This window comes from Pogoniulus pusillus, chromosome 2 (assembly GCF_015220805.1).
Source record: "Pogoniulus pusillus isolate bPogPus1 chromosome 2, bPogPus1.pri, whole genome shotgun sequence".
Lineage (NCBI taxonomy): Eukaryota > Metazoa > Chordata > Aves > Piciformes > Lybiidae > Pogoniulus > Pogoniulus pusillus.
In genome coordinates, this window is record NC_087265.1 from 22,873,363 (window position 1) to 23,017,541 (window position 144,179).

Here is a 144,179-nt window from a genome sequence, read left to right on the forward strand (position 1 = left end):
CCTATACATTCCTGTTGTAGAATTCTGTGAGATATACTCAAATGAATGAGAAAAAAAAATATAGAATCAGATTCCTTGCTATTTCAGCTACAATTTTTTGCAACATTTTAGCACACTACTCACTGTGTTTCTTTTCCCAGCTATAGTTACAGACATGAAAATGGCCCAAGCTAAGCTGCAAATACGCATTTCTTTTTTCAATTTATAAGCTGCCATGAAGATATAATTTGCTTCTCATCCGTTCACCTCTGCTACAAAGCCCAAGAAATATTTAATTTTAAAACTAAGCTTGATCTCTAAGCTAACCTGTCAAGGTGACAATAGCAGAAATTGAATAGATTAATCTGAATTATGATCTGAATTGCAATCTGAATCCTATGTTAAAAAGAAAAGAAACAGCTATGCTGAATGCTATGTTAAGAAGAAAAAAAAAAAAAAAGAAATGTGCTCTAATAAGTTATAGTATTTGGCTCTTCAACAGACTGAAACTCTCCTGAGCTGTTAGCTGTTTTTAAAAGCAATACTCTGTCTTTTGAAGGTCGTTCCTCATAGTGCCTGCCTCTTAAATTATCTAAGATCTAAAAGCATCATTTTTATTTTCTTCCATTTCAGCCCACGACTGCTGTACTTCTACTTTGTGTACGCTCACTTGTTGTGTGTTTTTATCTCTGCTGAAGGGAGATAATGTCTCTGCCAGTGCCTCTGTGGAAAAAGAGAATCCTTCTCTAAGATGAAATGAGGAAATGGGCATGTTACTCTGTTAAATCAAAGAAATTACTGTTCTTTTTGCTCTCTCATGGAGTGGGGAGCAAAATCTGCACAAGAGCTTTTGTCAAGCTCTCCATCACAAGTCATCCTGGATTTAACACTTGGTCCTCTCAGATAACACAAGGATATTCAATTTATGCTTGCTAATTTTCTGACCCATCTGGAGCAATGCCACTTTCCTGTAAGACCAAGAAGAGCTCTTTAGACAGCCTTAGCACACCAGTCAGCAATCTCTTATCACTGGATGTGACTTTCCTGTGCTTCTGAATCTCCTTCCTTCCGAGAATGATACTCATTGTGGTTAAACCCATTATTTGAAGGTTAGTATATAAGGACAAGTGAAGACATTCAACCTTAAAAGGGAATCAATCTGATACTTTCAGAGCACCAAACTGATGGGAAAACTTCCAGATCATTTCACATAGCACTTCTGTTGATATCTCCTTTGAATGATACCTTGGGGCTCCTGAAAGCTGCAGATGATGTTTCTGTGCAGTTGCACAGCCTGTCCCATTGGGATTGGTAGGTCGATTAATGCTGCACTTTTACTCATCTATCACCATTTGACACTGACCTACCCATCTCACACAATCAGTTGATACCATGGCTGTCTTCAGCTGGGAAAATTCCAAGAAGCCCTAGACAAACACTTGCACTATATCCCATGATGACTTTGTTATTAGGCTTAATCATATTTCTAGAAAGCAATGAAGCATATGATCATATTAGTATCTTCCAGATCATATCAGTGAATACATCTGCTCATATGGAAAGGTAATATCCCAGCAAAGCTTCCCTACAAAACTAATGTGTTCCATCTGCTGGTTGGCATATATTGAGTTCTGGTTTAGTGTCAATATTAGCCTTCCAAATTCACCCAGGGTGTAATGAAATAGGTGCAATAAAATCTTTTTTAGATTTTTATAATGCAGCTCAAGAAAAAAAAATGCACTGGATGCTAAAGGACCAAATGAATTGTTTTTAGTAGAATGCTTGGCTTTTCAGTCTTTAGCAAAAAAGAGAGGGAAGTGTGAAGAAGTGAGGCAGATCACTTCATCAGAAGCAGGTGGCTGAGACAGCAAATGGCATCCTGGCTTGGATTAGAAATGCTGTGTCCATCAGGGGCAGGGAGATGATTGTCGTCTTGGACTCAGCTCTGGTGAGATCACACCTTAAATATTGTGTTCAGTTTTGGGCACCTCATTTCAGGAGGGATGTGGAGGTTCTGGAGTGACTGCAGAGGAGAATAACAATGATGGAGAAGAGCCTGGAGAATAAATCTCATGAAATGTGACGAGCTGGGGACAGTTAGTGTGAAGAAGTGGAGGCTGAGGGAAGACCTCATCACTGTCTACAGCTACCTGAAAGGATGTTGTGGAGAGGCTGCTGCTGGTCTCATCTGCTAAGGCTTGTACAAACAGGATGACTTCTAGGTACTCTCTCAAAGAAACTGCAACTCCACAATCGCTAAACAATTTGTGGCGCTGGTACTTGTTGGTAAGTCAATATCTGAAGGAGTATTTCCACTATATAAAAATGTTATATAAAACCATAAAATTCCCTGGTCCTGCAATTCCAGTGATCTCTTCTCCTTTGCTGAGAGATGTTTGGAAGTGCTTGAATGTAGCATTGCAAGTTACAAGATCACAACTTCTAATGAAAGCAATTCATATAAAATCCTTGTCAGATGGAAAGCATTTTTAAGTGTATACAAAGTGCAAAGCAAAAAGTTATCTCTTAAGGATTACACAGGATTACTTTTATCATGTTTTAAAGAAAGTACTGTGAATGAAAGATATTTTATTTATTTTATTTGGTTTAGGTTCTGAAATTAGAGAAAATCAAGGGAGAAAACTCCATCTCCCACCTCAATCTCTTCCTTTTTTGTTTTTTTTTCCCATCTCTTGACTAAAACCATTGTGCTAGTTTGAAGCTAGCTAGAATGTTTTGGTGAGAAGATCTAGCTCACAGGCTGTGAAAGGAAAACAACAGTGATGTCTACTTCACTCACAGTCTTGCTGAACAAGAAATTAAAACATTAGATAACACTCGCCATTTTTTTCTCTCAGTCTCGCTTGGGCTGCTGGCTGAGCAACATCTTACTCCCTAACCTCACTTTCCATTTGGCCTAACCCACTTTGCTTTCTTAACCTCTGTCTGAGCCTCAGTTCTTCCTTGGGACTGGGGTAAGTTAGAGAGGGAGAGGGGCAGGGGGAAAGTGAAGGGGTGGTTGAGAGTCCCTCCTGGGGACTCAGGTTACTGGGAGGGGAGTTGTGTTTCTGTATTATCTTGTATATTTCTGTATATAACTGTATATATTGTAAATATCTGCTTGTATATTGCGCTGCTGTAAATAAATAGCTTCATTCATATTTCAAGAGCCGACTGAGTCTAGTCTGGGTGATTTCTAAAGTGTGGAGGGGCGGGGAACACCCAAACCGTCACAATAATGATGTCACATTTTCACCAAAGCCTTTCTGAAATGTACCTCATGAGCTGACATAACATCAGTGGAGTGAAAATAGGTAAAAGAATCAAAGTCTGCATAGGTAGTATCAGTAATCAGTAGTATCTGCACAGGTAATAGCAGTAAACTAAAATGAAGAAATTAGTAGAAGGGACCATGAAGATCTGATGAATACAGAAAATATGACATTACTGCTAAGATATACAATCGTAGACTCTGTCGTGGAAGGTAGCAGAGCCCTTTTGCAGGCCCCATTTGTGCACAGGATCGTGGCTCACATGAAGGCCAGCCATCAAAAAAACAAAACAGTATTTCTATCTGCTGTCCTAGCAGCTACAGAGCCTCTGAGAAGATTTCTCCCCCAGAGGGGCAGAAGGTAAACATAGGCTATGTTTTGGAGTAAAAGACCTTGGTTCTCACACCCAATGAACATCTGTTGGGGGCTGACCCCTGGGTGGTTCTACAGGTTGTTTTTGGTAAGAATTATCCAATTGTATGAATTGATTATAACTTTGTACCAATCTGTAAAATTAACGTAAGTCCGCCTGAACTGGCTGAACACACCTCTTTTGAACACTATAAAAATGCTGCATTTGCCTTAGTTGAGCACCTTTTCTTGCTCTCCTTCTGAATGATACCCTGCCTGCACACGCATCGCTCGGCATTCGCACCGCAGCATTAAAGTTACGGCCAGCCCGGGACGGCACGGCAGCGCCTGACCCTCATCAGCCTCGAAAGCCAGCGCTCAGCTCAGCCTGAACTCGCAGAGGCTTGGACAACACACCTTAAATTCATAAATACTCTAAGACTCCTCTCTGAACTGCGTTAGGACAGTGAGTAACTGATAAACTTTATTTAGAGACTGAATAATTTCTCAAGACTCAAATGAACTCTCTTAAAATCACAGACTCTCTTCATTTTAGCCATTCTGTATTTTAATTTGCAACCGCGAACCAAGAACTTACGTGGGATAGTTATAAATAAGTTTGGGGAAGGGAATTTCTAATGTTTAGTAATAAATCATTTATACATCGGCCTCGCATGTTATTTCTCCAAAATTCCCCTAAACTCCGTTCTGTGACAGACTCATAGAATGGTTTAAGTTAGAAGGGACCTCAGAAATTATCCAGTTCCAACCCCCCACCATAGGCAGGGACATCTCCCACTAGAACAGGTTGCTCAAGGCCTCATCCAACCTGGCCTTCAACACCTCCAAGGAAGGAGCATCCACAGCCTCCTTGGGCAACCTGTTCCAGTGTTTCACCACCCTCACTGTCAAGAGCTTCTTCCTAACATCCAGTTTAAATCTCTCCTCTGCCAGTGTAAACCTATTACTCCTCATCCTGTCATTACATGACCTTGTCAATAGTCCCTCCCCAGCTCTCTTGTAGCCCCCTTCAGATACTGGAAGGCCACACTGCTTCAGCCCTCTGAGCATCCTTGTGGCCTCCTCTGGACTCGCTCCAACAGTTTGATGTCCTTCTTGTGTTTGGGGCTCCAGGACAGAATCCCTTCCTTTGCCCTGTTGACTTTAATAATAAAAATAACCTGAGTTTTCTGGCTTGGAAATTCTTCTTTTGATCAGCACTGTAGTGTGGAAATCTTCAGCTAAGTGATTGCTTAATTCACATGTACAAAGACTTGTTTATCAGCAACTGTCATCTCAGTAACTCAGGAAACATCAGAAAACATTGCAGGTAGCATTTTATGAACCTGTTGTGCAGCTATTTCATTAAGAAGAAATCTAGACAAGTAGGACTTAATTATTAGTAGTTCTAAAAAGACTGAGTGACCTGACAAGAATATGGTTATGGATTTCAGTATTAAAAGCTATTCATTTTTTTACATATTCTTTTTTTTTGCAGCTTTTTTTTTTTCCATTTTTCTACTCTTCCTATTCTCCCCAGGGAGTTTCATTTTTTTTCTCCAGATTGCATATATTGTATAATTTACTTTATTCTGTGATTATTAGGATGTTTTCCAAGCTGTTGCCGTTTTATTTGTACTCAATTTCTTCACAGTTTAGGTGTAAAATCTGATTCATAGATATACTTCCTTTGGTTTTGAATGATTAAAAAAAAACTCAAAACAACAAGAAACTCGACCAATGACTTTTAAATGAAAAAAGTTATATTCAAGCAGACATGGGCTTTTATAAAATTAAAGGAGCTCCAAAAATTACTTTAGTATCATGGAAACTTGAAGCCTGATGCACAGTAATTGTAAATGAGTAATGCTGCACAAGAGTTGGACAAGAACCTGAGCTCAGAGTACAGTTATACATCACATTTGCTTGTAGTTTCAACTCCATTTCCTTTGGGTGACAGTGTAGCACTCCTCATGAGAAGATGTGGTACCTTTTATTGTGAAATAATCCTCTCTGAAGTAAAAGCTGACTATGAAGTGTGCAACACTTGAGAAGGTAGAGTAGCACAACTACTTCAGAATAAAAATTGGGGGGGGGGGGGGGGGCTGAAGTAACGCAGTGAGTTTGCTGCTTGTCTCCATTTGATGGAATGTGTTTTTTCAGACAATTTAGGTTGTTTTCAGTTGCTTTTTCATTTTAATTTTACAGCTGTTAGTTGTTTGACAAGGACTCCCTGCTGCACTTTGGTCCTGGGCTAAAGACACTTCCTGCACTTGTCTGTCTTTCCCCTCTCTCTGTCAGATTTTTTGAAATCTCTGTATGAAGTTTACCAGGGAGAAGCAGTGCTCAAAAAGCACATTCTATGCCTGAAATCTGTTTGACATCAACTCTCCTGCATATGAGGAGCTGAATGTGAGAGCAACCAAGTGCATGGGAATAATGGCCTAAGTGTGCTAACAAAACAGTTGGTGTGACACTTGGGTTAAGCAAGACTGCTGAGCATTGCAGAAAATTGAAAACCAGAGTGTTTCTCTATTAGTAACAATCTCAGAGTTCACAGAACCACAGAAACATTCCAGTTGGAAAAGACTTCCCAGGATCACCAAGTCCAAATGTTATCTCTACTTTGCAAATTTCACCCTTAAGCCATAACTTCAAGCACCACATCTAAATGTCTTTTAAAAAACCCCAGGGTTGGTGACTCAACCACCTCCCTGGGCAGCACATTCCAATACCTGACCACTCTTCCTGGGAAAAAATGTTTCTTAACATCCAGTCTAAACCTCCCCAGTCACAGCTTGAGGCCATTCTCTCTTGTTCTATCACTATTTACCTGCGAGAAGAGACCAGCACCCTCTCCACAACATCCTTTCAGGTAGCTGTAGACAGCCATGAGGTCTCCCCTCAGCCTCCTCTTCTTCATACAAACCAGTCCCAGCTCCCTCAATCACTCTTGGTAAGATTTATTCTCCAGGCCCTTCCACAGCTTTGTTGCCCTCCTCCACACTGGCTCCAGCATCTCCACATCCTTCTTGTAGTGAAGTGCCCAAAACTGAACATAACATTTGAGGTGTGACCTCACCAGAGCAGAGTCCAAGGGAACAATCAACTCTCTGCTCCTACTGGACACAGCATTTCTAATCCCAGCCAGGATGCCATTGACTTTCTTGGCCACCTAGACACACTGCTTGCTGGTACAGAGTTCGTTGTCAATGTTGAGGAGGGGGTTTCTCTATGCCTCCCTTATTAGGGGGAGGTGAGAAATCAATTTGAGGCAGTATTAATTTTTTATAAAAATTGTTTATTAAAATTAATATTCACAAACTCTTGCCACTCCCAACCACTGAATAGTTCTAGTCCAAGGTTATGAAAACAATTAGGATATGATATATGTATGGATTTGGTTAATAACTCTCAAATTATCAACTATAGACAGAGTGAAAGATTTCCCTTAGGCTTAATGCCTCTTAAGAACCATGCTGTCTGCCCAACAGGGGATGAAACTGTGTCTGCTCTAAGGCAGAGGTGACATATTACAGAGGAATCAAAGCTTACTTAGATGTATTGCCCTTAATTATTAATCACCCTCCCGGGGTTGTGTCACAGCCTGTGCCCAGTGTCCACATCTCTGTGAGGCTGGAATCTTCCCGGCTTGTGAGGGGGGAAATGATAAATCTTCCCAGTCTCTGGGTAAACAGGTTTTCTCTAACCTTTGTTCTCCTGGTGTGAGGTGGTCTCTGCCTTGATGCTGCTGGTTTTCTGGATGCTGCGTGTCCAGGGATAGTCAGCTGGCAGGATACCAGGAACAGGAGAAGGATTTGTCTGTGCAGCTTCTGGCATGGTCCTTTCACAGCTAGCAGGCTGTGTCTGTGGGTTTGCAGACAATCTAGAAAGTCTGCTGTCCTGGCCCTTCTTACCAGGTTAAAGCTGGGAGCCTGTGCTCCGTAGATAAATGCTAGATAGGTGGCTGTTATGCACAGCTGGCTCTAGGCTTAGGGGGCTATCATCTCCCCATATATGTATCAGGTGCAGGCTTGAATGTGCTCTGCTTCTAAAGTACGCAGACAGGTTAACTGCGAGTTTAGATCAAAGTAAGAGGTCTGAGCCTCAGTGAGCATCAGAGCAGTGCTTTGGCTTCTGAGCATGTTAGTGTGAGTGGCTAAGTGCTTCAGGTGCAGGTCAGAGCTGCAATGTGGATCAGAGAGCTGAGCTGCGCTGCAGGCAGGGTCTGAACAGCTGAGTCTGAATACTCTGAACAGCTAAGTCTGAGCATGTGGTGCTCCTTTGCACCCCTCTTTATAGACTGTGGGCTGAGATTCGTGGCCCTTTTGGCCATCCAAAGTGACCAATCAGCTTGGCAGTAAGCCAAACCTTACGTTAATAGGCAGGAGCTGTTTGCCTGGACCCTCCCAAATATGGGGATCACCTGGGCGGACCCCAGGGATACACGGACTGGGTGTCTGTGTGTTACACAACCTGTTTACTACCATGGGTCCTGGCAGAAAACATGTCCAGGCATAGGGAGGCCTCTGTTTTAGGGCCTACAGCCCCTCCACCACAGTCAATTACAAGCTCCAGGTTCATTTTTGCTAGGCAGCTTTCCAGCCACACTGTCCCACGCCTGCAGTGCTGATTGGGGTTGTTATGACCCAAGTGCAGGACCTGACATTTGGCTTTGTTGAAGCTCATGCCATTGATGTTAGCCCATGGTTCCAGTTCCCTCTGTAGAGCCTTTCTAACCTCCTGCAGATCAACACTGCCATCCAACTAGATGTCATCTGCAAACTTAGTGTGATGCACTCTATGTCTTCATCAAGGTCATCAATTAAGATGTCAAATGGAAGTGGTCCCAACACTGAGCTCTTAGTTATTTAAGATAAAAGAAGATAAATTATTATAAAGAATTTTGAAGTTGCCACCTGTTTGGGAAAAAAAAATCAGATACAGCTCACGTACCAACATAAAACTTAGAAGGGCCTGGTATCTTCTCATTTAGGTAACGCGGTCCTACAATCTCCAATTAACCTGTGTCTGTGTAGGCAGATAGGGACCTAAATGAATGAATGAATTAATTCCTGGAAAAGTCATATGAAAGAAACTTTTTAGGTGTTTTGGTATTCTGGAAAGGTGTGAATTGTGATGCTTTGTCACTTGGCTTTTAAAATTCTACTTTTACAAGCAAACTTGGGTAAATCCTGGCTAAGGGATAATCTTCTCTCTTCCTCATTTTCCCTGCAACATCAGTAAGCAGCAAGAAGTCTTTGCTGATGCAGTTATATGTGATTTTAAGATCCAATTCCCCTAGTAAAGCAGGAAATGTACACTTCTTCAGAAAGCAGGTCTGCTGAATCACTTACATCCATCTCTTGTGACTGGAAGAGTTCCCAGTGGTGTTGGTACGGCTGGATTTATGCCATGGAAGAGGAATAACTCATACACATGCCCTTTACTCTTGTCTGCAGTATATGTACAGGACTGTAAACAAAGAACTTTGTCACAGTGTCCCACATTCTTCTGTATCTCTTCAGAGGATCCATTGGTTTGTTTCCTCATCATCACTTGCTTCCTGTTATAGGACAAGGTGCAATGGATGTAAGCTGCAGCACAGGAGGTTCCACTTCAACACAAGGGGGAACTCTCTTCCTGTAAGCGTCCCAGAGCACTGGCACAGACTCCCCAGAGAGGTTGTGTAGTCTCTTTTTCTGAAGACTTTCAAGGCCTGTCTGGATGCATTTCTCTGTGACCTGAGCTAGAGTATTTTCCTGCTCTGGCAGAGGAGTTGGACTTAATGACCTCTTTGGAACCCTTCCAATCCTTGACATCCTGTCATCCTCTGCAGCCCAAGTGCATGTATTACATAACCTGAAGTGCTTCTCTCTTGCAGGAGTGCTGAGGTGCTGCTTGTGTTAACCAGCTAAGGATGCCACAAGAAAGAACTATTCCATTTTGTCATTGTGGTGGCTAAGATCATGGCCTCCTGGCTCTGCATGACTTAATGTAAGATAAAACTCAGCATTTTCACATCAGATGAGTGTGCAGCTCTTGTTCCATCTGTGAAGTAGCAAATGCGCAAATCTTCTGATCTCCTTCGGTGGTGGCTAAATCAAGCTTCAAGGAGTGACACTCCCAGTGCTTTGTGCTGGTGTATACCTGTTGTGGAGGGCCTGTAGGCCTGAAAGCAGGCTTATTTATGCCTGCTCTGCCTGGACATGTCTCTCTGCCTGCACCACGGGTAAATGAGAACAAAGGGACACCTGATTGTGTAAGTCCCCAGGCACCCATCTCGGGCCTGCCTGGTGCTGGGCCCATGTGATTCCCATATTTGGAGTCCAGGCCTGTGGGTTTTACCTAGTATGATAAGGTTTGGCTGATGGCCAACCTGATTGATCATTCGGGTGGCCAATGAGACCATTGACCTTGGCCCACATTTGATAAATAGGGGTGCACAGGCTTGTGTGCAGCCTTCCCCACATTACTTGCAGCTCCACCACATGCTTGCCTGCCTGTCTGCATACTTCCTTGCAGCTTTATGCCTGCCTTTGTGTGAGTGCCTGTCTTGGGTTCAAATGCAGGTTCCCAGAGACTCTTATAAATTTAGTAGACCCAATGACAATTTATAGAATTTATAGAGTGCCCTCCCCTCTTCCCTCTCCTTTCCCCAAAAGACAGGGAGAGAGATAAAGGTAGGGACACCCAAATAAATCACTCTCACTCGATTTGGAAGTAAAAAAGGAAAAGTTTAACAATAACTTAGAAAAAAGGGATTGGAGGTAGGAGAGTTTACAAAGGATAAGGAAGGGAAAACAGCAAAATACAAACAGGGATGGATACAACCCGAGTAGTGTGATGGTGTCTCTGCCTTGTGGCTGCCACGTGTTGTGCTGGTATGCAGTATCAGTGTATGTGTGTGTAGCGTGCACGCAGGAAAAAGAGAGAAGAGACAGGAGAACTCCTGTCTTTTATACCACAGGAAGTGGGGTGAGTGGGCTAACCATCACCTGGAGTGTGGCCCACCCCTGGAGAGGGGCCAAGACCCCTAGGGTCAGGTTCAGGGTTACTCCCCCAGGAGTGTTAACCCTATACAGTGCCTGGTGTGCACATTGCTGTGGGTTACTGGGAGCAGACCCACTTGTCTGCATTCGATCGGCCTGAGGAACAAGCATTGGACCCATGCTCAGACTGCACGGAATCCTGCCTCTGCACCTGGAGATCCTGCCTGCGTACCCCTGGAGAGAGCAGCCAGCAGGATCCAGCAGCAGTAAGGCCAGAGACTGCCATTTCCCCTGACGCTGGAGGATTCCAGCCTTAAAGTCCACAAGCAGAGACCCTGAAGAATTGGACACTTGCAATAGGTTGACACAGCCCCGGAGGGTGATTAATAATTGATAAGAATTGTGAGTAGATGCCTCTGTAATTTCTATTACCTCTGCCATAAAGCAGAGAGCAGCTTTCAGCTCAGCTTTGCTTGGCAAACAGTATAAGACCTCAGGCGTCATTGAGCCGTGGGGAAAACTCTCTCTCTGTATATAGTTTGAATGTTTGCTAGTTATTAGTAAGTTTCTGTAGATATATATTCCCATAATGCCTTTATAATAATGTAAAGAACAATTTAATATTAAAGTTCAGTGGTTGAGGGTGACGAGAGTTGAAAATATTGGAGTTTAATAAATATATATAAATTTTTATAAATATTCTCTTGCATCAATTAATTTCTTCTCTCTGCCAAATAGGCATAGGCACTGGGAATCCCCATCTGCGACAATACTGCAACCTCTGCATTACTTAAATGCACTTGGTACAAATCCTGTATTTTTCTACAAGCTTTTAGGGCTGTGGTGGCAGCTTCTTGAATGACCTTGCTTGCTTCTTTTGGCTGCCAGCACTGCTGACTGCGGCACTGTTTGTAGCAAAGCCTGCAGTCCTAGTGACAGATTTCTAGCACAGATTTCCAATGGACCTGTTTGCCCTTCTGGGTATCTCTCTCTTTCATTCTTTCTGATTGAGGGGAACACCAGCTACAGGATTTTGACTAACTTCAGCTCTCCTAATGCTTCACGAAACACAAATACAGAGTTATTTTTATAATACAGGTGTACAGAACATTTTGTTCTTGTAGCTAAAGAGATTTCATATGGTGTTTTGAAATAAAAGGCTTTACTTAACCTGCCAGAACACAGTCATTAAACACAACCAAGGTCAGATCCCCAGAATGTAAAAAAAAAACCAAAAGACCTCTGACCTCTGCAATATAAACTTTGGTTCTAATGAACTGGTATGCATAGAAGCAACAGAATAATGTACAAAATCCTCAGGTAGAAGTTTTGCATATGTCTGTTTACTTATGTGTGCATATAAAGCTCTGAAACAGGCTGCCCAGAGAGATTGTGGAGTGTCCTTTTCTGGAGACTTTCAAAACCTGCCTGGATGCATTCCTGTGTGAACTGCCCTATGTGATCCTGCTTGGCAGGGGGGTTGGACTTGATCTCTGGAGGTCCCTTACAACCTCTAAAGTTCTGTGATTCTGTTCTGTGAAAGCAAGAGTTTAACATCAGGATTGATTAAAAGTGACTCTGTTACTGCTAACTTTAACATCATGCTTTTTGAGCAGAGACATAAGGATATAAGAGATGTAAGGATATATTTCATTAAGATTTTACTCAGAACTAGCATTTAACTAAAAGTGTCAGTTGCTAGTACAGGATAAGTTGTGGTATATCTGAGTAGGCACAAAAAGATAAAATCTTGAACTCTCCAAACAACCAGCAGGTATAACATGAAAGAATAAAGCATGTTAAGAGGACTCAGTCTGCCTTCCTCCCTCTCTGCACTGCTGCAGCATATTTATAAATTAGAGAGGGTTTCAGTTTTGTGCCTTGAAAGACTCTTTTATTTCTTTCTGTTGTGTGCAGACATGAAGTAAGACTTGGTTTAGAATGGGCATTAGATAAAAGGCTCAGCTGTGACTATATGTTAAGGCAGGTGTTCATGTGTGCATGCAAATGCCTTGACACAGCTCAGATAAAACCAGAACTTTCTGCATGTGTGAGTGCAGAGATATGTGTGCATTGCATGCTATTGCATGCTTGGCTTATACTTCGGAACTAGTCAAAGGAATTTGATTTTATTAGGTTCCTCACTTACCAAAAAAGTGACTGCTAAGAATCTGAGATTGTACCTATTAAATGCCATACAGAAAATCAAATTCTGTAGCACAAGCTTCATGTTGGATGTGAACAAATATGCACAAATATGCAAGAGTGCTCTGGACTATAAAATTGGAATCATCTTTACTTCAGTCAGCATTAGAGATTTTATTTTTTAAGGCAATCCTTTGAGGAGGAGAATTAAAAAAAAGCACATGAGAAACTCAAAGGTCAAATAATTCAATTATTTTTGTAAGTTTCTATTTCCAAATAAAATTTTCTTATATGTCTTTTTTTTTTTTTTTTTTTTTTTTTTTGCTTATTTATATTCCACCAAAAGAACCCACAGGCTCTATATTGATTTGTAGAATCCTTCATTAGCTGTAGAAGTTCCACAGCCTGGTGCCAAAAAAGCTGGAGTTCTCCTGCTAGAAAGTTCTTTTTACGTAATGACTTTACTACCTAACAAACCTTGAACCATTTAGCATGGGAAGCATTCTCATTTTTCAGATAACAAAAATTCATCTGGAGTATTTCTTTCCATAGCCATGTAATGAGGCTTGCAGAAACACAACACAAAGAAATGGAATGAATAAATCAAATTATACAGAAAAAAAACCCTCAAGGATCTGACAGCAGAAATCACAAACAACAGGGAGCTCTGCCGCTTTTCTCATTGTCAATTGAAACCCAGGGTTTTTTTCTGCTGCTTAGGAGAATATTTTAGAACAGTATCCTCTCACCATTGTGTTGCAGGCTAGGGACTCTGAGACTCTCAGAAAAGTCCAAAGTTCATTTTGAGGGGTACACTGGAGAAACTGTGGATGAAGAAATATCAGATTTTCTGAGGCTTCTATGAGGTGGTTTTAGATGATAGTTTTGAACCTTGCAAAATGCTTTGTCAATGCAAAAATGCCTGTGACAGATTTGTGGGAGAGTGAATCCATGTCTTCAAGCTTGTGAATCCTACAAAGGGAGAGAAGCTGAAGTAGTTTGCTCAGATCTGATGGCTGTGGATTACCTTCAGGGCAGAGAGACTTTGCCAAGACAAATGCAGTTTCCAGATGCTCTCCACAATCATTCACTATTTTAATGAGTCTGAGCTGAGATATGAATGGATCCTAATGTCAAGCAATTTCTTCACTCTGTAAAGTTGTGAAAAGTAGGGAGTAGAATGGCACTTCCATATGCTCATGGTGTGCAGCAGAGTGTTTTACAGGAGGTGGATAGGATGAAAATGAGAAACAAATGACCCAGAACTGTAGAAGACAGCTCCAAGAGGATCATGGACTCTGAAACTGGCAGGTTCAGCTAGGCTTCTCAACAAAGTTGCACATTCTATTGTATTTAAAACCACAGAATTGTCAGGATTAGAAGGGAACACAAGGATCATCCAGTTCCAATCCCCATGCCGTGGGCAGGGACACTTCACACTAGATCAGGTTCAGCCTGGCTTTAAAAACTTCCAGGTATGAGACTTCCACAACCTCCCTGGGCAACCTGTTCCAGTGTCTCACTACCTTCATGTTGAAGAACTAACTAACATCTAATCTGAATCTACCCACTTCTAGTTTGGCTCCATTCCTCCCAGTCCTATCACTATTGACATCCTAAAAAGTCTCTCGGCAGCTTTCTTGTAGGCTCTCTTCAGATACTGGAAGGTCACAATAAGGTCTCCTTGGAGCCTTCTCTTCTTCATACTGAATAACCTCAACTCTCTCAGTCTGTCTTCATAGGAGAGCAGCTCCAGACCTCTGATCATCCTCATGCCCCTTCTCTAGACTCATTCCAGCACCTCCAGATCTCACTTGTAATAGGGGCTCCAGTACTGGACACAGTGCTCCAGGTGGGGTCTCACCAGAGTGAAATAGAGGGGGAGAATCCCTCCCTCACCCTGCTGGCCACATCCCTCTGGATGCAGCCCAGGATATGGTTGGCTTTCTTTTTTCTTTTTTTCTTTCCCTGGATTTTTAGATGGGAAAAAAAAAAAAAAAAAACCACAAACCCCAAACTTCCAAATATTCATTAAAAAAAATCCCAGGCTTTAAGTTTTAACATGAATAGCTAAGATTTTTCTTGCAGATGAAGCAGAAACTACCATTTAAAATTTTCTTTATTCATTTTTCTAGCAGACAAATTACAAATACTAATGTCAGAGAAGAGCACTCGGTGTTCTTTTTAACATTAGCTTGGACATCGACAAGTTCCAAAATGTGTCTCTCATGTTCTTCCTATAAAGTAGTTTAATAAGATGTCACAATAAACATGTAAAATTAGATGTATTGTACCAAAAGGGAAAATAACCTCATTACACAGAAAAAACTCCAACAAACTGAAGCTTGCCTAATTTATAATCCAGTAGTTTAATTTGTAAACCTGATTATTGCTCTTAACAGAGTTCATGTAAGATGTTTAGATGGTACTTGTTATAATTAATATTTAGTCTTTAACACTGTTCAGAGTTGCCCAAACTTTCCAAATTGTTCTTGTAATTGCTTTTTAAAAAATTGCCAGCTGTGCAAACTTCACTGCTCCAAGGATACAGAGGGGCTTCACAGATGCAGCATGCTATGGCACTGATTCATTTACTATCTGCATTCTCCCAATGCAGAAGACAGAATACTCTTTCTGAACAGCATTGCTTCCCCTCATTCACAGGTAAGGATTATTCCCTCCTTATTTATGTAATTTAATGAATCTGAGGACTGGACAACCCCAGATACCAGTGTAGGTTGGGGACTGACCTGTTGGAAGGCAGCAAAGAGGAAAAGAATCTGGGGATGTTAGTGGATGGGAGGTTGACCATGAGCCAGTATGGAGGGGCAATGCCACTCTGGGGTGCATTAGAAGGGCTGTAGCTAGTAGGTCAAGAGAGGTTCTCCTGCCCCTCTACTGTGCCTTAGTGAGACCACATCTGGAGTACTGTGTCCAGTTCTAGGCCCCCCAGTTCAAGAAAGACCTCAGGGAACTGCTTGAGAGAGTCCAGCACAGAGCCACAAAGATGCTGAAGGGAGTGGAACATCTTCCTTAGCAGGAGAGCCTGAGGGAGCTGAGGCTCTGCAGCTTGGAGAAGAGTAGAGATTGAGAGGTGACCTCATCAATGTTTATAAAGATGTGCCAGGAGGCTGGAGCCAGGCTCTGCTCGGTGATGCCCAATGACAGGACAAAGGGCAGTTAGTGGAAGCTGAAGCATAGGAAGTTCAATTTAAACATGAGGATAATTTTTTTCCCCTCTGAGTGTGACAGAAGACTGGAACAGGCTGCCCAGTGGAGTTGTGGAGTCTTCCTCTCTGGAGATGTTCAAGACCTACCTGGATGTGTTCCTGTTTGATCCTGCTCTGGCAAGGGAATTGGCCTGGATGAGCTTTTGAGGTCCCTTCCAGCCCATAATGTTCTGTGCTTCCATGATTGTGTCCAGGGAGTGACATCAGAGCATAAATGATGCTTCTTCATTCACTTGCAGGGAGCATAAAAAAATCTTCAGAAAGCACAGCCCAAAATGTTAGGCTACAGGGAAAGGAATGTGGCAAGCATCTATTTTACTCAGATTAGCAGTTCAAGCGTGATTTGTATCTCACCTGAGTTTTAATGCACTAATTCTATCTGTGAATGCATGTACTATGCTCAGCATGAAAGTCTGAGCTGTAACAAGTTTCCAGAACTTAACTACCATCTTTGTTCTCTTGCTCAGGGAACAAACACACTGCCATTACTGAGCCTGCTGCTCTGCTCCTGCAGCTTCAAAGACTCGTGGGATTCTTCTGGCTCCCTGATTTTTTGCTTGCTCTGCTCATTAAGTGCTGCACATCAACAAACCATTGCTGTCTTCTGGGCTGTAATGGCATCCTCCAGCTTCTGAGAGTCTTACTGCTTCTGGATTTGATTGATTAGTACGGGACAGAAGCGGTTCCCAGCAGTGCTCATGTTTTGTGGCATCACCAGAATAATTGACAAAATTATGCTGCTGAATGGTGAGCAAATATTTCAAGAAGTATCAGCAGCTTGCTGCTAGTTGCAATCAATATCTTCATCACCCTTGTAAAGGCTCATCTGGAAAGTGCTGTGTAAGCAATGGAGTTACCTCCTCTAGGGCAAGATGAAGGGACAACACCTGAGGGCGTGCCACAGTTGCTGCCAGGTGAAAGGGCCATGCATCTTTTAGATCAGCATTTAAAAACTTGCTCACAGTCATAAACATGGGATTTCCCCACTGGCACAGCCAGAAAGTGAGGAAAACGTGTTTCACACCTAGATGACTCATCTCAGACACAGAACTTCTATCTGAAGAAGTGTGAAATTCAGAAGGGAAAAAAATAGGTGCCAAATCCTTGCTATTTCAGGGTAGGTCCAGCATTGGGTATTAAACACCATGGCATTGTTATCTTACATGTTGTTCCTGCACACAGAACATTAAAAGTGGACATAATTTAATTTAAAATGTCATTTTAGTATTGTTTTAATAAAATAATTAATTAGCCCAGTAATGGATTAATGAATACAATTTGAAATTGTATACAACAGCTGCCACAGTGATGTGTTTCTTTTTTTTGGATTTCACAGATGGATGTTTATTTGTGTATCAACCAAAGACCACAAGGCTCACCTCACAGTTTAGGTATTGTGGAGGTTTAATCTAAAACCTCTAAGTTTTCTGAGGTTTGGTCTTTATTGATTTTTTTTCACAGCAGCAGATCAAATAAATCCTTCAGCATAGCTTGAAATAAGCACAGATGATTAGAAAATGCTTGTTAAGTCCTAAATGTTGTTAGATCTTACAGCAGTTTATCACAGATTAGAGCTGATTCAATGATTTCCTTCAGCACCTGACAGAAAACACTTTGCTTTCAGGTTCAGCCTAAGACTTGAGCCTGCTGATTTTGCTTTCCTTTGCTTGGATAGAGGCATTTTGAAAGGTAAATGCAGCAGTCAACATCAGCTCCACTTAGCAGGGAGCTAAACCTGGAGATCAACACTTGTTTTGACTCTCAAAAGTGATCCTGTGGAATATATAGATGCCTGTTATTTCATTAGGTAAACCCTCAGAAAGAGATGCATTCTGTTTTCATCATGGTGTACTGGAAATCTGAGAGGAGCAGGCATGTACCCTAGGGTTTTTTTAATATGATTTTGTGTATAGATTATCATAAGGTCTGTATCAAACAAGCCACAGGAGGTCAAATGCTACATTGGTGAGAATCTGTGTACTTGAATTGATAAAATGAGTAGTAACATTTTTCCACAGTAGACAAAGGATGCTATCAGTGCAGCACTGCCATTATACCAGCTTGAGTGCTCACTGCTGCTGTGTCTTTTTTTTTTTTTTTTTCTATCTCTCTTATTCCCAAGACGAGAGAAGCAGCCACGTTCAACAGCTCTTATCTCCAGTCTGCAGATGGAGAAGGGAAGCATACAAAGGGTGACATTTTCAACAGAGATTGGTAAGTTACTTAGGTGCCTAACTCCCGTTTTCAAAAGTGATACAGGGCCTTTTAAAAGCAGCTGTTGGGTTCACAAGAAACTAATCTACTTAGTTCCTTCAGGAAACACACTGCTTTATATTAGTCATACAACAAAGAGGATGAGGGGGAAAGTTCCACAGAACAGATAGGAAACCAGACAGGAAAGAACATAGCTCTGGCCCTCAACTGGCAGACTCTGTCACTCCCTTTTCTAAATTCCTAGTTTACAAATGAAAGGATATTTTTACAGCTACAGGGATGTCCTTTTTAAAAAAATCTCAGATGGGAAGGTTTACTCTCTCTTATTTTACCTTTTATTCTTTCAGTCCTCCACTTCTCTAGACTCTCGCGTTGTCTGGCATTCCCATAAGGATGCTATCTTCTTGGTCTCTCTTCTTTCAGAAGATCATTAAGAAAGGACTCTTGATTCCATATCACTTTATAAGCAAATTCTGTCTTGATGTTTCCTCAGAGTTCAAACATCAGTAGAATGCTCTTTGAATAATGAGGATCCAGTTTGCTCCAGAATGGTACACAATCTACTGGAGGGCAAAGTGCTCATGAAATATCTGATATATGTGAGGTTCTTCTGGCTTAACCCTTTCTTTGGAGTGACACACACAAATGGCTTTTGAAAAGCTTAATTTACAGTTCTCTTACCATACTATTTTAGATTAAATCTGAGTGACTCCTTGTCTCCCTTTCCATCCAAGGCTGATGATGATTTGCTTGTGTTAGAGCTCATGAAGTTAAACAGAATCTAAAAAGAAATCATGTTGTCAAAACTGCTTTTAATCATTTCTTCACCTCACTCTTGAATAAAAAGCCATAAATGTAAGATCTGAATCTTGTTATACAACAGGGATGTTTGATAATATTTTGCTCCATTCTTGTTTCAAGTGAGCTTTAAAATTTGGAGTAGTGCCTGTGACTGAGCCTCCAGAAGAGCCTGTTTAGGAAAGGTTGGTCTGTTGGAGGTAGCACTGTTTTTTCTTTCTGTATTCCTCTAACCCTCTTGAAGGTGCAGCTGCTCTAGTCAGAACATCTGCCATTAACACAGACATACAGAATCTATCTCATGGCAGAATTCAGGCACTCATGAGCAGGAAGGGTCACCGGGCTTATAAGCTCTTCTGCCATATGCAGCATCACTCATACCTCTCTGCTGCTTTTTCCAGGTCTGCTCTGTATACATACCAACTACAGACTTCACACAAAAAAAATGACAGGTAGCGTTTTTTGGGTGACACATATCTGAAGTCCAGATAGCTCATCTTGTCTTGTGAGTGAAAGATTACTTCTTTGTCCAGCAGCATAGACGTGCTTTATAACCCCATTTCTGTACTCCTGACCTCATCCTAGCAGCACACAGTACATCTTGCTGCCTTTGAGATGTGCTAGGGTCCTGTGTACCCCCCAAGAGAGGATGGTTTTACAGGTGTCTAGTCATGATTTTCTGTGAATGATACAATCTCTCTAAGGCAAAAGAGAACCAGAATGATTTAGGGGGCTAGAGTGACTCTGTATTGGCACAGTGCTGCCCACTTTACTGTGACTAATCATTTGAGGTGCAGACAAAAGGGGAGTACTATGCACAACTAGCTGCTTTCGCAGATGAATCTTGCCAGTCATACATGCCATATCAAACTGGTAAAAAGGAATTCAAACAAATCTAAAAATGATTGCTTTGTGATGTGGGATTGTCTTAGCTCTGCTACAACTGTGAGAAGGCCTGGGTAGGGAGACAAAAACCTAACCAACTCACCACTTTTTCCTATTTTTCATGTATCTGTCATATCTTTTATAGGAAGAGCAGGACAAGATTCATTCTCTATCCAGATTTGTATATGCTGGATTGTGTTCCACACAACTAAGATTCATTCAGATGTCTCTCATATGAACAATCTTCATCTTTTCCTTGGGCCTGTAGTCTAAGTCTATGTTTTAATCTCAGAGAAGCACCCAATTTTCTTGACACTTATTCCTAGCTGCCTTCAGGTTTTGTGGTACCTTCTCCAATGTTGGCAGATGCTCAGTATCACTTCTGGTTGAAGTGTTGTCAGTCCTCACTTCATCAGCCTGGATGGGCATATTTTCCATGGCTACATGAAAAATCCCAAATGCTAACGATATTGTGTGTGGCAGGTTTGTGATAACAGAGTCCTTCCCTTACAGCACTACATTTTCTTCCCCTTTTATAATTGAGCTTACTTAGGATGCTTTACATCACACAGGGTAAACCAAGTTGTCTTTTTCTGGCCTATTTACCCCAACCAGTTTCTTTCTCTGTGAGGAAGGAAATAATTCTGGTTTCAACTGTTTTAGGTGGACCTCATTCTGCGTACAGCTCCTTTGTACTGTGGCCTCATCTCTTCTCTGGAAGAGCTGAATATGCATCTAGGAATTCTTTTACTTTGTTAGAGCCTAAGTTTAAAAACTCTCCTATCATTTTTGTTTTTTTATAATAATTTTGCTTAACAGCACAGGTTTTTTGCTTTCAGTGTATTAATTTTACAGGACTGAAGACAGGAGTCTGAAATCCAGAGAGTCATTACTGCATTGACAAATGCTTCCTGCTTCATCCACATCTTGCTGCTAGCCTAATCACAAGGTAACAGAAGCTCAACCTGTATCTGTTGTTTCTCTGCTATAGCCAAGAGACTACCCTATACCCCTTTGACATCTGGCATCTGTCTATTCCTCTGGTTGTCTTGGCTTTGAAAGGCAAAATGCTCGGAGGTTTTTCTTTCACCTATAGACCCTTGAGTTCATACTCCTCAGCTAGAAACATTCTTTGTTGCATATTTTAGCATTTTCTGCCCAAATGCCATTGCTTAAGGCATTTGGTTATTTTTGATTCTTAGACATTTTAATTTAAATAACTGATTAGATGTTAACTTATCTGTGACAAACACACATTAGGAGCCAGGGCTTCTATTGTGTTTTGCATTTTCATTTCTTTGAGCTGTTCTTGCTGTGTGGGTGCAAATCTTAAGTTATTCAGTGCTTACAGTGTTGCTGTTAATTCTTCTGCTTTAAGCCCTCTGCAGCACTTCTAATTTTGTTTACTGATGCAAAATCTGCCTGAGCTCTTAACTTCTGGTGCACAAGAGCCAAAGGAAGTCTTAAAATTCAGACACCTACCTGTGCCTTTAAAAATCTGACCACAAGTGCCTGTGGCCCACTGAACAGCATCCTTTATGCTTCTGAAAACGCATCAGAATGTACATTTTGTGGCACTTAAACACTGACACTTTACCTAGGAACATTTGGAAATAACAGAAGGAACATACCTTTACTGCTGGTACTGAAATATATGGGATTGTCAGGAGGCCATAATCACCCTGGGTAAGTTCAAGGTATTTGTACACAATCATAGATATTTCCAGAGCTAAATAAACCCTCTTAGCATCTACATTACCTTCTGGATGTTGGCTTGGGGACAGCGGGAATAAACTCAGGCCTAAAAGATTTATCCAAGTTGGCCAAGAGAGCCAATGGCATCCTAGGGTGTATTACAAGGGGTGTGGTCAGCAGATCAAGAGAAGTTCTCCTCCACCTCTACACTGCTCTGGTAAGGCTGAACCTGTAATACTGTGTCCAGCTCTGGCCCCCTCAGTTCAACAAGGACCTCAGAGATCTGCTTGAAAGAGTCCAGCACAGAGCCACAAAGGTGATGGAGTGGAACTTTCCTTGTGAGGAAAGGCTGAGAGAGCTGGGGCTCTTTAGCTTGGAGAGGAGGAGACTTAGAGGTGACCTCATTTGTGTTTATAAACTTGTGAACAGTGAATGTCAGGAGGGTGGAGCCAAGATCTGCTGGGTGATGTCTAGTGATAGGACAAGAAGCAATGGGTGCAAGCTGGAGCACAGAAGGTTCCATGTGAACGTAAAGAAACACTTTTTTACTGCAAGGGTGTCAGAGCCCTAGAACAGGATGCCCACAGAGATTGTGGAGTCTCCTTCTCTGGAGATTTTCAAAGCCCTCCTGGATGCATTATTGTGTGACCTACTCTAGGTGATCCTGCTTAGCAGGGGCTTGGGCTGAATGATGTTCTAAGGTCCCTTCCAACCCCTAACATAGTGTGATTCTGTGTGAAACTCTGCCATGATGTTTAGAGATTAACTTGGAGTGAAATAAATTCCCATTTCATAACCCTGAGTGGTAAAGCAGGTTTTCTTTTCTTATGAGCCTTGTTAAAAAACTGTTGTGCAATAGTACAGCAGTCACTAATGCAGTTCATCTGTCAGGAGGTTTATTGCTCCAGATCCAACGGCCTGCATTAACAGATAGTTTTGCATGGTTCTGATACAACTCACTGACACAATCTCTCAGAAAATACCTGACCAACTCAAGGGATTGCTTTTCAGTGATGTGGTGTCAGTCTCCTGAGGAATAAGACTTTTGACTGATAGCTAAGTGACCTTAGATTAGATTAGATGTTAGGAACAAATTCTTTACTTGGTGGAACACTGGAACAGGTTGCCCCTGTCTCCCATGCCTGGAGATATCCAAGATGAGGCTCGACAGGGATCTGGGCATCCTGATGTAGTTGAGGATGTTCCTAGTGACTGCAGGAGGGGTTGGACTGGATGTGCTTTGGAGGTCCCTTGGTTTCGGATAACAACAGAAGTAGCAAAATCTAAGAGCAGGCATCAAGTTTGGGAGCAAACAGAAGCAGAGCAAATTTAACAAATAAATGGTGCTGACCAATGTTGTTAGATTTCTTACCTCATAAAGTACTGTAGGAGTGATTTTACTATGGATTTTCTTTTTCAATCACCAAGGTTGTTTGCTAAAAAAAAAAAACAAACAAAAAATAACCCAAATAAACAAACAAACAAACAAACAAAAACAAACAAAAAACAAAACCCCACCAAACAAAAAAAAAACAAACCACCAAACCAAAAAAACAGGATCACAGAATGTTAGGGGTTGGAAAGGACCTCCAGAAATCATCAAGTCTAACCCATCTGCCACAGCAGGACCACAGAATCTAGAGCAAGTCTCCAAAGAAGGAGACTCCACAATCTCTCTTGGAAGACTGTGCCAGACCCTTACAGTAAAGAAGTTCTTCCTCATGTTGAGATGGAACTTGCTGTGCTGGAGTTTCTGTCTGTTGCCCCTTGTCCTGTCACAACTGAGAATAGCTTGTCCCCTCTCTCTTGACAGCCAGCAGTTTCAGAAATCATCAGTCTAAAGAGTGTGCCTAAAAAAGATATTTGCTTTTAGGTAAAATGCAAAAAATACTTTAACACTGCAAAGAGTGGGCACAGCAAATGTCAGCGAATGTTCCCATGATTCTCTGCAGTGATTTGTAGGCAGCCCTGCCACTGACTTGTTTCTTCTTTCCATTTCCAAAGGAGAAATAGCAAAGGGAATGAACAGCTGAAAGCTCTTGATCCGAATAGACAGGCATTGTTTTTCAGACAAATTACTATGTAATTTCTTTTTCTTATATGTGATTTTTCATCCTGGAGGCACATACAAAGCACTAAAGTAGCTTGAGTGTGGTTCTGTGGGCAAGTGACAGCAACAGAAGCTGAATACTGGGACTTGTCACTCAATGAGAGGGGAACTTGAGGCTTGAGAAAAAACAAACACAGAATATCCTTTGGTTTTGTGTAGATGATTTTTATTCAAATGGCCAAGTCAAAGCAATTTGTAACTCCTAGGATGTGTATTCATAGTTCACATTAAATTCTTTTCACTATATCACAGAATGTTAGGGGCTGGATGTGACCTTGAAAGCTCATCCAATCCAACTCCCCTGCCAGAGCAGGATCACCTATACCATATCACACAGGAACACATCCAGGTGGGTCTTGAATATCTCTAAAGAGGGAGACTCCACAACCCTTCCTGTGCAGCTTGTTCCAGTGTTCTGTCACCCTCACAAGTTAAAAAAAAATCCTCATTTTTCCAAGGAATTTCCTATGTCTCAACTTCCACCCATTGCCCCTTGTCCTGTCACTGGGCACTATCAAGCAGAGCCTGGCTCCATGCTCTTGGCACTCACCATGCACATCTTTATCAACATGTATGAGGTCACCCCTCAGGCTCCTCCTCTCCGAGCTGCAGACCCCCAGCTCCCTCAGGCTGTCCTCATTAGGAACATGTTCCACTCCTTTAATCATATTTATGGCTCTGTGCTGGACTCTCTTGAGGAGTTCCCTGAGGTCTTTCTTGAACTGGGGGGCCCATAACTGGACATAGTGTTCCAGATACAGCAAGTATTAGCCAGCTAGCAGGGCCTTGTTTTCTGTTTAGCTTCTCACTTCACTTTGTCTGGAATGAAGTAAATAGTTAATGGATGAAGTGCATTAATATTATTTCCTTTAAAGACCTGCAACAAAATCTACAATGTCTGAACATTGCGGGCACTGCTGCTGAGCTCGGACTTTCTGCTCTGTTCTGCTGCTCCGCGGTTCCGGGGGACCTTCAGGTAGGCAGGGGGGACGGCAGGGCTGTTGTCTCGCGGGATCGAGCGGGGCTGTGACGACGGCTCGTGACGTCAGCAGCGGCAAGTTTAAATCCCCACTGGATGCCACACTTTTTTTTTTTTTTTTCCTTCCTGTTTCTGACTGTCAGTATCACTGTGCACCATGCCTGTCCCTTGCACTATGAAGGGCAGAAAAAGCGTGTGCACGCAGACTGACTCGACCCAGGAACACACAGGGAGGGATGGGTACAGATCCCTGTCAGAGGCAGCAAGGGAAATCCACCCCAGCCCTCTCCTCCTCTTCCACTGCCCTTGCACAACAAGTATGAGGCCCTGCATGCAGAGGGCAGGGAGGATGAGAGGGCTGAGGAGCATCCAACTGTGGTGATGCCTAGGGTGGAGCAGTCCCCACCAACTGTGGTGACTAGCTCCCCAAAAACAAGAAAAAGAGAAGGGTCATAGCTGTTGGGGACTTGGTCTTGAGGGGCATGGAGGGACCCATTTGTCATCCCAACCCATCTCACAGGGAGGTCTGCTCCCTTCCTGGTGCCGGGGTTAGGGACATCACCAGGAGACTCCCTAACCTAATCCAGCCCTCTGATTATTACCCTTTGCTGGTAATACAGGCTGGCAGGGATCAAATTGAGAAGAAGGGCACCAGGGCAATTAAAAAAGGAATTTAAGGTCCTGGGGAAATTGATAGATGGGGCAGGAGCACAGGTGGTGTTCTGTTCAGTTCCCTCTGTGGCAAGGGAGTTCACAGAGAGGAACAACAGAACCCATGCCATCAACAACTGGCTCAAGGGATGGTGTGAGCGGCAACACTTTGGGTTCTTTGACTGTGGGGGAACTTTTACTGAGCCAGACCTGCTTGATCCTGATGGGATGCAGTTGTATAGGAGGGGCAGGAGAGTCCTGGCACTGGAGTTGGCAGGGCTCATTAGGTGGGCTTTAAACTAGGTCTGAAGGGGGTGGGTGAGGCAATTACTCTCTCTGAGAAGGGTCAATTGAGGAATCAAGAGCCCAGCTGAAGTGCATCTACACCAATGCACGCAGCTTGGGTAACAAGCAGGAGGAACTGGAAGTCCTGGTCCACCAGGGTGACTATGATATAGTTGCCGTTTCATAAACTTGGTGGGACGACAGGCATGACTGGAGTGCTATACTGGGGGGATAGAGCCTCTTCAGGAGAGATAGGCAAGGGAGAAGAGGAGGAGGGGTGGCCCTGTATATTAGGGAGTCACTCCTTGCCACTGAGCTTGAGGTGAGGGACGGAGGGGTTGAGAGCTTGTGGTTTAAAATCAGAGGGAGGACTAACAAATCTGACATCCTGGTTGGAGTCTGTTACAGACCACCCAACCAGGATGAGGAAACAGATGAGATATTTTACAAACAATTGGAGGCTGTCTCAAGATCATCAGATCTTGTTCTTGTGAGTGACTTTAACCTGCCAGATATCTGCTGGGAGCTTAATTCACCAGAGAGGAGGCAGTCCAGGAAATTTCTAGAGTGCATGGAGGACAGCTTCATGACCCAGCTGTTAAATGAGCCTACTAGGGGTCAAGCTCAGCTTGACCTGTTGTTCTCCAACAGTGAAGGACTGGTGGGAGATGTGGCAGTGGGAGGCTGCCTGGGGTGTAGTGATCACGAGTTAGTGGAGTTTTCAATATGCAGGGAGATAGGGAGGAACTATAACAGAACCCTCACCTTGGACTTCCGGAGGGCAAACTTCAATTTGCTCAAGAAACTTATTTCCAAAGTCCCCTGGGCAGCAGTCCTTGAGAACAAAGGGGTCCAGGATGGTTGGACCTACTTTAAACAGGAGCTCTTGAAGGCACAGGAGCTGGCAGTTCCCATGTGCCGAAAGATGAGCCGGCGGGGAAGGCGACCAGCCTGGATGAGCAAACAGCTCCTGAAGGAAGTGGGGGAAAAAAAGAGGGTGTATCACCTCTGAAAGGAGGGGAAGGCTTCTCCTGACGTGTTTAAGGAGGTAGCCAGATTATGCAGGAGAAAAATTAGAGAGGCTAAGGCCCAGCTAGAACTTAGGCTGGCCACTTCTGTGAAAGATAATAAAAAGCACTTTTATAAATGTATCAAGTCTAAAAAGAAGGGCAAGAAGAGCCTCCACTGCTTACTGGACCAGGAGGGGAACATTATAACTGACAATGAGGAAAAGGCTGAGGTCCTGAATGCCTTCTTTGCCTCAATTTTCAACAGCAAGGAGGGAGGAGTTCAGGGCAAGTGGCCTCTTGAACTGGGGGATGGGGTCAGGGAGCAGTGTGTTCCCCTGGAAATTCATGAGGAATTAGTTCAGGACCTGCTGAGCCGCCTGGACACCCACAAGTCCATGGGACCAGATGGGATCCATCCTAGGGTGCTGAGAGAGCTGGCAGCTGAGCTGGCCAAGCCGCTCTCCATCATTTTCCAGCAGTCCTGGCTCACCGGAGAGGTCCCAGGAGACTGGAAAATGGCCAACGTGGTCCCCATCCACAAGAAGGGTCGGACGGAGGAACCTGGGAACTATAGATCTGTCAGCCTGACCTCAGTGCCAGGGAAACTGATGGAACAGGTTATCTTGGGGGCAATAACTGCGCACCTAAGGGATGGCAAAGGGCTCAGGTCCAGCCAGCATGGGTTTAGGAAGGGCAGATCCTGCCTCTCCAACTTGATCTGCTTCTATGATCAGGTGACCCGCTTGGTGGATGTGGGGAGGCCTGTGGATGTGGTCTATCTGGACTTCAGCAAGGCCTTTGACACTGTCCCCCACAGCAAACTGCTGGCTAAGCTGTCAGCCCACGGCTTGGATGGCAACACTCTGTGCTGGGTTAGGAACTGGCTGGAGGGCCAGACTCAGAGAGTGGTGGTGAATGGTGCCACATCCAGCTGGCAGCCAGTCACTAGTGGTGTCCCTCAGGGATCAGTGCTGGGCCCCATCCTCTTTAACATCTTCATAGATGATCTGGATGAGGGCATGGAGTCAGTCATCAGCAAGTTTGCAGATGACACCAAGCTGGGGGCAGATGTGACTGGGTTGGAGGGCAGAAGGGCTCTGCAGCATGACCTTGACCGCCTGGACAGATGGGCAGAGTCCAATAGGATGGTGTTCAATAGCTCCAAGTGCAGGGTGCTGCACTTTGGCCACAACAACCCCATGCAGAGATACAGGCTGGGGTCGGAGTGGCTGGAGAGCAGCCAGACAGAGAGGGATCTGGGGGTGCTGATTGATACCCACCTGAACGTGAGCCAACAGTGTGCCCAGGTGGCCAGGAGAGCCAGTGGCATCAGGAATGGTGTAGTCAGCAGGAGCAGGGAGGTAATTCTACACCTGTACTCTGCACTGCTTAGACCACACCTTGAGTACTGTGTTCAGTTCTAGGCCCCCCAGTTTAGGAAGGACACTGAGATGTTTGAGCGTGTCCAGAGAAGGGCGACGAGGCTGGTGAGAGACCTTGAGCACAGCCCTACGAGGAGAGGCTGAGGGAGCTGGGATTGTTTAGCCTGGAGAAGAGGAGACTCAGGGGAGACCTTATTGCTGTCTACAACTACCTGAGGGGTGGTTGTGGCCAGGAGGAGGTTGCTCTCTTCTCTCAGGTGGCCAGCACCAGAACGAGAGGACACAGCCTCAGACTGCGCCAGGGGAAATTTAGGCTCAAGGTAAGGAGAAAGTTCTTCACTGAGAGAGTCATTGGACACTGGAATGGGCTGCCTGGGGAGGTGGTGGAGTTGCCGTCCCTGGAGCTGTTCAAAGCAGGATTGGATGTGGCACTTGGTGCCATGGTCTAGCCTTGGGAATTGTGGTAAAGGGTTGGACTTGATGATCTATGAGGTCTCTTCCAACCTTGATGATACTGTGATACTGTGATAGCATCAGAAACTGACAAACTGTGAGGCACTTCCCTTAATAGAGCACATCTGTATCCCACCAATGCCCTTTCCAGGAATGCTTCACCTGTGGAGCCTTTGCATAAGATTCGTGCACTAATCTGTCTGACTTCATGGACTGCCCATTTTCCAGTGAGGAATTGCCATGAGAATGCTCCATCCCTGAGAGCTGGAGATTTAAACTGTTAGTTGCTTTGAGGTTCCTGTGTCACTGAAAAATGCAGGAAATTTGACATCTGAGGGGCTGCAAATTTGATTGTTTATCGTTTCACATAAAGTTGGAATAAATAAATATCAGAAAAGGTCAGGTTTTTGTATTTTTTTGCTATGTACAGAGTTTTCCTAAGCCTCTCTGTTTGCTCTTTGGCACTGCTGCTATGACTCATGTAGCTCTCTGAGCACACCAATCCATAGTGTTATGGGAGTGACATATTTCTGGGGTCGGTAATCATACTGATCAATATCAAATGCAGTGATCTGTGGGAATATTGCCATTAAATGCCAGCTTCTAATTAGTTCCTGTTTAGCAAACTTGTGTGAATTATACACAAAGTGGATCTTGTTTCTATAATTCACAGAAAGTCTATTTCAAATCCCATTGAAGTCTGCTTTCAAAGTAGGTTAAGATCAAGCCCTTGAAGACTTTGTAGTTCTGAGACGTGTGGTGCTTCCTTTGCTTTTTTAAATGCAGGTAAAGCGGAGACTGAACTGGGCCTGTCAGCCACAGGGCTGCCTGACTTTGCCATACAGATGCAATTTTCAAGCCCAATGGATAAGAATTAAAAATAATAACAGGGTTATTAGTACACTCAGAGAACCTCAATACTACACCATTGTTTGGAAGTTTGGATCGATCATCTATTCATTGCAAAGAGCATCTGTGCTCAATTGTTTCCTCCATTAGGAGGTAGGGCTTTCAGAAGTAATAACAGCATCTTAAGAGGTGGTTTGCATAGAGCTAATGATTTCTGAAACAGGCAGACAATTGGTTTGATTCCACAGGTGCTGCAGAAGGAAAACTGTTCCAGAGGAAATGGAAATTATTTCATGAATCATCTCAAGATTTCAAAGAAAGAAGAGGAGTATTATTACCAATTTTTCTCTGTAAAATGAGTTTAGCAACACACCATCATCTAAAAAGGAAAAGTGAAAGGTTGCTAAATTGGATATTTAAATTTTGCTAATGAGAATGAAGTGAGCTGATGAATGTTGAATCACTCTTTGGCAGTTTTTAAACAAAGATCATCATTCATTCTCTTTCTTTCGCTGACAGATGATGTTTCTTATTGAAACAAGGCTTCCTGACTTTTGATAAAGCCTGTTGAAAATAGCATTCTCTTACCTAAACTATCTGTTCTCTTCTAATATGTTGCACTAACAGTGGTGGGATGATTATTGGGGATGCTCCACATTCATCTGCCATTCTGAGGGGCCTGAGGTGTTTGTTTAAGTATGGTATGCACCATGTCATTACTACATCATGTTACCTAATAATAAAAAAATCTTTTATCTCAAAAAATAAGATTGCTTTCTATTTAATATTATTTTGTTGGCTTATCTATCTCGAGAAAATGCCTGATAGATCTCTACACAATCTCATGTGCCATGTGAAAATCAGGTAATTATCTTGCCAGTTATGGCTTAGCTGCTTTCAAGAATCACAGAATCACAGAATGTCAAGGGACTGGAAGGGACCTCAAAAGCTCATCCAATCCACCCCCCTGCCAGAGCAGGATCACCTATACCAGATCACACAGGAATGTGTCCAGGTGGGTTTTGAATATCTCCAGGGAGGAAGACTCCACAAGTCCAGTTCCAGTCTTCTGTCATCCTCACAGGTAAAAAAAAAGTCATCCTCGTGTTTAAACAAAACTTCCTATGCTTCAGCTTCCACTAGTTGCCCCTTGTCCTGTCATTGGGTATGACTCAGCAGAGCCTGGCTCCAGCCTTCTGGCACTCACCTCTACATCTTTATAAACACTGATGAGGTCACCTCTCAGTCTCCTCTCCAAGCAGCACAGCCCCAGCTACCTCAGGCTCTCCTCATAAGAGAGATGTTCCATTCCCTTAATCATCTTTGTGGCTCTGCGCTGGACTCTTTTAAGCAGTTCTGTGTCCCTCTTGAACTGGGGGGCCCAGAACTGGACACAGTACTCCAGATGCAGCCTTGCCAGGGTACAGTAAAGGGGCAGGCAAACCTCTCTTGACATACTATCCACAGCCCTTCTAATACACCCCAGAATGGCATTTCCCCTCCTGGCCACCAGAGCACATTTTTGGCTCATGGTCAACCTCCCATCAGCTATGACCTGCAGATGCTTTTCCCCTTCACTGCCTTCCAACAGGTTAGTCCCCAACCTATACTGATCGCTGGGGCTGTTCTTTCCGGGTGCAAGACTCTACCCTTGCCCCTGTTGAATTTCATTTAATTTCTTCATGCCCGGCCCTAATAACCATCCCAAAAGTGACTCTCTTGACTGCAGAGATAGGAACCTCCTAGGATATTTGTTCCCACTTTGGGATATTATGGAGGGAACCCAAAGCTTGTTTACCCTCTCAGCCTGTTTCAGGCTTCTGTCACTGTGAAAAAATTCTTTTCAGTGTTTCCATGGAACTTCCTATGCCTCAGCTCCCACCCATTGCTCCTTGTCCTGTCATTGGGCATCATCCAGCAGAGCCTGGCTCCAGCCTCGTGGCACTCACCCTTGCTCATACAGAACTGTGGGAGGCTAGAAGAAACTTAAGATGAGGAAAGATTTCTTGCAGGAAGAACAGATTTGCCAAACACAAGCTTGGAAGTGGATTCCAGGATTTTAGGATCAAGACTTTGTGTGATAATGTATCAGGAACAGTGTGGCCAGCAGGACAAAGGAGATTATTCTTCCCATGTACTCAGCACTGGTCAGGCCACACCTTGAGTGCTGTGTCCAGTTCTGGGCTCCTCAATTCAAGAGAAATGTTGAGATACTGGAGCATGTTCAGAGAAGGGTGACAAAGCTGGTGAGGGGCCTATGAGGAGAGGCTGAGGGAGCTGGGGTTGTTTAGCCTAGAGAAGAGGAGGCTCAGGGGTGACCTCACTGCTGTCTACAACTACCTGAAAGGAGGCTGTAGCCAGGTGGGAGTCAGTCTCTTCTCCCAGGCAACCAGCAACAGAACAAGGAGACACAGCCTCAAGGTGTGCCAGGGGATGTTAGGAGGAAGTCCTTCACAGAGAGAGTGATTGGCATTGGAATGGGCTGCCCAGAGATGTGGTGGAGTAGCTGTTTCTGGAGGTGTTCAAGAGCAGACTGGATGAGGCACTTAGTGCCATGGTCTAGTTGATTGGATAGGGCTGGGTGACAGAATGGACTGTGTGATCTTGGAGGTCTCTTCCAACCTGGTTGATTCTGTGATTCTATGTACCTTCAGAGGGGTGGAGGATGCATATTAGGAAATGTTGAAAATACCTCTCTACGTTTTATTTTATTCTTCTAGAGTGGTCTCATGCTGAACCCAAGTGAACTGGCAAGAGAGATGTATTTCTGCAGTTTCCCATATCTTTATTTTTCGTAGGGAAATGGCATCCATTTATCCAGAGACCCCTACCAGGATTTGGCAGGGAGCACATTCTCCAGTCAGCAAAGGGACTGGTATCCTTCGTAGGAAGAACTTCACTGAAAGCTCTCATGTAAACATAGCTCCTGACAGTGTGGAATAGCAAAGATGATGAGAGACCAGCAGGCTGCTGATTAATAAGCTGTTGAGTGGTGGTGGCTGCTTGTGAGTCTGCTGTGAATCTTCTCTTGAAACATAACATAACTAGGGCTGCAGCCAGCAGCACTACACTTCATGATTTGATCTCTAAACTGTCAGTGGTGTAGACAGTAAACTACAAATTAGAAGCATTGCTTGAGATGTGCTTGGGCACATTTTCCAGCATTGCAGAAAAAAAAAATGCAGCTGATGCATTCCAAATAAATGAATTTTCTTTTTGTTCATGGAGCTTGGAGCAAGGACAGTGGCTTTATACACACACTGAGATCATATGGCTTGTGGAAAGCTGAAGCCAGTGGTCCCAGTGTAAGCTGAAGTTGGCAAGAACAGAAATATGATATCTGATTACAGGAAAAAAACACTACACAAATGGATACAGCATTGAACAGGCTTGGGGCTTTCAGCTCAGATGTTTCTGGAACAGTTTGTCTGACAGAGATAATTGTACAATCATAAGGCTGAAAGAAGTGAACCTTCCCATTGTCTATGCTGGCTGCCTTTTGCCACATGGGAGATCTTTGCTGCAGCTGTAGAATAAAGGCATCATATCCTCATCACTTAAGGAGATGGGGGCAGGCATCCATAGCTCCTTTAAACAGCTCAATGTTTTGCAGCTGTCAGAGGATTTCTATAGCAGTTCAACATGAAACTTAAGTCAGAAAGTGGCCAGTACTAACTTTGCCTGCAGAAGTCTCTTGTACAGGTTATGAGAATCAAAGAATCACCTGGGTTGGAAAGGACCTCCAAAGGTGATCCAGTCCAAGCCCCTCTGCAGTCAGCAGGGACATCCTTAAACAGATCAGGTTGCACAAAGCCCTGTTGAGCCTCACTCACATATCTCCAGGGACGAGGCCTCAACCACCTCCCTGGGCAACCTGTTCCAGTGCTCAAACATCCTCATTGTAAAGAACTTCTTCCTAATATCCAATATAAATCTTCTCTTCCCTGCTTTCAAACCATTGCCCCTTGTCCTATCACTACAGGCCTTTGTAAGCAGTCCCTCTGCAGCCTTCTTGCAGACTTCCTTCAGATACTGAAAGGTGGCAAACATTGTATCACAGAATGTTAGGGGTCAGAATGGACCTTGAAAGATCATTCTCCTGTCAGAGCAGGATTACCTAAGGCAGGTGTAATGGAGGGATAGTTAAGTGATGCAAGATGGTATTTTTTCAAAATTAATATTGTTTATTAATTTTGGTATTCAGAACTCTTGCCAATCTGACCACTGATTTTAGTAATAATCAGATTCTCTCGCAACGGTCGTGGAAACATTATACAGAGGAATAATATAGGACCTAGAATGTTTAAGAAATAACTAGCAATAACATAAACATTAACTCAATTGAAATGGGAGAGAAGGTTCTTGCAGACAATATGCTGCTTGCAATCGATTATACAGCTTGTCCACTAGATGGACTCAAGGATCTTCTTTCTGCTTATGGCAGAAGGCAATTGGTGAATTAGAAGAGGCTTTAAGTATTTACACACAAAATATTAGTAGCCTGGCTCGTGGGATATCCTGACAGCTTCAGAGAGTACCTGAAATGCTTTCAGGCAATTCTGTTGGTGTCTTGTCAGCCGCTGAGGCTTCTAATTTTTCTCAGGCTTCTCAGGCTGCTGGGGAAAGGAGGCTGACGATCTCTGACCTTATCCTGACCCCTCTGGATGATCTGTGTACCTCCAGGATTTTCTGCCTTGACAGGAGACTTTCAGGTGTAGGCAGGATGTATTGCAATGTTCAGCATGATGTCATGCTGGCTATGCAGGCCTATCATGTGGAGGCATGTGGTGCCTATTCCTGGTAAACTCAAGGCAGAAAATTTCCAGGCAGTTCAACAGAGCTAACTTATAGCTTAGCAAAGCATGATGCTGTAAAGCATGGCAGGATGCACTGAGACAGACCACCTCCAGAAGAAGAAAGCAATGGCAGCAGGCAGCAGTGTGAAAAATGGTACCCGTGTCAATAAAAGAATGGCAAAGCAGAATATAAGAGTATGAGAAAATGAAAATATGTCACTATGTGAATGGCAGAGCAGGGAGTGTCTGAGCTAACTAAGCTGGAGACGTTGGAACCTACGAGAGATAACAGAAAGCGCTGTGAAGAGATAGCCCCCTGTGAATAGGGGACATGAACAAAACAGGGGTGTGCCAGAGCTCACTGAGCAAGGCTAGGGATGAACGATAACAGAAAACACCATGAGCATGGTAGATAAGAAGACCATAAAGCAGGCAACTGTGAAGACGCAAATAGCTGAGTCACAAAGACACCTGAGGAAGACTCGTTACTTCAGCCTCACGACCACCAGAGAGAACCCCAGGAGGATTAGCACGCATGTGCAACAGTTCCAGGAAAAACCTGCAACCGTTTTTGGGAAATGATAAAATATGTATTACACTGCTTTGTGAATATGTATGTGAGCGGGAAATAGAAACCCTGCAGCTGCATGTGTACAGTGCGCAGCTGTGGAGATAAACTCCCCTGCGCCCAGCGCTGCTCCTTGCTTGCCAAAATAAAACTCCTTAAACTTATCTCTAAGTTTTTGGTGGCTCAATTTTAACAGCAGTAAGCAAGAATACAAATGGCAGGGCATGTTGTGAGACCTGCTCATCTCTTTTTATCAATGTAGCCCAACACTAACAGACCTTTGGACACAGAATAGCCATTCAGAAAGGCAGTTATCCAATCTTAACCATATTAGGTGAAGCCATAGGCTTGCTTTACCCAAATTTGGGGAAACATAGGCCTTGCACAAGGCAGGAACAAGCCAAGTGCATGTACCTTGTTCACCACAGAACGGAAACAGGAGCAAAACATGCCTGGGCAAGCCAGAGTCCTTAGACTCAGTGGCTCCAGGTTCTTTGTCCTCTTTCTCATGGTTGCTTCTCCCCGTAGCAGAAGGAGGGAGAGCAGAAAAATGGGTCTGGGCAAGCCAGTACATGTACAAGCCTATTTTGGTCTATTCGGGCCTACCACAACAGCAGATCATGCAGGAATGTATCCATGCAATATGGAAACATATTTCTGGGCAGCCTGCTCCAGGGCTCCAGCACTCCTACAGTGGTTTTTTCCATATGTTTCATGGAACTTCTTCTGCTTCAACTTGCACCCATTGACCCTTTTTCTGTCACTGGACATCACTGAGTACAGCCTGGCTGTGTCCTCCTGACACTGCCCTTCACAGGAATGAGGTCACCCCTCAGAATTCTCTGCTCCAAATTAAAAAGCCCCAGCTCCGTCAGCAGGGAGATGTTTCACTGCTTTCTGCATATTTGTGGCTCTGAGATAGACTCTTTCAAGCAGTTCTCTGAGGTCCTTCTTGAACTCAGGGGCCCGTAACTGAACATAATATTCCAGGTGACTGTGTGTAATTTATAGCAAAATGGCTGACAGTAAATGCAACAAATCCAATGGACTGAAAAAGTGGGAATCATAGAATCATAGAATCAACCAGGTTGGAAGAGACCTCCAAGATCATCCAGTCCAACCTATCACCCAGCCCTATCCAGTCAACTAGACCATGGCACTAAATGCCTCATCCAGTCTTTGCTTGAAGACCTCCAGGAACATTGCCTCCATCACCTCCCTGGGCAGCCCATTCCAATGCCAATCACTCTCTCTGGGAAGAACTTGTTCCTAACATCCAGCCTATACCTCCCCCGGCACAACTTCAGACTGTGTCCCCTTGTTCTATTGCTGGTTGCCTGGGAGAAGAGGCCACCCCCCACCTGGCTACAATGTCCCTTCAGGTAGTTGTAGACAGTAATAAGATCACCCCTGAGCCTCCTCTTCTCCAGGCTAAACAGGCCCAGCTCCCTCAGCCTCTCCTCATAGGATTTGTGCTCCAGGCCCCTCACCAGCTTCGTTGCCCTTCTCTGGACATGTTCCAGCACCTCAACATCTTTCTTGAATTGAAGAGCCCAGAACTGGACACAGTACTCAAGGTGTGGCCTGACCAGTGCTGAGTACATGAGAAGAATAACCTCCCTTGTCCTACTGGCCACACTGTTCCTGATGGAGGCCAGGATGCCATTGGCTCTCTTGGCCACCTGGGCACACTGCTGGCTCATCTTCAACTACTATCTATCAGTACCCCCAGGTCCCTTTCCTCCTGGCTGCTCTCCAGCCACTCAGTCCCCAGCCTATAGCGCTGCTTGGGGTTGTTGTGGCCAAAGTGCAGAACCCTGCACTTGGCCTTGTTGAATATACTACTTGGCTAAGGCTTGTTGGGTGACCACAGGACTCATGCTCTTCTTTACAGACCAGTTTTTAGACTATAAAGTGTTTTTCAGATTAGATTAGGTCTCCCCAGAGGCCTTTGTTCTCTGGACAAAGGATTCAAGGAAGAGATTTGGTAGCAGTTAAATATTGGAAGCCAAAGTGTCTGTTCTAGAGTGGTATCCTGTTTGTAAACACCACAGTGTGAATGCTTATATAGGTAGTGCATTTCTTTGCATCAGATTAGAGAAAGCAAACTATTAACTGTCTATTTTTAGTAAACTAATATCTGTGTAAGATTTCTAGGCTGAGCTGGTAGAGAGGCAGATTGTTAATACATTTCCCAGGAACTAGACCTAAAAAAGAATTAATAAAGCATCATGTAGACCTCAGACTCAGCTCAGAAAACACCATTTGAACAGACTAATCTAATTTCCTTCATAGTAGGAAACACAGAACCATTTTAACTGAGAGATACTTCTGAGAAATACGCTACATGGTATAAAATTCACATTTCCATTGGTTATTTGTTTGAATAACTAAAAAAAATGCACTTGATTTCTGGTTTAAATCACTTTCCAACCTCCAGCACATCTTTTTTCTTCTTCTTTTTTTTTTTTTTTTCCAGGTGAGACAGTCATTTGTACAAGTTTGGTGTTTTTTTTTTTTTTTTTTTTCCCAGTAAGCAGGTCTATACAATTGCAATAAGCTCATCTTGCAAGGTGAACCTTGAGTATTTTGACCCTGGTATGGTGTTGTAACTTTTTATGTCTCTTCATTAATTCCATAGCTCTGCTCTGTACCAGCTGCATTTCCCCTCCCTGAAGCCCACCAAAGTGTATCACAGGGTTCTTTGCCAATTTCAGTTAAAGACATCGACCTGCCACAAGACAAAAGGAACTGTGTTCTCAGAACCCAAGAGCTACTTTAAAGTCAGAAAGCAGAGCCAGAAGAAATAGTCTGTTTTTTACAATGAGATGAGATGCTGCAATGAAACTGGGGAAGGGACTGGAGGGAAAGTCTGATGAGGAGAGTCTCAGGGATATGGGACTGGTTAGCCTGGAGAAGACGAGACTCAGAGGGGACTTTATCACACTCTACAACTACCTGAGGGAAAATTGTAGTAAGGTAGGGGTCAGGCTCTTCTCTCAGGCAACTTGTGGCAAGAGGGCATGGCCTGAAGATGTGCCAGAGGAGGTTACGGAAAGGGTAATTAGACACTGGAATGCATTACCGGGGGAAGTGGTGGAGCTGCTGTCCCTGGAACTGTTTAAGGAAAGATGTGGCACTTAGTGCCATGGTCTGGTCAATGTGGTGGTATTAGGTCATTGGCTGGACTTGATGGTCTCAGAGGCCTATTCCAGCCTTCATAATTCTGTGATTTTGTGAATGGTTGCTCTTTGACATATTTTTCTCTTTATCTTGGAGGAGACTGAGAGGTGACTTCATTCGTATTTATAAATATTTAAAGGGTGAGTGCCCAGAGAATGGAGCCAGACTCTGCTTTATGTCCAATGACAGGGCAAAGGGCAATGGCTGGAAGTTGAGGCATAGGAAGTTCCATGGAAACATGAGGAGGAATTTTTCCCCTGTGAGGGTGACAGAAGACTGGAACAAGCTGCCCAGGGAGGTTGGGGAGTCTCTCTTTCTGGAGATATTCAAGACCTGCCTGGATGTTGTGGTGGTAGGCCTGATAGGCCAAACATCACCTTATCCATGTTTCCTTGCCCAGACATGTTCCCCTGCTCCCCGTACTTCTGTGCTGGGGGGAGGGTTGCAGAGCCCTTTTGCAAAACCCTTATTTATACAAAAATTGTGGCTCAAAAGGCCCTCAATTGAAAGAGTCAGAATATTGCTTTTATCTGCTTGCATGACGACAGCTGCTGTCCCAGCAGCCGTACAGCCTCTGGGAAGATCTCTCCCCCAGAGGGGCAGAAAATGTAAACATAGGCTATTGTTTTGGAAAAAAGGCCTTGGTTCTTATACATTGTGACCACACGACGAACACCTGCTGGGGGGCTGACCCCTGGGTGGTACCACAGGTTGTTTTTGGTAAAATTAGCCAACGTATGAATTAATTGTAACTTTGTACCAATCTGTAAAGTTCACGTAAATCCGCCTGAGTTGGCTAACACACCTCTTCTGAAACACTATAAAAGATGCTGCATTTGCATTAGTTGAGCATCCCTTTTGCTTGTTACCCTGCCCTGCTCGCTCTCCTTCTGACTGGTACCCTTGCTCGCACACACACACACGCACAGCACTTGCTCGGCATTCGCAGCAACACAGCTACAACCGGCTCGAGACGGCACGATTACAGGAAAGCAACCCGATCCTTGCCAGCATTCGGAGGCAGCATCTAGCTTGGCCCGGACCCGTGGAAGCTCGGACAGTGCGCCTCAATCCACAGTACTTTAAGACTTCTCAAAACTGCATTTGGACAGTGAGTAACTGACAAAATTTAATCTAAAGACTGAGTAATTTCTCAAGCTTCCAGTGGAACTCTCTCAAATCACAGACTCTCTTCATTTCAGTCATTCTGTATTTTAATTTTCAACCGTGGACCATGAACTTACATGGGATAGTTATAAATAAGTTTGGGGAAAGGGGATTTCTAGTGTTTATAGTAATACATCATTTTTAAATTCTTTCAAATTCGGCCTCGCATTTCATTCCCCGAAACCCAAACAAACTTTCTCCTCCGCAACACATAGGAGGGGAGGGCAAAAGTTCTAGCTTCACTTAATATGATGAAGCCTGGCAAAGTGCCATTCTGATTTGGTAATCTATGTCCACTGCCCCATTAGTCTCGGGCTGGATATTGATAAAAGGGACAAGTAGGCAGCACAGGGGCTGCTGATGCCTCATTTTTCATCCTGAATTTGCCTGGAGAGCTTTCCAGGAACAGGCTCTAAATGCCTGCACGCAATTTGCCTGCATAGCCAGCATGACATCGTGCTGAGACTGCACTTCACAAGACATCCTGCCTGAACCTGAAAGTCTCCCCCAAGATTAGAAGTCCTGGAGATACACAGATCATCCAGAGGAGCCAGGAGACAAGGTCAGAGATTGTCTGCCTTTTCCCCTAGAAGTCTGGGAAGAATGAAGTCTCAGCAGCCAACAAGACAGAGTGCCCTGAAAGCGTTTGAGTACTGTCTGGGACTGTGGCTAGCCCTGTGAGTTGGGTAATAATTTTGTGAGTACGCACTTAAAAGCCTCCTCCAGTACAATATTTGTACTAAGAAATAAGTAATCTAGTTTAGCCTGTTCCCTGCATGTATAAATTACCAACCTGTGCATTTTGAACCTTGTGTATAAGTTTTCTGGTGAGTTGTAATGTTAATAACCAGGTTTTATAGTTATTAACAATTATTGCCTGGTTACCAAAATTAATACAGATTATTAATTTTGCATAATCTGTCACAGATGTGTTCCGGTATGGTCTGGTATAGGTAATCCTGCTCTGGCAGGGGTGATGGACAGGATGAGCTTTTGAGGTCACTTCCAGCCCCTGACATTCTGTGATTCTATGAAAAAGAAATGAGTAGGAAAGTTTGCTGACAGTGGAGAGTATGAATACTGAGGATGGTTATAGACTATTCTACCATCTCAATGCCAAGTCAACAGCAGGAGAAGTTCAGTGCCAATAAATAAAAAGCCAGCACCACAGGAGAGAAGATGCAAACAAAGAAAATCTTCCTATACTGTGACAGGTTCTCAATATACCATTACTGGAAGGGAATTATAAGCTTGTCTGCAGTTGCCTATAAATGTTACCTTGGTGATGGGCAGGAAAGCTGTAGTATTAGGAAATACTGCAAAGGACAGGAGGAAACTTGTTATACAGCCCCACACAACTTTGGAGAACTGATATTTAAATATATGCTACGTGTATGCTCATCTAATTTCTGAAAAGGATACAGTAACCTAGAAAAACAGAGAGAATAATAATCAGAGGAACAGAATACCTTCTTTATGCAGAGGAAATGAAGTAACTGAGACTCTAGCTTAGAAAATGCCTGCAAATGGTTATTACAGAGATCTATACCATCCTGAATGACATGGGGGAAGTCTTGAGGGAATGATTATTCACTATTCAAAGGACATAAACCAAGGCACATGAAAAGATCAGGCAGACAGTTTATATCAAGTGGAAAAAAAAGGAACTTTTTATTGTTATGCATAATTGAGAAACTTATACCTAAGTTGTTTTTTTTTTTTTTTTTTTAGATGCCACAGGTATAGATGGGTTCAGAATATGACTAAATAAATGACAGTGAGTTGGATAATGACACCATTGAGGCAACTGTCAGTTTGGGAATTGCTGGAAGCTGAGAGATAGGAGAAGTACCGCTCCATACTGGGCTCATATATTTCTGAGCTGTCATGAATGGCTATTGTTAAAGGCCAAAGCCTGGGCTAAATGAATCTTTCATCTGCCTAGGACAGTCATCCCTATAATCTTCAGATGTCTGATGCAAATTAAAATTTCTAGCGTGCCAGTCATTCTGTCAAACAGAAAGTAATCTTTCCACGTGCATAGGATATTCCTCATTTTAAACACCTTATTGTGACTTTCTTGGTTGCAACATGACTCCAGAGCCCAAATCCTCACGAGCTCTAGGGAGAGATGGCATCTATAAATCCAATCCTTTATCTTTAATTGTATTCAAATTCCAGGTTAGCTGTTCCTTTATTGCACCTGGCATCATATTCAGGCTCATGGATCCATGATAATTCATGACTGAATCATGTCCGGAAAATATCTGCTTTCGATCTGGCTCTAGTCTGGATTTACACAGCACTCGAGCAGCAGCGATACAGGTTGTGTAGTCTATGGGCAGAGCATGCTCAGAGCGTATTTGTATTCTGCATGTTTGGTCGTGTATCTATTTGTTGTTTCAGGTTAATCATTAATCATTTACCAGTCTGCTCCATTAAGTGTTCTTATTACCCATCTTCACCTTTTACACAGCCCACACCCAAACTATGGTGTGTGTTGACAGGGGATTTTGAGTTGAATAACTACAAGCAGTGCAGAAAGGCCACAAGAGGGATTCTTCTTTTTTATTTTATTTTAATATTATTTTTGTACTACACTGTAGCATGACACCTATGCCTCTTGCCTTTGCTCTGCCTTCATGCTATTGAGATCCTTGCTCTTTTGGATTATTTTATTGGAATACAAATGGGAAAGATGTTGGCCCATGCTGTGCCTCTGCATTTCAGCTGTATAAAATCATTGAATCATAGAATGGTTTAGGTTGGAAGGGACCACAAAGATCACCTACTTCCAACCCCCCACCATAGGGAGGGACACCTCCCACTAGAACAGTTTTCTCAAGCCCTCATCCAACCTGGCCTTGAACATCGCCAGGGAGGGAGCATCCACAGCCTCCCTGGGCAACCTGTTCCAGTATTTCACCATCCTCACCGGAAAGAACTTCTTCCTGACATCCAGTTTTAATCTCCCCTCTGCTGCTATAAATCCATTACCCCTCATCCTGTCATTCCAAGACCTTGTAAATAGTTCCTCCCCAGCCTTCTTGTAGGCCCCCTTCAGATACTGGAAGGCCACTCCAAGGTCTCCTTGAAGCCTTCTCTTCTCCCAGCTGAAGAGCCTCAACTCTCATAAACTGTCCTCATAGCAGAGGTGCTCCAGCCCTCTGATCATCTTCGTGGCCTTCCTCTGGACTTGCTCCAACAGTTCAATGTCCTTCTTCTGTTGGGGGCTCCAGTTCCTGCAACCATGTCCCCACCGGTACACTGAAACTTATGAGGAAAACTGTTTTGCTGTCTATTGAGTTGTGTCTGCCACACTTTTTAGGTAGACTCAATGGACAAAATACAGATCTGCACCTAAGTTCTTTGGCTTCACCTGCAGCTGTATTAATATTTATTAATGTGCTAAACATCTTTACTCTAAAATCATGGTTCCTGTGGGGGTCTCAGCCTTAAGATTCAGCCTTAATCTGCTGATTAAATGTAGAAAATACCATTTTATTCATTATAGAAGAGCAAACAGTTTTTACAGCATTGTTTCATTCTCTGTCAGTCCTCCAAAACACTGATAAAGATGCAAAAGGGTCAGTAAGATCAATAATGTTAATGGAACTCTGCCAAATCTTTGGAAGTTTCATGAAATTTCTTGTACTTGCTTTGCCAAAATGTTGAGGGAAAAAAGCAAACAAGTGGAGGATATAGACTTGATGTCCACTGGTCTGCAGACAGTGAAATCAATGAGCTCTCTCTGATGGACGCGAGTGAAGATCCAATGGAATCTGAGAAACTGCTTCAAATACTCTTTAAATAGGAAAGCAATAAACTACTGCTGACTCACAGCATTCTGCTACCCAGAAAAAAAAAAAGAGAAAACAACCTTTGAATGTAACAAGCAAACTGATTTCCTCTACATTTAGATTTTTCCTATAACAAACACCAGTAGTTATGCTGCAGAATGAATATTACATACCAAAAATTAATAATACATACTAAAAAAAAAAAAGGAAAAAAAGTTTCAAAGCACCTCAAAGATTACATCAGATTGTACTGCTCTTTCTCATTCAAGAACTGCAGCAGTTCCTAAGGATTCTACTCAAGCTGAAGTTCATTTTATGATGTGTCCAAAAGCTGAGAGGCATGACACTGACTAAAGAAGTTAAATGTTGCCTTTTGTCCATAATATGCTTCACATTGATACCAGTGGGAATTGTTCCTCTGTGTGAATATATGACCGCCTCTTTATCCTGACAGATCCAACTCATTATTTCAGACCTCTCAAATTGGAGCTATGTTACTGTCTGGAGAACTTTATTTCAAAGGCTATGTGTTGGCAAAACTGAATTTGAGAGCATGCATATGTTATTGTGTTCATCCAGACTCACATTAGTGTTGTTGTTGTTTTTGTTTGTTTGTTTGTTTGTTTTTAACAAAATACTGGAAAACAAGAGCAGAGAAAAATTCATGTTTGGAGAGGCAAATCCTTTGTTCCTCCTATTATCCCCATCATGGCAGTATGCTGAGGCATGGTAAGCCTCAGGCTCAGGGTTTGAGTATCAAAACCACAGCGAGATGATGGGCAGATTTTGACAGATGCTGTCAGGGATGCCAGTGCAGGTTGGGTTTTCAGCCTGGGCTGTAACAGTCAGAGGGGAGCTGGACCAGGTGGGCAGAGGCTCACCACTGCCAGCTCATCAGTGCCAGGGGAAGCAAAATTTTGTCTAATCACTTCAGTGTGATGGACAGCCATGATACTGTGAGGGGCCTTCCCTCAGCATGAGCTGAGAGGTGCTAATGTGGTGATATGTTTAACTTGTCTGACCTGCAAACAGAGAATGAGGCTGAGGAGGGAAATGTGTGCTGAAGAACAGTGCACAGTCTGCTTGAATGTTCATTGAGCCTGGCTAGTGTTTTGTGTCACTAATTGAGATCTTTGGGATTTTTAACCCCTCCTCCCCTTTTTTTTTCTTTTATAAATTCTCTCTACTTAATTAAGGTAGAATATTCCACATATTATCACAGAATCACAGAACTTTAGAGGTTGGAAAGGACCTCCGGAGATCATTGAGTCCAACCTCCCTGCCAAGGCAGGATCACCCAGGGTAGTACACACAGGAATGCATCCAGACAGGTTTTGAAAGTCCCTAGAGAAGGAGACTCTACAACCTCTCTGGGCAGCCTGTTCCAGGGCTCCATCACCCTGACTGTAAAGAAGTTTCTCCTCATGTTGAGGTGAAACCTTCTATGTTTCAATTTGTAGCTGTTGCTCCTTATCTTATTGCTGCTGACCACCAAAAAGAGATTGGCTCCATCCACTTGACACCCATCCCTCAGATATTTGTATACATTGATTAGATCTCCTCTCAGCCTTCCCTTCTCTGGACTAAACAGTCCCAGGTTTCTTAGTCTCTCTCAACAGAGGAGATGCTGAAGTCCCCCAGTCATTCTTTTGGCTCTTCGCTGGACTCTTTGCAGCAGGTCCCTGTCTATCTTGAACTGGAGAGCCCAAAACTAGACACAGTATTCCAGGTGTGGCCTCACCAGTGAAGAGTAAAGAAAAAGCTTTCCAAACCCCAGACTAGACTTTTATCTATAGCAGTGAGGTCAAACACTGTCAATGCTTGAGCTTCCAGCTGATTCTTAACTGTTTTCAAGGTGTCAAAGTAGGGGATTATCAACCGTAACTTGATTTTGATGTAGAACAGTGTATGAATTCCTTAAAGCTAGACAAAGGAAACCCCATACATTTTTTCTGAAATTACTACCCAGAACGTTAAATTCCACAATACAAATACAGTGTATGAGTTATTTTTTCAATTATCTAATATAAGGAATAACATAAAATAGAATCATCCAGGGTGGAAGAGACCTCCAAGTTCACCCAGTCAAATCTACCATCCAGCCCTGTCCAACCAGCTAGACCATGGCACTAAGTGCCTCATTCAGTTTGCTCCTGAACACCTCCACGGACAGCGACACCACCTGGGTAGCCTGTTCCAATGGTAATCACTCTCTCTGTAAAGAACTTCCTCCTAGCATCCAGTCTATACCTTCCGTGGCAGAACTTGAGACTGTGTCCCCTTGTTCTGTTGCTGGTTGCCTGAGAGAAGAGACCAACCTCGACCTGGCTACAATCTCCCTTCAGGTAGTTGTAGACAGCAATGAGATCTCCCCTGAGCCTCCTCTTCTCTAGGCTAAACAACCCCACCTCCCTCATCCCCTCAACCTCTCCTCACAGGGCTGTGCTCCAAACCTCTCACCATCTTTGTTGCTCTTCTCTGGACATGCTCCAGTATCTCAACATCTCTCTTGAATTGAGGAGCCCAGAACTAGACACAGCACTCAAGGTGTGGCCTGACCAGTGCTGAGTACATGGGAAGAATAACCTCCCTTGTCCTACTGGCCACACTGTTCCTAATCCATGCCAGGATGCCATTGGCTCTCCTGGCCACCTGGGCACACTGCTGGCTCATCTTCAGCCTGCAATCTAACAGTACTCCCAGGTTGCTTTCTGTCTGGCTGTTCTCCAGCCACTCTGTCCCCTGCCTGTAGTGCTGCTTGGGGTTGTTGTAGCAAAAGTGTAGAACTTGGCCTTGTTAAATTTAATATCATTGGCCTCTGCCCATCCACCCACCCTGTTAAGGTCCCTCTGCAGGGCTCTTCTACCCTCCAACAGATTGACATCTGCTTGGTGTCATCTGCAAACTTACTGATGATGGACTCAATCTCCTAGTGCAGATCATCAATAAAGACATTGAACAGGACTGGGCCCAGCACTGATCCTTGAGGATCAAACAAATTTTCTCCGGAAGTAATGTTTATAATAGAATAGCAGAAAGGCTGCTTTTTCAGTCCTAAAATAATCACAGCTCTCCAACAATTGGTAGATTCAATTACTGAAACTGATATGCCATGGAACTTGAGTTATGTTTGTTTCACTCTCACACTTCTTTTGGATTGAAAGACAGAAAACACAAGGAATGCAAGTAAATACTAAGGACAGCTGTCATGTTTTGATCCCAAAGGTCCCACAGATTTGGAAGTGTGTAGTATACACATACTTGCAACATCACAATCACAAATTCCCATATTCTCCTTGCCTGATCTCAGAAACTGGTTCACAGGCTTCTGACCTGATATCCGGGCAGGTGTCCTATACACCCTGAGTTCATCTTTGAATGTCAGTGTCTTGATTATCTTGTCCCTCTTCCCAGGAAGGACAATAATAATGCTGTTGAAATTCCAGATGAATGAAACAGTAAGAAACTGGATTTAAGCAGCCACTGTACTACTACTGCCAGAAGTGATACTTTTTGAGTCCTCTTGTGGTCACAGAGGAGGAGAAGTTCATTTCCATTTGGCTGTCTTCTGGTATCCCAGCTGTGCAGATCTCTGCAGAATTATATCCTGTAAGCACTGCAGGATTGTCTTGCCATCTGGTTTTACATCCTAAAGATCTGGATGAGTAATCCTTCACCAAAAGTTCATATCTTCATGCCTGAAGTAATCCTCTAAGCGTTAGACAATTCCCTCCAAAACCAGCATATACACACTGAAAAGGACAGATATGGCAGACTCTAACAGATAGGCTAAGGTCAGGGTGAATGGTGATTTGGTGGAGATTCCTGGGTATGGAATCACCAAAGGAGCAAAGGACAGGAAAAAGGCCCTCAGATTGGCTCACATTTACCCACCAGGGCTGGCTTGCCTGCAAGATCCAAGGCCATCTACCAGCAGCTTCACAAGGCACCCAGATTTAGAGGCAAAAGACAGTGATAAGTCCTGATAACTGCAGAGGTGGGACAGAATGGAGATAGCCCATGGTCAGCTCCAGGTCTCAGAAATACATATCCAAAACCCAAACATTGTTGCCAGCCTATGAAGAATGACAGAGACATGGCAAGAACTTAACAGCTGTCCTCCCTTGTCCTCCCTGTAATCACAGCAGATCCTGGACCTAACATCTGTGGACAAGAGTACTGGGGTGCTTCACCACTGGCCAGACCATGTCAACACCTCTGCTGTGATGGCTGGACAGACTTCTTGGGCATCGCAGATTTCCAGGTGCTGGTGAGTATGAGTCTCTGAGAGTGTGAGTGAAACTTGGTTTGTTTCAAGTCTTAATTTTAAGATTATGATCTTCTCCTGTGGGGTCTTAGGTAGCCATTTGCTGTATTGCTGATACAGTGTTATAACAGCATTTCCTACAGACATCCACCAGAAAAAATCAGAGATGTGCCTTAATTGTGTCTGGTTTAAATGCGAAGAGTCCATACCAGCTCCCCAGAGATCTGATTAAAAGCTCTTCCCTGGGGCCATTCATTCAAGACTTCCCTCTAAGAACACTCCCAGCAATTTATCAAACACTTTAAATTTCCATGATGCAAAATGCTTAACAGTGGCACATGCACACACACATTTATTAAAATGCATATATTCATTTAATTCTCAACAACTTCTGCCTTATTAGCACAATCCAATTCCCCATATGCTGAAACAATGACCTTTATATTATAAATTCAAGGATTTGTTAAACAGATGGTGGAGACATAAAAAAAATAAAAAGCAAGACAACAAATAAAACCTCAGCTTGTCCGGCTGCAAGGACCAAAGTATACATATTAAATAATCCTGGAAAGTTGGCTGTCTTAGCTAAACCATATGGGCTTAGCTATCTTACACAGTACCCTTGAGCTGAATCTTACTAGCATTAGTCCTGTGTTGAAGAATTTGATGTGTGAGTTCTAATCACTCTCTATTCTTTAAGATAAGATCCATATAGAAGGTCTTTAGGAGGGGGGTTGTTTCTTTTCCTGTGGTGTACTCTCCCTGCTGAAGAGCTCATTCCTCTCATATTTGAAGTCAGATCTAGAGTGGCACCTGTTTAGTTACGTTCATGTGCTGATTTGCTAGTCATTCCTGCAGAAAAAGGATTCTGTAATGTCTGGATATTCAGATTATGGAGCCTGTGGACAGCTTTTCTAGATATGCATGTGGCCAAAATATTTCATAAATGCTGAATCAGATTCTTGCAAGGGCTATTTACATATATGTACCACTGCAAATATTTGAGACATGCTAGTATGTGATTATTGCATGATAACAGAATCTAATTAACTGAAACTCAAAAAAAAAAAAAAAAACCCAACCAAAAAAAACCCCACCACCAAAACCGATTTTCATAATGTTTAAGTAAAAATCTTTAAGTAGCTTTCTGGAGTTAATTTCTCAAGCACTAGGAAATAATGTTTAATATATGTGTGTGTGTGTGTATATATATAGTCTATAGACAGATTTGGACTATCTATCTGTATATATATATATATAGACTATATTGGACTACAGATATAGTCTATATATTGGACTATATGTATATATAGAGAAAGAGCATTCAATATAGTCTATATATAGTCTCTATATATAGACTATATCGGACTATATATATAGAGAGAGAGTCTGATATAGTCTATATATAATCCAATATATATATAGAGAGAGTCTGTTACAGTCTATATATTGGACTATATATAGACCATATATAGAGAGAGTCTAATATAGTCTATATATTGGAATATATATATAGACTATATTGGACAATATATAGACTATATTGGACTACATATATATGTATGATCCATAGACAGATTTGGAATGTATGATGTATATATATATATATATATATACATCCACCATTCATTCTAAATCTGCTCCTGAACTTTACAAATGAGGCATAGAGTCCAACACTCTGTAAATCACAGGATCACAGGATGTCAGGGGTTGGAAAGGACACATAGAGATCATTAAGTCCAACTCCCTTGTCAGAGCAGGACCATAATCTAGCTCAGGTTACAGAGGAACACATCCAGACAGGCCTTGAAAGTCTCCAGAGAAAGAGGTTCTACAACTTCTCTGGGGAGCCTGTTCCAGCATTCTATGACCCTTACAGTGAAGAAGTTCCCCCTTGCGTGAGATGGAACCTCCTGTGCTGCAGTTTATATCCATTACTCCTTGTCTTGTCCCAGGGAGCAAGTGAGAAGTGGCTGTCCTCACCTCCTGGCTCTCAGTCCTCTGATATGTATAAATATTTATTAAATCCCTTCTCAGTCTTCTCTTCTCCACACTAAAAAGCCTCAGGTCCCTCAGCCTCTCCTCATAAGGCAGTGCTGCAATCCCATAACCGTCCTTGCTGGACCTTCTCCAGCAGATCCTTGTCTCTCTTAAAATGAGGAGCTCAAAACAGAACACAGTAAGCAAGATGGGGTCTCACCAGGGCAAATTAGAGGAGGAGGAGAACCTCCCTTGATCTGCTGGACACACTCTTCTTAATACACTGCAGGATCCCATTGGTCTTCTTGGCCACAAGGGCACATTGCTGTCCCATGGATTACTTGTTACCCTATGCAGATAAATGTGGTGATTGACAGAATTAATACACTATGCAACAGAACTGAAAGCTCTGACGGAAATATAGCTGGTAAGGCAGAAAAGATAGAATGGACACGGTAGAAAAAAAAAATCCTCAAATTCTTTTCACCTTTTGTTCCTTCTGACTGGCCTTGCCTATTTCAGAAGTACCTTTGTCCCATATCTCTTCCCTGCTTTTTACATCCTGGCCTGGGTATGTCAGAATAAGGGATGGTGATTTAAACTCAAAAGACAGTACCTGTGGGTAGCGAGATGACTTACCCACTGACAGCATAACTTTGGCTTTCTCCTGCTGTAGTTTTCCTTTTTGTTATAGCTAAGTGGACTTACTGTGGGTTCTGCATAGTGTGACAGCAGCATTTATCTGGCCAGTTGTGCTGTATTAGTATGCTGCTGACAGCGGCTCCCTTGCACACATATAACAGAAACGACATCTTTAGTTTTCTGTCATGTCATCCAATGTTAAAAACAGTCATCCTCAAAAGCATTTGTCACCTTGACATCTTTCTGTGGAGGCAGTGGTCAATAACCTTGCACATACCAGTTACATTCCTTACTTACATACTGTACTTACATACAGTTCATACATTCCTAAAATAAAGTGTAAAGCTATGGTTCTTCAAAGGATAGAAGGAAAAAACTCAGTATTTGTCCAAGGGTGAAACTAAGATATATTTGAGTTAAGACCTCCTGGACTCTTGATTGATAGGATCAAAGAAAGAGATGACCTTGTCAACCTGAAGGCTTGACTGCTGTAAAAACTGTTCTCACTGAGAGCACAGATAACTTTTTGTCTTGTTAGAAAGTAATACAATCCCTGTTGATACGTTCTTGGCATGGTACTAATTTTACATTATCAGTACACATATCTGTCTTTGGCATTTGACTATACACCTTAATTAATTTATCCTGTAGTGATAAGCCTCATTTTGCTTGGAATGCTGCAAACCCTAAACCAAAAAAAATCAGATGTTATGAGTGTTTGTTCCATGCTGCCAGATGTAGCATCAACAAATAAGATAGCTCTCGGAATAGCAGTTGATATTCACAGCAACTGGCAGGAAGCGAATTGTGTCATTCTGTTGCTACTAAAGTATGAGAAAAAAAAAGTACAAAATATTTTACATGTTTCACAACTGTGAAATTCAAATTGCTTTAAATGCAGTGAAAGGACTTGCAAAAGAGCTGACTGTTAATTTTTGGAAAATGCTTCAATGGTTTGTACTTATCTCCCAACTTCATTTCCATGAGAAACAGGCATCTTCCCTTGAGTTCTGGTATTTTCTGCTGCTGGTAGGGTAATGGTCTTATCAGCCTGAGGCAATGACAACAACACTTTTTGCTCTCCTTGTGGTCTCTCTGCTGATACTTGGCCAAACCATGTTGTAGTGTTTGTACGCCACTGTGTTGGTTTTGAAACTCCTGCCCATTCAGCCAGGAAATGCTTTCTGCTGGCAGCAGGATGGAGCCCTAGAGCATTGCACCCCTGTGCCACAGCACAGGAAGCCCAGAGCTGGGGATGGGGTGAAGAATGTGAGGCAACTAATGGTCAAGTATCTACCAATGGAAATTCAAGGGTGGCAAAAGAGAAATATGTCATCAGAAATACGGCAAGAATTGCAGCCTTCCCCATCAAACCAATCTAATAAAAAATCCAAGCTAAACTCAACAATCGATAAAGAGTCAGAGAGAAGCAGAAAAAGTAAATTAAATCTGTGTGTATACTGCCTCATGCACTTTGTAGCTCTGAGGCTCAGGTTTCTTCTTTTGCCTGTATAAGACATGAAAAGCAAAATATGGTGAGCCAGTAGCCAGTGTGCCCCAGAAGACTAGATTAATTTTCTGGTACTATCATGATCTTGTGTGACCTTGGACAAATCACATAGGAATGTAAACCTCAGCCAGTTTAAATCATCTTAGTTGTGCTTGCCTTACTGGAGAGTCAGTGGAGGCTCTTGGTTTTAATGGAGCTTTGACATTTTATGCCAGCTGAGACCGAGGATCTTCCCTGCAGTCACCACGTCTCAGTTTCCTGTGAGTAAGATGTTGATGGCAGTGCCTCCCTGCCTCGCAGGTATGCTGTGAGAATAAACACATTAAAAGATCGTAAGATCTCAGATACTATGCAGGTGGGAGCTATAAAAGTCCCTCAGACAGAAAAAACAGAGCTGCAGCAGTTCTGTGACCTAGATCAAGCAGCTCTACTCCTGTCACTAGCCCTGCCTGAGCTCAGCTCCCTCAGCTGTGTAATTAGCTAGTCTCAAATAACCCCAAAAACTTTAAGAAGCTTTTGCAACTCTTCTCTTTCCTTTAAAGTCTGTCTGTGCCACTTTTGCAGTGATCTGCAGCTTTTAGGTTATTTCTCACCAAACATACTTCAAGGCTAGATTCTACTACAAGAAGGGTTCTTTCCTTCTTGCAGCAATGCTGACACTGTAGCATTCCCACATTAAAACAAACAAACAAAAAAATCATGTAATAATTTCTTCCCCCCCTCTTCTGTAAGGCAGAATTAAAGCTTCTCTAGAGGAATCTCACCTCCATTTCAATGTCTCTTGAGATCTGGAAGACTTTAGCTGAGGGAAGAAACTATTTCATTCAACTCTTGATATAGATACTGGAGAAAGGTCATGATGGTAGAACTGTGTTCTGCAATAAACATTTGTATGTTACATAATTTGTTCTAAATATACACATTAAAGAGGCATATTGCAGAATCCTTTAAATCTGTTCCAGTGTGTTGTTTCCACTTCTTAATGCCAGTAATTAGAAGGGTTAAGAAATTTCCTGTCCTTTACAGTGTAGCAATTCTGACTTATAATGGTAAAAGGAGAGCACTGCTGCAGCTGAGATACATTAATCTCTTTTGGATGACTGTTGGAGGCAGGTGAGTAATTTGGTAAATATGGTAAATAAAATCCATTGCTCAGAATTATAACAGCAAGTCAAGACTTATTAAATGGCTGCAGTTCTCAAGTTGTGTGTGTGAAAAAAGCTTTCCTTGGCAGTTCTCAGCTTGGCCAAATAACAGCTTTGATAAGAAGGCAAATTAATACAACTGCTAAATTGTTTGTTTCTTTCTCCTGCGCCCATGAAGAATATCAGGCTTATTTTTGTTACATGGCTGTTTGCATCAGTGTGGCCGTTTGAGCTGATCCTCTAGCTCAGACATAGGGGAGAGATGAACATTCCAGGGATAGGCCACATAAGTGGCAACAATAGATAAATTAATATAATTTCATTGGAGCATCAAGAACTTAATGTCTAGAAGCACAGTTTGTTCTCCCCCTTCACCCACTGGCTTCTGCTGCTGCAGCTTCGCCTATCTTCCCCGGCTGCTGTTTTGGCTACTGCTGCTTCTGCTGCTTCGCCGCCGCTTGACCCCTCCCCATCTCCCTTAAGGTTATTGTATTGTTTTCTTTTTTTCCCCTTCCTTCCTTCTCTAGTTATTATTTCTCTTTACATTGTTATATTATAAGAAAATACAATTTCATCTTTCCCTGACTTTCAAGAAGTAGGGGGGTTTGTGTTGTGAATTTCTTCCCGGGGGAGGGATCAGCCCAAACCCGGGACAGGACTCTTTATCCACCCCTTTAATATAATTTACCATTGCAGCATCAAGTCATTCTATGTAACTAGGAATAACATCAGTATCGTAGATGGTCATTTTTTTCAGGCTTCAAGCATCTTTCTTCAATTTTCGGTCATTCATCTTCTTATTTCCGTCTGTCTCAGGCGTTGGCTAGCTCAATTTTTTTTTCAATGAGTAGAACAGAGCAGGACTCTTGACACTCTCAGGGCTCATGCTCATGGATAGCGGGCTCTTCATGGCTTTCCTTGGACACCACAATCATCTGCAAAAGAACTCATAACAACATATCTACATTCTTTCTGCCAATGTCAGATTCTTTTGTGGCACACATTGTATTTTACCGTTTTTCTGCATAACCCAATATGTATGACCAGGTCCTTCAGCAGAAACCACCCCTCGGACAGGTGTAGCCTCCCCCGAAGGGGAGAATACCCAAACAGACTTGCCCAACAAATTCTTTTCACGAATGACAGGAACCCTGTCACCTTCTACCTTTTGTAAGACCTCTGAATGAGCTGGGCCAGCTCGGTTGGTAGAACCTCTACTATTCACTACCCAAGTGGCTTGGGCTAGATGTTTCTCCCAGTTCTTTAAGGTTCCTCCCCCCATTGCCTTTAAAGTTGTTTTCAACAAGCCATTGTAACGTTCAATTTTGCCTGAGGCGGGTGCATAGTAGGGGATGTGATAGATCCACTCAATGCCGTGCTCTTTGGCCCAAGATTTTATGAGATTGTTTTTAAAGTGGGTACCATTATCTGATTCAATTCTTTCTGGAGTGCCATGTCGCCACAGGATTTGTCTTTCCAAGCCCAAAATGGTGTTACGCGCAGTGGCACGGGAAACTGGATAGGTTTCCAGCCATCCAGTGCTTGCTTCCACCATGGTCAGCACATATTGCTTTCCAGTCCGAGATCGAGGTAGAGAGATGTAATCAATCTGCCACGCTTCACCGTATTTGTACTTTGCCCATCGCTCACCATACCACAAGGGCTTCAGACGCTTGGCTTGTTTAATAGTAGCACAGATATCACAGTCATGTATAACTTGTGTTATAGCGTCCATGGAGATGTTGATTGCTCTGTCCCGTGCCCATTGGTAGGTAGCATCTCTGCCTTGATGTCCTGAGGAATCATGGGCCCACCGGGCTAAGAACAGTTCACCTCGGTGTTCCCAATCTAAATCCAAATCACAATTTACATCGGTCTGAAACACCTTGGCAGCTAGATCTGCCTGATGGTTGTGCTGATGTTCCTCAGTAGCTTTACTTTTGGGCATATGAGCGTCTATGTGTCATACTCTTACAGGGATTTTCTCTAGACGGGTAGCAATGTCCTGCCATAAGTCAGCAGCCCAAATTGGCTTTCCCTTCCGTTGCCAATTATTTCTTTTCCAGTCCTTTAGCCAACCCCATAAGGCATTAGCCACCATCCATGAATCAGTATAGAGGTAAAGCATGGGCCAGTTCTCACGTTCAGCCACATCAAGAGCAAGTTGGATAGCTTTTACCTCTGCAAACTGGCTTGACTCACCTTCTCCAGCTTTTGTTTCAGCCACTGCCCGTAGAGGGCTCCAAACTGCAGCTCTCCATTTTCTCTTGTTTCCAACAAGGCGACAGGAACCATCAGTAAATAGAGCATAGTTTCTTTCTTCTTCAGACAAATCACTGTAAGGAGGAGCTTCTTCAGCCCGACTCATTCGCTCCTCTGGAGGATTTATACAGTTTGTACCTTCTGGCCAGTTGGTGATCATCTCCACTATGCCAGGTCGTTCAAGGCTCCCCATGTGTGCTCGCTGTGTTATGAGAGCCGTCCACTTAGACCAGGTAGCATCGGTTGCGTGATGTGGCGATGACCCCTTTCCCTTAAACATCCAGTTCAAAACTGGTAATCTGGGAGCCAAAAGAAGCTGAGAGTCTGTTCCTATTACTTCTGAAGCAGCTTTCACACCTTCATAAGCAGCAAGGATTTCTTTCTCTGTTGGTGTATAGTTTACTTCTGACCCTCTATATCCTCTACTCCAGAAACCAAGTGGTCGGCCACGTGTTTCTCCTGGGGCTCTCTGCCATAGGCACCAGGTTGGACCATTATCACTCGCAGCCGTATACAGAATGTTCTTAATGTCTGGACCAGTTCGAACAGGCCCCAAACCCATTGCATGAACTACTTCCTGTTTTATCTGATCAAAGGCTGCTTGTTGTTCAGGTCCCCACTGAAAGTTGTTTCTCTTTCGAGTTATATCATATAAAGGTTTTACAATTTGGCTGTACCCAGGGATGTGCAGCCTCCAAAATCCAACTGTTCCTAAGAAAGACAATGTGTCCTTCTTACTTGAGGGATTTGCCATGGCAGAAACCTTATTTATCACATCCATTGGAATGTGATGGCGACCATCTTGCCAACGAATTCCCAAGAACTGAATCTCTCTAGCCGGTCCTTTCACCTTGTCTCGCTTTATGGCAAAACCTGCCTTCAGCAGAATGTCAATTATTTTGTTACCTTTTTCAAAAAATTCCTGTGCCGTGTTCCCCCAGACAATGATGTCATCAATGAACTGCAGGTGCTCTGGAGCTCCACCTTTCTCCAATGCATCATGGATCACTGCATGACAGATCATTGAGCTGTGCTTCCACCCCTGGGGCAAACGATTAAACGTATACTGAATCCCCCTCCAAGTGAAAGCAAATTGAGGCTTGCATTCTTCTGCTATTGGAATAGAAAAGAAAGCATTAGCAACATCTATGGTTGCATACCATTTGGCCTCCTTGGATTCCAACTCATATTGGAGTTCTAACATGTCCGGCACAGCAGAACTCATGGGCGGAGTCACTTCATTTAGGCCGCGGAAATCAACTGTAAGTCGCCACTCTCCATTTCCCTTGCGCACAGGCCATATGGGACTATTGAAAGGTGAATGGGTCTTTTTAATGATGTCCTGGCACTCCAGACGACGAATCAGATCATATATGGGCACCAAAGAGTCACGGTTTGTTCTATATTGCCTGTGGTGTACAATTTGGGTGGCAACTGGCAGCTTCACATCCTCTACATTATGCTGCCCAACAACTGCAGACTCATCTGAGAGCTCAGGCCTAGCAGACAACTTCAATTTGTCTCCAACAGCTTCTACAGTTGCTATTCCAAAAGTCCACTTAAACCCCTTGGGATCTTTAAAACGCCCTTCTCTCAGAAAGTCAATTCCCAAGATGCAAGGTGCATTTGGACCTGTTACAATGACATGCCTTCGCCAATCACTTCCAGTCAAACTCATCTCTGCCTCTAACCTTGTCAATTCTTGAGAGCCTCCTGTAATTCCAGAAATAGTAATAGACTCCATTCCTTTACAGTTTGAAGGCATCAATGTGCATTGTGCACCCGTGTCCACTAGAGCCCTGTATTTCTGAATTTTCAAGGTACCAGGCCATTTAACATATACATTCCAGTATATTCTGTTGTCTTCCTGGTCCCTGGCCTCCGCCTGGTAAGAGGCAGGGCCCCCCTAATGTTGGCCATTACAATTGCAATTGGCACAGCGTTTAGTGGTGTTAGTTGAATCATCACCAGAACCATCTGAGTCATGTGGTGAAACTGAGGCGACTACTCTTTTAGGCTTCTCACTCTGTAACTCTCTCACTCTTTTTAGGAGAAGAGAGGTAGGTTTTCCATGCCATTTATCCATGTTTTCACCAAACTGGTCACGTAGGATTAACCAAAGAGACCCACGTGACTGTTGTCTATTTTTTAGTGAGTTTGGTTGAATTGGTCTTCTAGGAAGACGCCTATCCCTGATGGCCGAGACATGTACCCACTCTGAGGGTGAAGAAGAAAGTTCACTGTCCTTTGCCAACTGGGATAGGGAGGTTTTAAATTCCTCTTTGAGTTGTTTCATGCTATCTTTAATCTCTTCAGTCATAGTATTTATGGCTGACACCACAGCATTAACCGTAAGGCTATCCTCCATTTGCCTCATTTGATCAGCGAATTCACCCACAGTCATAGAAGTTGTTGCATCGTCTTTCCCCACCATCTTGCTTGCCAATGTATGGGTATAACTAGAGGGGGCAAGCTGAATAAGTTTCTTTAGGAGAGCTCGGCTCATTGGTATCTCCTCAGGGTTCTCTGTTGTATAATCTCCATAGATTAGCTCTCTTATGGCCATCTCTCGCAAGCACTGAACCTCCTGTTCAATTGTGTTCCAGTGTAAGGGTCTCCAGGGTAAATCATCCCTGTTAGGGTACCGCAGTACCACAGCTGTCAATACGCGTGACCAGAGGTTAGAGTTGCCACCGAGATGTCCTAAGTGTTTATCTATGCCATTGTCTCTCGAGAAAACTCCCAACTGCCTTACTGTCAGAGGGTTTATTTTTATGGTGTCCATGCCTCCATGCCAGCATCTGTTCAGCCAACTCATCAGCAGTTCTCGCTCTTTCCGGGCATAGTCTTGCCTAATATGCCTGACCTCCTTCCTTGGCAACGGGGCTCCCTCCTCATCATCACTATCATCACTATCATCCGTCTCCTGAATATGTTTTTCCTTTGCTTTTGCCTTTCCACTCCTTGTGCCCACAAGGGTACTGGCCTTCACACCAGCCGATGTACCTTCTCCTGGATCCTCTTCCTTTTGTTCACCCTGCTCTGGTTTATCCCCATTGTCATCTGAGCTATCTCGACCCCCAAGGCTAGCTGCCATTTTTCTCCTCGTTTTAACTGGGGCAAGGGCGACCTTATCTAAGGTAAACTCTGTCTTACTCTGGGAGGTGTTTTTTACTGAATCATCTGAGTTTTGTTTGTCTGCCTGGCTCTGTTCCACACGCGGTAGTGGGGCTGAGGCTGAGGCAGAAGGACCCTTCCCCACAGCAGCAACAGCAGCCGGCTCAGCAGAGGCAAACGGGGCTAAGGCAGGAGCAGTGACATTAGCAGGCTTGATGGCGTTAGTGGGTTCGCCTTCCGAGGACCTCGCCGCCTCCCCTGGGACCGCTTCCAGTCCCCTGGTTGCAGGCGAAAGAGTCTTTGCCTCAGCAGCCTCTCTGCTGGCAGAGGCTCTGGTGTCAGCGACCCTCCTACAGATCAAAACGTTCGAGCCGCATTTTCCACGAACCAGTTCCTCAACTTTATCTGTCCGAGGAACTTTGCCATAGCCCACACCGTCTGCAGCCAGATCTGCCGCCGCCGCAGCAGCCCTTTGTGACTGCACTTCTGCAGGGGTTCCATCGCCTCTACCTTTACTTTCCTCCGTTCTATTACGTACGAAAGGGAACCAGATTGTTTCCTGCCTCCATGCTTCAGGGTCAGTGGGGTACGGGCCATGTCCAACAATCTTTTCTCCTCTCAAAGGCTCCGAGGCAGGACGTTTCACTGCTCTGCGAGCAGTCCGTCTGCCCGGTGCCATGGCCCTCCCTCCCCCGCTTCGGTTGCAGACTGTTTCTTTAACCCTTAGCTCCCTACTATTGCCTCCGGAGGAGGTAAAAACCTCACTTACAGCCTGTTTGTTCCTGCATTTCTCTCGTCTCCACACTATAACCAGACCTACAATAGCAGCCAAAACCATCAAGTTCACACATATTAGGCATGCTACTGGGTAGCTCATCTCTTCCAAATAACTCCTAGTCTCTGACACCAATGTCACATACGGCACACTCTCAACGACATTCCTAAACCCTAAAATATTCCTAACAACATCTCTGACCTTCCTTAGCACAGCTTTTACCGAGTCCCAGACCATCTTAGCAAAGAATGAACACACCTGGTAGTGCACCATAGCTGTAAAACACTGCTGAACCGACAGAGTCAGAATTGAGGCAATAATAGGCCAGAATATATCAAACAACTTCATTTTCCCCTGATGTTCTTATTCTGATTATAAATCAACAGAGGGAAAGGAAAAAAAAACCAAAACAACAAGCCAAGATCGCGCCCCACGTTGGGCGCCAAAAGAGTCCTGTCCCGGGTTTGGGCTGATCCCTCCCTCGGGAAGAAATTCACAACACAAACCCCCCTACTCCTTGAAAGTCAGGGAAAGATGAAATTGTATTTTCTTATAATATAAGTATAACAATGTAAAGAGAAATAATAACTAGAGAAGGAAGGAAGGGAAAAAAAAGAAAACAATACAATAACCTTAAGGGAGATGGGGAGTGGTCAAGCGGCGGCGAAGCAGCAGAAGCAGCAGTAGCCAAAACAGCAGCCGGGGAAGACAGGCGAAGCTGCAGCAGCAGAAGCCAGTGGGTGAAGGGGGAGAACAAACTGTGCTTCTAGACATTAAGTTCTTGATGCTCCAATGAAATTATATTAATTTATCTATTGTTGCCACTTATGTGGCCTATCCCTGGAATGTTCATCTCTCCCCTATGTCTGAGCTAGAGGATCAGCTCAAACGGCCACAATCAGGTTGTTCATTTCCTGTGATTCTTGCCTTGCGGAAGACAGCAGTGGGGAAGGGGTCAAGAAAATCAAATGATAAATCTTTTGATATGATTTAGGGAGATTTCCTAAAATCATTCTCTTCATTCCTACCCACCACCATCACCTTTTCTGGGATTTCCATCTCAAAACCAGCCCTCCCTGTCACAGTGTTTGCCCTTGCTTTGTGCTTGGGGGTACCCCTGTGTTCAGGCAGTCTTGCCCTTTGTAGTAGCTTCACTGTTGGAGATTCTTGGAAGCAGTGCTCCCATACTATTCTATTTGAGTCTCACACTAACAAAATAGTATTATTTTTTTCTTTTAGTGGAGTTGTTTGAAGAGTGCTACTGGCATTTCTCTGGGCAGAAGTCACAGAGACTACCAACTGGTTGGGATGGGCTACAAGGAAATGTCTTTTTAGGTCAAATTATGCTTATACTTTCCATTTTAGGGCTTGGGTTTGCGACCACCAGACCTGGCAAACACAACTCAGGAGATCTGTGCCACCAGCAAATGGTATCTCTGAAATAACAGAATCACAGAATGACCTAGGATGGATGCGACCTCAAAGATCATCTATTCCAGCATCTAGGGTTGCTGTGGGGATGCCTCCCAAGGTGATCCCCATATTTGGGAAAGTCCAGGCAAGAGCCTCCTGCCTATTATGGTAAGGTTTGGCCAACTGCCAACCTGATTGGTCACTGTAGTGGCCAAAGGGCCCATTAATCTCGGCACACAGTCCATAAAGAGGGATGCACAGGTGAACCACGTGCTCAGCTCTCTGACCCTGCCTGCAGCGCAGCTCAGCCCTCTCTGACCCTCACTTGCAGCATTCAGAGGCACAGACCTCATGCTTTGACTCAATCGCAGCTTACTTGTCTGTGTACCTTAGATGCAGAGCTCATTTAAGCCTGCACATTTATATAAAAGGAGCCTATAGCCTCCTAAGCCAGCTGTGCACATCTGCAAGTTGTCCTGCTTTACCTACGGAGCTCAGACTCCCAGCAACCAAGCACACTTTGCATGCTCGCTGCTGCTTATTGTCTGGAAAAAGCCATTGCCGCTGAGAAAACCAGGAAGCAGACTTCTGGATTGTCTGCACACACACACACGGTCTGAACCCATGAAGGAATTGTGCCAGAGACTGCATGGATATTCTTCTCCTGTTCCTGTAACCCTGCCAAGCTGATAATCCCTGGATGCAGTATCCAGAAGAAGACAGCAGCATCAAGGCAGAGATTGTCCATCGCCAGGAGAACAAAGGTTAGAGAAAACCTATTTACCCCAGAGACTGGGAAGATTTATCATCTCCCCTCAAACTGGGAAGATTCCAGTGTCCAAGTCCACAGGCAGAGTCCCTGAGGTCCAGACATTGGGCACAGGCTGTGACACAACCCCGGAAGGTGATTAATAATTAATAATAACACTTGTGAGTAAAGCTTTAATACCTCTGTAATATAAGTTGCCTCTGCCATAGAGCAGAAAGAGTTTCAGCCCACCCTGCTGGGCAAAGAGCATAAAATCCCAAGCGGCACTAAGCCAAAGGGGAAATTCCTCTCTCTGTTTATAGTTTAATATTTGCTCGTTAAATAACCAAATCCTTGTATATATTCTGTCCTAAATTGTTTTCATAACCTTGCAACGGACTAAATATTAATATACAGTGGTAGGGGGTGGCAAGAGTTCATAAATAATAAATTTAATAAATTATATTTTTATATAACATTTATATCACCTCAAATTAATTTCTCTCCTCTGCCAAATAGGCGTAGGTACAGAAATCCCCCTCTGCAACAAAAGGCTACCACAGGCTCCCTGGGTAGTCTATTCCAGAATCTCACTGCCCCCATACTGAAGAACTTCTTCCTAAGATCTAGTGTAAACCTAATGTCCCTCAGCTTCCAACCATTCCCCCTAGTCCTGTCTCTAGACACCCTTATGAAAAGTCCCTCTACAGCCTGCCTATAGTATTGCTATAGGTATTAGAAGGCTTAGAAGGCAGCCCCAAGAATCTGTTCTTCTCCATGCTGGACAACCCCAGTTCCCTCAGCCTATCCTTATAGCAGAGGATGAATTATGAAAGCAGTAAGTCTACATTCCACTGGAAGATGAAAGCTTCCCTTGGGGTTAGAGTGACATGAAAGACTTTTCTAGTCCTGGTAAACCTCTCTGGTTCAGGATAGAGAGACAGAGAAATATAGTAAAATTAGCCCTAATTCCTTCACTAGATGTAGTAATTTCTCTGCAAATGTAACCATTTCCAACCCAAAGTATTTTCTGTGATGACTCCTTACTTATATTAGACATTCACACAAATGTAAAGGATTATAAAATCCATCAGAGGTCTGGAAATAAATTGTTTTTCTGCCACCCCATGAAAATAGGAATATCAGAATATTCAGACTGAAGGAAAAAAAACAAACCAAACCAAACCAAAACCAACACTCTTGGTCCCACACTCAACCAGTTGTGATAATTTATAAAAATGAGTAAAACAAAGGCAAGCAGAGGGTTCAAAAATAACGATCATTTAGTGACATTCTTTGTTAATGGTGAGAAATGGACTTCTACAAATTCGTTTTCTCCCTTTTAGAAAAGATTAGTTACCATAGCAACTGACACATAACATGACATCCTTTGCTGCTCCTGAGATCTACAGCACAGCTTTTAAGAGGAAAAAAAAGGAGGGGGGAAGTTAATTATTATCTAAAATAATAAAAGGGACAAAGCCTTTCTGCATTATGAAGACACCATAGTGATACTTGATTTTTCTTCACAGGTGTATGAGGGACCTGTGCTTCCATTCATGATATGGGGAAGAAGAGGAAAACTGTTCACAGGTCAGTGAAAAAACTATGACCTGCAAATTTATCTGAAGTACTCTGAAGTCAAGTGATTTGCAATGACAATCTCACCTCTACTGTTAGAAAGTACTGCAACATCTCAAGTCAATTCTCTTCTCAACCCTGTGTACATTAAGTGCACGACCACAAACATGACACACACCTCCTCAAAGCACTTTAAGTATCTAAAGTCTAGAACAAAATGCTTAAACATAGCCACCAAGAATCACTTAGCTTGTAACAAACCCTTAACATCGCCAAGTGCAGTCATTATGGGGATATGGTTCTTAATTTTTCTGCCAACAGTGTTATATTTGCATAGGAAAAATAACACTTCCATGCAAGCTCTCCAGTGCTTCCTTGGATTGGTTCAGGCTGGAAAAGCTGGCATGAACAAGAACTTTCCCCAGGCATGGTAGGATCCCATGACCTCAGAAGCACTTCAGCATCCCCCAGTTTAAGACATAAATCCTTCAGAGAAAGAGGAATGTTTCTCTTCAACCCCTTGAATTCCAAATCTTTCTGTGCTATGACGTGAACAGAAGGCTCTCATTCTCAGATCCTGCTGAATGGGCAGTATGTGCAAGTGGTGCACACATTGCTCTTTGACTATGGTGGGGCACCAGCTTGTCTATCTGGGCTTCCAAGCTGTGGTGAACTGATTCTTCCAGTGCTTCCTTGGGCTGGTTTGAGAACAACTGGAATATTTTAATGAGAGAAATTAGATCATTGGTTGTAAAAACAAAATAATGACGAAGTCCAGTGCAGAGCCACAAAGAATATTAAGGAAGTTGAATACCTTCCCTATAAAGAAATACTGAGGGAGCTAGGGCAGTTTGGCTTGGAGAGGAGACTAAGGGGTGACCTTCCATTAATGTTTATAAAGATGGAAGAGACGAGTGCCAGGAGGATGGAGCCAGCCTCTTCTTAGTGATTATCACTGACAGGACAAGGGGCAATGGATGGAAGTTGAGGCATAGGAGGTTTCATGTGAACCCAAGGAAGATTTTTTTCCCTATATGGGTGACAGAGTACTGGAACAGGCTGCCCAGGGGGGTTGTGGAGTCTCCCTCTATGGAGAAATTAAAAAACTGCCTGGATGCGTTCTTGTGCAATCTGCTGTAGGCGATCCTGCTCTGGCAGGGGGGCTGGACCAGATGATCTTTTGGGGTCCCTTCCAGCCTCTGACATTCCATGATTCACTGGTTTGTTGAGAGGGACAAAATGCCAAAATGACAACAATTTGTCCCACTCTGGTCTGGGATCTATTTGCTTCCTCCTCACTCCACTCCACATTTTTTCTGCTAATCTTGGCTAACAGAAAACAACGTAAGCTTTGCTGCTTGTTTTGTTTATCTGTCTGGGAAAGTAGAGGGAGAAAGGAAGGGCAGCTCTGAGCCTGTTCTGAGCAGCTTTATTGCCCTGGAGGGAGTTTGGATTTCTGTATTATTTCTAATTAGTCTATAATTGTAAATACTTGTAAATATATTGTGTATATATATGCTTGTGAATCTAGCTTTGCTGTAAATAGATCTTCATCTTACTTCCAAGCTATCTGACCTGGTCTGGTAAATTTCAAGTGGTGGGAGAACACAGTTCCTAACTCATCACATTCCCACAGGACATACAGTATGAGTAGGTCTGGAAAAAATATAACGTTCTACCCTGGAAAGTTGTTTCAAAGGGAGTGTTGGATGGGGAGTTGTGATTTTCCACATCCTTACTGTCTTAAATGTGCTGGCTGATACTGTGGAGAAAGCCGTTAACTTGCACTCATCACAGGATGACAGGATTCTCCTGAAAGGCTGCTCCTGACAGAGTGCCCTGTGTATGAGGTTGATTCGCATGCAGGTAGCAGGAATAATTAAACAAACCGCTTATCTAGAATATTTCACTGTAATAATCCAGTGAAAAGACAAGCTGAAGGGAAAGCCCTGGATGGATGATGCATCTAATTCTTCCTCTGGATAAATAACATACAGAAGGAAATGCATTTTTTCCTGCTAAAATCCTGTAGAGTAGAGGACAAAATCTCTTGCTATGCCTGCTAGGATGTATTTCTGGCTAGAAAAACTAGTAGCTGGACATTTTCCAGCTCTTAGGAATAATTATTAGAAGCTATTTATCTCTTTTCTATCTAGCCAGTTGGTTTACCCCAAAACAAACAAACAAGCAAAATCTAATGGGTGTTATGCCTAATAATTTTCCGGTTTTAAGCTACCTGTGGTTCACCTCCCAGGAAGTTGACATCAGAATGAATGACAAATCTCTGCTTTGTCCTTGATTTCAAAAATATTCATAGAATCATAGAATCAGTCAGGGTTGGATCATTTAGTTCCAACTCCCTTGCCATTCCCCCAGTTTTTCTTCGTAACATCCATTATCCCTTCCTCAACTTCTCAATAAATCACACTTAGAAAAAATTCACAGTACATTTACTCACAATTGGAATTAGGCTTTCCCAGATATGCTTTTAAAAATAATTTTGGAAGATGTTTGTCTGGATCAGAACCAACAGAAAGGCCTTTGGGCTATGTTTTCACACAGAATCATAGAACCTTAGGGACTGGAAGGGACCTTGAAAGCTCATCCAGTCCAACTCCCACACATTGCATATGGTTTAGGTTTGCTACATTGGTGATCCTGCTGTTTGTGTGTCACTTACACAACTCCTCCTGAAGAGGTGTAAATAGCATCACATTTTCCATATCTACTCCAACTATGAACTAGGACTTCCTTTCATGCTTAATATTGCAGAAAAAATAGATGGCTTTACCTTTTTTTTTTTTCTTCTGTGAAAGCTAGGTTTGAATGCAGACTCATTGAAAGGCTAATACCTTTCCTAACTCTTCAGGAGTATCAAATTGGCTGCTCCTATCACCTTCATGTTCGCATCCTCAGTTCCGGCTGATGAATAAACATACTGGAGATTATCATGCAGGATACAGTCATGTGTAAAAGGAAATTCCTATTAAAGTTTGTTGCTTCAAATGAAATATGCTTTGTAGCTCTTCCTGTAGACGTTCCTGCTGAGTTCTGTCATGATATACTGAAATCCAGTCTTTCTTCTTTCATTCTACTGCTTAGCATTAGGAAAAAAGTGATCCTTTTAATGAGGCTTTGTAAAGTTTCTGACAGAAAATCTCAATAATTATGCAATTTTTTGAGTGAAGACTTACAGAAAGTGGTCTTGGGCCACCAGTGGCATGCTCATGTAACTTTTTTTTTTTTTTTTGTAAGCTGGAGGTTCAGTTATTTTCAACTAAGAGTTGTAAGTTATTTTGAGTGTGTGCACAGTGAATTGAACCCATGCCATTTGTATATGACATTTGAAATGGCCAGGAGATAACACAACAGTTTTGGGCTCCTCAGTTTAAGAGGGATAGGGATCGGCTGGAGAAGGATGATAATGGGACTGGAGCACTGCCTTATGAGGAGCGGCTGAGTGACCTGGGGCTTTTTAATCTGGAGAAGAGAAGACTGAAAGGGGATTTAATAAATGTTTATAAACAGATGAGGGCTGGGGGTCAGGAGTGGGGGGACAGGCTCTGCTCACTTGCTCCCTGGGATAGGACAAGGAGTAATGGATATAAGCTGCAGCAAAGGAAGTTCCACCTCAACACAAGGGGGAATTTCTTTACTGTAAGGGTCCCAGAGCACTGGCACAGGCTCCCCAGAGAAGTTGTGGTGTCTCCTCAGGAGACTTTCAAGGCCTGTCTGGATGTTTTCCTCTGTGACCAGAGCTAGATTGTATGGTCCTGCTCTGGCCGGGGGGTTGGACTTGATGATCTCCTTAAGTCTCTTCCAACCCCTGACATCTTGTGATCCTTTGAACAGATTACTCTGAAGAGCTCTTTGTCCTGGCTCTGACCCCACAGCACTGCAAGGCTGAGTGTAGCACGTAACTGTTTAAAGTTGTGCATTCTCCTTAGAGATGTGCTCAGCAGCATTTTGAAGAAGAAAGGTTATGTTTGTTTTGCTTTCTCTTGACCTGCAAGTATCTAACAACTCTGACATCACTTTGTTATAACCCAGGTATTCTTATTTATAGTTTTCTGGTGAAAGAAACTGAGCTTTTTACAAAGTAATTCTGCTGTTTAATTACTGCACTAATTTGTATATTGCTGTCATCTGGAAACTGAGAATAATGCGGGCTTACACTGATGTTACTCATATGACATTAAACATTCCTTAGATCCATTCCCATTAAATTATGGTCTGGTGCCAGAGATGTTCACTTCAGGCACGGCATGCTTAGTAAAAACAAGTGTATACAGTTGCTTGCTTAGCCAAGTATCCTCCAGAAAAGCATCTCAGGAAAATAAACGGGAAATGTAAGATCTGGCTTTGTTTGTTTGATCCAGACACACAGAAACAAATCTCTGCTTACATTGCATTGGGGGTTAATTTTATTGTGCTACCATTAGCCCTTCCACATGATCTGAATTTTTTTTTTTTTTTTTTTGCTTATGCAATGAGCCTCCACTTCCATGAATTGCTTCAAATTGTTGCAACAGGCTAAAATTGTCCTGTACTAGGTATGCTGCTTTAATAGCTATAACTAATTTCCTTGGAATCATTCCTGAAAACAATAATCTGTCCATCTGTATTCCATGTGACACTAGGTGGTTTTGCTGTTTTTAAATTGAGTGGGCATGTGCATGATGCACCTCTCGACCTAATTTAATCTATTTTCATGTAACAGTCTAGAAGGTGTGCCTGCAAGCTCTGAATTTCTCCCAGGTATATATTCTGTTTACAAATCATATCCTTTTCTAGCTGACTATAGTTATGTCTGGTTTAAGTGTCCCCATTACAGTCAGGTTTCACTGAGTTATTGTGTTAGGTTGTTTATGTTAGTTTTCAGCTAATGCCACCTCTGAGGGATGATTTTAGTGCTCCTGTTACGCCCTAAGTTCTGCAAAGAGGTGGCTGAAGCAAATAAACGCCATGTGGAGGAGCCAGTGGAATTTTTCCTTCTCCAGAGAATCCACTGAGCACATTCAGGGAAAGAACCACTCTGGTGTCCATGAGGCATTAGAGTGATTTGTAATAGCAAATTAGGAGTCTGGAGCAAGGAGTGGCATCAGAGGGGATAAAATGTGTCTCCTAGGATAAGGCTGGACAGAATTTGCTTTAGTTCCAAAATTAAGTACAAATGAAAAATGTAGTGAACAGGCAGAGTTATTTATGCATCCTGATTTCTATTTGGTCTTGCTCAGTTGCATTTCCAGGCTGTGAATGTTAAATATGTTGGCCTATATTCCAGAATATAGGAAAGTTCTTTTTACTCAAACACGGTTCCTTTTTAGCTTAATGATGTTTCCATCTCCCTGAGAGGCAATAAAGGATATTCACAAAAAGAAGAATGTCTGCACAAACCCATTCCTAATCTTGGGGAAATGCATAGTCCTATAGTAGTAGTCTTATTATAAAAGAATGCATGAATGTAATATCTTTTATAATATCTCCATGTATGAATGTCAAAGCCATCTCTCCTATTCAAATACTGAGCTCAATTTTTGTCCTATCATCAAAATACAGAAAACTTCTAACTTTATGTAAAACAACTTAGTGCTCTTACTGGACCTGAGTAGTTGTGTTAAAAGTGGAGCTTCCTCAGTTTACTGAGGCCAATGCAATTCTGGGACATATTAGAAGGGCTGTGGTTATTAGGTCAAGAGAGGTTCTCCTCCCTCTGTGCCCTGATGAGGTCACATTTAGAATATTGTGTCCAGTTCTGGGCCACTCAGTTCAAGAAGAACCTCAGGGAACAGCTTGAGAGAATCCATCACAGAGCCCCAAAAATGATGGAGTGGAACACCTCCCTTATGATGAGAGCCTGAGGGAGTTTGGAGAGGAAGAGACTGAGAAGTGACCTCATTAATGTTGATAAAGGTGTGAGGGTGAGTGCCAAGAGGATGGAGCCAGGCTCTGCTGGATGATGCTCAAAGACAGGATAAGGGGAAATGGTTGGAAGTTGAGGCATAGGAAGTTCCATGGAAATATGAGGAGGATTTTTTTTCCCCTGTGAGGGTGACAGAAGACTGGAACAGGCTGCCCAGGGGGGTTGGGGAGTCTTTCTCTCTCTGGAGATATTCAAGACCTGCCTGGATGTTGTGGTGGTAGGCCTGATAGGGCAAACATTATTCTTATGTAAGCCAACACATTTCAGAAACGTATCTTTAGATTAATTTATTTTAAAAAATGTCTTACTCTTAAATTATAACTTCTATAAGCATAGCAAGTTTGGGAAAGTGGATTAGACAAACATTTGCCTATATCCCTCACTATTTCGAATGGTCCTGGCTAACCAAAGAGATCAATGATAATTTCAAGCCTGTATTCTAATTGGAGGCACTGTTGTATTACTGTTATGTTCTATCAGTTACATTATTTCGCAAGAATAACAATTTCTTATGGTCATCTTTGGCTACTGCATATAACTGTAGTCTTTCAAAGAAGCAAATGCTTTGCAATTTGTTAGTTTCTGAATTTAAGTCCTTTTCAAGTATCTTATTTTGCAAAGGGAATCCCGAAGTTCCAGCTAACCTTCTTTAGCTCCTTTCCTCAGGTTCTGAGAATTTTGACCCCTACTTTGTGGTTATATTGGTGGTTATGCATAATGTTCAGGAATCTGTCAAAGTGAAAAAGCCTGGCACAGGACAGCTTTGTTTATTGTCAGATTTGCACCTGATTAGAATTACCAAATGCAACCTCTGCACCGTTTATTAGATATATTTAACTGCCTTGGATGAGAGCCTCTTAATGGAGGAATTTTTCCCAGAAATCCTGTATTTCTATGAAGAAATGGCAGTGTGACTCGGTACCTTCCTATTTAAACAAACAACCAACCAAACAAACAAAACCAACCAAACAAAAAACCACTGTTTTTTTTCTTACTCTTTGTCTATTTATCTCTTTTTCTGGGCCTTTAGACTTGTTCTATAATTACTTAAAGAGCTCTAAGGTAAATTTCATTTATTATTTCTGTTTGTGTGTAAATGAACACACCTGCATTATAGAAATACAGTGAATTCTGGTCTGTTTTGCTCGTACTGGCAGCAATTTAGATTTGCCTTCAAATCTAGAGGTTATGTTCCTTGAAAAATTATGTAATGATTTGAAAACATAGTCACTGGTGACAGTCAAAGGTAATGCTTTCGATGATGACGATGAAACCTCTTCAGACTTCTTTCTCCTGGCTTCATTGTCCTGTTTACAGCACTAGGATGTGGGCTGAGAAGCAAAGGAGCCTCTCAATCACCTCAGCTGAAGTGCTGAGGGTAAGGAAAGTGAAAGCTCACCTCTGTACAACACAATTTACTCATTTCCTGTTACCTATCCTCAAGTTGAATTTCTTCACATTTTAGCTTTTTAATCAATTTCATGAGTTTATCCACTGTTTTATTTGCGTTACACAACTGCATCAAAGGAAGTCACTTTTCTCTCCTTCTCCAGTGGTGAACTGTATGGTTTTAACGTCCACGTGGAGGCTGTGCAGATGAGCACTACGGCCCATGAGCCAAGAGAAAGGTTATGCAATCATTACAAAGGAAAAGGTCAGTTTGGAGCTGCCTGCCCCTGTAGCTGGTGCCAAGGAAGGAATAATGGAAGTGAGTTAGCAGGTAGTTGAGAGCTGCCAGGTGTGAGCCTTTGGTGATGGTAAGGCTTTGCTTTTCCCAAAGCACTTATTTTCCCTTCTGTTAGAACATCTTTGTCTGAAGTGCAAATCCGCAAGGGAAGGGCCTTGCTGATGCCAGCTTTTAACCTGCTCAAAATCATTTTATCACCTCATAGAACTCCTGGGGACATTGCAGTTGTGCAAACACTGTGCTTCACAGAAACAAAGCCAGACTGTCCTGGGCCCCTGTGCTGAGCTAGTTGTGTTGCAGGCAGGTGAGCAGAACTGGATTTGGTATCTTCCTAGAGTGCAAGGTGGCAAGTTGGCATCACCCAGGGGGCTACCTCCCACTGGCTGCCTGGTAGCCATTTGCAGCTGCGCTACTGCGGCCAAGCTGATAAGCAGTGGCAGCCAGCACCAATCCCCATCTCTCTGGAAAAAACAAGGCAAACTCAGCATTTACATCCCATCCTTGAAGAAGAAAGACTTGCAAAAGGTTTGAAGGCAGCCAGGTAAAAACTTCATAGGTTTCCTGAAGGCAAAAACAATTTGCTCGTAGATGTGAAGGGAAGCTGAAGTGCTAAGTACAACACTGCTTGCTAGGTAGAGATGTAAATGAAAGCAATGATTTGGCGTATGCAAGGTAAAGAAAGGAGGCTTAGGCTTTTCTTTCCTGCTTTTCTCCTCTTTGGTTTGATGTGTTCCAGTTCTTGCTGAAACTTGTCCAGCGTCTTCTCCCCTTTCCTAGACAAGGGAGGAGAGCGGCTGAGGAACAGGAGGTGGGGAGAGTGCTGCAGCGCCTGGAACATTCCTGGTGTCTTACTAAGCTGCGGGCTGCTGGCTGCAGCTTTGCAGTGTGAGTTTTAACTTCCTTTCTAGATGCTTATGGCTTATGTTTTCTTAAGTTTCAGAATATGCAAGCCCTGTTAATCTTTGGAAGAAATTGCATGAAATAGAGGGAGATCCACTGGGTCTATGATAGAATCACGGAATCATAGAACGGTCTAGGTTGGAAGGGACCTTAAGGATCATCCAGCTCCAACCCCCCACCATAGACAGGGACACCTCCCACTAGAGCAGGTTGCTCAAGGCCTCATCCAACCTGGACTTAAACACTTCCAGGGATGAAGCACCCACAACCTCCCTGGGCAACCCATTCCAGTGGGTGAGTGGTATAGAAGCTACTAGTAGCATACTACTGCACAAATGTTTGCTGGTAGAGGAAAGCTTATGTGAGCAATAATTAATGACCTGGGAGGTAGGGTGGTTGCTTTCACCAAACTGCTAGTGTAAAGGTGTGTGCAATGATGTTTGAAGTACGGAAATGCCTGGAAATACAGGTATGGTATTTTTAGCACTATCTTAATAAAACTTCCTGACAAAGTGCTTGAGAACAGGCAATCTTTTAAAGCCTCATCTTTCTGCCAATGATGTTGTTGCTTGCTGCAATCCTCGTGTGGGTTCTTGCAGTGGGCTGACCACCCTCAGTAATGGAGATGGGAGAAATCCTCTGCAGTCAGACCCAGCTGAGGAGGATTAGTACCTATAAATCAGCAGGTGGATCATAAAGTGGCACCTGCTGCTTGGTCATTGATGGAGTTTGCTGGAACTTTCTGCACGTGCTTTATAATTTTGGCATTTTAGGAGTGTGTGCTGGTTTGCTGTCCTCTGAGGGCTGCAATGATGCATCTGATTCTGAGGAGACTGTGCAGGTAGTGAGGTGATGCCTCTTTGAATTAATACAGCTGATAATGTAACAGTTCTACAACACTAAAAGTTTGTAAAGGAAAAAAAAAATTTGTTCAGTTCTGTAGTTTCTTCAAATAAGCTCTTTTGTGTGGTTCTCTTTATATTTCTGACTAGCAATTCTGTTTTGAAAACAGAAGGATATCAGACTTCACTGGAAATTTTGCCACATCTCTTTCCTGTGGAGAACAACTGGCACTCTCATTCACTGGTGTGTGTGAATTGAAATCAAAATTGCTTATCTACCATTTACATAGGAGAGCTATGATTGTAAAATAAACCTGCATGTGCCATTCAGGTTCATATGAAAAATACAGAGTTCCAACTCTTTTCCTTTATTGACTTATTTTCAGTGAGACATTTTAGTCCCACAGAAAGTATTTTTTTTTTAATTACAAAGCTTGCTAGTTGCACTTCCTCTGCATTGTTTTACTCAATGTCTGTGTACTCTCTGTTCCTAGCGTTATGGAGGGGTAATTAATGTGAGATATTTTCAAAATGAAGATTGTTTATTAATTTTGGTATTCAGAAGTCTCACCACCTCCGACCACTAATTTTAGTAATAATTAAGTTGTTCTGCAACAGTCATAGAAACAATATACAGAAAATAATATAGGATCTAGAACAAATAACTAGAAATAATATAACATTAATTGAACTGGAAGAGCAGGTTCTTGTGATCAATATACTGCTTGCGATTGATTATACCTCTTGTCCACTTGATGGACTCAAGGAGCTTCTTTCTGCTTATGGCAGAAGGCAATTGGTGAATTACAAGGGGCTTTAAATATTTACTCAAAAAATATTAGTCTCCTGACTCATGGGCCTAGCTACAGCTTCAAACAGTATTCAAAATGCTTTCAGGGAATTCTGTTACTGTCTTGTCAGCCGCTGAGATTTCTGATTCTTCCTAGGTTTCCAAGGCTGCTGGGGAAAGGAGGCAGACAGTCTCTGACCTATTCCTGATGATTTGTGTATCTCCAGGGCTTCTCATTTTGGCAGAAGACTTTCAGGTGTAGGCAGGTTGTCTTTCAATGTGCAGTCTTGGCAATGTCATGCTGGCTATGTAGATTGAGTGCGTGGAGGCAGTTAGAGCCTGTTCTGGGTAAACTCAAAGAGGCAGTTTCCAGTCAGTTCAGGAGAGCTAATTTATAGTTTAGCAAAGCATAATGCTGCAGAAGCCAACAGCAGAATCACTGCCATAAACAGAGAACAATGGCAGCAGGCAACAGCAGGCATGAATACAACAGCAGTGCATGTCTTTTTATTGATACAGCCTGAGACTAATGGGCCTTTGTACACAGAAAAGCCAATTGGAGCGGCAGTTATCCAAGATTGACCATATTAGGTGAAACCATAGGCTTGCTTTACCCAAATTTGAGAAAAACATAAGCCTTGCACAAGGCAGGGACAAGCTGAGCATGTGTACCTTTTTCACTACCAGAGCAGAACAAGTCTGGGCAAGCCAGAGTCCTTAGACTCAGTGGCTCCAGGTTCTTTGTCCTCTTTCCTGCAGTTTGTCTCCCCAAAACAGAGAGGGGAAGAGCAGAAAAACATGTCTGGGCAAGCCAGGACATGTATAATCCTATTTTGGCTTATTCAGGCCTACCACAACAGCTACCCAGCCTGTGGTGCACTTGTGTCCCCTTGTCCTGCAACCAGGTGATTCACATCTCACTGCCTCTGAAGATGTAGAATGGGCAAATTCCATAGAAGCTGGACAATTTATGAGGTTTCCTCAATAGTGAAAATCTTAGCACTAACACACTAACTGGATGTACTCAAGGATTTCTTAAGACAATTGAAAAATCCTTCTTTGTGTATTCATTCAGTTTAGATTTAATGGTGCTCTGTCTCTGCCTCCAGCATTTGCTTTGGAAAAGCTAGCACAAAAAGCTTGGTTTATTTGGATGGCCCAAATGCTTCAACATAGTGAAAAAGGTTTAAGGGAAAATTTTGTTAGGATGATTAAATATTTCCTGATCTAAACTTTGGCTTGCTGTCAAAGTTAATTTAGAAAATCTTTCTCTGAGCAATTTATTTTCCTTGTACTATATTTTTTTATCTTTAAAGAGGATTAACTTACTCTATATTCTCATCGTGGCAATCATTTACATATTTTTATTTATAGACAGTTAGGGTGTCAGAACTCAAGGAACATCTGCCATGCAGTTTGTCTTCTTCAAATAGGATTTACCTAGACCAAGCACCTACCAGAATTTGCAGAAGGAACCTTTACATTGAATCTGATGTCTCTTTCTTAGGTTTGTTCATGTTTCTGGCCTTAGCAAGGTATTTTATATGTAACCATTGAAAAACTGTTCTGCCTTGAGAAGAGAAACAAATGCCTTGAGGTAATAGATACGAATATATCATATTGAGCTTTATATCTGATTGAGATTTCTCTTGATTTAACTGACCTATGTAATTCATTGTTGCTGATTCAGTTTTGCCTCTCACTCTGCTCATACAGTAATGTACTCAGTTTTCACAGAATTGCAGAATGTTAGAGGTTGGAAGGGATCTCCAGACATCATAGGGTCCAATCCCTCCCTGCCAAAGCGGGATCATCACCTAGGGTAGGTCACACAGGAACACGTCCAGGTTGGCTTTAAAAGTCTCCAAAGAAGACTCCACAGCCTCTCTGGGCAGCCTGTTCCAGGGCTTTGTCACCCTCATGGTAAAGATGTTTCTCCTCACATTGAGGTGGAGCTCCCTGTGTTCTAGCTTATATTGATTATTTTTCATCCTGGGTGCCACTGAAAAGAACCTGGCCCCTTTCTCTTGACACCCACCCCTCAGATATTTATAGACATTAATAAGATCCCCTCTCAGCCTTCTCTTCTCCAGACTAAACAGCTCCAGTTCTCTCAGTCTTTCCTCACAGGAGAGGTGCTCAAGTCCCTTGATCGTCCTTGTAGCTCTCCATTGGAGTCCGTCCAGCAGATCCCTGTCTTACTTAAATTGTGCTTTTGTATTTCCTCCACTTCAATTATGTGTCTTTGAAATCGTTGCTGATTGTTATGAGTTAGCTGGAAACTAGAGAAAATAAATAATAACAAGTGAAAACTCCCCAAAATTCAGGAGTGTGATACATAATAGTGGCAGAAAGTTCTTATCCTCCTCCCTGCCCATCTGCTTAATAACATTTAGTCTTTTTGCATCAGACACAAGTGTCTTCCTCTCCTCCTTGATTGATTTTAATGGAAAATTCTGTAAACAAAAAGTTTTTAAAACTATTTCCTTTTCAGTAAGTGACAGGAGATATGACAGGCAAATGTAGTGCAGCAGAGCTTTTCCATGGCACTGCAAAATGTATAAAGACTTGCTACAAGTTCTTCCCTTGCCTGTCTGATTCAAAGGGTTCTCATAATGTGTGTTAAGCTTTGCATGAAACTAAAAAACACTTTTTTTGTAGGTACTTCCAGTAATGGAACAGTGTTAATGGCAATGTGGTGCTGAGCACATAGATTAATTTGCTTGGCTTAAAAAAGTGGGGAAGTAGAGTTTAGAGTACACAGAAGCCTCCTATGTATCTTTGTCTTGTTGAAGGCGAGTGGTTTGGGAAATATATCAAATTATAATTTTTCTCTGAAGCATCTTTGCATATCCAGGCAGATAACAGCACTGCACGACTTAAAGTGCAGTTTGGCTTTTTGAAGAGAAAATCAAACTTGCTGCTGAAGCTAATTTCTTTCTTCAAAAATTGCATACATGAATCATTAGCACCTTTAACAAGCTGGAAAATCTCCAGATCTATTTGGTCAATAAATCTCAGCTTCAAGCAGAAAACTGTGGTAATTTCTTTCAGGGTCTTGGTGATGTGTCTCTCACAGAGCTGATGAGCATGTTCACAGACAGGCTTTGTAGTGAGACATATGGTGTGGTTAATGTGTGTGAGTTTCTTTGTATTATCTGTCTGGCACAGCTTAATGTGATTTCAATGTAGAACTTTGAAGAGTAGAGAATTTCATACTTAATGTGCAGCAACTGTGCTTTATCAAATTTCATTTGAGACAGGCAGGAAGAGAGATGGCATAGTGTACAGTCTTTGTTCTTAAGCTGGTAATGGGTAGTTACTCCTTTGTAGGAGTAACTATCAACTAACAGCAATAGCTCCATTGCTTAACTAGACTGCAGAAAGCTTAGATTTATATGAGGAGAGGTTGAGAGAACTGGGCCTGTTTAGCCTGGAGAAGAGGAGGCTCAGGGGTGATCTTATTACTGTCTACAACTACCTGAAGGGACATTGTAGCCAGGTGGGGGTTGGCCTCTTCTCCCAGGTAACCAGCAATAGAACAAGGGGACACAGTCTCAAGTTGTGCCAGGGTAGGTATAGGCTGGATGTTAGGAAGAAGTTTTTCACAGAGAGAGTGATGTCCCATTGGAATGGGCTGCCCAGGGAGGTGGTGGAGGCACCGTCCCTGGGGGTCTTCAAGAAAAGACTGGATGAGGCACTCAGTGCCATGGTCTAGTTGACTGGCTAGGGCTGGGTGATAGGTTGGACTGGATGATCTTTGAGGTCTCTTCCAACCTGGTTGATTCTATGATTCTATGATTCTATGATCTTTATTGTCTGGTGATGGGAACCTTCTGTTGCTAGAAGGTGCTAACATTTCCTTTTAATAACAGCCTATAGCCTTCTAGACCCAAGTCTGCTGTGAACTGAAGAAAAACTGGGAGGAGAGGAGTGGAAAACTCACCGTTTGGGAGCTTTACTACCTTTCAGATAAAACTTTCTGACTTCTTTTTGAAGGTGGAGCTACCCCTTTGTTTATTTTTACTTAGTGAATGTTAAAATTAAAAAGAAGGGAGGATCTTCAGTGGTGAACAGAAGACTGTTTTGATCGAGATCTTGTATGAAAGTGTTCACTCTATGAAATGACATTGCTTGTATTCCCTTTGCACTATTGTGCATACAAAATGTGTAGTAAGACATTAAATTTGTTCACATGATAACAGAGCTGACAGATCTATGCTCAGGTCTGGGAGCTGAATGCTTTTCTCTTTTTAGACAACTTGGCAAATGTGTATTGTCTGATATATTTTAAAAACGGGAACACAAGTCCCACTGCCTCCTCCCCCCCCCCCCCCCCAAAAAAAAAATCAATTGATTAGACTTGGGAGTTCCAAATCAAACACAGAAGTTCTCCAATGGACTCAGAGTGGTTTGGGTTGAAAGGGACATGCAAAGATCATCTAGTCCAAACCCTTACAGTAAGCAGGGACATCCTCCACGGGATCAGGTTGCTCAGAACCTTGTCAAGCCTACCTTGACTATTTTCAGGAATGGGGCCTTGACCATCTGCCTGGGCAACCTGTTCCAGTGTTCCACTACCCTTGTTCCTAATCTAAATCTATTATTCTCTAACTTAAAACCTTGTCCTATCACAGTAGACCTCTATAAACAGTCTTTCTCCATCCTTTTTATAAGCCCCTTCAGGTAGCAGAAGGCTGCTATTAGGTCTCTGATTTGGTTGAGGCAATTAACAAAAGAGGAACTATAAAATATGTAGTTAGTTTCATTTCCAGAAAGCCCTGCCCACAACTACATACAAATCATACCCTTCAAATTTGGGTTCTAATTTGGTTGGCAAAATCTTTACAAGAATGCTTATGGACAATTCACTCATTTACGAGAATTAGAAAAAAATGGAAAAGGTTTGACCACAAAACGGCTTTGCCCCACTTACAAATAGGTAGCCTGGAGCCCTAGGGAAAGTCTGTTCTACTCACTGCAGTGGAGTAGAGATTTCAAGATAGTCCCTGGCTCCTTTGCATCAGTGTTGGAATTGCTAGGCCATTGAGAGGCTTCTAGATTTTCCCAGGAAAAGGAACTGAACAGCCTGGGGAAGGATGGAAGCAGTGTGTTTGTTTTTTCTGTATAACCTAGGAAAAAAATGTTTCTGACAGGGTTTTTGTAGCTTAGATTGCTTGCAGACAAAGATTCTCACATCCTTTGTTCCTAGACAAGTCTTGGAAATTATTGTAAGTGAAGATGCAGCTTTAGCCGTACGGTAGAAGGTGGGAGTGGTGGTTCGCTTCTCTAATGTTTGCAGTTGACTGGAAGCCACGTATCGCAAAAGGATCAATAGTGCATGTTCTGGTGGACCTTAACTGTCAGTATTGTGTCTAATTCTTTGTATTCCTCAATGCCTTTTGCTAATGACTGCTGGTTTCAGAGGTTACTGCTGTGTTAAATGGTTCCTTTCAGTTATGGACGGAGACGTCTGGAAACTGATTAAAAATGCTGAAATGAGTGGTGAAGACAGATCCTTGTATGTCTTTACTAGTATAAAAATTGATAGTAAATGAGACTGTCACTTCCATCTAGTTTGAAAAATATGTAGTGACTGGGCCATTGGCCAGGGACTCTCAGAGCTCAGAATAATTTAGTGACTTGCTGTACAATAGGTGCTCTGTTAATACATGCAGCTAGAGAGCTGCTTTAATGAGAAGTGAACATTTTTCAACCAGTTACCTCAGCTCTTCTAGGCCTCAATCTTATAATGGAGAACTGGCAAGATCAGCATTTTTCAGTTACAGCTACCCTGAAAAGGTCTCAGGTGTACTTCTCGATATGAAAATATAACCAAAGCCAGATGTTTTCCACATTAAGGCTATAACTGAGCAATTGGTACCTTTTAAAATGCAAAGTCAGATATATTATGGGGGAGAGGGAATTTTCTTAGGAGCCAGGTTGTCATGAACAAGGAATTAGCTTCACAAACTTGAAATAGTCTAGTTCACTGTTGTAGTGAAGGGAAGTTGCTAATGCCTCATCTCACTGTTGAAGTAGAATTACAAGAACTTCTTTCTTATTTTTAAAAGAGAAAATATTTAAAGCTTTGCCTAAATAGGACAAAATGGTTTCTTTTTAAGTGAACAGCTGTACCTACCCAAACTACATTTTGTGGAGGTTAATCAGGTGTGATTTAATCACATTATTTCCTTTCTCTAATGTCTTTGATTGTTAAATAACATTAGTACCAAAACAGCTTGCTTTACTAAAACAAACTTATATTTGTTTGACTACAGCTTCACAAAAATCATGCTGTGAACAAAAAATATGCATGGAACTAGTGCAGTGAAGGCAGAGAATTAATGTGGCTGAGTCAGGAATTATAAAAATAGAATTAATTTATTTTCCTGGAACCCCTCCCCCAAACTATACACAAAGCTAGTTTATTTACAGATTCAGTTCTATCGGGAATTCCTTCAAAAAGGATGTTATGGATAAATTTAGAGATTTAGGAAGTCAAGAATTTGAAAAGGCTAAGCTATAAACACAGCTTTACCCCACTATCAATCAAGGCTGAGCAGATAATTAAGGGAACAGCAGGTCTTACTCACAGAGGTGAGATAGGTATTTGACAGTGATCCCTTGCTGGATTCCACTGTGGAAGCAGCCTTCTGATGATGTAGGCAATATTCAATAGTATAGATCCATGCAACAGAAGCCCAAGGTGAGTGGCAGAGCCACCCAAACTCAGAAATGTCTCAAGCAATTTTTCCACAAGTGGGATGGTCATGAAACAATGCTGCCTCAGCAGCATTTTCCAAGCTCAGAATAGCAGCCAGGAAGTTGGCTGCTGATATGGTCCAAGAGTGGCTGGTCTGGGTGCTGCCAACAGCTCTCTCAAAGGACCCCAGGGCTTGCCAAGCCTGCAAGTTTGCACAGAATGGTGCAAAAGTGGGGAGAACTGTCCAAAAAGAGAGATGGTGTATAAACTGAGAGCCATGCAAAAGGTAGGAGCTATCCAAAAGTGGGGACGGCCCGAAACAGGAATTCTGTCACAGCAGGAACCTGTCCTGTTGGGCACTCTGTCAAGGCAGGAGCTCTTTGAAGGCAGGATCTCCTTCCCTTCTCCCTTGCTCTATTTAAGCTTTTCTAGACAAAGTGTCCATTTACTACTTTATACTGGGCATGAAAATGCAGCCAACCACCAGCCCAATTCCAGCATGGGCTTCTACACAGATCAGCCCATGTGTGGGAAAGCACCTTTTCCTGTTCCTCCCCTCAAGCCTGCAGGGCAGAGGGGGGAAAGCAGCTTTTGTGCCACCTTCTTCCATTCAAATCTGTGAGGAGGAGGAGGAGAAGAAAGGAATTTGGAATGGAACAACTCTGGAACAATTAGGAGTGTACTTTGCCTTCAGGTTTACTAAACAAGGAATTAGATGGTTAAATAGGTGACAGACGGGGTGCTATATGGAAAGCTTTCAACTATACGACCCAGAAGCTGTGCATGTTCTTCTTAGCACCTACCTCTGTACATAGGAATATGAACATTTGGATGTAAACAAAATTTCATTGCCAAATTTGATAGTGGAAAGCTATTAGGGTTCATTGGGGAGCTTGGAGCTGTGATATTTGAGGTAGTCGGTAAGGTCATGGCTAGATACTTGAAACGGCTACTCAACATGTGATAATATGGTAATATGGCACAGATGCTACTCTGGATACATCTGGCAATTATGATGGTAGTCTTAGACTGCAGAAATCACCAGAGTAAGGAAGAAATTGTAACCTATGTCTGAAACCTGTGTTCTTGTTTATAAGTAAGCTACACAGATAGATGGCAGCTACCTGAAGACTCAGTAGAAAAGCAACTGAGTGGAGACAAACAAGCCTTTTAAGTTTATAGAATTTGATATTTTCCACTTTCTTTTATTTTTGGAAACTTTTTTCCAAAAGGCACCCACTTCTGTACTGATGAGTTAGTGTTGAAAACATGCTGATGGAGTAAACATTAAGGAAAGCAGTTTTAATAGAGTGAGGAGATAAATTAGTCTAGGATGTCATTGCTGGCCTCTGGGTTTGATCTAGAGCTGTAGAAATGGATGATTAGTTATACTGTGGGAGGGAAGGGGAAAGGTCAGTTTTAAACAAGTTTACACTGCTTAGAGGGTACCAAACGATCTCTTGCAAGATACTGCCTAGGGAAGTGTTAGAAATGTTTTAAAGCTGCTGTATAATCTGTCTGTGCTCATGTTGAGCAATAGATTAACTGAAGCTGGCAGTAGAGCACGTTTCCAGTGTGACTTCTGCAAGCAGCAGTTACATTCTCTACTATTTCCAGCAAAGCATCTATGAGTTACCAACTTCTGGTTACGTTGCCAGAGATTCGAAGGCTGTTCTTGACCTGACCGCTTGGCAAAATTGTACATTCCCTTTTGTGCTGGTGGCATTGCTCACACTTAGAACTGTGGGAAGCTTTCTCCTGCAATGGAGCATGAAATGTAAACATCAGGCCCTGTGATGGGAAGTGTCCTTGGATCTTACTGATTCCCAGGGGCCTAAGCTGGCAACTATGAGCAACCCACGCACAGCTGTCAGGGGGTGGAATCTGCCGGTCCCCGGGGCGGACGCAGCCCCAAGGGGGCTGACCCTGGCCAGCCCCACTGGGTGGTACTCACAGGTTGTTTACCACAGGTAACCTATCTCTGCCTTACACATAACTTGGGGCCAATCTGTACTGTCCACTTCTGCCAGCCCCAGGCTGGCTGGAAACACCTCCTCTGAGCACTATATAAGACACTGCACTACCCTAATAAAATTGTACTGATGTACTGATGCACAGATGCCTAGAAGCTGCTGTCTCGAGTCGTCAGTACCCCGATCTCGCCTCTCGCCAGCTTCCGTACCCCGACATAGAACAAGTTCTGTCTTTTCTCAAATGGTCTTCCACAGTGCCCAGTAGTGTGTGTTTCTGCTGGAACAGCTAGGTATTCCCAGAATTGCATTTCTCAGGGTGATTTCACATCTTGGCCTCCTCCAAGCAGGATGTTTTTTATGCTTAGAATCATGGAATTGTCAGGGCGGGAAGGAACCTCAAGGATCATCCAGTTCCACCCCTCTGCCATAGGTAGGGACTCCTCAAACTAGATAGTTTGCTCAGAGCCCCATACAGCCATACTTCCTGGAATGGGACTTCCACCACCGCCTGGGCAACCTGTTCCAGTGTCTCATCACTCTCATAGTGAGGAACTTCTTCCTAGCATCTAGTATGAATGTGTCCTCCTCTGTCTTGGATCCTTTCCCCCTCGTCCTATCACTACCTGACATCCTGAAAAATTCCTAACCAGCTTTCCTGTAGGCCTGCTTCAGATACTGCAAGGCTATAGTAAGGTCTCCTTGGAGCCTTCTCCAAACTGAACAAACCCAACTCTCTCAGTCTGTCCTCATAGGAGAGGTGCTCCTATGAAGAAAGAGGGGCTTCAGGGAGATGTCATGGCAGCTTTTTGGTATTTGAGGACAGCTACAAGATAGCTGTAGAGAGCTTTCTACAAAGGCATGTAGTGACAGGACAAAGGGCTTCAAACTGGAAGAAGCTCAATTAAGATTAGACATTAGGAAATTCTTCCCCATAAATCACAAAATCACAGAAACATCCAGGTTGGAAAAGCCCTCAGGATCACCAAGTCCAACCTATAACCCTGCTCTGCACGATTCACCTTAAACCGTATCCCAAAGCACCACGTACAAACAAACACATCTAGGGTTGAAGGAGAGGCAGTGGGACAGATTACCCAGAGAAGTTTTGGACACTTCCACTCTGAGTGGCTGGGTCTAGCAGGAGGTGTCCCTGCCCATGGCAGGGCATTAAGAACTAGATGATCCCTTATGCTTCTGTGTTGTCTATTTTTAAAAACATTTGGACATTTGACTGGAATGTGGCTGTTTTTCCCTGGGCATTTACATTTTTTAAAACTTTTTGAATTTAATGCATTTATCAGAGTTGGAAAATGCAGCTAGGAAAAGCAGAAACCAATTGTCCAATTCTGCCTTTAAATATATAAATTAAGCTTGCTGGTTAAGTCCAAGATTAATGAGCCCAACAAATCTTTATAATAGTATTCCTACTTGTGTACTGTGAGCAAAAACTCTCCAGGTGTCAAAGGAGTGCCTTCATGTAATCAATAACACTTCTCATGCTATCCTGCAAAGTAAACATAAACCCTGCACAGATAAATTGGCCAGACCTATTAATCTGTTTGATCCATGGGAAGTTGCCTTCTGTGAAATGTGTTATCTAGACACACATGATTACAAAGGCATGTTTTTCTATCAGTCAGAGGAGCAAGCTATATAATTGTTTAACCTGGCTGACTGAATTTTATTGGTTCTGAGTAGACTGGAACATGTGCTGTGGGATATTGGTGAGGTAGGTGAGGCTTGGAGCTTCATGTCTACACCACACATTTGCAGGAAGCTGAATTTAGAGAAAGTTGAAGTGGGCAGTTGGAGCTACACATTTGTAAATGCAATTTGCTTACTCTTTTTTTTACAGTATTTTAATGAACCCAAACTTTATCACTTGAATGTTTTGGTAAAACTATTTAGATACTTTTACCTTAGTGTGTGTGGTTTTGTGGATTACAGGCTGACTTTGCTAGAAACAAAACCACTTGCAGAGTAAGTGTGAACAAATGTTATCATCCATGAAGATGAGTAGAACTGGATGAGAGTTGTAGTTCTAATTTGCAGGACATAGAGTAAATGTTGTCATGCCAAGCAAAATGAAGAACTATTTGGGATTCAATAAACACTTCATTCAAACTTCTTTTTTTCCCAGCTTTCTACTTAAAATGCATATAAACTGGATAATTCATATGAAAATGTTTGGGAGATGTGCCTTTGTAAAAGTGTTTGGAGCATAATGGGTGTGCTAGTTTGAAGCAGGGTAGAATGTTTTGGTGAGAGGAACTAGATCATAGGCTGTGAAAGGAAAACAGTGGTGATGTCTACTCCCCTCAGAGTCTTGCTGAAGAAGAAACGAAAACATTAGATAACAATCTCGCCATTTTGTTGCACTCTGCCTTGGGCTTCTGACTGAGCTGCATCTCCCTAACCTCACCTTCCACTCACCTTTGCTTCTTAACCTCTTGGCTGAACCTCTATTCTTCCTTGGGACTGGGGTAAGGTTGAGAGGGGTAGGGGGAAGGTGCAGGGGTGGTTGAGAGCCCCTCCTGGGGACTCAGGTTTCTGGGAGGGGAGTTGTGTTTCTGTATTACCTTTTACCTTGTATATTTCTGCATATGACTGTATATATTGTAAATATCTGCTTGTATATTGTGCTAGCTGTAAATAAATAGCTTCATTTATATTCCCAGACCTGGCTGAGACTAGTCTGGGTGATTTTCTAAAGTGTAGAGGAGTGGGGAACACCCAAACCATCACAGTGGGCAATAATTATCTGAATAATTCAGTGTGGCTAAGTGAAGTCATCTTCTGGGACAATACATTTATCCTGCTCTGAAATTTATACTTAGTAAGACCTCTAAGCCTGGTATGAGCACCCCACTATCATACTGGTGACCTTAACAGCAGTAGTATGGTGAAGTGAGACAATAACTCCTGTCTTTGAAGCAGAAGTTTTCCAGTTGCTACATGTAGTTGTGCGTGAAAGAAACTGTAAGTTCTGAATTGGAAGTGACCTTCAAAGATCATCCAATCCAAACCCCTCCGCAGTAAGCAGGGTCATCCTCAACTAGGTCAGGTTGTCCAGAGCCCTGTTGAGCCTCACCTTGAATATCTCCAGGTATGTGGCCTCAAATATCTCCCTGGGCAACTTATTTCAGTGTTCCACAACCTTAATGGTGTGGAACTTGTTCTTAACATCCACTCTAAATCTGCTCCTCTCTAGCTTGAAGCTGTTGCCTCTTGTCTTATCACTGCAGGCCTTTATAAGTTGTCTCTCTCCATCCTTCTTGTAGGCCCCCTTCAGGTATTGGAAGGCTGCTATTAGGTCTACCTGGAGCCTTCTCTAGGCTGAAAAACCGCAGTTCCCTCATCTTGTCCTCATAGCAGAGGTGCTCCAGCCCCTTGATTGTTTCTATGAGTTAGAGCAGAATTGATTCTGGTCAGTGGTTTGACTTTTCTGCTCAGTCTCTGATAAGTAACTGCACTTTCTGCAGTTCAGTGCATGTCTGCACAGTCAGTGGCTGCTACTAGCAGTGTGAATGCTGATGGCTACGGTTACTGCCAAGAGTTGGGCTGCAGAGCAGGGGCACTGCTGAATCTTGTGTACCGAATCAGGGATGCAGAGTTCAAGGCCACACCTATGCGGAGGAGTGAACAGGACAAGTGACCCTAAACTGACCAACAAGGGATTCCATTCCTTGGATGTCATATTTGTTATAAAACTGAGGCATCACGAGGATAAAGCTGCTTCTTCAAATAGCTAACACCCAAGGAAGTCTCTCTCTCTTATGCTTTCAATCCCAGTCCATGAGCTCCTGAGTCCAGCTCCTGTCTGCTGCTGCATCCAGTCTGAGACTTCTGCTGCAGCATCAGTGATGGTGACAAACTGCCATCATGGAACTGGATTCAGTATTGGGGTTTTGTATGGATCTGTATTTATTATTATCTAGTTTAATTTTCTTTTCCAATTCACCAGTCACTGTCCCTTATTCCCTTTCTATTCCCTTTGAGAAGGGAGAGGAGTTCACAGAGAGCATCTGGCTCGCCTGGCTCTAGTCCCTGACAAGACATTTATAAAACTTAGTTCCACATTGGTCTTACTTTTACATTCTTCCATCCATAAAATATTCTGTATCTTATTTCACTTCCAAGAACTGCACAGCAACTATCAGAATTCACTGAAATAAAAATGCATCTAAATGAAATTCCCAAGGAAAACCACCAGCCTGAATGTGCAGTATATTTTAAAATGCAGGGGCTGTACAATGTCATGACAAATTATATTTGTTAATTGTGAGCAGTTCACATTTTGCATAATATAGTACTTGGAGATAACTTGGTTAACTCTTTCTTGTGCAGTAAACTTTGTATTGATCTGCAGTAACCTCAGAGACCTTGGATCTATCAAATCTACATCTTTGCTGCTGCTGAAGATGTCGCCTTCAGAAAAGCTTTCAGAAGACTTGTGATGGTAGTGGTTAATAAAAATGGATGTAACTGATTTATTAGCTTAGCCAAAATTGCAAGGCAAAAAATGTGTGCGATAAACTCTTTGAGTTAATGCTACTGGCATGAAGCTGTGGTTAACAGGAGAAGGAAAAGGAAGGAATTTAGGTTGGTTATACAGAATATCCTTCCTTCTATCATGCTGTCCTGGGTTGGGGTGGATCTACACTGAAACACATATTTTTGGAAAGTCAGGGAAAATGAAATTGTATTTTTTACAGTTTAAATCTAACAGTATAAGGAGAATAAACTACTACAGAAATATAATAACTTTCATGAAGATGGGAAAGGGGTCAAATGGCAACAAAGCAGCAAAAGCAGCAGCAGCCAAAACAGCGTTGGGGCGGGTACAGTATAAGCAGCAGAAGCAGCCAGGGGAAGATACAAGCTGTAGTTCCAGACATAAAACTCTTGATGGTCCAATGAAATTACCACAGTATCACAGTATCATCAGGGTTGGAAGAGACCTCACAGATCATCAAGTCCAACCCTTTACCACACAGCTCAAGGCTAGACCATGGCACCAAGTGCCACATCCAATCCTGCCTTGAACAGCTCCAGGGACGGCGACTCCACCACCTCCCCGGGCAGCCCATTCCAGTGTCCAATGACTCTCTCAGTGAAGAACTTTCTCCTCACCTCAAGCTTAAATCTCCCCTGGTGCAGCTTGAGGCTGTGTCCTCTCGTTCTGGCGCTGGCCACCTGAGAGAAGAGAGTAACCTCCTCCTGGCCACAACCACCCTTCAGGTAGTTGTAGACAGCAATAAGGTCACGCCTGAGCCTCCTCTTCTCCAGGCTAAACAATCCCAGCTCCCTCAGCCTCTCCTCATAGGGCTTGTGCTCAAGGCCTCTCACCAGCCTCGTCGCCCTTCTCTGGACACGCTCAAGCATCTCAACGTCCCTTTTAAACTGGGGGGCCCAGAACTGAACACAATACTCAAGGTGTGGTCTAAGCAGTGCAGAGTACAGGGGCAGAATGACCTCCCTGCTCCTGCTGACCACACCATGCCTGATGCAGGCCAGGATGCCATTGGCTCTCTTGGCCACCTGGGCACACTGCTGACTCATGTTCAGGTATCAATCAGTACCCCCAGATCCCTCTCTGTCTGGCCGCTCTCCAGCCACTCCGACCCCAGCCTGTATCTCTGCATGGGGTTGTTGTGGCCAAAGTGCAGCACCCTGCACTTGGAGCTATTGAACCCCATCCCATTGGACGCTGCCCATCTGCCCAGGCGGTCAAGGTCCCACTGCAGAGCCCTTCTGCCTTCCAACTCAGTCACATCTGCCCCCAGCTTGGTGTCATCTGCAAACTTGCTGATGACTGACTCCATGCCCTCATCCAGATCATCTATGAAGATGTTAAAGAGGATGGGGCCCAGCACTGATCCCTGAGGGACACCACTAGTGACTGGCCGCCAGCTGGATGTGGCGCCATTCACCACCACTCTCTGAGTCTGGCCCTCCAGCCAGTTCCTAACCCAGCACAGAGTGTTGCCATCCAAGCCATGGGCTGACAGCTTAGCCAGCAGTTTGCTGTGGGGGACAGTGTCAAAGGCCTTGCTGAAGTCCAGATAGACCACAGGCACAGGCCTCCCCACATCCACCAAGCGTGTCACCTGATCATAGAAGGAGATCAGGTTGGAGAGGCAGGATCTGCCCTTTCTAAACCCATGCTGGCTGGACCTGAGCTCTTTGCCATCCCTTAGGTGCGCTCTTATCACCCCCAAGATAACCTGTTCCATCAGTTTCCCTGGCACTGAGGTCAGGCTGACAGGTCTGTAGTTCCCAGGTTCCTCCGTCCGACCCTTCTTGTGGATGGGGACCACGTTGGCCATTTTCCAGTCTCCTGGGACCTCTCCGGTGAGCCAGGACTGCTGGAAAATGATGGAGAGCGGCTTGGCCAGCTCAGCTGCCAGCATTCTCAGCACCCTAGGATGGATCCCATCTGGTCCCATGGACTTGTGGGTGTCCAGGCGGCTCAGCAGGTCCTGAACTAATTCCTCATGAATTTCCAGGGGAACACACTGCTCCCTGACCCCATCCCCCAGTTCAAGAGGCCACTTGCCCTGAACTCCTCCCTCCTTGCTGTTGAAAATTGAGGCAAAGAAGGCATTCAGGACCTCAGCCTTTTCTACATCATCAGTTATAGTATTTCCCTCCTGGTCCAGTAAGCAGTGGAGGCTCTTCTTGCCCTTCCTTTTAGCGTTGATAAATTTATAAAAGTGCTTTTTGTTGTCCTTCACGGAAGTGGCCAGCCTAAGTTCTAGCTGGGCCTTAGCCTCTCTAATTTTTCTCCTGCATAATCTGGCTATCTCCTTAAACACATCAGGAGAAGCCTTCCCCTCCTTTCAGAGGTGATACACCCTCTTTTTCTCACCCACTTCCTTCAGGAGGTGTTTACTCATCCAGGCTGGTCGCCTTCCCCGACGGCTCATCTTTCGGCACATGGGAACTGCCAGCTCCTGTGCCTTCAAGAGCTCCTGTTTAAAGTAGGTCCAACTATCCTGGACCCCTTTGTTCTCAAGGACTGCTGCCCAGGGGACTTTGGAAATTGAAGTTTGCCCTCTGGAAGTCCAAGGTGTAGGTTTTGTTGTAGTGTCTCCCTACCTCCCTGCATATCGAAAACTCCACTAACTCGTGATCACTACACCCCAGGCAGCCTCCCACTGCCACATCTCCTGCCAGCCCTTCTCTGTTGGACAGCAGCAGGTCAAGCTGAGCCTGACCCCTAGTAGGCTCATTTAACAGCTGGGACATGAAGCTGTCCTCCATGCACTCTAAAAATTTCCTGGACTGCCTCCTCTCTGCTGAATTAAGTTCCCAGCAGATATCTGGCAGGTTAAAGTCACCCACAAGAACAAGATCTGATCTTGAGACAGCCTCCAGCTGTTTGTAAAATATCTCGTCTGTTTCTTCATCCTGGTGGGGTGGTCTAGAACAGACTCCAACCAGGATGTCAGATTTATTAGTCCTCCCTCTGATTTTAATCCACAAGCTCTCAACCCCTTCATCCCTCACCTCAAGCTCAGTGGCATGGAGTGACTCCCTAATATACAGAGCCACCCCTCCTCCTCTTCTCCCTTGCCTATCTTTCCTGAAGTGGTTAGATCCCCCCAGTATAGCGGCCCAGTCATGCCTCTCATCCCACCAAGTTTCTGAAACGGCAACTATATCATAGTCACCCTGGTGGACCAGGACTTCCAGTTCCTCCTGCTTGTTACCCAAGCTGCGTGCATTGGTGTAGATGCACTTCAGCTGGGCTCTGGGTTCCCCAATTGTCCCTAGTTTCCTTCCCACTCTCTCCTTCTCAGAAAGAGTAATTGCCTCACCCACCCCCTTCAGACCTAGTTTAAAGCCTGCCTAATGAGCCCTGCCAACTCCATTGCCAGGATTCTCCTGCCCCTCCTAGACAACTGCACCCCATCACGATCAAGTAGGTCCGTCGCAGTAAAAGTTCCCCCGTGGTCAAAAAAGCTAAAGTGCCGCCACTGGCACCATCCCTTGAGCCATTTATTGATATCATAGGTTCTGCTGTTCCTCTCTGTGAACTCCCTTGCCACAGAGGGAACTGAGCAGAACACCACCTGTGCTCCTGCCCCATCTATCAATTTCCCCAGGGCCTTAAATTCCTTTTTGATTGCCCTGGTACCCCTCTTTTCAATTTCATCCCTGCCAGCCTGTATTACCAGCAAGGGGTAATAATCGGAGGGCCGTATTAGGTTAGGGATTCTCCTGGTTATGTCCCTAACCCCGGCACCAGGAAGGGAGCAGACCTCCCTGTGAGAGGAGTTGGGCCGACAAATGGGTCCCTCTGTCCCCCTCAAGACAGAATCTCGAACAACTATAACCCTTCTCTTTTTTTTTGTTTTTTTTTGTGGAACTAGTCACCACAGTTGGTGGGGACTGCTCCACCCTAGGCAATGACACAGTTGGATGCTCCTCATCACTCTCACCCTCTGCACCCTCTGTATGCAGGGCCTCATACTTGTTGTGCAAGGGCAGAGGAAGAGGAGGAGAGGGCCGGGGTGGATTTCCTTTACTACCCCTGACAGGGATCTGTACCCATCCCTCACTGTTTCCAGGGGCAGCTTCCTTAGCAGGGGGGATCTGCAGAGCCTGCACCCACAGATCCAGCTCCCTTTCATTCTCCCTTATTGACCTGAGCCTGGACACTTCGTCCTTTAGCTCGGCCACTTCATCTTTCAATTCTGCCACCAAGGTGAGAAGGAAGTTCACCTGCTCACACCTGGTGCAATTATTCTCCCCTTCCCCTTCTGGAGCAAGTGAGAGGCTGTAGGACTCCCTGCATCCCATAGCCTGGACTCCTGTGCTTTCCCAGGTCATGTCAGTCTGTGTGCACATGCTCCTCCTGCCCTTCGTAGCACGAGTGACAGGCATAGTGCACAGTGATACTGACGCTCAGGAACAGGAGGAAGGAAAAAAAAAAAAAAAGAAGCCGCAGGCAGGCTATCCCCGTGGAGCTTTTCACTCTCTCGGCTCGGCAGCCAAAATGGCGGCCGGCGCAGCACGTGGCGGGATTTTAAATCTCCCGTGGCTGACATCACCAGCCCAGTCACAATCTCACTCTGTCTCGTGAGACCACAGCCCAGCCGTCCCCTCTGCTTACCTTATCATGTCTCAGAACCACGGAGAGCAGCAGAACAGAGCAGCAAAACCGAACCGATGGTAACTTATCCATTGTTGTCATAACACGGCCTATCCCTGGAATGTCCACCTCTCCACTCAGAGCTTCCACTTTTATGTTTCTCTGTTCTGATTTTTTTTTAATGTCTGAGCTAGGAATCTAGCTCGAGTGGGCACACATGCCGTGTCTTCATTGTGAGGCTGAGGGGAAGAAGGAACGTGGAAGCAGAAGTAGTGTAACAGCCATGTGCACATCTCAGAGTCAACAGCCTTTAAAAACAAAAAGTTCCTAAGCAGTAATCCTTGCTATGAAGAGTGAAAAAGGAAACATTGCTTAATTTACTAGACAGAACCGTGGTGACTCTGTGTGCTTATTTTTGCTACATAAAAGGAATTAACACTGGGAAGTTGCTGACAGTGGTGTAACTGGATGGTCATGGCTAAGAGAAATTTTGTCCAAACCAGCTTCTCAGACTAATGTTTTGAATTCAGGTCATGTTGGTACAGTTAGAGTAAAAACTATTGACAAAACAATAGAATTGATCTCCACCTGATTTTGTTGCAGCTTTATAATAGTGTGTGTAGCTACATTTCTGTTCCTTGGGACAGTCTCCTTATGTTCTCTGCAAGTAGTCTGGCTGTAGTTTGGAAATACCTGATCTACCAATCATTGTACTATTTTCTTTCCAATTTGCAGCATGTGGTAATTCCATTGCATGGTGTCTTGTGTTCTGTACCAGTGCCTAGCTTAAGCTTTTCAACTAAGTGGTGAGTGCTCAGATGTGTAGATGTAATGGATACATGATAATGAAAGAGATAATGGTATCAAATAATTTTTGCTGTTTCTCGAATTCTCAGTTCATAACAAACGATTTGGAATTCCTACACGATTGTTGAAACTGGTCCTGCGAAGGATGAGAATGAGAGAATCTCACTGAACAGCTGTTATGATTTGGGAGTTACCCCCACCACCACATGCGAATGAATTCACCCAGACTAGACTCAGACAGATGGAAGTTAAGGAATGAAGCTTTATATTCACAGCTTAGCAAAATAAACAAGCAGATATCTACAATATATTACAAATATTTGCAGCTATATACAGAAGTATACAAGTTAGAAGTAATACCAAAACACTGCACCCCTCCCAGAAACCTGGCCCCCTAGGAGGGGCTCACAACCACCCTTCCACCTTCTTTCCACCCCTCTACATTATCCTTATATGCAAGGTGAGTTAGGAGGATTGACAAGGGAGGGGTTAGAAGCAGAGTGATTAGTTGGTTTACATAGATCCAAGCAGAATAGCAGAAGGCCAGGAAGGAAACAGAGGCCCAGACAGACAGAACTGTCTAATCTATGTTTGCGTCTTTGCTTTTATACATCTCAGCAAACCTATGAGTGAAGTAGACATAATGATTGCTTTCTTTTCACAGCCCATAATCTAATTTATCTCATTAAAATATTTCAATTATCCTCCTTTTTCATAAATCTTAATTCTGTGCTTGAAGCAGAGAATCAAATTGATGTTTCTCAGCAATATTATGGTGTGAACAGACCATAATGGCAAATGGATATGACTTTGTGTATACATATCTCTCTGTGTGTGTATACATATTTAAAAAAAGTGTATCTATGTGACTGTGTGTATATATGTCTATGTATATATGTTCTTTTGTTTTCTTCCTGTGGATCTGTTTTTTTATACTAGGACTTTTTTTGTTCTTTGCCAGTAAGGTTTAAAAATATCCAGTAATGAAAATCTGAAAGCTGAATACATATAAATTATGGAAGCTACTCTATGTGTTACAAACTGTATTTTACTTAGTTAAGCTTAATGAATATTCCTTAAAACTGTTACTTTCTTGGCTCTCCATGTATCTCATTTGCTTTAAGCTAGCTAAATCAATGATGCATGATTTAATCTTTGACATAATGTATGAAGATACAATTTCCCAAGGCATAGCATATTTATCTTAATTTTTTAGAGATTATACCTAGATTTTCTGTTACCGTGGCTTCTCAAAATGTGCATGTTTCACTGTTTTTGTACCCTTTTCTGTTTTCCCCTGACATCAGCTTAAATGGGATGTGCATCTTAGCATTGAAGTGCAAATTGAGGGCTGTAGGTATAAAGATATTTATATTTCTATCCAATACAGCTTTTCATCTGTTCTCCATGATCTAGCATACTTATTTGTTAGGATACCAGTAGGAAAGTTTTAGCAAACAAAGTGAGTGTAAGACATTCTGCAGGTTCTCATCTTTCAGTAACTGAAAAGTTATTTAAAATATGACACAAAGCACTCTTTTCTCACCCCTGGAGCAGGATCTGGGAGTCCTGGTGCACAAGAAGAGCAGATCAAAAGAGTTTCTCCTCCCCCTCTCCTCTACCCTGGTGAGGCCCCTCCTGGATTACTGGATCCAGTTCTGGGCTTCTCAGATCAAGAGGGTTATGAATCTACTGGAGAGAATCCAAGCGAGGGCTACGAGGATGCTGAAGGGACTGGAGCACTGCTTGATGAGGAAAGGCTGAGAGCCCTGGGGCTGGTTAGTCTGGAGAGAAGACTGAGAGTGGATCTGATCAATGTTGTCGTGGAGGGCCTGTAGGCCCAAAAAGAGGCTTGGTTATGCCTATACATGCCTGGACATGTCTTTCTGCCAGGACCCCTGGTTGTAAACAGGTTGTGTAAGTCCACACACACCCAGCTCATGTCTCCCTTGGGCAAATCCGTGTGATCCCCATATTTGGGAAAGTACAGGCAAAGAGCCTTCTGCCTATTATGGTAAGGTTTGGCTTACTGCCAACCTGATTGGTCACCCTAGTGGCCAAAGAGGCCATTAATCTCGGTCCACAGTCAATAAATGGGGGTGCGCAGGTGAGCAACGTGCTCTGGCCCTATCCGCAGCTCAGCTCAGACCCTATTGCAGTGCCCTGCTGCTCTGACTCACCTGCATGGCACAGACCCTGCACGGCTCAGACACAGCTCTGACCCTCACTTGTAGTGTTCAGAGGCTCAGACCTCATGCTTTGATCTAGTTGCAGCTCACCTGCCTGTGTACTTTAGATGCAGAGCTCATTTAAGCCTGCACATAATATATATAAAAGGAGCCTATAGCCTCCTAAGCCAGCTGTGCACATCTGCACACTGTCGTGCTACCAGGACCAGATCCTGCATTGATCTACAGAGCTCAGACTCCCAGCAGCCGCACACATGGCCTGCTAGCCATGAAGGACCGTGCCAGAGACAGCATGGATATTCTTCTCCTGCTCCTGAAATCCTGCCAGCTGACATCCCTGGACACAGCATCCAGAAGAAGACAACAGCACCAAGGCAGAGATTGTCCCTCGCCAGGAGAACAAAGGTTAGAGAAAACCTATTTCACCAGAAACTGGGAAGATTCACCTCTTTCCCCTCAAGCCAGGAAGATTCCAGCATCCAAGTCCACAGGCAGATCCCTGAAGTCTGGACACAGGCTGTGACACAGCCCCAGAGGGTGATTAATAATTGATAAAGAATTGTGAGTAAAAGCTTTAATACCTCTATAATATAAGTTGTCTCTGCCATAGAGCAGAAAGAGTTTCAGCCCACCCTGCTGGGCAAATAGCATAAAGATCCCAAGCATCATTAAGCCGCGGGGAAAACTCCTCTCTCTGTTTATAGTTTGAATGTTTGCTAGTTGATTAACTAATTCCCTGTCTATATATTGTCCTAAATTGTTTTCATAACCGTGGACTGAACATTATATTAATATACAGTGGTTGGGGGTGGTGAGAGTTCAAAATATTGAATTTAATAAATTATATTTTTGTATAAAATTTATATCACCCCAATTAATTTCTCTCCTGTGCCAGATAGGCATAGGTACTGAAAGCCCCCTCTGCAACAATGTCTATCAAAACCTGAGGGCTGGGGGTCAGGAAGGAGAGGACAGGGACAGCTTTTGCTCACTTGTGCTCTGGGATAGCACAAGGGATACTGGATTTAAGTTCCACCTCAACCTGAGGAAGAACTTCCTTGCTGTAAGGGTCATAGAGCACCGGCACAGGCTCCCCAGAGGGGTTGAGCAGTCTCCTTCTCTGGAGACTTTCAAGTCTTGTCTGGATGAGTTCCTGTGTGACCTGCTCTGGATGCTATGATCCTGCTCTGACAGGTTTGGACTCGATGTCCAGAGGTCCCTTCCAACCGCTAGCATCCTGTGATCTTCTATTCTTAGATGGTTACTTTCCTCACTGTTGCCCTTTCTTTTTGCCTTCTTGCACCTGCAAGTCTTGCCCTTAGCAGCAAGCTCATTGATATTCATGAGTATTGGAGTAAAAGTAGTAGTGGAGTCATTATCCCCAGAGGCAAGTATATTTGCTGTTGTTAGTAAAAATACTGAAGATCTGATGTTTAAAAATGGTCATGTTAGTAGCACTATCCTTATCAAATGTAACTTAAGAGTCTAGATTCCAGCACTGGAATTAAAATCTTGTTTGGTAAAAGCAATGGGATTCCTTGCCTGATTTCTGAGTGTTTGGTATTTATCCTGGCATGCCTGGCTTTGAAGACAGGCTAAGCAAAGACCTACTCCTGCACCTGTCTTACAGCTTATTTTATGTAGCTGCCTAGTAAGTGTTGGCCAGGAACTCAAGTCTGACAACCTGGTGGTCAAAACTTACTGAAGGATAGATAGAGCATGCACCTCATCTCTCTGCTGAATGTTGTTTCCTCCCTGATGCCTGCTCCACCTCTGTCTTTCTTACCCTGTATGCAAGGGAGCAGGCATTCCCATTACTTAGTTCCAGCTCTGCTGAGCAGAGGAAAACATCAGATTTGCAGGGAAATACCATTCTTCTGCAATATTTGCCCTCCCTACTAGCTTCCTTCTTGGGACACCACCACTTTTTTGTGCTCTTGAGTTAGTGTGGAGAGAAGTTAGGACATGGCCATGTTCACCTGCATCACATGCTTAGTATTGGGCCTCTGCAGTTGTTGTTACTGCTAGATAGAGAGCTCTCAGAACAACTCCTGAGCCAAATCCATATCAGTTTGGACAGGTGAAGATTTTCATCCATAGCCCTACCCTAACTATTCCCAGTGCTGCTTGACCTCTCTTACCTGTGACTCCGAGGCTTCCTGAGATGCCACATAGCTGTAGTACAGAGAAAATGAGCATCTGTCCAAAACTGAAATTATATATGGTTGATGGAAGCAATATAGGCTACTTCTTTTTTTCACCCTACAGTAAATGAACTTCTAAATCTGATGTGTGAACTTGGTCACATTTGGGCCATAAATGCCTCAGTTCATTGCTTAAATACCTGAAATTCTGATCCTGCCCCCAGAACTCTCCAATACTTGAGAGAAAGACGGAATTCCCATTTATCTATTACTGGAAATGGGCACATTTTTAGAAGCAATAATAATTTTACTGTAAAGAAATGTTCTATTTTCTATAAATCTGTTAACAGCTTAATTGCAAAGGTGCTGTGAATATTTTGCTCAATTTTATCCCTGCTCTCATGCTATCAATGCTAAATATCTGCACGTGAAGTGATGGGCTTGGATTGATTGTACTATGTATAAAATGATTTTTGGTAACAGACAGTCAGGAAAAGAGTGGAATCTGATTCTTTACAATGAAGCTGTTGGAAGTCTGTGGAAAGGTGTCAGCTTGACTGGCTTGGAGTCATGTTAGCCTTCCTCTTTATATGCAAAACCAAAGAGCATATTGATGTATTTGATTAATGATGAGTGAACTCTCGTTAAACTGAAGCCTGAATGACATTAATGGAACCGTAATGGTGTTTGAAAAGTGTAGATTAACTCTTCTTTTGTTGGCAGGTGTTGAAGTGCTTGTCAGTATTCTTTACTAAAACAGGGGAAGAGACGCTGGAAAATTGCACTTACACCTCTTACAACTGTTTTATTTATTGTTACCAACGTAGCTCTTTTTTAATGACTACCTAGGACTTGAAAGAACACAACCTTTGCTTCTTGTTATAATTAAGCTTTATGCGAAACTTGTTAAAATATTGAAATTAAAATGAGGAACTGCAGGAAATAATGTTGCAGCAGTCTCAGATGACAAAAAATCATATTTCTTAGCTGTTGCTGAAGTGATTTTGTGTGAATTATTTGGGCCACATCCAAAAAAGTGCTGCTAGAGCATCTGCAGTTTCTGCATTCATTACAAGTGCTTGCAGTGACAGGACAAGGGGCAATGACAATGTTGCCATTGTCTTAGGTGCTCCTCTGTGAGAGAATATAATCCTTAACATGGGACCAGAAAGGCAGTGGCAATGAGGTGGGCATGCCAGCTGTGTTTTTGTTCCTCTAACCCAGCCAATCAGGACCACCATTTGCAACTCACTGAGAATGCCCTTACTGTAGTGATGAACAGGAAATGGAGCCTGGCTGAATGACCCACCTGGTATGAAGGAGCAAGCTGAAATGCCAAGAATCTCACCTGTGTACCTCAGAGCCTTTATGCCTAATCCAAACTGTCATCAGACAAAATCTAGCTGCCCTAACCATGCCTGTCTTATGCAGTCTTACTGAAAGCTTTATTAATGCCTATAAAGGGCAGAGTTCAGTCACTTTATTTGGAACTCAAACTGATGGGGCAGAGGTTGTCTGGTTTTAAATATAGCTTCAGCTTTTGGAGTCCCTCCAGGCTTCAAGGAATTATTGAAAATCAATTTTGTATCTTCACATGACTCTCTTAATTTGTATTCTAAAGATTTTGTTTTAATCAAGAGCTTTTTGTGTTGTGATAGGAGAGGGAAAGGATTGCATGAATCTTGCAACATGACTAGTCTGGTCTTTCTGGATTTTTTCCAAATGTAAACTAGGAGCATGTGGCTCTGAGGTTGTTATAGTAAGATTGTTCATGCTTACTAATGTACTATTATTAATATCTTTCTTTTTGTTGTTGTTTGACAGACTTATACCAGAGGTCAGTATGAGCTGTCATCTTTGATCTCGTATTTCTGACTCTTCATTTCTTCCCTTGTTATGTAGAAATGTGTGTTTAAACTACAGAAAATCAAGTGCTCCTGTTTAGCAAGTTCAAACTCTCAAAATATTTTTATATAAGGAAACTTTTTTCATTAAATAAATTCCATTCAAGACTGTGACTTTGAGATTTTAAACTGTTTCTGAAGATCCTGGAAGCTGTGGTTGCACTGAAGGTCACTGGCTGGTAAAGCATTCCAGAGGAGACCTGAATTCTGAGTCCCTGGGTTTAATGCCCATCCCAAAAGTTAAAAGCTTTTGAATGACTTCATAGACAAACAGCAAATTTGGTGCTATCAGTTAGCATTCCATCAAACCCTACATTTTAGATAGACTGCTGTCACAATATGGTTGGAGCTCCCAATCTGTACAGGCTCCTTGTACTCTGCAAAGTTTATTTCATGAGTTCCTCGGGTTTAGAAAAAAAACACCCAAACCTGTACAAGTAAACAAGGACTCAGTCCTCTGCATACAGGGTAATCAAAGTTGTGTTCTCCAACTCATTGCTTAAGTTCTCAAGTAACTCCTGTACCCACGAGCAGAAGTTTCTTAGCTAATAGAGAGAACACTCATCCCCCTTCCTCTGCCATGAGGCAGGTATCCCCTGCACTGTGCTGGAGGCAGCAGAGCCTCAGCAATATGGCTGCTGCTGCTAGATCTGCTTCAGAAGATTTTGGGTGAGCTGACATGTTTATAACTTCCAGATGAAAGTCTGGAGATTGCCATTTCTGTACATTTCTGACAAGCAGCCAGACCATGGCACTGGGTGCCCCAGCCAGGCTTTGCTTCGACACCTCCAGGGATGGTGACTCCACCGTCTTCCTGGGCAGCCCATGCCAGTGCCGGTCGCTCTCTCTGCTGGCAGCTTCCACCTGCCATCCAGCCTGGACCTCCCCTGGCACAAACTCAGACTGTGTCCCCTTGTTCTGTTGCTGGGTGCCTGGGAGGGGAGACCTGCCTGGCCTGGCTGCAGCCTCCCTTCAGGTAGTTGTGGCCAGTGGTGGGGTCTGCCCTGGGTCTCGTCTTCTGTGGGCTGCGCACTCCCGGCTCCCTCAGCCTCTCCTCACAGGTTTTGTGTTCCAGGCCTCTCATCGGCTTTGTCACCCTTCTCTGGATGTGTCCATTGCCTCTTACCCATCTCGAGCATCTCTCCTTAGGCTCATAAATACCTGAGTCCCCTTTTGGCTGTAAACCACACAAAAGATGTGGCAACCAATTTTGCTAGGAATCAAATCTCTGCTTTATCCTGGAAATAGGGCTGGGTGATAGGTTGGACTGGATGATCTTGGAGGTCTCTTCCAACCTGGCTGGTTCTATGATTAGTAGATTACAGTTGCTGCATGGGTGACAACTGTTGCAGAAAGGCCCTGCCGCTCCCTGTCCCCCCTTCATCCTGTGCACCTTGGAGAGTCAAGTAATTAAAATATTTCCCCACTGATATCAATACATGAGAAGATGCTGTACTCTGTTAGAATACAAATGATGAAGGAAGTTATTCTGAAAGAGGATTATATTTCTTTTCTGGAATAAAAAAACCATCCGGTTCTGGGCTTCCCAGTTCAGGAGGGACAGGGATCTCAAGAGAGTCAAGTGTAAGGTCCTGCACCTGGGTCAGTGCAATCCCAAGCACAAATCTAGGATGGGTGGCAAGTGGCTGAGAGCAGTCTTGAGGAAGAGGACTGGGGATCTGGATTGATGAAAAGCTCAACATGAGCTGCCAGTGTGCATTTGCAGCCTGGACAGACAACCATGTCCTGGGCTGCACCAAAATAAGCGTGGCCAGGAGGGCAAGGGAGAGGATTCTACTCCTTTACTCTGCTATCATCAGACCCCATCTGGAGGGCTGTGTGCAGTTCTGGAGCCCCCAACAGAAGAAGGACATTGAACTGTTGGAGCAAGTCCAGAGGAAGGCCACGAAGATGATCAGAGGGCTGGAGCACCTCTGCTATGAGGACAGTTTATGAGAGTTGAGGCTCTTCAGCTGGGAGAAGAGAAGGCTTTAAGGAGACCTTGGAGTGGCCTTCCAGTATCTGAAGGGGGCCTACAAGAAGGCTGGGGAGGAACTATTTACAAGGTCTTGGAATGACAGGATGAGGGGTAATGGATTTATAGCAGCAGAGGGGAGATTAAAACTGGATGTCAGGAAGAAGTTCTTTCCAGTGAGCATGGTGAAACACTGGAACAGGTTGCCCAGGGAGGCTGTGGATGCTCCCTCCCTGGCGATGTTCAAGGCCAGGTTGGATGAGGGCTTGAGAAAACTGTTCTAGTGGGAGGTGTCCCTCCCTATGGTGGGGGGTTGGAAGTAGGTGATCTTTGTGGTCCCTTCCAACCTAAACCATTCTATGATTCAATGATTTTATACAGCTGAAATGCAGAGGCACAGCATGGGCCAACATCTTTCCCATTTGTATTCCAATAAAATAATCCAAAAGAGCAAGGATCTCAATAGCATGAAGGCAGAGCAAAGGCAAGAGGCATAGGTGTCATGCTACAGTGTAGTACAAAAATAATATTAAAATAAAATAAAAAAGAAGAATCCCTCTTGTGGCCTTTCTGCACTGCTTGTAGTTATTCAACTCAAAATCCCCTGTCAACACACACCATAGTTTGGGTGTGGGCTGTGTAAAAGGTGAAGATGGGTAATAAGAACACTTAATGGAGCAGACTGGTAAATGATTAATGATTAACCTGAAACAACAAATAGATACACGACCAAACATGCAGAATACAAATACACTCTGAGCATGCTCTGCCCATAGACTACACAACCTGTATCGCTGCTGCTCGAGTGCTGTGTAAATCCAGACTAGAGCCAGATCGAAAGCAGATATTTTCCGGACATGATTCAGTCATGAATTATCATGGATCCATGAGCCTGAATATGATGCCAGGTGCAATAAAGGAACAGCTAACCTGGAATTTGAATACAATTAAAGATAAAGGATTGGATTTATAGACGCCATCTCTCCCTAGAGCTCGTGGGGATTTGGGCTCTGGAGTCATGTTGCAACCAAGAAAGTCACAATAAGGTGTTTAAAATGAGGAATATCCTATGCACGTGGAAAGATTACTTTCTGTTTGACAGAATGACTGGCACGCTAGAAATTTTAATTTGCATCAGACATCTGAAGATTATAGGGATGACTGTCCTAGGCAGATGAAAGATTCATTTAGCCCAGGCTTTGGCCTTTAACAATAGCCATTCATGACAGTTCTGGAGCTCCCAACAGAAGAAGGATGTTGAACTGTTGAAGCAAATCCAGAGGAGGCCACTCAGAGGGCTGGAGCAGCTCTGCTATGAGAACAGGCTAGGAGAGTTGGGGCCTTTCAGCATGGAGAAGGAGCTGGGGAGGGTTTATTTACAAGGTCTTGTAATGACAGGACAAGGAGTAATGGCTTAATCGAGATGTTAGGAAAAGCTTCTTTACAGTGAGGGTGGTGAGACACTGGAATAGGTTGCCCAGGGTGGTTGTGAATGCTCCCTCCCTGGAGATGTTCAAGGCCAGGTTGTTCTAGTGGGAAGTGTCCCTGCCTATGGCAGGAGGTTGGATGATCTTTGTGGTCCCTACCAACCTAAACCATTCTGTGATTCTGTGGGTCCAATGGAGGTCTAGAGGAGTGATTAAGGAACTGGAGCACTGCCTGATGAGGAAAGGCTGAGAGCCCTGGGGCTGGTTAGTCTAGAGAGAAGACTGAGAGTAGATCTGATCAGTGTCTATAAATATCTGAGGGCTGGGAGTCAGGAAGGAAGGGACAGGGACAGCCTCTGCTCACTTGTGCCCTGGGTTACAAAAAGGGCAATCGATGGAAACTCCAGCACAGGAAGTTCCACCTCAGCATGAGGAAGAACTTCTTTCTTGTAAGGGTGCCAGAGCACTGGCACAGGCTGCCCAGAGAGATTGTGGAGTCTTCTTCTCTGGAGAGTTTTAAAGGACCCATCTGGATGTGTTCCTGTGAGGCCTGCACCAGATTCTCTGGTCCTGCTTTGGCAGGGGGGTTTTGACTTGATTTCCAGAAGTCCTTTCCAACCCCTAACATCTTATGATCAGAGCAAAACAGTGCTACCAGTTTAATTTTTGTGACATGGCTTGACAGTCTCACAACTGCATTTGTTTTCCGTGAATTTGCAGTAATCTTACAATATGCTCTATAGCAAATAGCAATGGTGGCAAAATGGAATCAGAATAAGGAAATTGGAGACATCTTGATGGAGAGTGGTGTTCAGTTCTGGGCCCCCCAGTTTAGAAGGGACGTTGAGATACTTGAGCGTGTCCAGAGAAGGGCGACGAGTCTGGTGAGAGGCCTCGAGCACAAGCCCTAGGAGGAGGGGCTGAGGGAGCTGGGATTGTTTAGCCTGGAGAAGAGGAGGCTCAGGGGTGACCTTATTGCTGTCTACAGCTACCTGAGGGGTGGTTGTGGCCAGGAGGAGGTTACTCTCTTCTCTCAGGTGGCCAGCGCCAGAACGAGAGGACACAGCCTCAAGCTGCACCAGGGGAGATTTAAGCTTGAGGTGAGGAGAAAGTTCTTCACTGAGAGAGTGATTGGACACTGGAATGGGCTGCCCGGGGAGGTGGTGGAGTCGCCGTCCCTGGAGCTGTTCAAGGCAGGATTGGATGTGGCACTTGGTGCCATGGTCTAGCCTTGAGCTGTGTGGTAAAGGGTTGGACTTGATGATCTGTGAGGTCTCTTCCAACCCTGATGATACTGTGATATAAAGTCATCTTTTTGTCCCCTGTATGTTAGTTTAGTTAGTTGAGAGCTCTTGCAAGTGGTGCCGTGCAAGAGTGAATGAATTACTAAATGAATTAACCTACAACTTAAAACAAACAAGCAAGCAACAAACGACTCAGAAGACCCCTAAGCCAGCAAAGAAAGTCAAAATTGGATCCAAACAATCCAAGCAATGAAATAGATTTTACTCACCCCCAAAACTATTTATAGAAATTAATTTAGTTTTTAATTAGCATATTCAGTTAGATTGAGAAGATCTACAAGGATACCATAGGTAGATTTGACTATTTTGGAAGTTGGAAAAGGCTGAGCTATAAAATAATAGCATCCATAATAATAATAATAATAATAATAATAATAATAATAATAATAATCAGGCTGAGCCAAAGTTACTCACAGGTGAGTCAGGCTGGCTGAAAAGAAGGGCAGTCCAGCTGCTTGTCCCCTCCCTCACTTTCAGAGGCCGTCTGAGGGTTGTTAAGGCCTATTGAGCCTGCATAAAGGTGCTTAAGGTGGGAAGGGTCCTTCCGAGCAGAGCGCCAGGGGCTCCTGCTGCAGAATCTATCCAGGCAGGGGAGAACTCTAAGGTGGGAACCCCAAGGTGGAAAGTCCCCCACTATTTATACTCTTCCTAGACAAAGAGCAGAGTTACCACTTCCTAGGCACAAAGACCACAGCCAATCCCCTGCCTGATTCCAGTGTGGACACTGCATGGGGCACCCCTTGTGCCGGAAGGGCCCCTTGCTCCCCTCCATCACGCCTGCAGGGCGGGGCGGGGGGAAACAGGTCTTTTCACGCCTTTTCCTCTCCCATTCAAACCACAGAGGGAGAGGAATCTTGATGAGTTAGTACAAAACTTGATTCTGCATTGGAACAACCCAGAATTTCAGATGCTTGAAGTGAAATTTTATGACCTGTAAGAATTGTGGAACTCAGATAACACCCAAATTTTGCAAACAGGAATATCTGCCTTGGTATTTCTGTGTTCTGTAATGACAAAGCAGGGCTGGGGACTTCTATAGGGAAGATAAACCACTCTGTTACTGTGTTTTGTTTTTCTCTTAAAGCCACTAAATTTCTTTTTTCTCTTGGTGTGAAGGAACTGATGAAATTTAATCTCACCTACAAAACCTGAATTGATCTGATAATAAATTTCAAAGAATATATGATCTATAAAATAGATTGCATTGATTTGAATAGTGTAGGTTCTATTTTGACAAGCAGTAGAGAAGTATTAATCTCTTCTGCAGTGTTTGTTCTATATTTACCAAGAACATTAATGTATTTTCCAAAACTTCACTAAAATTGAAGCTTGTAATGGTATAAATTAAGCCAAAAGATACTGATGTTTTAAAGGAACTGAAGAGCAGGAAATTTGAATACAGACTAGATTCACAGATTGCATTAGGTTGGAAGGGACCCTCAAAGGTCGTCTCCAGCACCCCGGATCAGGCTCCCCAGGTGTGCTAGTTTGAAGCAAGCTGGAATGTTTTGGTGAAAAGAACTAGATAATAGGCTGTGAAAAGGAAAACAATTGTGATGTCAACTTCTCTCACAGTCCCGCTGAGAGTTCTGGGAAGAAGAAGGAGAACATTTGATAACATTCTCCATTTTGTCTTTCATTCTGCCTTTGCCTTCAGACCTAGTCACATCTCCTTAACCCCACTGCCACTAACCTTCCTTCTTAACCTCTTGGCTGTACCTCTATTCTTCCTGGGAACTGGGTTAAGGTTGAGAGGGGCCGGGGAAGGTGTTGGGGTGGTTTGAGAGCCCCTCCTGGGGACTCAGGTTTCTGGGAGGGGAGTTGTGCTTCTGTATTGTTTATCCTTTGTATATTTCTGTATATAACTGTATATACTGTAAATAGCTGCTTGTATATTTGCTGCTGTAAAATAAATAGCATCATTTATATTCCTGGAGTCCCTTCTGAGTTAGCTGGGACAATTCCAAAAGTGTGGGGGGGGCGGGTAAGAGCCCAAACCATTACACCAGGGCCACATCAAGTCTGATCCTGAATGTGTCCTGGAATGGGACCTCAACCACATCCCTGAGTAAGCTGTTCCAGTGTTTCACCACTCTCATTGTAAAGGACTTCCTTATATCCAACCTAAATCTACCCTGTTCCTGTTTCAAAGCATTTCCCCTTGTCCTGTCACTCCAAGCCCTTCTAAACACTCTTTCTGTAGCCTTCCTCTAGATCCCCTTCAGATACTGATATGTAGCTATAAGGTCTCCTTGGAGCCTTCTGTTCTCCAGGATGAAGAGCCCAAATTCTTTCAGCCTATCTTCATGACCAGAGAGATGGAGCACCTCTCCTGTCTTGGTGACCTTCCTCTGGATCCACTCCAGCAGGTCTCTCATGTTGGGTGCCGTATAGCTGGACAGAATACTCCAGATGAGATCTCTCCAGAGAATAGTAGAATGGTCAGCGTTTTCTTACAATACAGAAGACACATTGAAAGGGACCATGTGGACAGGCTGAATGTGTATGAATGGGAAACAGTGTAATAAATAATCATCATAAACCAAGAAATATTGGACAGCAAACGTCTCCTAGGGTTATTGTTTTATATCTATTATATTTAATTAGAAATGGACAATGAATTGATTTGTTTTAAAAACAGAGCAGACAGAGCTTGGAGACAAAATCTTTGCCTTTTTCTGTTGTCCCTGAACATAGTTGTTGCACAGCTGAGACTGTAATGTGATATTTAATTAATTTTATGTTCTCTGAGTAATGTTTAATAATTTATTAATGCAATCTAATTAACTTCACAGAGATAATTTGGAATTTTCTGATTCTTTCTGCAAGTTGAAAGTAAGTAAATCACTAAATAACTTAAAGACTTAATTTTAACTCCAACTTGGATTCCCTTATGTTGGGATTATTATAGGCTGTCAGTCATTTCAGAGTATCAGCAAAGGAACATTTTTTAGGATTTTTTTTTTTCTTTTGGATAGGCATCTTCTTAAAACTGCTTTCTTCTCTTCAGTGAAATACTGGAGGATAGAAAATAAAGCACATATTAAAATAAATTACTGAGAAATGGAGCTTTTGTGGAGCTGCCAGTCATGAAGTTGTCGTTATCCTTTTCTTAAAGACCTGGTAGATGGGTAGGAATTTAATCAGTGCACTTCTTAATTTTGTTTCAAGAACCAAAAAGAAAAGAAAAAAAACTCCAAACCCTAAACCAAAACCCCCAACCAACCAAAACAACCCACCAACCCCCCGTAACAAAAAAGCCCCTCAGACAAACACACACACATGCAAAAAAAATAAAAGCCCCCAGAAAACCAAAACAAGTCCATATCCCTAAATGCAGCCTTTTAGGCATAGGTCTGTGCTAGGAGTTGACAAAGTTGATTGATCATCTTTTAGTGCCATCTTCTTTCTGCACGTGGGCACTTGTTACGCAAGCAGGAAACATCACCTTTTTATCTTCTGACTCATTGCAATGATCCAAGTAAGGTCAGAAAATACCGGGGCAGCAGAGAAAACAGCAAAACTTGTCATGAAGTTGAGGTGAGAGGGATGATGTGGGTTTTTTCAGTGATCAGTAGGTACTTAACTACCTCTTTCACAGATATGCTCTGTTTCTCTCCGATACTGTCTATTTTGGTGGCACCTCCACCTTGTTTCTGACTGTACAGCCAGTGTGGTCCTGCAGCCCATTGCTCTGCACAACCTGCATCAAATGTTTGTAGTGGCCAGTTTCCAATTTGTCCTTGGCTGCTGGCCTGGCAGACCTTGCAGCTCCTGCAAGTTCACACCACTCATGACAATAAGAACCTTATGCTGGGTATTTTTAAGCAGAGTGCTTCCTCAGCTGTGGCCTTGACAGGATCACCAGCAGTGTTCCAATTTAATCCGGTGATGTACCTGTCGCTCATCTAGGCTCATTATTCAAAAATATAACATTGAGGGAACTGTTGAGAAAAAAAAGATACAGGAAAGAGATGTGTAGTTTGTTGGTTGTTTAGGGTATTTTTTTCCCTCACCTCTTACACTCCTTGCCTTCCTCTTGTAAGCTCCTTGATTGCACCCTAACTCTTCCTATAGCAGTCGTGACTGCAGCACACACAATTTTCACAGGATCACAGAATGTTTGGGTTGAAAGTGACCTCTGGAGATCATCTAATCCAAGCCTATTTTCAAAGCAAGTTCACCTAGAGCACACTGCATGGTAGAGTGTCCGGGTGGGTTTTGAATTTCTCCAGGGAAGGAGACTCCACAACCTCTCCCGGCAGCCTGTTCCAGTGCTCCATCACCCTTGCCATAAAGGAATTTCTCTTCATGTTGAGGTGAAGCTTCATATGTTCCAGCTTGAACCCAATGTTCCATCTCCAGCCACCACTGAGAAGATCCTCACTTTCATCTTGACACCCACCTCTCAGATATTTATAGGTGTTGGTCAGATCCCCTCTCATCCTTCTAGTCTCAAGACTGAGCAGCCCTGGGTCTCTCAGTCTTTCTTCATAGCAGAGATATTCAAGTCCCCCAGTCCCCCCCTCCTTTCTCCAGGAGATCCCTGTCTCTCTTGAATTTTATGGTCGTCTTCTTAGCCCAGAGCTGAAACATTGCCTTCATCCAACTCTAAGCAAATCTTAAGTAAGTATGCAAGCAGTACTTTGACACCTGTGAATTTTGGAGTTCAAGGAAAATGTAATTTTTCTGGGGGTGCTGTGCTGTCCTGTTTTGTTTTATCAGCTGTGATCACCAACTGATGTTTTTTTAGCAAGACAGGGGAAAATCCATTCTAATGTCTTGTGCTGCACCAATTCTGCTGACTCAATGATTTGATCTGCAAAGTTAATTGGGGAGGGACATTAAATTGGGAGGAATTTGAAGGATTTTAGTGTTCTAAGCCTCAGGCCCTCAGGCTTCACACAGAGTGAAACACATAATCAGCTTTCAGTAAGAACTAGTTTTCATTAATCATAAACTGCAGGCAAAGTTGGAGCTTGCAGATTTAGGTCTTTTATTGTTGTTTCATGTTAATGACTATTATCTCTTTTTCCTATTGTATGTGACTCTCCCAGCAACTGTGTGAGCACAGATGGCTAAAATCCCTAGCAGAAAAGTAATCAGCATTTGTGAACATGATGCATTCAAGCTAAATGACAGAGGAGGAAAAATGCATTGCTTTAGAAATTAGGAAGCTGATTAAACTATAATAGTGCATGTAAACATATCCAGGAAAGCAGGCTGCAGCTTGGTTTTCTGCACAACTCCAACATATCTAACCTTCTGTTGAATTTATTGATGGCACAGGAAGCAAATTAAATTAAAACTGGAGAGCAACAGGTTTAATATCAGTCATTTGGAATGGTCTTGTTTTAAAGCTGAACAAAATGAGATAAAACTGGCAGAGATGAGGTAGTGCAGTGAGGAAAAAGAAACGACACACTATCCTACACATCATAATCTCCACATTTTAACTGAAATGTGACTAAAAGCTACAGCTGTTCACAAGCACTTTCTTATGAGTAGACTTAGATTTAAACTCACTGTGTGCTTTTGATATAATATGGAGACAACAGGCGAAGAATTGTTCATAAATTCACAGTGGGGATGATGGGAATGCAGCACTTGACTTCATGTGGCTCATAGAATCATTGAATGGTCTGGATCGGGAGGCACCACCAAGGGTCATCTAGTCCAACCTCTTCTGCAGTCAGCAGGGACATCCTCAATTAGATTAGTTGCCCAGAGCCCTGCTGGGCCTCACCTTGAATATCTCCAGGGATTGGGACCCCAACCACTCTCCTGGTCAACCTGTTCCAGTGTTCCACCTCCCTTACAGTAAAGAACTTGTTCCTAATATCTAATCTAAATCTACTGTTCTCTAGTTTGAAGCCATTGCCCTTGCCCTATCACTTCAGGCCTTTGTAAATAATCTGTCTCCATCGTTTTGCAGGCCCCCTTCAGGTACTAGAAGGTCATCATTAGGTTTCCCCAAAGCCTTCTCTTTTCCAGGCTGAACAATCACAGCTCCCTCAGCCTGTTCTCATAACAGAGTTGCTCCAAACCCCTGATTATTTTCATGGCTCTTTTCTGAACCTACTCCATCAGGTCCATGTCGTTCCTGTATTGAGGGCTCCAGAGCTGGATACAGTAGTCTAGGTGAGGTCTCACCAGATCAAAGATGCGGAATCCCCTCTCTCCGTCAGCTGGGTATGCAGTTTTTGATGCAGCCCAGGGTGCTTTTCATCTTCTGGGCTGCAAACACTTCTGTGAGCATGGGAATGAAACCCAGAGAGCTCAGATTTATGTTATTTCATCAAACTAAGGGTAATGAAAGCTTCTAGAAGCTTAGCTTCTTTGTGGCATTTACTATGATGTCTGCCATAGTAACACAGGTACATTACAGTTGTTAGTTGTGTGTGTGTGTGTCAGTCTTTCCACAGATGCCTTATTCTGCTGTTCTGCAGAGGAGAAATTTTTGTCTGGCTGTGAGTCAGCATCCAGTGGTGCATCTTGCTGTGAGCCTTAGAGGTTGAGGGATATGATGAGGAAATGGGACAATTTCATTTGAAGAGCTGAACTTTGTCAAAGACAAATGCTTCAATTCTTCCCTGCCTGTGTGTATTGGTGGAAAAGCTCTTTCATTTTCTTCTCCCTTCTTTCATTCTCCCCCCACTTAATGAGAAACACATTGATAGCTTCACGTGGGATTGAGAAATAGAAGCTTAAGGTTGCCTTTCAGAACTGCAAAGTTCTGCCTTATTTATCTCAATCTGTTGAATTACTCTTCTGAATATACTGAAGGAGATGTAAAGTGCTCCTGAATTTAGGTTTGAGCTTCTCAAACTTGCATACAAAATATAGTTTTAAAGTCATGGCTTGTTTTTCTGCCTGTATCATGTCTTTATAGGTGGGAGCTCTCTGGATGGCACTGTTTACTCCTGGAGCATTTTTTGCTATTGTATCCAATGTTTTATGTACTTCTTCCCCTTCCCCTCTCCTTCCCCCCCCCCCCCCCCTTCCCCAGCCTCTTACTGCTTTGTGCCATTTAGACTTTTTTATGTGCAATATAATGTCTGGTCTAGAGGAGGTAATTGAACAAATCTTATTCCTGCAGGTGTCTGTAAATTTCAGTTCAGGGGTGTATGATCAGCAATAGGACAAAGACTAACATTTAGGATGACCTTGAAAAGCTTCTAAAGCATAGTTCCATTCAGTATTCAGCAACATAGCTTCTTGCCTCTTTCTACTCCCCCAAAATCATCCTGTAGTACATGCATTGTCTGTTTTACAGCTACAGAGACCACTTCTTTATTTTACTATTATGGCAACACTCCAATTTTTCAACTGGTTTGATATTATTTTTTTTTAAATTATATTAAAGAAGAAAATAATTACTAAGAAGATTTTCCTAAATACTATCTTCCAAAGTGCTAGTTTTAAATAGTCATCTAGGAGAACAGAAATTAAGTGGATATTTGTGTGATTGCTTCAACAAACATTAAGCTGTATTTCTACTCTCTTAACTAATGGTGTTGAACTTGAATTCAAATCTGGTATTCTCTTGGCAGCTCACTCCCAGAAATTTTATTTCTGAAGCATGTGCAGTACAGATTAAGCCTTTCTTAGGAGTACAGAGGGAAAATCTCCAGAATATGGGACTGTGGTAGAGGCTAGAGGTTGACAATGTGACATTAATATAACTATAACTGTATATATATAGTTATATTATGTGCAGGTTTGGGACTTACCAGGCCCCCACATGGATAGAAATTCACCAGACTAACTCAGTCAGCTGGAAGGTAAGGAACAAAGCTGTATTAATAGCACAGCACAATTTACAAGCATATATGTATAAAAGATATACAGATATTTACAATTATATATAATAATATACAAGTTAAAAGTAATACAGAAATACAAAACCATTTATTGAACATCCAGACTGCCCAAGAGTGTCTCCCAACCAACCTCTCACCTTCTTTCCACTCCCTGTTTTATCTCAGAATTCCCCTTACATGCAGGGAGAGCTGTGAAAGGTTGGCAAGAGGTTAGAGGAAGGAAATGATTAATTCGAGTTACACAGATTCAGGCAGGGAGGTTAATACAGCAAGCAGTCAGCCACTGACTGACCTTATCTTTATGTTCTTGTTTTTATATCTCTAAGCAAAACCACTAGGTAATGTAGGCATCACTATTATTTTCTTTTCACAGGCAATGATCTGATTTCTCTCATTAAAATATTCCAATTAGCCTCAAACCAATATATATATATATATATATATATATATATATATATATATATATGTATCATATGTTGGCTGCTGCCACATTTACTGATGTTACTTCTGTGATTCCACTCTTCAAAACATCTAGCACTGAATAAATTCTGCTGCCTGAGACATTCGAGCTGGGATAAGACAACTATTTTGGTTAAGAAGTTCTAAGTCACAACTTTCTCTGAAGGTCTTATCATGTAAAGGCCTTTAAGAGTGGGAATGCTCATAAACTAGAATGCACAAGGATCAGCCCTTCTGTGAAGAAAGGCTGGGAGTTCTGGGACAGTTTAGTCTGGAGAAGAGAAGGCTGAAAGGGAATCTGATCAATGTCTATAAATAACTGACAGGTAGGTGTCAAGAGGATGGGGACAGGCTCTTTTCAGTGGTGCCCAGTGATAGGACAAGGAACAACAGTACAAGCTATTGTACACAGGAATTTCCACCTCAGTGTGAGGAGAAACTTCATTATGGTGAGGGTGCTGGAGCGCTGGAACAAGCTGCCCAGAGAGGTTGTGGAGTTTCCTTCTCTGGAGACTTTCAAATTCCACCTGGTGTGACCTGTTCTAGGTGATCCTGCTTTGACAGGGTGCTTGGACTCTATTTCTACAAGTGTCTTACAACTGCTGACGTTCTTTGACTGTCTGTTACAATTTCTGAGATCAATCATCAAATGAATCTGTGTCAGTAATCTCTGTGCATGTATGCTCTAAAAACTACTTGGAGCCATTGTTGTGTTCCAGTGTCAAACTAGGTTACAAATGACAACTGAATATGAGCAAGTAATGTGCCTAGGTGGCCAAGAAAGCCAATGGCATCTGTCTTGGAGTCTTGAATACCCCAAAATTCTTCTCACTCCGTGGTTTGAATGGAAGAGGAAAGGTGCAAAAAACCTGTTTCCCCCCCTTTGCCCTGCAGGCTTGAAGGGGAGAGAGCAAAGGGTCCTTCTGGCATGATGCTTATGCTGAAATCAGGCTGGTGGTTAGCTGTGTGCTTCACACCTAGGAAATGGTAAATCGACTCTTTGTCTAGGAAAGGTATAAATCTTGCGGTGCTTCCCACCTTTGGGTGCTCTCCCACCTGGATATTTCCTACAGAGAGAGTCCCCTGGCGCTGCTAAGGACAAGCTCCTGAGGGACAGGACCGGCCCTGCATAGGATAGCTGCCCACTGCAAGCACCCCTTTTGTGCAAGCTTTACAGGCTTAATAAGCCTCGGATGTCTTTCTCTCAGACAGCCTAACTCACCTGTGAGTATTATAACTTTCTGCTCAGCCTGATTGATACTGGGAAAACATGTGTTATAGCTTAGCCTTTTCCATTTCCTGACTTCTAAAATAGCCAAATTTATCAAACTGAGTCTGCTAATTAAACTAAATTAATGTCTGTATATAGTTTTGGGGGTGGGGTTTCAGGAAAATAAAATCATTCTATTTTTATATATATTCCTGGCTCAGACACGTTAATTCCCTGCCTCCACAACAGCACTGTGGCTAGAATTAGAAATGCTGTGTCCAGCAGGACCAGGAGGGTGTCTCAGCTCTGGTGAGGCTACACTTCAATACATGTTCAGTTTTGGACACCTCATCACAAGAGGGATGTGGAGGTTATGGAGCCAGTGCAGAGGAGGGCAAGGAAGTTGGGGAAGGGCTGAAGAAGAAATCTTATGAGGAGTGACTGAGGGAGCTGGGGCTGGTTAGTGTGAAAAAGCGGAGGCTGATGGGAGACATTATGGCTGTCTACAGCTACCTGAGAGGAGGTTGTGGAGAGCTTGGTGCTGGCCACCTCTCACAGGTAATTCGTGATAGAACAAGAGGGAATGGCCTTAGACTCTAACTGGGTAGGTTTACACTGGACATTAGGAAATTTTTTTTCCCAGCAAGAGTGGTCAGGCATTGGAATGAGCTGCCCAAGGAAGTGGTGGAATCACCAACCCTGGCTGTGTTTAAAAGTCGTTTGGATGTGATGCTTGGGGATATGATTTAGGGTGAACCTTGTAGAGCAGGGTTCTGGGCTGGACTTGATGACCCTGAAGTGTTTTCCAATCTGAATGTTTCTGTGATTCTGTGATGAGGGGAAATAGCTTACTGTTTTTGTTCTTATTTTGTTGGTTGTGGTCAGTTGGTTTGTTAAAAATTTAGTGGCACATCTGACCAGATTTGGAAAACTACGTGTGCGTTGTTTTTCATTAATGCTGCGGATTGCTTGTGTCTAAATCTTTGTCAGCCTCCTTAAGTTACTCTTTAGATTTCAAGCCCTTCAGTATAGGATACAGTCTCATTCAGTGCTAATGCAGGAGTCTTGACTTAGCAGATGCTGTTACAACATAGTAGAGCAATGCTTATTTACTGAAAAGAAATATCCAAAATCTAGAAGAACTGTATTGTATAACAAATAAAAGCCTGTTCTGTAAAATCTAAACACAGGAGTGAGGGATGCAACCTTAACTTGTACTTGGGCATTCTGTGTTGGTCAGGTATTGTAGCAGTGAAATTCTCCAGACACTTTTAATGAGAGCTGTTAATTCTATGTTCTCTAATGACATTAGCTCTCCAGTACAGAACACAAATAACTTGCCCTCATATAAGCATCATGGCTTGTTACAATCGGTGTGAAACACTTTCTGTCATCTCTGCAACTGGGTTTTTGGATTTTTGGGGTTTTTTTATCTTGTTTCTTAGAGATAATGGTGTGCAGCAACATGCAAACACAGCACATTGTGTTACTGTCACCACTGTCTGCCATGGGTAGCAAGAAGTTAAGCACATCACTGAATCACATAATGGTAGGAATTGGAAGAGGGACCTCTGAGGATCATCTAGTCCAACCCACGCTGCTAAAGCAAGTTTGCCTGGAGCAGGTTGCACAGGAATGTTTCCAGAGGATTCCCTCCTCTCATTAGGGAATTTGTAACCAAAGCTTGCGGTAAAGAACTAATGATTCATGAAACCGTCTTTCAGCAGCATGGCTTCATTTACTCTTGTGAGAAAATGATTTTTCCTTTCATCTTGAGACAGCATTTGAGTAGTGTGTTTTTATTTGATTGTGTTTTGTTTGCTAAAGGCAGGACAGTGGGCAAGTAAACTTTATGAACACCCACAAAAAAGATATTTATGCCAAGTTCTGTTCTTTTCTCTGATAACTAACTATGAATGAATCAATTCCTTAGAAGAAACTGAAATGTGACCCATATCTGTAGACTTCATTCACCTTTTCAGAGTTGATTGTTCTACTTTTCATAATTGTTTTGCTTTTGACTAGGGAGAAGAGCATTGTGGTGGTTTAGGTGTTACCCACCCCCTCAACACACTTTAAAAGGTACCCAGACTAGACTCAGATGGGCTCTGGGAATATAAATGAAGCTATTTATTTACAGCTAGCACAATATACAAGCAGATATTTACAGTATATACAGTTATATACAGAAATATACAAGTTAAAAGTAATACAGAAACTCAACTCCCCTCCCAGAAATCTGAGTCCCCAGGAGGGGCTCTCAACCACCCCTGCACCTTCCCCCTGCACCTTCCCCCTGCCCCTCTCAACCTTACCCCAGTCTTAAGGAAGAATAGAGGTTCAGCCAAGAGGTTAAGAAGCAAGGTTAGTCGCAGTGAGGTTAGGGAGATGTAGCTCAGTCCGAAGCCAGAAGCAGAGTGAGTAAAAAATGGCGAAAGTGTTATCTAATGTTTACTTTCTTGTTCCCATACCTCTCAGTAAGACTGTGATGGAAGGAGACATAACCATTGTTTTCCTTTCACAGCCAATTATCTACTTTGTCTCACCAAAACATTCTAGCCTGCTTCAAACTAGCACAAGCATTTTTTAACCTCTTCTAATGAAGCTTTGCTAATCCCATGGGTTTCTGTAAGAAGTTTAAATATCCATTCAGTTGGACAGAATTATATTAATGTGATGCAGTGATCAGGGAATTGGAGTCCCAGAAGTAGATCCTTATGAAGTGGGACATTGAGATCCAGTGTGTATTCCAGTGAGAATTTAATACATACCCAGAGGGGAAAAACCTAAACCAATCTAACAGAGAACACTTCCCACCAAAGTATTGTAAGATATAGAAATCAGATTATTACCCTTGCCTATGGAAACCCTCAGAGGACATGGAATTTTTGTCTCAAAACAGAGTACTTTACTGGAGAGTTATTGATTTTCAGAAAGAAGTGTTATCTCTTTATCTGGCTCGCTTTGTGAATTTTGCACATTGTTTTCTGCTGTGGCTCAAGTCACAAGAAGTTGTGAGTCAATAGAAGTGTTTGATAGCAAAGATCTTAGCAAAATCTTTTAAAATGAAGACGTTATGAACAAGGCACAGTTAGGAACTACCATTTTGGTGAGCTATGTATTTGCAAATGTATGCAATACATTGTAAATATCTTCCAGAAAATACTGGTCAGATGAACTCTGTAAGAAAATGTAAGAATTGTTGCCCCTCTCTCTCAATTCATTTAGCTGCACATCACTAGGAATTGAAATTCTAATATTAGTGCTGTCATCACTGGGAATAGAAATTCTAATACACCTGTTAAATGAAGGATTTTGTGATCTTGCATCTTGTTTTGACTGATTTTTATTTCATCCAGGATCTGCGAGTCTGTTGCACACATTTTTTTTTTTTTTTTTTTTTTTTTGCTTCTGTTTAAAGCCTGCATAGATCAGGCCAAGGAAAACAGGGTTAGTCGTGGTTCCAGAACCTAATTCGACTGCAACTCTGACAAAGCTTAAGAAACAAATGATGAGAAGCAGCAGTGAAGAGAGCTCCTTGGCTATTCATGGTACAGAGACAGGGTGAAACACTCTTGCAGGACTCTTGAATGATTAGGGGTGGTGGGGAAACTTCAAACTGTAGTAATGAGGCTGTATATTACAATTATTTAACAGTTGCAGTCTTATTTTTTTATCAGTTAATAAGTACAAGACTTCATCTTTTCACGAGTGGGGGGATTTGAGCTTAAGAGTCTACTAGACTGACATACTGCTGACAGAAATAATTCAAGGGTGATTTAGTAGAGCAAAATAGCCTCAACCAACAACATGCAAAGAATAAAGTCTTTTGAACTGACAAGCTACTCAGGAAATTTGAGTTCAAAGGAGGCTAAGCAGTCTATTAGAATACAGCTGACTAATTAAGACTGTCAAGGAGAAAAACTTTGAAATCAGCATTAGTGTGAAGCCAACTGTTCAAGATGCTTTGCAATGCTTTGTAGGTAAAATGCTATTGTATCTCCTAGTCTAGCTGTGCAATCTTAATAAGATCTTGGTTTAAACATTTGGATTTAATAGTGCCATAGAGTGGATGTGAAATGCTGACTTCGAAACTGATGTGACCTCCTCTAAGTGATATGGCACAGGATATTGTTAAGCCTTCCCTGAAATGGTGTTAAATATGTATTGGTTCCTGTGATGGGCTTAACCACATGAAAAAGAGGTGGCACATCAACTGGGTAATTCCAAGTGCATATTAACCTTTACTCTCTGAAAAGTTCCCTGAGATGCTGTTATCATATTCAGAAGATAGCCCTAAACACTGTTTAATCACAAATGTATTAGATCAGGAAATGGCTTTTGCATATATTATTTCAGATATTCAGACAATATTTTTTTAGCCTTGTTTCAAATAACCCAAATATTTTTTCATTGTTGATGTCTTCTATTTGGTTAGTGTTATGTAACTACCTGTAGGTGTGAAGGCCATTTGGCTCTGGTTGGTTTTGAGTGTTCCCCACGTGCACGTACCACAGCAGTGAAGTGTGTTGGGCTTGATGTGGTTCACGTAGCTTACTAGATAGATGTGACTTGGCTTAAAGATCTGTACAGATATGTGATGCAGCCAGTGGGTTTGCTGCTTCAAATACTTCACCAGAAGAAACCATCTTTATGGAGGTTAAGAGAGTTTGTTCTCCACCTCTGCACATTTGTTGATCTCGGGATGACAGGTCACTGTTGAAATTTTGTGAAGCCATGTGTAGGTCCTAGGCTGTAAGGCTTGGTGTGGTGTGTAGAGGTCACTGAGTGATGTTAGTTGGATGACACCTGTGTTAGAAAACATATTTTTTTATGGAAGTGGCACATCTCTGAAAGAAGAGCTGCATTTCTTGTTGTAAATCATAGTTCAGAAGGTCTCTTCCCTGTGTCAGTGGTTTACAAGGTGGCAGCTTGCACTTCATGCATCACCTGAATATCTCTGGTGTTCCTTCCACAGCACTGCGATAACCTTCATCTCCAGGTGAAATGAAGTGGTGTAGCAGCTCTTCTCTCTGATATGGCCACAGATAATGGGTTCCTGTTTTCATAGTTAGGAGACTGGAAAATCATCCATTTTCTTCTGAGTCAAGGTGTTTACTCTGCATTGAAAACTGAGTCTATGGTCATTGGTGTAGTGTGGACCAGCAAGTCCAAAATGAGAACTGCAGCAGCAGGAAGCATATGGTGCTGGTTACACTGCCAGCACCTGTAAATGATAAGATTTACTGAGGAAAAGAATTGGGGTGCATACGTGAGAAATAAGCTGGACTTCATGGTAGAGGTCCTCTACCAAGCTGCAGTCCCTAAGAGAAAATTAATAGCAAAGCTACACAGAGAAATATCTATGGGAGGATTTCATTGACTTCTGTGAAGTTGTTCAGAGATTACGTCAAGACTTCAGCTCACAGATCTTGTGAGCTGAAGGCAGGCACAGAATAATGCAGACATTTAGCAGATACAGTACAATTTTTGCCATTTATGACAGCTGCAGACAGTTCAACTGGCAATTAGCTACCTTCACATTAGACATTAACCATAAAAACCTCTCTCTCTACTTCAGTCAAGGCATGAAGTGTGCAACAAAAGTAACAAGGCACAAAGAATAATCTTCTTGGCTTGGAAAAGTGTAATGAGTTGGGTTTTGTTTTAATGAGTTGTTGTGGTTTTTTTTTTTTTTGGTTTTTTTTTTTTTTTTTTTTTTTAGTGGTGTTTAGCTGTGAGATTTTAATGTTTTTACCTTATGTTGACTGGTTAGAAATTCTTTTTACAGTGTACACCTCCTTTCTTCTGTGTACACCTGTACTGTCAGAATCGCTCTGATCTTGACTTGACCTAGAGCAGTAGGAGCCAGGAGCACTTTCAGAAGTGTTGGAAGTGTTCTCTTCTCAGTATTAATTTGCAGAAATACTTCCTGGAAGTTTGAATGACTGGATAAAGGAGAGGATAAATATTCTTAACTGAAAGTAAAAAAAACCTGTTTTCAGTAAAAGCAAAAATAATCTAATCTCATGTTCCTCTTCTTGACTGATATAAAGATGCAAAATTTGGCTCTGTTCTCTATGTGTCTAGCAACTAATGTCATCCTGAACAACAAGATAAAATGTAAAAGTCACAGTGGCATGAAGAAAAATGTCTGGTCATCTTCTGAAACTGATGCATATGAAATATCATGTAAAGCAACCCAGAAAGGAATGAAAAATAACTAAACTACTTGGAAGAACGAATATAGTAAACAATATTGAGGCAGTGGGCTAGGGGAAGTGTGGCTGGAAAGCTGTCTAGCAGAAAGGGATGTGATGGTTCTAATTGACAAGTAGCTGAATATGAGCCAGCAGTGTGTCCAGGTGACAAAAAAAAAACAGTGGCATCCTGGCTTGGGATAGAAATGCTGTGTCCAGCAGGAGTAGGGAGGTGATTGTCCCCTTGGACTCAGTTCTGGGGAGGCCACACCCTAAGTGTTATGTTCAGTTTTGGACACCTCAGTATAAGAGAAATGTTGAAGCATTGGAATGTGTACAGAGAAGTGCAATGAAGCTGAGGAATAGCCTGAAGAGCTAATCTAAGGAAGAGCAGCTGAGGGAGCTGGGGCTGGTTAGTGTGAAAGAGAAGAGGCTGAGGGGAGATTGTGTGGCTCTCTACAACTACCTGAAAGGACATTGTAGAGAAGTTGGTGCAGGTTTCTTCTCACAGGTAAATAATAATAGAACAGGAAGGAACTGTCACAAACTGTGACTGGGTAAGTTTAGACTGGACATTTGGAAAAAAAAAAAAAAGTTCCCAGCAAGAGTGGTCAGGCATTGGAATGAGCTGCCCAGGGAGGTGGTGGAGTCATTTAAATGTGGTGCTTGGGGATACAGTTTAGGGTGCACCTTGTAGGTGTTCTTTTAAGAACCTTGTAAGGTTCTGAGTTGGACTTAGTAATCCTGAGGGTTTTTTCCAACCTGAACATTTCAGTGATTCTGCTTGTTTGCTTTTCTTTTTGTTACTGAGTATATGCCAAACCTGATGCTTTTCTTGAGCTGTTGAAACGCTATCTCTGCATAATACCAATTTTGATTGAGTTTATGATGGAAAAGAATTTTTGCCAGAAATGTGACAGTCATTTCATTCTCCAACTGCTTATTTTACAGCTTTCTATTGTCATGTGGCAAATAATCGGGCACATTGAATCTACACAGGCATAATGCTCTGTGCCAAGACATCTTGTTTCTATATGAGCCAGCTGTTTGAAAATTGAAAACCATAAAGATCCTCTTACCTTATTAGTTAAAGCTTCCAAACAGAGACTCTGTGGATACCCTTTAATTAAGGGAGGAAATTGGCTCAGCCATATGTGTTATGCTGAATTCCACCGTAGCTAGAAGTTCACAAACGGTTTCTGTTTCCAGACTATATGTAAAGCTAGAATTCTTACTTAGTTTTAAGTACACTACGTGCAGAATTAGAGCAGCAGGAAAAAAGCACTAAAGCCTCATAATGTTATGTTAAGTGTCCTGTGAACGTAAGCTTTCTGTTTGAAATAAGCTCATGTTTTGAACAGGCCTTTAGTTGACATGAAGTTATTCAACTATTTCCTAAGTACAGCAGCTAGGCGTCTGAGAGGGCTCTTCAGGGAGATCTTTCAGTAATATAAATGAAAAATTATTATTGAAATATCAACATTTTATATATTAATTAAAATAGTTATAACATTAACTCCAAATTTTCTTGAGGAATTTTTCAGTCTATGTTACAGCTTGAAACTGGTGGCAGTACCATTAAAGCAGGGAGAAATCCAAAGAACTGTTTGTTTAGACCTCAAGCCATGGCTTCACCATCTTCTGTGATCTATTGTCATTAACTATGTATCATGAGTATTGAGATAGAAGAAGGATTTAATCAGAGAATCATCTTGATTGGAAGAGACCTCTAAGGTCATAGAGTCCAAATGTTAAATCAGCACTGCTGGGTCACCACTAAACCACTTCTCTCAGTAGTACCACATCTCCATGGCTCTTAAATACCTCCTTGCAGATTGTCACTGCTAGCAGCTACCCATTTCTTTTTCCCAAAGTGTGGTCAGAAGCTTGAGGTGTCTTCTTGGTTTAGACTGATTGTCTTCTTGGTTTATTTCCTGAAATAGTATGAGAATAAACAGATTTAAAACGTTGAGAGTTTAAAGGCAGCTGAGATTCAAAGTATAAATTGTACATAACAGAGAATACTTTTGGGTCGTAAGAATAGGCAAAAGTAGTTTTCCTACTGGTGTGGTGGCACAAATTCCTTTAAAAGACATGGATGCACCAAAAAAAAATATGGCTTTTGTGTAGAATAAGAACATTTAAATCTCTTTCTCTTCTGCTGGATTATTAATTTGTGTTTCATAGAGAGCTTCCCAAAAATGCCCAGTGTATTTTGGAGCTTTTTTAGTTTGTTTGAAATTTATGCAGTCACCTGAAAGAGTGTCTACAAATTGTCAAAGTTTGAATGTAGCTCTATCCTTTTGGGAAAGAAAATTAGCAATAGATCTTACTTAATGGAAAAAAGTAATAATTTATATTTAAGCATCCAACTTGAACTTCTCCCAAGAGGGATACAGCTGTTGGTCTGATCTGTCCTTTATTTCTTAAACTAGGATACAGTTTCAATCTGCATTGTGAGTCTTCAGGTTAGTTGCCATGGTGGTCCCTATCATTGTTTTAGGGGACAAGATTTCTATGGAAACAATTTTTGTGTAGTGTTCAACTCCTGTTATTTGTCACCCCCTTCCTAAATAATGTAACAGCACACTGGCTGGATTTGATCAAGGTTATCTTGGATGTAATTGGTTTTGTAGAACCACAGAATGGTCTGGGTTGGAAGGGACCTCCAACAGTCATCCAGTCCACCCCTTCTGCAGTCAGCAGGGACATCCTCAACAAGGTCAGGTTGTTAAGAACCATGTGGAGCCTCACCTTGAATATCTCCAGGAATGGGCCCAAACAACCTCCCTGGGCAACCTGTTTCTGGCAGCTTGTTGAGATGCATCTTACACTTTGTTGTTTGTTGTTTTAAAGGCAGAGGTGGCAAGAATAAATACTATAGAGCATGCTGGCATGTTTCCACTGATGCTTTCATTTAATGGTGGTAGTGTGCCTGGCTGGATCTATGGAAAAAGACATGTAAATGGAAAAGGAGCAAAAGTGCTCTGCTGTGACACTTTGAGCTACTGTGCTTGTGTGTCTAAATGGGCATAGAATGGTATGGGTTGGAAGGGACCTCCAGAGATCATCCAGGCCAATCCCTTCTGCAGGCAAGAGGGACTTCCTCAACTAGATCAGGGTGCCCAGAGCCCTGTCCAGCCTCACCTTGAATATCTCCAGGAATGGGGCCTCAACCACCTCCCTGGGCCACCTACTCCAGTGTTCCACTACCTTTGTTGTAAAGGACTTGTTCCTAACATCCAACCTAAATCTGCTGTTCTCTAGTCTGTAACTAGGCCTGTCCCTATAGGCCTTTGCAAACAGTCTCTCTGCAGCCTTCTTTTAGCCCACTTCAGATACTGGAAGGTCCTTATTAGGTCTCCCTGGTGTCTTCACTTGTCCAGGCTGAACAACCTTGTAGGAGAGCTCTTCCAACCCCCGGATCATGTTCATGGACCCACTCCATCAATTCCTTGTCCTTCCTGTTTGTAATAGCCTCTCACATGCAGGTAGCAGGGCTGTGCATGATGGCACTGAAAGCCTTTGTTCTGCTAGGAATGGAACTGGTCTCTTTCCAGAATTGAAATGTGACTAAGAAAAATAAGTGATGTGGTGATTGTGAGAAGGATGCTATGATTTGGATAACCACAGACAGCAGTGACTGTAGCCTGTTTGCTGTCAGTTAATTTCCAGTTCCTATCAGTGAAATACACTAAGAATGATCTGCAGTACTGAGCAAATGTTAGGAGAGCTCTGGAGGCCCTGCAGGAGCAACCACTGAAATGTGTAGTTTGAATACAGGATGTAACCAGTCTGTAGTGTGGCCTGTGTGAAAACTGATTTGTTTTAGTGGTGTCATTAATGCAACCATTTCTAGCAGTTCTAATCATTCTATCAGCTGAACACAGTCCTCTGACTATGTAGTTCATTAACCTTGTAAGTGTAACTTCTTTTTAAAGAACTGCATTGCCAAGAAAGGAAGTGTAGGAGAGCTTGTCTTTCTTTTCCATGTGCATTTTCTTGATCTCTCAATTATTGGATTAAGGAATGTTTCAGATTGACATGGTATTACTAGGTGGGCACTGGTGAAGACGGGAATGACCCAGAGGAAGAGGATGGGACTGAAGCAGAAAATGAGAGCACACGAGGGTGTACTTGGGTAAAAGAAGGGTGAGAGAGCGGTCAGGTTTTGCAGTCAATTCCCCAAGGCAGTGGTGGAGTCACCATTCCTGGAGGGTTTCCAGAAATACCTAGATGTGGCACTTGAGGATAGAGTTTGCTAAGGTCATGGTAGCTGGGCTGTGGTTGGACTGAATGATCATAAAAATCTTCTGCAACCTTCATGATTTTAATGATTTTATGATTCTGCCTTGTCCTCATCTTCCTCTTCTGTGTGATGGTCTTCCACATCATGGCCTCCTTCTTTTTTGGCCTCATCCTTTTCTTTCTCTTCTCTTCTCTGTTGTCCCCTATTTCCTCTCCGCTGTCTTTCCTTGCATTGTCCCATTCCCCTTCCTTTGCATTGTCCTCCTCTTCCTCCTCCAGTGTTACCTCTTTCCCTTCTGTGTCATTCAGTGCTTCATAAGTGGCTTCTAACACAAGGCTCCAGGTTGTTAAACAGGAAGTCTCTATGGGATCACCTCCCATGCCTGCTTCAAAGGGTGCACTTCCCATTTCTTTCCCAGTCCTCTCCTTAAAGGCAAATTGTGTGTTTGCCTTGATACTGCTACTTTCACACTGAATTGGCAAAGTTTGAGCTCTGCATTTTGCTGAGTCCTGCAAGACTTTCCCTATCTGTTCCCAGGTGTCAATTTCAAAATCACTTGCTGGGTAAGCAGGAAACCCATGGTCTTGGCACCATAATCTTTGGAGGAGATAATCTTCATGCTCTGCACCTCTCTTAGAGATGATATGCAAGAGAAGCTTTAATATGGTGCCTTCTTCTTTAGTGATGCCCTGCTCAATCTCACCCCCTGGCTGCTCACCTGTTTCGTTTTCTTCTCTTTTTTTTTCTTCTTCCAGGTGCCCATTGCAACGGTTGACTTCTTCTCACAGCAACACTCATGCTGCAGCCTGGTTAAGGTCCTGTCTTGACAGCTTCTTAGCAGGGGGCTTCCCACCGAAGGTGGCTGTCCCTTTGCACCACAAATTTTCCTTTAGGCACATGTCAGAGATCACCACATGTTAGCCACGGATGCTTCCTTCAGGAACGCAGCGTGGGTCACTACTTGTCTAGCGGAGGATACCACATGAACACACATGATTCAGTGTGGATCTCACCACAGACCTTTATTGTTTATTCTGACTCCATTTGTATAGTCTTGAGCATAGACCACACACCTACACATTGGCGTAATCTAGACAAGCAAAACCCAGTCTTTTACATACATCACACCTTGTTTTTCTCATTAATCAGGTGTCCACTATCTTTTCTTCCCATCCCTTTGAATCCTGAAGCCATGGGAACCAAGGTCAAAATATTCAATCTGCTTGTTATTATTCCTTCTCACATTGCATTTCCACAGGAAAGAATTTGAGCTTGGTCAAGCAGCAACATACAGCTGTGCATTTGTTAGTTTGAAGTTGCTAAATGAGAAAACAGGTGTTTATTCTCTAAGAATATGTGCAGAAGAAGTGGCACAGTGATTGAGCTGTGTTAGCTCTTTGGGCTTAGCCAAAGAAACATAATTTTTGTCAGTGGCCCAGATTTTCCAAGTCAGCAATAATACCAGATTTCCTCTTCAAGTTTAAGATAGGCCATTCTGAAATTGTATGCAAGGTGCAATCTTGCTGAATAATATTAGTGTTTGTGAGACTGTAGGACTGACCAGCTGCTTGTGTTATTCATGGTCTCTTTTAGGTTGCATAGAGAATCGTAGAATAACCTAGGTTGGAAGGGACCTCCAAAGGTCATCCAGTCTGACCACTTCTGCATTCAGCAGGGACACTGCAGACCTTTATAAGTGGTCTCTCCATCCTTCTTGCAGGCCCCCTTCAGGGACTGGAAGGTCATTATTAGGTGTCCCTGGAGCTTTGTCCAGGCTGAACACCCTCAGTTCCCTCAGCCTGTCCTTGTAGTGGAGCTTTCCAGCCCCTTGATCATGTTTGAGGCCCTCCTCTGGACCCAGTCCATCAGATCCATGTACTTCCTGTGTTGAGAGCTGCAGAAATGGATGCAGCACTCTAGGTAAGGTCTCATCAGATCAGAGTGGCAGAATCCCCTCTCTCCATCTCTGGCCATGCTGTTTAGATGCAGTCCAGGCTGCCATTGTCCTTCTGTGAGCATGCTCACACTGCCTGCTCATGTCCAGCTTCTTGTGCACCTGGACCCCCAAGCTGGTGAGTGCAGGTAGCAGTGCAGAGTCAGACACTGCCATTGTCACTGTTCAGAAGGTTGCTTCCTACTGTGGGCATTATATGGCAGAAGTGAGGAGAAGCTTTGGGTGTGCAGAAGTGAAAGTGAAGCCCTGTCTTCCCTGTCTTCTAATGGGTTCACTGGCAGAGAGTTTAACGTATTTCTTACTTCAGTTTTGCAGGGTATGAGATGGAGAGTTGGTGAGCTTTTCCTTTGTCTAGAAGTGTTCAGTGATCCCACAATCAGGACTTTGTTCTCTTATATGTGTCTCCTTTTGCTCACTTTCTCTACATGCAGACATAAGATAACAGTGTAGTTGCTGAATATATTTGGAAAACAAACCAAAATACACCTGCTTTCTTGTGAAAAAGCTTTTTGTTCCTTTACGTTAACAGCCAGCGTATTATTCATGACAAGTAAATTCAGTGCAAAATGCCATCTTTTCAGAATATGAAATAAGGAGACTGACTCTGGAGTTAGTGTAGCACCAGAACTGTCATCAGACTCAACAGGGGTGCCAACCAATGTCAGCAGAGGTTGTTTTTGATGTAAGCAATGTGAGGGGAAAATGAATTCTGAAATTTCATTGTCTTCTTTCTGCCTTACAATTTGATCCTAAATATAAATAGAAACTTCATATTGAGAGTACATATCAGAAATGAAACTGTCTAACCCAAAACTGGCAGAGAGTTGTTAAAAAAATCCTCCTATATCATACTAATAACCTGAGATGTCAGTCATTTAAAATAGCAATACTACTCATACAGCTTCACCAAGGAGGGTTAAAGTCTCTCCTCTCTGACAGAGGTGTTCCTCCACCCACCAAAAAAAAAAAAAATTCTCTGCTGTTAACCATACTTTGATCCTATAATCTAAAAGTGCATTAAATCAGCCCTTCTATAGGGCAATAACCAGATCATCTAATGGAAGATGAGGAGTTTGTCTTCACTCAGACAGACTGCATTAGTTTGATAACTGGGGATATCAGACTGGCTTCTTAATGCAGTCTGTGTGAAGATTTCTTCACCAGCAAGAACTGATCTATTAATTGCCCATAAACATTATCTTATTGTCTTCTTGTACAGTGTTTGTTTCCATGAGGCTTCCAAACATTTATTTTAAATTTGATTAAGAGATCACTGCAGTTCTTGCAGAGAAGTTGTGCTAGTTAGAAGCAAGCTGGAATGTTTTGGTAAAAGAACTTGATAACAGGCAGTGGAATGAAAACATGGTGTCTCCTTCTCTCACAGTCACGCTGAGAACTCTGGGAAGAAGAAGTAAACTTTCTCTATTTTGTCTTTCACTTTTGCCTTTGCCTTCAGACCTAGTCACATCTCATTAACCTTGCTCCCGCTAACCTTGCTCCCTAACCTCTTGGCCGCACCTCTCTTCTTCCTGAGAACTGAGGTAAGGTTGAGAGGGCCGGGGGGAGGTGTTGGGGTGGTTTGAAGGCCCCTCCTGGGGACCTTGGTTTCTGGGAAGGGAGTTGTGCTTTTGTATTGTTTATCCTTTGTATATTTCTGTATATAATTGTATATAACTGTATATATTGTAAATAGCTGCTTGTAAATTCTGCTAGCTGTAAATAAATTGCTTCATCTATATTCCCAGGGTCCGTCTGAGTTAGCTGGGTACCTACAAAGTGTGGGGGGGCGGGTAAGAGCCCAAACCATCACAGAAGTGGAAAACAATTTCAATTGGGGTGGTAAGTGAAATATTTCTTTAAGTAAAATAAAAAAATAATTTATCTTTTACAAACTCCATGGGTTGTTTTGAGTAGCAGTGACATTTAGTTCTGTTTTAAACAAAATTTCAGGTTTTTAATTGAGCGTGTTTACTTATCCCATTGTTATAATTTCCAAATGTTTTTTTTTCCTCTTTTATAACAAATTTTGAAATCAGATTTCAAGGTGAGGAAAGAGATGTATAGAAATTACTTTTAATTCGGTGCCTCTGCACACTAAGATTACTGGAGGAAAGCTGAAGGATGGTGGGGGTGTGAAGTTAGCCTGGACTATTCTCAGCTCTCAGAAAAATGAAATTAATAGAAGACATGCTGCAATTCACTTTTTAAGCGGGGGTTTCAGCTTGAAACTGATCTTATAAGTTGGTTTCAAACAGCTTCAAGGGGAGAAAAAACCCAAATCCACAACTCTTTTATTCGAAGGTATTTGAAGTTGTCAGGACAGTTCTCAAAGGTTTAGTGTTCAGGTCATGGCCAGAACTGCAGATTAATCACAGATACAATCTTTTAAAAATCACAGAATCACAGAAAACATCTGGTGGGAAGAGACCTCTAAGCTCATCCAGTTCAACCCTTGACCCATCACTGAAGGGTCAACACTAAGCCATGTCCCTAGGTGCCAGCTCCACAGGCTGCTTAAACACCTCCAGGGATGGTGTTGTGATAAGCCTGATAGGCCCAAAATAGGCTTACACATGTCCTGGCTTGCCTAGGCATATTTTTCTGCTCCACAGGAGAAGCAACCACAGCAAAGAAGACAAAAGAACCTGGAGCTACTAAGTCTAAGGACTTTGGCCTGTCCAGAGTCCTGTGGTAAACAAGGTACACACACTTAGCTTGTGTCTGCCTTGCACAAGGCCTATGCTTTTCCCAAATTTGGGTAAAGCAAGCCTATGGCTTTGCCTAATATGGTCAGGCTTGGCTAACTGCCCCCCTGATTGGCTATTCTGTGTCCAAAGGGCAATTAATCTTGGCCCACATTGTTAAAAAGAGATACACAGGTAAACAACATGCTCTGCTGTGCTCTGCCATTGTATTCGTGCCTGCTGCTGCCTGCGGCTATTGCATACTGCCTTACAGTTTGCCTGGAAACTCCACTGTCATGAATTTAACAGGAACAGACTCTAAATGACTCCACACAATTGGTCTGCATAGCCAGAGTGACATTGTGCTGAGATTGCACGTTGCAAGGCATTCTGCCTGCACATCTTAGCTAGCCTAGACTGCCTTAGCAGTCTCCTGCTAAGACTAGAAGTCCTGGAGATATGGAGGAGCCAGAAGACAAGGTCAGAGATTGTCTGCCTCCTTTTCTCAGAAGCCTGGGAAGAATCAAGTCTCAGTGGCCAACAAGACAAAGTTCCCTGAAAGTGTTTGGGTACTGTCTGGGACTGTGGCTAGCCCCTGTGAGTCAGGTAATAATAATATTGTGAGTAAACACTTAAAAGCCTCTTTGCAATTCTCCATTGCCTTCTTCCATAAGCGGAAGGAGGTCCTTGAGTCCATCTAGTGGACAAGTGGTATATTGATCACAAATGACATTGGACTACAGGAATCTTCTCTTCCAGTTTAATTAATGTTTATGTATTTAGCTGGTTATTACTAGATCTGGTTATAGAGAGCAATGAGGTCTCCCTTCACCCTTCTCCAGCCTGAATGCCCCCAACTCCCTCAGCCCCTTGTTGTAGCCCAGGTGCTCCAGACCCTTCACCAGCTTCACTGCCCTTCTCTGGCCATGCTCCAGCACCTCAATGTCCTTCCTATAGTGAGAGGCCCAGAACAGAACACAATACTCAAGATGTGGCCTCAGCAGTGGTGAACACCGGGGGATGATCACCTCCCTGTTCCTGCTGGCCACCATGTTTCTAAGACAAGCCAGGATGTCATTGGCTTGTTTGGAACCTATGCAGATGATTTTGTTCCAATGAAATTGCCAAGAATAAATCCTGGAAGGGATATTTGGTTAAGTGTGAAGTTTTCAGTAAAGACACTAAATCCCTACATCTTCCCATACCCCGCATGTGTTTTTAATTTGAGTGGAGTCCTCTTCTGTCCTTCTCTGATTTTTTTTCACATCACTCTTTAGGCCCAGCTGTGCTCTTTGGAAGAAGAGATGATGGAGATGCTGGGAGTTGGGGTGACAGTGAATTCTCTAGATCTACCTTTAGACCTGCTGAAGAAATTACTTATTTAATGCTCAGAAGCTGTCCAGTGGGCAGACACCAGAGGCTGTGTAGTCAGGTTGTAGAAAATGATTACTAAATACAGCAGAGAATTGATCAGTCACTTTGATAGAAGGTATTTGTCAGCCTGTTGTTACCAATGTTGTGGGGTTTTGCCCACATTCCCAAATGCTATTAGAGGATCAAATAACAGCAAGCATCTGAAATAACCTTTTGCCACCTTTCCTGGAATATGAGTTTATGACAGTGTGTGTACCTGGCTGCTGCGGTTTGTGCTTTTGTCGCCTGAGAATTGAAGTGTCACAAAGTAAGTCACGGTATCACTCTTAAGAAACAGAAGATAGTTCAGAAAGAATACATGCAATATTAACAAGCAGTGCTGCAAAAAAACAACACATTAAAGGTCTGCTTATAGTTCCTGTGTGTTTGTGATGCAAAAGCCATTACTTGTACTGACTTTTTGTAGATTGAGCTACTCTGAATAACCTGAGTTCTCGTGTGGCTGAGACATATTGAAGTACAGGATGCTCTCTGAAGGTCCTTTCAATCTTAAGATTGTCCTAAATTTTAGAACTGCTGTAACTCTGAAAGATTAAATTGCAGATTAATTTTTGTTGATGCTTTTATGGAAAAAAATGTAGGTGCTAATTTCCAAAATAGCCTCTAAAGCACTGCAACACTGACTGATGGAATAATTTCCTTCAGCAATTAAGTGCCTTACTCCACATGTGATGAGAGCAGTCCCAAGGAGGAGGAATGCTGTTTGATGAGAAGTTCCATATGATCCAGCCCTGTGTGCTTGCAAACCAGAAAGCCTACCAAATTCCAGGCTGCCTCAAAAGCAGCATGAGCAGCAGACTGAGGGAGGGGATTCTCCCTGTCTCCTTGACTCTCATGGGACTCCGCCTAGGTCTATTGACTTGATCTAGTTGCTAACATAAATATGAGAACTCAAATTTCCATTGATTTGAACAATTTCTAGAGCATTTTGGAATATCCAGGAAAGTAATTTCTTTTTTTTTTTTAAATTCCCTCATCATTTATTATCTCCCTTCTCACATGTTCCTCCCAAAAGGAGGAAGTAAAGGAGGAAATGCACTGGGATGTGAGTATGCATCTACAACAACATCTGTGTTAGTTTGACCCTCTGGTCTAAGTGTATAAGAACTGGTACATACTACACTGCTTTAGTTCGATGCTTTGTTTTTCTCCATCCCTGAAAAATGTTTCGGTAGAACAACTCTCATTGGCGTGTTTCCTCAGTGCTAGCAGTAAATGAATACTCATTCTGAAAAAACCCCTGTGCCAACACCATTCCTTCTTCTGACATGCCAAAGGTATTTTCTGAGGGGCAGTAGAGAACCATGAGTAAAGCTCACCATGTTGGCCCACATTTCAGAACTCTGCTGTTTACAACTGAGTTCAAACAAACCCTCATGGATATCTGTAGGAGTGCTCTATGCAAAGGAATATGGAAAGGCCTCAGTGCCTGTGGTTATTCAGTGAGATAATTCACTTCTTAATTGAATGATGAGGGCAACAGCACTAATTACTTTCAAATTGAATGGTCTAATGTGATAACTGTACATAAATCTTTTGCTTCCATCAGCCAGAGACAAACAGAGGTGTTTGCTCCCATGCCTTTTCTGGCTATGTTATGTGGTCTGTGACCCAGAAGACATCAGCACCCACATGATCTGATTAATGAGTTCATGGTCCAGATCCATAGCTGTCATGTAGTGAGAGTTGGGCAGCATTTGGCAGCACAAGAGTTAGAGGGCAATTAATTAGTGTTGTGCAGAAGGGAATTTAAGTGACAATGGAAGTTTTGGTCTCAGAAGGGAACAAAGTGTTGAAAGATTAAAGACTGTGCCTTCTCATCTTGCACTCCTGAGAAACCCATATGTAATTTCTTTACTATACTTTACTTCCACTTAGTTATTTAATAAAGTGATAAAGTGGTTTGAGTTTGAAGGGACCTTAAAGATCATCTAGTCCTAATCCCATCCCATGGGCAAGTGCACCTACCACTAGACCAAGTAGCTTAAAACCCCATTCAACTTGAAGACTTCCAGGGATGGACACTGCCCATTGTCTCTAGGCAACCTGTTGCAGTGCCTCAGCACCCTCACAGCATCCTAGCACACTTTGCATGCCCGCTGCTTATTGCCTGGAGAGAACCAGGAAGCAGACTTCTGGATTGTCTGCACCCACACACACACACACGGCCTGAACCCATGAAGGAATTGTGCCAGAGCCAGCACGAATATTCTTCTCCTGTTCCTGTAATCCTGCCAAGCTGATAATCCCTGGACATGGCATCCAGACGAAGACAGCATCATTGAGGCAGAGATCATCCCATGCCAGGAGAACAAAGGTTAGAGAAAACCTATTACCCCAGAGACTGGGAAGATTTATCATTTCCCCTCAGGCCAGGAAGATTCCAGCCTCAGGGAGTCCACAGAGAGACCCCTGGAAGTCTGGACACTGGGCACAGGCTGTGACACAACCCCAGAGGGTGATTATTGATTAATAATTGACAATAATAAGACTTATAAGTAAAGCTTTAATACCTCTGCAATATAAATTATCTCTGCCATAGAGCAGAAAGAGTATCAGCCCCCCTGCTGGGCCAATAGCATAAGCTCCCAAGCGGCACTAAGCCAAAGGGAAAGTTCCTCTCTCTGTTTATAGTTTGATGTTTGCTAATTAACAATGAAATCTGTGCATATATTCTATCCTAAATTGCACAGAACTAAATATTAATATACAGTGGTTGGGGGTGGTGAGAGTTCATAAATATTAATTTTAATAAATTATATTTTTATATAAAATTTATATCACCTCAAATTAATTTTTCACCTCTGCCAAATAGGCGTAGGTATAGAGAACCTCCTCTGCAACAGAGGAATGGCATGAAAAACCTTCCCCCATCTACCTCCCCTCCCACCCTGCAGATGTGAAAGTAGGGGGCAAAAAGCCCTTCTGGCAGGAGAGGTGACCCATGCAGATGCCCAAACTGGAATTGGGCTGATGATTGGTTGTGATCTTCACACCTAGGAAGTGGTAAATTGACTATTTGTCTAGGAAAGGTATAAATATTGGGGTACTTCCCGCCTTGGGGTTCCCATCTTACAGTTCCCCCCCATCTGGATAGTTCCTGCAGAAAGAGTTCCCTGGCGCTGTGAAGGACAAGCTCCTGAGGGACAGGACCGTCTCTGCTGTGGACAGCTTCCCACCATAAGCACCCTTTGTGCAAGCTCAATAGGCCTAATGAGCCTCGGATGTCTTTTGAAAGAGAGAGCTGACACACATCTGGGCCACCTTTTCTCTCAGATAGCCTTGGTCACCTGTGAGTAAAGTTTTTGCTCATCTCGATTAATAGCGGGGAATTCTATGTTTAGTAGCTTAGCCTTTTCCATCTCCTGACTTCTAAAATAGTCAAATTTATCTATGGTGTCCTTATAAGATCTTCTCAATCAAACTGAGTCTGCTAATTAAACTAAATTAATTTCTTATATAGTTTTGGGGGTGGGGTTTCAGGAAAATAAAATAAATTTATTTTTATATATATTTCTGACTTGGCCATATTAATTCCCTGCCTCCATAACAGAAGGGTTAGCAGGAAATTGTGATACCTGCATGCAGGTGATTTTTACTTAGCTGTTTGTGCCTAAGACAAAGCAGAAATTTGGCAAATTCATACTGGTAAGTGTTGCTGTTCTCTAGTTAAGAGGATCAGGCTTCATTGAAGAAGGATTGAGTAATGTCGGCTTGTTCAGAGTGGTTGTAGGTATAGGCAAGCACAGATAAACAGTGTTAAACAGAAGAAAATGGTGCACACACAAACCACGTTGCCAAGGTATTTTGATGTGCATTGTATCTGGTCTAGGAGTGGATGGAAATCAGTATTCATTTGATATAACATCTTCAGCTAATTGACATGCAATAAATCTCATTTTTAAGTAAATATGTTTAAAATTTATTTCTCAAAATCTTTCCCCCACATTTAAAAGAAAGACACCTAAATTATCCTTGCTAAAGTGTAACTGTTAACTTCAATAACTAGAATGCCAGCTACCACCACAGAAGTTATTTGTTGTCTGACTTAAACCTGTAAAAGATATTAATTAACCTTTTATGTCATGAAAACCTTCAGAATGGTTTATTTTCTCTGATGGTGATATTGTATTTTTCTGGCAGACTATGCTGGGAATGTACTTAGCTCCTTGAGGAACTCTTGAGAAGCACTTCAAAAATGGTTTGCAGAAGCTAATTCTTTTTTCAGAACTTTGTGAGAAGTGGTCAAATTTCCCATATCAGGACACATTTTAAGAAAGCTTTGTAAGTTTATTCACAATAAATATGGAATACTAATGAATACCGAATCACAGAAACATTCAGGTTGGAAAAGTCCCTCAGGATCACCAAGTACAACCAATAATCCTACTCTACAAAATAGTAACACATAATAATAAACAATAAAATAAAGTATGATATATAATATCAATAAAATAAATACATAATAATGAATACTTTGAAATTTGGAAAACAGATGCTGACTGTGATAGAAATCCAGCATGAGGTAAATACAGACGTAGTATTTTCTTATACATGTGTCAATTTTTCATCTCTTTACCTACATCTCATTAACTGTAGTAAAAGCAAAAGTGTGTGTGTGTAACCACATGGATTCTTTTCTTGGCCTGCTCCTGGATGCTTGTCTACCTCCCCACCCACCCATCCCAAAAGGTTGGTGGTCTTCCAGCCACTCACTGTGTGTAAATACTTACTGGTTATAAACTTTGCAGGAAAGCCTACTGAGGCTTATTTTCTTTTCAGTGAGAGACAGTTCTGCCTGCTCATCTGTTTTATTGGCCTGCAAGTCTAACCCTATGCCAAAACTGTTATTGCTGTATAAATTAATGAGAATGTGTTGTTGCTTCAGCTTCTTAAAACTCTGTAATTGCAAATGCTGGGTACTTAATTGAAACAGCACTTAAAAAAAAATAGATGCTTTCCATTAGTCTCTCATGACAGTGCCATTAAGAACAATTTTGGAAAATGCAAAGGGCTTGTATCAAGCTTAAATATGTTCAGCTTTTGCATAGGTGATAGGATTGACATAGATGATTTTTTTTAATTGGTGAATAAATCTTATGAAGAGCATCTGACAGTGTTGGGGCTGGTTAGTTTGAAAAAGAAGAGGCTGAGGGGGGACCTCTTCACTGTCTACAGCTAACTGAAAGGATGTTGTGGAGAGGTTGGTGCTGGTCTCTTCTCACAGTTAAGCAGCAATAGAACAAGAGGGAATGGCCTCAAGCTGCCACTGGGTAGATTTAGATTGGCCATTAGGAAAAATGTTTTCCCAGCAAGAGTTGTCAGGCATTGGAATGGGCTGCCCAGGGAGGTGGTTGAGTCACCAAGCCTGGCTGTGTTTAAAAGTTGTTTGGATGTGGTGCTTGAGCATATGGTTTAGGGTGCACCTTGTTTCTGGGTTGGACTTGATGACTCTGAGGGGCTTTTCCAACCTGACTGTTTCTGTGATTCTGTGAAAATATCTTTTTTTCCCCCAAGCTATGAAGGATGATGTGTTAATAGAAACACTACCAAAGTTTTTTGAGAGTATTGGAGGTATCTCTGTCTTGTAAAATGTGATGATCAAGAATGTTAGATGCCCCTTAGTTTTGTCTGGATTATGTGCACCTTTTGGTATCCGTGCAGTCTTTTCCTGGAGCATACTGAAAGAATGGAGCCTCATGCTTCATAGAATACTTCTCTCATCAAGTCCTCCAGCCCAGCTGGCTTCCAGGTTGTTTTGTTGGGTTTTTTTTTTTGTGACAGTAACCAGGACAGTTAAAATTGCTGTCTTGTGTTTTGCAAATCAAAATCCCTCAGATAAAGCTTCTGTTCTCTGCTCTGGCCTTGCATAGGTTATTCATATACTTCTGGTGTGCAAGCAGCCAAGTAGTGACTGAAGTCATAGGACAGGTCAGATATCCCCAAATTCAAGTGATAATCTACAAGTCTTTATATAGAATCAGGATGATGTGGGGACTTGAACATGTCTTCTGTGGAGAAAGACTGAGAGAAGTGGGACTAATCTGGAAAAGAGAAGGCTGATAGATGATCTTATTAATGTCTATAAATATCTGCGGGGTGGGTATCAGGATGAAGATGATGTTCTCTCTTCAGTGGTACCCAGTGATAGGGCCTTGGAGTGCTGGTGGGCAGCAAGTTCTGCATGGGAGAGCAATGTTCCCTTGTGGCAAGACAGCCCACGGCATCCTGGAGTGCAGCAAGAAGTGTCCATGGCAGGTCTAAAGATGTTCTCCTCCTCCTTTGCTCTGGCCTGGTGAGACCACACCTGCAATATTGAGCCCAGGTTTGGGGTCCCCAATTCAGGAGAACCAGGGATCTGCTGGAGAGTCCAATGGAGTGATTTGAGGATGAATGGGGAACTTGAATGTCTCTCCTATGAGGAAAGACCAAGAGACCTAGGGCTGTTTCATTTTGGGAAGACTGAGACAGGATCTTATAAATGTCTATAAATATCTGAGGGGTGGGTGTCAAGAGGAAGGTGATGGCCTGTTTTTAGTGGTGTCTAGTGACAGAACAAGGTACAATGGGTATAAGCTAGTACACAGGAGGTTCTACCCCAATGTGAGGAGACACTTCTTTATGATGAGGGTGCTGGAGTGCTGAAGCAGGCTGCTCAGAGAGGTTGTACAGTCTCCTCTGGATACTTCCAAAATCCACCTGGATGTGTTGCTGTGTGGTCTGCCCTAGGTCATCCTCCTTTGGCAGGAAGTTTGGACTTGATTTCTGGAGGTCCCTTCCAACCCCAACCAATTCTGTGATTCTGTGAATATTGAAGATTGGAATGGAACCACAATGGTTTCTGTGTACCATTGGAGAAATCAATGTTGGAATCAGTTTACACTCAAGAAAAGAACAGGTTACAAAATAAAGTCAGGCAGTAGACTGATCCAGTTCAAAATGAGACCAGTGAGTATTTAACAGTTTTACCCAAATGTAAATAAGAAATAGGTCAGGAAAGAAAGCAGATGCACAAGTCACTGCACAGCATGACTCACAGTGTTCCATTTAGGTTGTTTTTTTGTGTCCTCACTTAGGTTTCACTGTGGCCACAGAAGTAACAAAAATTACAGTAAGGTACTGATGGCTTTGGCTGTATTATCTTTAGCTGACATATGAACGATGGTGTGGACAATGCTCTATCCCTCTTATTTACACTATAATAATGCAGAAATCAGTAGAAATTTCAACCACTGAATTTTCTCGCTGGAAGGGCAACTCAGAAAGGAGGGAATGCTAAAGCATGCTTCTAGAATGAAGTTGTGGTGCCAGAACCCTGTGGGGTTTTTACTCCCAAGCATCACAAAAGCATTGGTACAAAACATAATCTATGCATTGTATTGATCTATACTAAATCAGAAGCCAAGGAGAAACTCCACCAAAGTAGAACAAAACAGGATATTTTCTCTCTCTTAGGCATCCCAAGGAGAAAGTATGTGTTGGTGTTGCCCCAAGCTTTCATGATACATTCCCATTTTGTTTTCTGTCGTGACTCTGATCCTCCCCACCAAAGACTGTTAGGGGCTTTTTGTAGAGTCTTGCCCACAGGTTTCTTTATTCTCTTGCTATTTTTCTGACCAGTGAAAAAAAAATTGAGTTCAATTTTATCTTCAATGATTTTGACTTTGGTACACCAAATTCTACAAATGGAAATTCTGTCAAGATGCTTGGCAGACTTAACAGGCTTACATCAAATATCCTGCTGGCAGGGCTGGAAAGGATGGACTATCAATACATCCTTTTAGAGGGATTCTAGCAATGTTTTGCTGTGAACTAAGGGATTGGATAGAGTGGCAGGTTGACAGCACAGTGCATAAGGACTGGGGTGCTGCTGAAGATAAATCTCTTTATGCTATAGCTTATATTTGGGCTAGACTTTAGTCAATACTCTTGCTTTCCCCCTTTGCTGCTTTTTCATATGCTGAGTGAAAGAAGCAACATTAATAACTTAAAATATTGCACCTATGTTGTTTTACTTGTCTTAACTTCCTTACATTGGCAGTGGACCTTGACGTGGCCTTCTGCATGGCTTTCTGCATTTTGATCCTCAAATTTTACCTTAATGGCCCTTTCCTTCTTTCATGACAAAACTACATCTTATCATTGCAGTGCTGTCAGTAACAGCCCAGATAGATTCTGCGCATTGAATTCTGTGGTGGAGGGCCACATAGGCCCAAATAGCCTTGTTTACAAGTCTATGCTTGCCTGGACATGTTTTCCCTCCAAAAGGTGTTTTTCTGTCTAAACCAGGGGAAAACAAATTAAGCAGACAAAGGGGCACAACAAGCCTGGCGCATTCAAGTCTGGCTTGCCCTGGTTGCAAGGTAGATGCAAACAGATTGCATAAGCTCATGCACTTAGCGTGTGGGCCCACCTGTGCCCTCTCCATATCTGAGGGTACCAGACCTATGGACTCTACCTTATTTGGCATGTTTTGTCCTGCTGCCAGCTGCTCAGTGGACAGTACTGTGGCCAAAGGACCATCAATCTCGGCCCACATCTCATAAATAGGGCAATTCAGTGTTCCTGCCATCCTCCTCCACCTACCGTTCCTAGCCTCTTCGTCGCCTGGGGCCACTACTGCTGTATGGTTTCCAGCCCATGGTACTTTGCACCGTCCCAGAGGAACCATTGACCAAGGCGCTCCCAGCCAGCCGCTGCTCCAGCTCACCGTTTCCAGCCCAGTTGTGCCTGTAGAGCCTTCTCAGACAGCGCACCCCAATAATATCCAAACTGAACCATTCAGGTCCACAAGGACCAACAACGTGGCTTTGCTACACATATTCGGGACCACAGAGACTGTGACTCCAACTAGTGAGTAACTGAACAATCTCAATTTGAGCAGCTAAGAAATTTCAGTGACTTTACGAGTGGTATTTTATGCCACGAGACTCTCTATCCAAACCTTTCCAAACCTCTACCAAATTCCTGAATCCTACTGTAAATAGACATTCTGTAAAATAATTTCACAGATGCATACAAAGAACTTGTGTAGGTTAATTGTATATAAGTTTTGGGGGGTGGGGGGTTGTGGCCGTTTGAGCTGATTCTCTAGCTCAGACATAGGGGAGAGATGAACATTCCAGGGATAGGCCACATAAATGGCAACAATAGATAAATTAATATAATTTCATTGGAGCATCAAGAACTTAATGTCTAGAAGCACAGCTTGTTCTCCCCCTTCTCCCACTGGCTTCTGCTGCTGCAGCTTCGCCTATCTTCCCTGGCTGCTGTTTTGGCTACTGCTGCTTCTGCTGCTTCGCTGCCGCTTGACCCCTTCCCCATCTCCCTTAAGGTTATTGTATTTTTTTTTTCCCTTCCTTCCTTCTCTAGTTATTATTTCTCTTTACATTGTTATATTTATATTATAAGAAAATACAATTTCATCTTTCCCTGACTTTCAAAAAGTAGGGGGGTTTGTGTTGTTTGTTGCCACCAAGATGTCCTAAGTGCTTATCTATGCCATTGTCTCTTGAGAAAAGTCCCAACTGCCTTACTGTCAGAGGGTTTATTTTTATGGTGTCCATGCCTCCATGCCAGCATCTGTTCAGCCAACTCATCAGCAGTTCTCGTTCTTTCCGGGCATAGTCTTGCCTAATATGCCTGACCTCCTTCCTTGGCAATGGGGCTCCCTCCTCATCATCACTATCGTCGCTATCATCCGTCTCCTGAATATGTTTTTCCTTTGCTTTTGCCTTTCCACTCCTTGTGCCCACAAGGGTACTGGCCTTCACACCAGCCAATGTACCTTCTCCTGGATCCTCTTCCTTTTGTTCACTCTACTCTGGTTTATCCCCATCGTCTTCTGAGCTATCTCGACCCCCAAGGCTAGCTGCCATTTTTCTCCTCGTTTTAACTGGGGCAAGGGCGACCTTATCTAAGGTAAACTCTGTCTTACTCTGGGAGGTGGTTTTCACTGAATCATCTGAGTTTTGTTTGTCTGCCTGGCTCTGTTCCACACGCAGTAGTGGGGCTGAGGCAGAAGGACCCTTCCCCACGGCAGCAACAGCAGCCAGCTCAGCAGAGGCAAATGGGGCTAAGGCAGGAGCAGTGGCATTAGCAGGCTTGATGGCGTTAGTGGGTTCGCCTTCCGAGGACCTCGCCGCCTCCCCCAGGACCGCTTCCAGTCCCCTGGTTGGAGGCGAAAGAATCTTTGCCTCAGCAGCCTCTCTGCTGGCAGAGTCTCTGGTGTCAGCGACCCTCCTACAGATCAAAACGTTCGAGCCGCATTTTCCACGAACCAGTTCCTCAACTTTATCTGTCCGAGGAACTTTGCCATAGCCCACACCGTCTGCAGCCAGATCTGCCGCCGCTGCAGCAGCCCTTTGTGACTGCACTTCTGCAGGGGTTCCATCACCTCTACTTTTACTTTCCTTTGTTCTATTAGGTACGAATGGGAACCAGATTGTTTCCTGCCTCCATGCTTCAGGGTCAGTGGGGTACGGGCCATGTCCAACAATCTTTTCTCCTCTCAAAGGCTCCGAGGCAGGACGTTTCACTGCTCTGCGAGCAGTCCATTTGCCCAGTGCCATGGCCCTCCCTCCCCCGCTTCGGTTGCAGACTGTTTCTTTAACTCTTAGCTCCCTGCTATTGCCTCCGGAGAAGGTAAAAACCTCACTTACAGCCTGTTTGTTCCTGCATTTCTCTCGTCTCCACACTATAACCAGACCTACAATAGCAGCCAAAAACATCAAGTTCACACATATTAGGCATGCTACTGGGTAGCTCATCTCTTCCAAATAACTCCTAGTCTCTGACACCAATGTGACATACGGCACACCCTCAACGACATTCCTAAACCCTAAAACATTCCTAACAACATCTCTGACCTTCCTTAGCACAGCTTTTACTGAGTCCCAGACCATCTTAGCAAAGAATGAACACACCTGGTAGTGCACCATAGCTGTAAAACACTGCTGAACCGACAGAGTCAGAATTGAGGCAATAATAGGCCAGAATATATCAAACAACTTCATTTTTCCCTGATGTTCTTATTCTGATTATCAATCAAACAACAAGCCAAGATCGTGCCCCATGTTAAGGTGCCAAAAAAGAATCCTGTCCCGGGTTTGGGCTGATCCCTCCCCCGGGAAGAAAATTCACAACACAAACCCCCCTACTTTTTGAAAGTCAGGGAAAGATGAAATTGTATTTTCTTATAATATAAATATAACAATGTAAAGAGAAATAATAACTAGAGAAGGAAGGAAGGGAAAAAAAAAAATACAATAACCTTAAGGGAGATGGGGAAGGGGTCAAGCGGCAGCGAAGCAGCAGAAGCAGCAGTAGCCAAAACAGCAGCCAGGGAAGATAGGCGAAGCTGCAGCAGCAGAAGCCAGTGGGAGAAGGGGGAGAACAAGCTGTGCTTCTAGACATTAAGTTCTTGATGCTCCAATGAAATTATATTAATTTATCTATTGTTGCCATTTATGTGGCCTATCCCTGGAATGTTCATCTCTCCCCTATGTCTGAGCTAGAGAATCAGCTCAAACGGCCACAGGGGTGGTGTCTCTTTGTATATATCATCAAATTATTTAAAAACCTTTCAAAAATTTGGCCTCTTATCTCACCCCAAACACAGACAAAACCCCTTCACAACTTCCCTGAAGGAACCAGGTGAAAAGGAATATCTCAAAAGCTAAAGCCAAAACTGTGTAAGATTTTCACTCGTTCACTTTCATACTTGCCTCAGTGTCACAGAATCATAGAATCATCTGGGTTGGAAGCAACCTCTAAAGGTCATCCAGTCCAACCTCCCTGCAGTGAGCAGGGACATCCTCAACTAGATCAGGTCACCCAGAGCCTTGTCAAGCCTCACCTTGAATACCTTCTTGGATGGGGTCTCAACCACCTCTCTGGGCATCTTGTTCGGTGTTTCACCACCCTCACTCTAAATAATTTCTTTCTAATACCCAATCTAAAGCTATCCTCCCGAAGTTTCAATCCATTTCCCCTCATCCTATCCTTACAAGCCTCTGTGAAAGTCCCTTCCTGGCTTTCTGGTAGGCCCCCTTCAGCTGCTGGAAGATCTCAGACCTTTATATTTGGAGGTAAGAGTTTTTAGAAAGGCATGTGAAGACAGGATGAGGGTAATGAATTGAAACTGAAGCTAAATTAAGCTTAGACATTAGGACCATAAGAGTGGTGAGGCACTGGAACAAGTGTCCTGGAGCCCTGTACCCCTAAATGCCTCTCCTGCCCGGACTTCGGGGGGAAAGGGGAAAAGCCACCTGGTTTCCCTCCCCCCTCGCCTGCCCTGCAGCCATGAAGGGGGGAGAGGGCGACTGCCCTGTGAGTTCCCGTGCTGGAGCCAGGCTGGGATTGGCCGTGTGCTTTCGCGCCTAAGGTGTGGTAACTCTGCCCTTTGTCTAGCAAAGGTTATAAATATTCGGGGTCTTCCCGCCTTTGGGGTTCCTGCTTTGGAGTTTGCCTGTGCCTGGACGTATGTGTCTGCCTGAGCTCACACACTCCCCTGTGCCTGGACTGCAGAGAGACCAAGGATTTGCTTTCCTATTGACACCTTTGTGTGCTTAACGACCCTTAACGACCCTTAACGATTCCTGCAGTCGCTGAAAGGAAGAGGAAGACAGACCGCACGAGTCAGCCTGAGTGAGTTATTTGGCTTAGCTTAATTTAGTAAGAAACCGCTATTAATTAATATCTAATGCCTTTTCCAACTTCTGACTTCCAATATAGTCAGATTATTGATGGTATCCTTGTAGGTTAATTCTCATGCAACTGAATCTGCTTATTAAACTAAATTAATCTTTGTATATATAGTTGTGGGGGCAGGTTTTTGGGAAAATAAAAAATAACTATTTTTGATAAATTCCCAACTTGGCCATGTATTAATTCCTGCTCTCCACAACAACAAGTTACCCAGATGCCCTGAGGAGTTGAAAGCCAGGTTGGATGGGCCTTGAGCAGGCTGGTCTAGAGGAATGTGTCCTTGCTTATGGCAGAGATCTTGGAACTAGATGATCTTTAAGGTCCCTTCTAACTCAAACCATTCTACAGTACTGTGACAGAGTTTCCCTTTGAAACGGTGAACTCTTGTGCTTTTGCATATCATACAGGATTAAACCACTGCTCTTACTAACATGATGCTTTCTGTGACTATCTCAGGCTTTTTTACCATGTTGGAGTTGAGTGTGTGTGTTTGTATATGAACGCCCTTTTACAAGCAATACTTGAGAAACAAATTCTCAGCTATGATTATGGAACTAATGATGCAGAACTATGTCTGAGTCTGAGGAGAGGCATGAAATGGTTCATTTACAGTACTAGTTGAAATGTAATCATTCTTGGATAGTTAGGTGAGAGATTTAAATATAATATTCTGTCTTCAATTATGAAAAAGATCTGAAAGTGTTTATGCAAATACAGGCCGTAATATGCTTTCCTTCTGGAGGGCTCCACTGCTGGCCACAGAGGGGCTGGTGATTATTGCATTACAATTTGGTGCATATAGTTGGTTTTAGCAGTAATGAATACCAGGGTTCTTTAATATTTTGTATTAATTTATGAGCTCTATTAATATACTGAAGAGCTAACTGTTAGAACCAGCATTATACTGTCAATAAAATTTAAAGGAGGCATTTAAGCAAATTCACCAAGGCAGCAAGCCAAATGGAGTATTCTGACTAATTTGGTTGAAGGAATTGTAATAACTGCCTTTGATATTTCTTTTTTGTATTATTTTTGAACTTAAATAAGTCTATGTGGATGTAATAATACTTAAGTGTCACCACTTTATTAGAATCATAGAATCACAAAATGTTAGAGGTTGGAAGGGACTTTGAAAGATCATCCAGTCCAACTACCCCTGCCAGAGCAGGATCACCTAGAGTAGGTCACACAGGAATGCATCCAGGTAAGTTTTGAATGTGTCCAGAGAAGGAGACTCCACAACCCTCTGGGCAGCCTGTTCCAGGGTTCTGTCACCTTCCCAGTGAAAAGGTTTTTCCTTATGTTTACATGGAATCTTCTGTGCTCCAGCTTGCACCCATTGTCCTATCATTGGATATCTCTGAGCAGAGCCTGACTCCACATCTTTATAAACACATCTTTACATCTTTATAAACACGTCTTTACATCTTTATAAACACAAGGGAGGTTACCTTTCAGTCTCCTCCTCCCCAAGCTGAAGAACCCCAGCTCCCTCCACTTGTCCTCAGAAGGGAGATGTTCCACTGCCTTCAGCGTTTTTGTGGCTCTGCACTGGACTCTTTCAAACAGTTCCCTGAGGTCCTTCTTGATCTGAGGGCCCCAGAACTGGACACAGTATTTGGGATATGATCTCACTAGGGCAGAGAAGAGTGGGAGGAGAGCCTCTGTCCATCCTAACCACACCTCTTTCTAGTACACCCCATGATGCCATCAGCCTTCTTGGCCACAAGGGCACATTGCTGGCTCATGGCTATCCTGTTGTCCACCAGGATTCCCGTGTCCTTTTCCCTAGAGCTGCTCTCCAAGAGATCATCCCCTAGCTGATGCAAGACTTTAGATTTGCCCTTGTATTTCATTCAGTTCATCCTCACCCAACTCTCCACCCTGTCCAGGTCTGGTTGAATGGCAGCACAGCCTTCAGGTGTGTCAGCCACTCCTCCCAGTTTCGTGTCATCAGCAAACTTGCTGACAGTGCCCTCTGTGCCCTCTTCCAGGTTGTGGATGAATATATTGAATGTTTGGTAACGCAGAATCAATGCATTCATAGATAACTTAAACAATGGCACAGGAAAAGTAGCTACCCTGGCAGTAAACCAAGCTGACACTTCTCAATATATACTCTTAGGCCTATAATGAATTAACCAGTAAATAAATGTTTGGGAATCAGTGCTGAATGTGTATGATTTCATAATCAGAAGTTACCAAAATAAGAGGAATGATTTGTGACTTGATAAAGAATCTGCTTTTCTCAAGGGATGTGTGACGAAACATGGGTGAAAAAATTATCAAGGTGGACTCACCTTGAATGTCTGGAAAGGATTTGGGGCTACATAGGCAGAAAAAGACAATATCATCAGGGTGGCTCAGAGGAGCAACTTTCCAGAATATATGAGAGTGTTAAATTTAGGAGTCCTAAAGTACTTTTTCTCTAGCCATCAGGGTAGCTGAATACAATTGATTAGCATTAAATTATCCCCTTCCCTGCCTTTTAGCTCCTAGCTGGTCTATAAGAAATAGCTTCTACTTTTGTCCAGGAAATTCTAAGCATATGCATGGTATAAGAATATTTTAGCAGGGATTTCATAATACAATGGTAAAAGGAGTTTTATGCTGACAGGTCCTAAGGGTTTTTTGATCTTATTGAATAGCAAGTATTGGTATAGAATATGTGGGCAGTGTCAAAATGTTAATATTGTTTTATGTATTTTAGGAGATATTTAGAGCTAGACTTCTGTTTTATTAATCTCTCACTACAAGCTTAATGTGTATTTTAGTTTGTTTTTTTTTTTTTTTTTTTTTCCTGCTGTTGAGGATGGTTGGGGCCACATCCCTGGAGATACTCAAGGTGAGGCTTGACAGAACTCTGGGTAACCTGATCTAGTTGAGGATGTCCCTGATGACTGGATGATCTTTGGAGATTCCTTCCAACCCAGACCATTCTGTGATTTTGTGATAATTGAATAATCAATATCTGACTGTGAAATCAGGGTGGTAAACCTCAAGTGCTGAGCATCATTACTGAGTGCTATGACTTTGCACACTGGGTGTAGTTTCGATGTTAAGGCACTGGCACAGCAGTTTAAGATGGTTACACACAGAGGAGACTGTTATATGAAAATAGGTCATACCAGTTATTCATATGATAAGTGATGATTGTGACATCTGACATAAATCAGTGTGGCTTTTGCTCTTGCATAAGCACATCTGATGTTGCTTACATAGTTTGTAACAACCTCCTGAGGAAGCTGCAAATCTGCAATTTGCATAATTTCCGGCAGACTTCTTACCTGACTTGTTACTGAAAAATCTAAGCAGAAATCAGACTTGCTTTGTTGTTCTGGTCTCGCAAAAAGAGCGACTCTGAGGTTTTGTGTGTTTCCAAAACCTTGTCCCTTTCCACAAATCAACCTTGATTTCTCATGGCTAATCCTATTTCACTGAAACTGCAAATGAATACATTTCAGTTGTGAAAAGCAGTCTATTCTGTATCCCCTTGGAACATTAAGTAAGCCTAGCTTAGGTCCCTCTGGTGCTTTTTTACGGTTTTTGCTGA